At 38.1% G+C, this 144,179-nt stretch overlaps 1 protein-coding gene and 1 pseudogene across 4 annotated transcripts; one reads left to right on the top strand and one right to left on the bottom strand.

Annotated features, from left to right (window-relative positions):
- Positions 1–25,396: 25,396 nt before the first annotated feature.
- On the bottom strand, positions 25,397–25,879 carry LOC139032654 (10 kDa heat shock protein, mitochondrial pseudogene; annotated as a pseudogene).
- Positions 25,880–34,973: 9,094 nt separating this feature from the next.
- On the top strand, positions 34,974–119,211 carry MSR1 (macrophage scavenger receptor 1). 4 transcript variants are annotated; one of them, XM_070459972.1, is made up of 11 exons: positions 34,974–35,131; positions 51,566–51,627; positions 52,041–52,147; positions 53,268–53,381; positions 59,236–59,645; positions 65,920–66,106; positions 69,712–69,792; positions 72,553–72,642; positions 78,720–78,773; positions 105,413–105,601; positions 118,425–119,211. In XM_070459972.1, exons 3-11 carry the CDS (start codon positions 52,045–52,047, stop codon positions 118,556–118,558), a joined length of 1,362 nt encoding a protein of 453 aa, XP_070316073.1. In that variant the 5' UTR covers positions 34,974–35,131; positions 51,566–51,627; positions 52,041–52,044; the 3' UTR covers positions 118,559–119,211. The 4 variants fall into 4 exon arrangements, with proteins under 4 accessions (XP_070316073.1, XP_020772054.2, XP_020772057.2 ...); XM_020916396.2 differs by lacking the exon at positions 34,974–35,131 and adding an exon at positions 43,379–43,478; XM_020916395.2 differs by lacking the exons at positions 34,974–35,131; positions 51,566–51,627 and adding an exon at positions 43,373–43,478.
- The last annotated feature ends 24,968 nt before the right edge of the window (positions 119,212–144,179 follow it).

The following is a 144,179-nucleotide window of genomic DNA, read 5'->3' as shown; positions in this document are numbered from 1 at the left end:
AGATCATGGCATCTTGTCCCATTACTTCATGACAAATTGAGGGAGAAAAGGTGTAAGTAGTGACAGATTTCATTTTCTTGGGCTCTAAGATCATTGTGGCTGGTGACTGCAGCCATGAAATCAGAAGACAGTTGCTTCTTGGCAGGAAGGCGATAACAAACCTAGGCAGTGTGTTGAACAGCAGACATTGCTTTGCCAACAAAGGTCTGTATAGTCAAGGCTGTGGTCTTCCCAGTGGTCATGGGCTGTTGTGAGCACTGGGCTGTAATGAAGACAGAGTGCTGAAGAATGGATGCCTTTGAACTGTGGTGTTGGGACTGCTCAGAGTCGCTTGACAGCAAGGAGATCAAACCAGTCAATCTTAAGGGAAATCAACCCTGAACACTCACTGGAAGGACTGATGCTGATGCTGAAACTCCAGTATTGGGTCATCTGATGTAAACAAATGACTCATTGGAAAAGTCCCTGATGCTGGGAAAGATTGAGGGCAGAGGGAGAAAAGGGCTGTCAGAGGAAGAGATGGCTGGATAGTATCACCAGTGCAATGGACATGAACTTGGGCGAACTTCAGGAGATGGTGAGGGACAGAGAGGCCTAGCGTGCTGCAGTCCATAGGGTTGCAGAGTTGGACACAACTGGGCAACTGAACAACGAAACCAATAACATGGTTGAAATATTCTAAGCTTACATTATTGTAATTTATTTTGTTGGAAACAAAGAATGAACCAGATATGAATGAAGCTGAATAGAGAATTGCTTTAAGAAATATCAGGATATAGCAGAGCTATATCTTAAATCCCAGCTCTGCTGACAGTATCAAACATTTTGGTAACATAAAGAATTAAAATGTGAATATTTATGTGGGAAAAAGGGACAATAATTATATAAAAATTATAAAACATAGAAAGCATGTTTAATGAGTAAGATGAATGCTTTATAGTGAACAAAAAGTCATCCCAACAATTTACTGTGATATATACATTTTCTTTATAGCAATAAAAATAGTCTTAGGTATTAATTTCTATGGAACCATTTCTATTCAAATTAATATAAAAGTATTCTTTAAAGCGATCACTGTAATATTCCTTGCTAACCACCATTTATTTTTTAACTACTTATATATTACTAATCTTTATGATTTGGAAAAATCATTATTGGAGATAACAAGGATGCTGCCATATGTAGATTGATGCATAATCTTCTAAGTTTTGTTTTTTGTGTATGTTTTACCCGGTAGATTTAGGTTTCACATTTTGAAATGAAATTAGTTTAAAGAAGATGATAAGAGAAGTTTCAGTGATTTTGGAAAATCTCAATCATTTCCTCTTCAATATTGCCTCTTTTGTCTGAAACTCCAGTAAAGGAGATATTAGACATTTGACTTTCTGGTGTCTATTGACAGTATCCTTTCCCCTTACCCTGTACTGAATTTTGTCTGCTTCCTTCAGATCAATATTTCTGTTCAGTGATTCTCTCTTCAGCCATTTCTTATCTTCTGTTTAATCCATCTATTGAATCTTCATTTTTTAATCTCAAAAATTAGTTTACTGGAAGTTAAAATTACATTTCTGGAAATTCTATTTGATTCTTTTCCTATATTCCTGTTCTTTCTTGGTAATCTAATTGCTGCCTCATATGCTACCTTGGGGCTCCCTGGTGGTTCAGATGGTAAAGAATCTGCCTGCAATGTGGGAGACCTGGGTTCGATCCCTGGTTTGGGAAGATCCCCTGGAGGAGGGCATGGCAACCCACTCCAGGATTCTTGCCTGGAGAATTCCCATGGACAGAGGAGCCTGGCAGGCTACAGTCCATAGGGTTGCAAAGAGTCAGACACCACTGAGTGACTAAGCACATGCTACCTTACATTTCTTTAGTCATTTTATACCTGGTTATTCCACTTGGAAATTGTGTGTTCTCCGACACTTTCATCCTCAAAATTCCTTTGCGGGCCTGGCCAGTTGTTTACTGTGTGTGCTGGTGATTCCGCTTAACGCCTTGCTCCCTGTGTTCTTGGTGATAGCTGTGTGAAGTCATATCTGCTTATTCTCCATCTGCATGACCACCAAGTAGTTGTATTGGAAATGTTCTCTGCCAGAGAAGTTTTACATCTGCTTTTGCTAGAAGTTGGCATCCTTCAAATTGGAATATTTGAAGGAGGAAAGTGGCAGCACTTTCTCCTCCTTCAAGTGCATCAGCACAGTCTGGGTGCCCAGGTGTAATTCCCAGGCCTAGCTGCTGGGCCAAAGCTCCGTGTTTGGGTTGGAACACTGTCAGGAGCGTTCACTGTCAAGCAAGTTTGGTTCTCTAGCTTCCTGTTGCTGACCACTTCCAAATCCAGTTTATGTTCATGGTTTGTTTCCTGTTTTATTTTTCTTTGAAGAAGTGAAGGACAGGGCAACCTGGCATGCTGCAGTCCATGGGATCACAAAGAGTCAGACATGACTTAGAGACTGAACAACAGAGAAGGTTCATGTAAGTTTTACTACCAATTATCTCTTTCTAACAAGGAGGGTCAATGAAGGATTTTCTGGTTTTCATTTGTTAGACAGTAGGATCCTTGCATATTACCCACTCATTGGTTTAGATCCTTAAGTGAAACAATGGGCACTGCACCCTCCATGAATGACTGCATTGAAAAGGCATGTCCTTCTGCAGGACCGTTTCTTCATGCCTTTCGTGCCTTATTCTCTCTTTCTCTTTGTCCCGTCCATCCATGTTTTTCATGACCAGGACGGTGCAAGTCATAAAGTGTGGAATGGTAGAAACCTGCTCTTGTAATAATCATAATAAAGCAACAGTTCTATTTGGCCCCATTCCACTGGCTCACCTTTCCTTGTAATTAACTTTTCAAGAGGGCTATGGTACAGATTAGATGTGCTGACCTTGGAATAATATTATAATATTATCTTGTACTTCACACAAGCCAAGTTACCTACCCTAGAATGCGTAGGCTATTTATGTTTGGAGTAGAGAAACACCTGAACTTTCCTTTGAACTATGCCCTGTTTCAGTCCAGAGAGAAGGAACAGCATAGATAAGGCAAAGATTAAGGAATGTTTCTAGATTTCTCACATACCCATTTGGGAAATTGAACTTAAATTTAATAAGAATGTCATATTGATTTTATGTTCAATCATATACATACTGATTTTATTTTATCTATTTTTTTCATTTATTTGTGGCCTCATGACAGTAAAAACAGCCAATAAAATGAAAAAGCAGCCTCACTGAAGATTGCCTAAGAGAAAAGCAATTATTTATAGGCCTCTGTAGAGATTTTCAGAATCCTCCTTCCTCTTTTTAATTTTTCAAAAATTCTAAAGACATTCATTTTGCAACATGCATCGCATCTTGGTAAAAATAAATAGTTTAATAAAAAGATACATAATATATTTCTCTGAGGACTGGTAACAAATGGGATATAAGTTCAATATAAGTATAAAATAATGAAATGCCTCTCAGGACATGAAGGAAATAAAAAAGAGTATGTATTTTTGTAGTGATTCATAATACAGTGTTGAGTTAGCAAAAAAGTAGAGAGCTAGCATTGAATAAATGTGTGTTCTTTGAAAACAACATCCATGATACAGAAAGAACACATCCTACTTCTTTTCTCAAATAGTATTCCTGTATCTAAACTCTACAGGTGCATCTTTTTAGACAAATCAATATCCCCACTGGAAATCAATCCTGAATATTCATTGGAAGGACTGATACTAAAGCTGAAACTCCAATAGTTTGGCTACCTGATGCGAAGAACTGACTCATTGGAAAAGAACCTGATGCTGGGAAAGATTGAAAGCAGGAGAAGAAAGGGATGACAGAGGATGAGATGGTTGGATGGCATCACTGACTCAATGGACATGAGTTTGAGTAAACTATGGGAGTTGGTGATGGACAGGGAGGCCTGACGTGCTGCAGTCCATTGGGTTGCAAAGAGTCAGACATGACTGACAGACTGAACTGAACTGATATCCCCACTGGACATTTTTCATCATTAGTAACAGGATTTCATATTAATGTCTATAAGACTGAAAGGTACAATTGGGCAAATGTGTTGTTCAGTCACTAAGTCGTGTGCCACCTCTTTGCAACACCATGGACTGCAACACACCAGGCTTTCCTGTCCTTCACTTTCTCCTAGAGTTTCCTCAAACTCATGTCTAATGAGTCAGTGGTGCCATCCAACCATCTCATCCTCTGTCTCCCCTTTCTCCTCCTGCCCTCAGTCTTTCCTAACATCAGGGTCTTTTCCAGTGAGCTGATTCAAGTGGCTAAAGTACTGAAGCTTCAGCTTTAGCATCAGTCCTTCCAATCAATACTCATTGTTGATTTCCTTTAAGGATGGACTGGTTTGCTCTCCTTGCAGTTCAAGGGACATATAGTTTAATTTCTTTCCCTGGAAAATTTGGTGCTTCCCACCAAGTTTGAATGTCTTCTTCTGTGTAATGCAGTGTACTGTGACATTACAGAGAAATGCTAAGTACCATGGGGAGACTGAAACAAATATGGTGCTGCTAATATCAGCAATGCTGAAGTCCATGTTTATCCTTTTATCTCCGAGAAGTTTACAGTCTGCAGATGTAAATGTACATTTTATCCTATGGGTAGAATTTAATGCTATTGAAATGGATTCTATAAAGTTAGAAAATTATAAAAAGCAGGGGCTTGAGAAACTTGAAATTGAGATATTAGATAAAAGATGAACTGGCAAAGGAGACCAGTAAAAGGAGACCAAGATTACTGATGAAACCTCAGAGAATACAGAATCACAGAAGTCAGTGGTCATGTTAAAAGCGGTAAACTATGTGAAATATTCTAAATTACAAGTCTAATAATGATTGGAGCTTTTGGATAGGATTGGTGGTAGGTAGGCTATTGGTGACCCTGACAAGAAGTGCTTTGGTGAACATTGAGGACAAAATCAGACTGGAGTGGGCTGCAGTGTGAGTTGTAGGTGAGAAGGTAGAAGGTGTGCTTCTGCCTTCAACCCTTTTGAGTGGAGTCTCAATTGAAGCAGAAAGCAGGGACATGACAGCAAAGAATGCAGAGTTAAGAAGAGCTTCCAATTTCATTGCAACAGTCAACAAACCTGAGCTAAGTGATTCTGTGGTCCAGGTCCTCTTCCAAGTAATGGGACCACAGCACTGCCCAAGACTGAGAAAACCTGGCTTCTCGTGGAGCTAACATCCCATGGTGGAAGACAGAAAATATTCTTGATAATTAAGTATAATGTCTAATGTATTACCTGGTGATAAATACTAACGAGAAAAATAAAGCAGAAAATCAGAGACGGGCTATATAAAAAGACAGGTGAAATTGGAGACAGGTCTCATTGAGAAACAGGGCTTTTGAGTAAAGACCTAAAGGGAACGAGAGAGCTACCTTGTGACTTTTCAAGAAGAGCATCTCAGTGAGAAGGAAATTCACGTACAAAGTCTCGGAAGTGAGACTAGAGAAAGTAAAACTAGAGAAAATCAGACAGATACCAATGCAGGGAACACACACATTCTAGCATCCCGGGGAGTCTCTGTGGAGAATGTGTCTTTTACTCTGAGACAGGCAGACACTGGGGAAAGGACAGGCCAAGACTCACATTTTAACAGGATCCCAGGGACTGTGGTGCTGTGAACACCCTCTGGAGCCAGGCAGAAGTCAGAAGATCGGTTGGGAGCCTATTTCAATAACTGAGGAGAGGATATGGTGCCAAGATCAGCACGGTGCCTGCTGGGTTCATCCTGACTTGTGATAGAATTCTGTGTTTCTTTTTAAGGAAGAGCGGATAGGATTTGCTCATGGAGCAGATGAGGCCTTAGCTGGAAAAGGAGGAGTTGAAGGTGGGCAGAAGTTTTAAACATCAGAAAGGGAAAGAATTGATTGCTATTAAATGAGATGTGGATGGCTGAGAGCAGCAAAAGTTCTGGAAGAGAACAGGGAAAGGATGTCCCTTAGACATGCATGTGGAGACACCAGTTAGACTGTTATAGGACATGCAGACCGGAAGTTCAGGGGAGACATAAGAGCTGCAGGTGTAAATGGAGGAGTTATCAAGTAATAGATGAGAAGCAATGAGATTGGATGAAATCTCTTAGGGGAGCACCGTGCATAGAAAAGGAAAGAGGTTGGTAACTGAGACCGGGGTTACAGATTTAGAGGTTAACACATGAGAAGGAAATAGGAAAGGAGTCCATAGGAAGAACCAAAAAAGTAAGAAGAAACCTAGGTGATAGGATACCCTGTGAAGGAGGTATGTCAAAAGGGCCAGAAGATCAATTTTTCCAAATGTTGCCACATTAGATAAGATAGAGACCCCCTGAAAAGTTCAATCAGTGTTAATTAAGTGCAGCAGAAAAAAGTCAACATGGCAAGGAGATGAAGAGAGCCTGAGAAGTCAGGGCTGGGAAGACCTCTTCTAGAGCGGCTGTCAGAGAGTCCTCACGTGGAGTGAAGCCTGAGTGAGGGAAGGGAACCAGGCCTGCAAAGATGCGGGAGAAACGCAGCTCAGACAGAGGGATGTAAAGAAATGTGGCCAGAATTGGCTTGGCAGACTCAGGGAATGGTAAAAAGCCATATGGCTAGAGCAGTCTTAGTGGCAACAACCAGGGTAAAGGGAGACACCACCGGAAAGGATTGTGTGGATGTCATTGACCTGATTTATAATTAGGAATATGTCTCCACTGCAGTGAGAGGCCACTGAAGACTTTTAAGTAGGGAAATAATATGCGCAGCAGAGACTCTAAGGGCATAAGAAGAAGGGAAGGGGTTCCATAGTCTCATTTTTAGAAAGGAGTATTGGTTAGTGACAACAAATCCCGGTTTGTAAGGAATTTTCCTTGTTTACCCATGTTGTCCCAGAAAAATTACTGATATTTTCCACATTGGATGGTAAAGTTTCTGGTCTTTCTAATATCAGTTCATATAGTAGCAAAATTTTCTAAAATATTTGTTAAAACATTATGACACGAAGTGTTTTCTCTTCCTTCTATTTTGCAAATGATAGAGAATAATTCTGATGAGAATGACCGAAGCATCACTCCACCCAAATAGAACATGAGGCTTCTTACCGGACTCCTTCCTCGTTTCCACTCCAGAATTTGATGAATTGTATTATTTCACATTAGGTTGAGAATTACGATCCTGTTCTAAACCTGCTTCAAGAAATTATCCAAATGGATTGTAAATCATCTTTTTATTATCCCCCCAGTTGCTGCTGAATTGTTTAGATAGGAAAGAGGTTATCAAGCTCTTTTATTAACTTGGACAAAAGTGGAAAAGCAATAAAACGCCCAGAAAATTGCCACACAGGGGCAATAAAGTTGTGATAAAAGTGACTAGGATTTTGTTATTCATATTTGCTGTTTGGCATCCAGTGCTTAGAAACAGAGAAGGGGGCCTTATTTTATGGTCAATAAATTATTCAAAGCCTTTGGGTTGTAAAGTTAAGGCAGTTGAAATACTAAGTATTCTTTCTGGTCTGTTCTTTCCCGCTCTCCTTCATTACTATGTAGCTAGGCTTTGTTTAAAATGGAATCTGAAAAGGAAACGCAAAGCATGAGGCAGCTTACTTCCTCCAGAACAATGAAAGGCAACAAAATTGTAGCATTAAAATGTAAAATATTTAAAAACCTCAGAAATCCAATCCAGCTGAAGTTTTCTAGGAACCAAGCCACATGCTCTCTCTTGGCAGTTTTAAATGTTTTGCTACTGCCGTCAATGCGACATAACTTTTCCTCTGAGTTTTTAATATTTTATTTTTATTGTTACAAAGAGTCTAAAGTATAAACCTCATTGATGTAGGGCCTAAAATACAAGTTATGTGGAAATAAACTGTGAACATGATTGTAAACAAAAGGAAAAAAATGTAAATGTCCCAAGCAACTAACCCTTGGGTTTTCTTGGAAATGTTTTATTCCCACTTTTGATCCGTGGGCACCACCATTTGGCTTCTTCCCTGTAGGTTTTGTGGTAACTTTAGCATTAAGAAAATCACTGACAGTCCACAGTTCCTTTTGGAGATGTCAGCGTGAAGTAGAAATTACTTTCCTGAAACTTTTTTTTTCAATCAGGTCATTGCCTTCATTAAACAAACAGACAAACAAGCAAGCAAACAATCTCAATAATACAGTTATCCACGATGTAAAACCTCTCAGCACATTGTATATTGTACACATGTTATTTCACAGACCAGTCATTCTGCCTTTAGCTTCTACCATGAGCCCCACAATCAACTCTCAGTTCAGAGTCAGGCATTTTGCATGGTTCATACTTCTGCTCATTTTATTTCTCTTCTGATGCTCTGTTTTTAAGACCATATTAAGTGCCTTCCTTTCTTTGAAGCTTTCTGTGACTGTGACGCCCTGGGAAGGAGAATCTCTCTCCCTGCCATTTTCTGCTGCACCCAGTTTCAGGGTGGCGGTGCTAAGCTGTTTTGAGCACTGTTCCTGGGTGGGTGGCTTCAGCCTTGTGACGGTGTTAATCCTCAGGGCCACACTATGTGGAGTAGATGTTGTTTCTGCCTCCTTATGCTTAAAGCCACTGAGACTCAGACAGACAGGGAGCATTCATGAAGTGAAGCACAGCCCTTGGGAGGGACACCCATCATTCACTGCCCGTTTTGACTGGTCCCACACCCATAGCATTCCCTGCCCGATAGGGATGGCATGATAGTAGTCCTACCCTCCCATCTTTTATTATGGTTATTTTTCCAGTCACTTCAGTAGGCTCACTTGATGTTTGTGAGTATAAAGAAGCAGGCTCATGTATTTATGTCTGTAATGTTTAAAGTTCTAAATTACCTCAAAGTCCAGCCTCAGTTTCACCCCAGGGCCCGGCAGCCAGCTCAGCTGTAGTGGCCCTCATCTCCTGCAGCCTAAAGCTGAAGGGCTGAATTCCACCATCTCCCCTCCTCCAGCCCTGTGACCTCTAAGCCTCTGAGGAGTGCTGGCCAAAGGCGAGCCTGGCCCAGGACCAAAGCTGCCTGAACCCCCATGGGGACCTGAGTGATGGGTGGCTTTCTCTCCCTAAAACTTCCCGTTTTATTTATTTATTTATTTATTTTTTGTGTGTTCCCCATCCTGAACCCCCCTCCCACCTCCCTCCCCATCCCATCCCTCTGGGTCATCCCAGTGCACCAGCCCTGAGCGCCTTGTCTCATGCATCGAACCAATGGATAAGAAAGCTGTGGTACATAATACACAATGGAATATTACTCAGCCATTACCAAGAATACATTTGAATCAGTTCTAATGAGGTGGATGAAACTGGAGCCTTAGAGTGAAGTAAGCCAGAAAGAAAAACTTCCCTTCTTAAACCAGTTTTCCAGCAATTCTAAATGCCTCCACTTGGGCAGAGGGGAAGGTGGGTGCATGCTCATCTGCAGAACTGGTCTGCTTAGACGCTGTGCTGGGTGATTTGGAGAGGCCAGCCATGGAAAGCATCGTCAGACTGTCCCCAGGCCGTGCTCCCTGCACGCTGGGGTGTACCGTCTTTTTCAGGTACTCTTGGCTGTATCCTCTTGCCTGGGGGATGCACTTCTGCCTCTGCAGTTACCCTTGGTTCACTATGCTGTTGAGCTTCCATGTCACTTTCTCATAAGATCAAATCAGGGGAAAAAGTAAAAGTCCTTGTGTTTCAATGTTTCAGGAGGATGTGACCGGGCCTGAGGGTGGCACCGCCCTTAGCTGGACACTGGTGGCAAGGACTGGCCTTTAGTCGTCTTTTTATAGTCCTCAGAAAAATTAGGAAATGTGTGCTTGTTTGCTAAATGAATTTTAATGAGATAAAATATGTTTTCTATTGGATCATCATTAATGAAGAAGCTGTATTATCCTTGGGGACCCATAACATAGCAGATGTATAATTTCAGCGATGCACACTAGTCAATTAAAAATTCACATGCTGCTGTTTCTGATTCATAGGCTCTGGAAATTCATGGTGTATTAGGGTCATTTTCTGCCTCTTTTTTCTGTTTCTTTCCTTTTGTGTATTTTACCAGTGAGTGTTCATGGACACTGCTCAAACCATGATTCCATATCTCCATAGATACTAGTCCTCCTGCAAGCCAGAGACATATATAAGACTGCTGTGCCTTTAAAAACTATTTGTTTTTAAACATATAATCCCATGGACTTGTCACCCCTTTCCCTTGTAACCCAGAAATTCATTCATTTCTTCTGAGCACTTGTGAGTTAGCCAGTGAGGGCACAGTAGTACATAGGTTTTTGAGCTGATCTCCATCATTACATTTCCCCCCCTTACAATCCATTCTTCTCAGAACAGCCAAAATGGGGTTTTAAAAACATAAATCTGAAAATGCCATTTCTATAGTTAAACCCTCAATGCACTAGTCCAGGCTCTGGGCCAACATTTGCCAGGGTCCTTGCTGATCTCTGGTCCATTTAAGGCTCTGCTACATAAGTTACCATTTGATTACCACTCTCCAGACACCCAGGGCTTTCTACTCTAATACACCACATCTGTGCCTACCACAGGGCCTTTGCATATGAGGCTCTTCACGTCAACTGTAAAGTCATCTCCTCAGAGACATAATAATGGATCCACCTTTCAAAAGTTGCTCTCTGCCCACACCTTGGTACCTTCAGTATTTGGTGGCATGGTCTATATTCTGCACAGCAACCATTGATGTGTAACAGCATCTTACTTATTTACAAATAATTTTATGTGAGTGCCTAGAAGTTTCTTCTACACCTACCTTATTCCTAATTCCAAACAAGGGACTCTGTAGCCATGAAGCCATGGAATCTGCCACTGCACTTGCTTAATAAATCGATGGTGGGTTATTGTCGTCACATGGAAATGATGTGACGGATCCTTCTACAAAGTTATGCTGTGACTCCACTGCCGTCATTTCAGAAAATGACATTTTATTGTAGGACTAAAATGTTAATCGTAGCATGATTAAATGTTACATGATTTCAGTTCTTTTTCAACTAATAACTTGCAATCTTTTTTTCCCCTTGTGGTTCTTTTTGTTTGCTATCTTTGTCTTAAGATGTTAAGTGCTTCTTTAGTTATTTCTTGAGGAGATTACATGTACATGTTTAAAAAATATATGTGTTTTAATATATTCCATATATATGTTTTAAAAACTATTTAAACTTTTCATGTATATGTTTTAAAAATTATTTTAGGTATAACTCAATGTATGTTTGAAATATCATTACTTTCCAAAATGCAAAGCAGCCTGCTGGAGATCTTTAGTATACATTTAGTGTTATCTGTTATGGCTTATTAAGAATATATTTCCTGAGGGAAGGTGGCAGGAATACTCAAAGACACATTACGTGCCTAGATTATAAAAGCAAAAATAATTTTACTGGTTTCCTCAGGCGGATGTTGCATTTTGAACTGAGTTGCCCTTGGTTATATACTTTTTTTCTTTATATTGTCTTTAATTTATAGAACATTATTTTCTTCCCCCAAATTCTTTAAGTATTTGTAAAGAATTACTCATGAGTAATCCATATCTTCCAATCTAAACATGTTTCTGAATTTCTTTTTGAATACTGGCCTTCATACATATTTTAGAGAAATGCATCAAAAGTAAAATAATATATTTTAAAAGCATTGAAATACTTGGTAGCTTTATCTTTAAAAACTGTGTCTGCAAACTGATGAAAAAAATTCTAAACAACAAGTAATGTATCATTTCAAACCTCCAGGTAAATTTTCATATGGGCTGTGATATTAGTTAGCTAAGGTTGTGACAACAAGATCCCACAAACAGGGTGGTTTAAACAAGAGACTGGTTGTCTCACGGTGCTGGAGGGGACAAACCCCAAATCAAGACATTGCAGGGTTGGTTCCCCCTGAGGACTGTGAGGGAAGGGTCAGTTGCAAATGTTTGGCTTGTAAATGACTGTCCCTTACTCCTGTCTTGTCATTATCTTCCCTGTACCTATTTTTAACTTCAAATTTCCCGTTTTACTAAAGACACCAGCTTAGACGGTAAAGAAGCAGCCTGCAATGCCGGAGACCTAGGTTCAATCCCTGGGTCGGAAAGATCCCCTGGAGAAGGAAATGGCAACCCACTCCAGTATTTTTGCCTGGAGAGTTTCATGGACAGAGGAGCCTGGTGGGGTCCATGGGGTCACAAAGAGTCAAACATGACTGAGTGGCTAACCCACACACCAGACATACTGGACTGGAGCCTGCCTGAAGAACCTTGTGTTAACTTTATTAACTCTGTAAATACCCATCTCCAAGTAAGGTCACATTCTGAGTTACTGGGCATTAGGACTTACATGTGAATTTGGGGCTACACAAGTCAACCCATAACATCAGCCTGTTACAAAGTTCTATTTTTTAACATCAACTGACTTTCCTTATATTTCTCACATGACTGTGCTATTAGATTCACCAAAAGTTTTGTGTAAGTTTTTCCATTAGATGTTACAGAAAATCCTGAATGAACTTTTTGGCCAACCCAGTATTTTAAAAATATCTCAAATTGATTTATACTTTATGTCTTACATAGATTCAGTGTGAAAATAGAAACAAAATTCCTGCTAACACACTGACTTCCTCTATTCGTTCTGCACAAAAAGAACCTTTGTTGAAATAAGAAGCAATCTGACATGAAGGGTTCAGTCGGTGAGAAGCTGTCCTCTTCATTCCCCAGGTTGTCCCACTCCATTGCCCTCTATCTGATTGTGTGTTATCTTGTCGGTTTTAATGTAGCATCTTTCCTATCTACATGAACTATGAAAATTCATTTGCTAACTAAATCTTGTAAAATTCTGCTATCAGTGACATAGTACATGTGTGAAGATTTGGCATCTGAATCCTTTAAAAATCAGTTCATGGGATTTGTTTGATTTTGTTGGGTTTTTTGGCTGCTATGCACAACATGCAGGACCTTAGTTCCCTGTGTGTTCAGTGCATGCTCAGTCCCGTCAGTCGTGTCCAATTCTTTGCAACCACATGGCATGTAACCCGCCAGGCAAGAAGACTGGAGTGGGTTGCCATTTCCTCCTCCAGGAAATCAAATCTATGTCTTCCCAACCCAGGAATCAAATCTACGTCTCTGTATCTCCTGCATTGGAGGTGGCTTCTTTACCACTGAGCCACCAGGGAAACCCTTGACCAGGAATTAAACTCTTGTCCCTTGCGGTGGAAGCTTGGAGACTTAACCACTAGATCGTCAGGAAAGTCCTGGGTTTTGTTTGGTTTCATTTTTCAATCAAAAGTTGAAAAGTTAAATTTATTAGAAGGTAGAGTCAAGAGCAATTGCTATTTGCCAAAAGTCATTTGACACTCTTTTCAGGTTTTAACTCTTTCACAGAAGGGCTTACTGAAAACAATTTAACTTGGTTAGCATTGTATTACTTTATGTTTTGTAGATTACATATATTAGTTTATATATAAAATATTTATTCTTTTCTATAAGCTTCATCCTCCTTCAACATTTTACTTCAGTTTATAGTTTAAGGGCATTATTTTGGTCTCTATTCTCTGTCAGGGAAGCCTGGCATGCTGTAGTCCATGGGGTCCCAGAGTTGGACACAAATGAGCAACTGAACAATAACAATTCTCTAAGAACCTTCTATGCTTTTTTATCTGAATTTAAGTTTTATATTTCCATACTGTATTACAAGTGACTTACATTTTATTTCAAAATGAAAAGGATAATATTAATGATGAAAGTTCACCCTACAAATAGAAGGAGTTAGTTCAGTTCAGTTTAGTCGCTCAGTCATGTCTGACTCTTTAAGACCCCATAGACTGCAGCACGCCAGGCCTCCCTGTCCATCGCTAACTCCCAGAGTTTACTCAAACTCATGTCCATTGACTCGGTGATGCCATCCGTCTATCTCATCCTCTGTCGTCCCCTTCTCCTGTGTTCAATCTTTCCCAGCATCAGGGTCTTTTCAAATGAGTCAGTTCTTCGCATCAGGTGGCCGAAGTATCGGAGCTTCAGCTTCAGCATCAGTCATTCCAATGAATATTCAGGATTGATCTCCTTTAGGATGGACTGGTTGGATCTCTGAACTGTCCCTTGCAGTTCAAGGGACTCTCAAGAGTCTTCTCCAACACCACAGTTCAAAAGCATCAATTCTTCAGCGCTCAGCTTTCTTTATAGTCCAACTCTCACATCCATACATGACCACTGGAAAAACCATAGCTTTGACTAGATGGACCTTTGTTGGCAAAGGAACGTCTCTGCTTTTTAATATGTTGTCTAGGTTGGTCATAGCTTTTCTTCCAAAGAGCAAGTGTCTTTTAATTTCATGACTGCAGTCACCATCTGCAGTGATTTTGGAGCCCAAAAATATTAAGTTCTCTTACTGTTACCATTGTTTCCCTATCTATTTGCCATGAAGTGATGGGACCGGATGCCATGATCTTAGATTTCAGAATGTTGAGCTTTAAGCCAACTTTTTAACTCTCCTCTTTCACTTTCATCAAGAGGCTCTTTAGTTCTTCACTTTCTGCCATAAGGGTGGTGTCATCTGCATATCTGAGGTAACTGTTATTTCTCTCGGAAATCTTGATTCCATCCTCATCCAGTCTAGCATGTCTTATGATGTACTCTGCATATAAGTTAAATAAGCAGGGTGACAATATGCAGCCTTGATGTACTCCTCTTGCTGTTTGGAATCAGTCTGTTGTTTCATGTCCAGTTAGAACTGTTGCTTCCTGACCTGCATACAGATTTCTCAAGAGGCAGTCAGGTGGTCAGGTATGCCCGTGTCTTTAAGAATTTTCCAGAGTTTGTTGTGATCCACACAGTCAAAGGCTTTGGCATAGTCAATAAAGCAGAAGTAGATGTTTTTCTGGAACTTTCTTGCTTTTTCAATGATCCAGTGGATGTTGGCAATTTGGTCTCTGATTCCTCTGACTTTCCTAATTCCAGCTTGAATATCTGGAATTCATGGTTCATGTACTGTTGAAGCCTGGCTTGGAGAATTTTGAGCATTACTTTGCTAGCATGTGAGATGAGTGCAATTGTGCAGTAGTTTGAGCATTCTTTGGCATTGCCTTTCTTTGGGATTGGCATGAAAAGTAACCTTTTCCAGTCCTGTGGCCACTGCTGAATTTTCCAAATTTGCTGGCATATTGAGTATAGTACTTTCATGGCATTATCTTTCAGGATTTGAAAAAGCTCAACCTGAATTCCATCACTTCCACTAGCTTTGTTCATAGTGATGCTTCCTAAGGCCCACTTGACTTCACATTCCAGGATGTCTGGCTCTAGGTGAGTGATCACACCATTGTGATTATCTGGGTTGTGAAGATCTTTTCTGTACAGTTCTTCTGTGTATTCTTGCCACCTCTTCTTAGTATCTTCTCTTCCTGTTAGGTTAGTACCATTTCTGTCCTTTATTGTGCCCATCTTTGCATGAAATATTCCTTTGGTAGCTCTAATTTTCTTGAAGAGATCTCTGTTCTTTCCCATTCTGTTGTTTTCCTCTATTTCTTTGCATTGATCACTGAGGAAGGCTTTCCTGTCTCTCCTGCTATTCTTTGGAACTCTGCATTCAGATGGGTACATCTTTCCTTTTCTCCTTTGCCTTCTGCTTCTCTTCTATTCACAACTATCTGTAAGGACTCCTCAGACAATCATTTTTCCTTTTTGCATTTCTTTTTCTTGGGGGATGGTCTTGATCCCTGCCTCCTGTACAGTGTCACAAACCTCTATCCATAGCTCTTTAGGCACTCTGTCTAACAGATCTAATCCCTTGAATCTATTTGTCACTTCTACTGTATAATCATAAGGGATTTGATTTAGGCCATACCTGAATGGTCTAGTGGTTTTCCCAACTTTCAATTTAAGTCTGAATTTGGCAATAAGGAATTTATGATCTGAGCCACAGTCAGCTCCAGGTCTTGTTTTTGCTGACTGTATAGAGCTTCTCCATCTTTGACTGCAAAGAATATATTCAGTCTGATTTTGATATTGACCATCTGGTGATGTCCACGTGTAGAGGCTTCTCTTGTGTTGTTGGAAGAGGGTGTTTGCTATGACCAGTGCGTTCTCTTGGGAAAATTCTAACAGCCTTTGCCCTGCTTCATTCTGTACTCCAAGGCCAAATTTTCCTGTTACTCCAGGTATTTCTTCTACAACCCAGAGGAAAATACTGTAAATATTTTGATGAACATAATTTCAGATATTATTATCTACTTATCTATCATCTCTTTCTAGCTATACATCTAGAAAATCATAATCACTAAGAATACACATTTATAACCAGGCTTTTTTTCCCTAACAAAATGCCATAAAAAAGTTTGGATGTCAATAAATATAGAAACATACATATATATATATATATATATGTGTGTGTGTGTGTGTGTGTGTGTGTGTATTAGATATATATCTTTATTTTAGTAATTGCTATTTATATATAAATAGGTACATATATGTAGGCATATGTATGTACTAGAGGCATATGTCATATTAACAAATGAATAATTTAGTTTTTATTATGTCACTCATGAAATATATAACAACTATGCAATAATGTATATGATAAAGTATAAGTAATAATAATAAGATTTTCTTGCCCCACACAACCTTTAAAAATAGATTTTTTTCCCATTTATTTTTATTAGTTGGAGGCTAATTACTTTACATTATTGTAGTGGTTTTTGCCATACATTGACATGAAAACTTGGAAGCAATCAAGTTTCCTTCAATACATAAATGAAAAAGCAACTGTGGTACATTCATGCAATGGAATATTATTCAATGATAAAAATAAATGAGTTCTTAGGTCACAAGAAAATGCAGAGGAACTTTAAAGACGTATTGCTAAGCGAATGTCACCAATCTGAAAAGGCTTTGTTTTGTGTGATTCTAACTGTGTGACATTCTGGAAAAGCCAAAACTATGGAGACATTAAAAAGAGCAATGTTTGCCAGAAGGTGTGGGCAGGAGGGGGGATGAACAGGTGGAACAGAGGGGATTTCTAGGGCATTAAAACTATTGTGTTCACTATGCAGTGTGTGACAATGTAATGATGGATATGTTTCTGTGTCCATTGTCGAAACTTCCAGAATGTGAGACACAAAAGAGTGAACCTTAATGTAAACTGTGAACTTTAGTTAATAATAGTGTATTGATATTGGCTAGTCAGTTCTAACAAATATACCATGCTAATGTAAGATGTTAATAATTGGAAAAAACTGGGGGAGAGGTGAAGGGAAGGGACTCATAGGAAATCTCAGTACTTTCTGCTCAGTATTTATGAACCTAGATGCTGTTCTAAATGATAAATCTATGAATGAAAAAAAGTCAAGTGTATCACCCGTGTTTCTGAAACTTTCTGATATTCCCCTAGATTGCAGGTTGAAATTTACCCATTCATGAGTCTGGATTTTGAGTTAATAATTCATCTGTTTTTCCTTCATGTTTTTTCCAGTATCCTCCAAAATAAAATATGTATTTTTTTCCAGTTTTAAAATTTTCATAAATGTAACCTAATTGTATGTATTCATCTAGAATTAGTATTTTTTTCTCAGCATGTTCCTGAAATTCATTTATGCTGATTAGCTCTTGTTTATTCAATTTCTCTTCTTATAGTAAACCTTTAAATCAATAGATCTAATTTAGTTGTTCATCCTACTGTGGCTGGATATTTGGATCTTTATTTGGATTTTTTTGCTTATTATTTTCTGCTATAATACACAATGCTGTTATTGATAACCTTAATGCAGGCTTCTTCCTTGTCTGTATGTTGTCAAGTTTTGCATGATTATAAGCAAGTTAGGGTTAGAATATTTGGAAATGAAATGGTTCTTTGAAATAATATATTTCATTGAAGGGTACAAGTAATTATCATTTTTGTCTTGCTTTTTCTGTTTTATAAATGGTACAAAAGTTACAGAAATGTGATAATAAACAGTTTATAATTATAAAAATGTGAACATGAGTCAGAAGTGACGAATGTATAAGGTGGTTATCCTACACTGGATTGGGGTAGTTCTCTGCTTATCTTTGGAGATACTTAGAATTCCTGGCACTGCTTCCTAGCCAAAATTAGGATGAGATGCTCTGATTAGTGATTGATGATGTACTGTGTAAAGTTCAAACCTGTCCTTCAGATACCAGGGGCAAGCCTTTTTGCATTATTTCAGGATATATGGAATGATGCCTTAGCCCTGATTTTACCAGTTTCACAGCCTGGCTTGGCTATGTGACCAGTGGGTCAGAAAAGATCTCCTGGGCAACTTTGCCTCACTGCAGCTGACATTCCCAAGGCTTGTCTCGGAAGAGGAACCACCTCCTGGGTTCCCAAGACAGGCCTCCGGGGGCTGCACCTGAAAATCCCTCTGGTCCAGCGTTGCCTGTGCTCATTTCTCCTCTTCTCCTCTGTCCTTGTGTCTTTATTAAGAGCTGCGTGACTCTGTGTACACTGAGAGGTCCCTGTTTGTTCCCAAGTGGTGTCAATGATACATTTCAGCTTTATCTCTAGGAAATTTGTGTTTTTACTACAGACAAATCTATCAATGCTTTTCTGGTTTCCGATTTGGCTAATATTAATAATAACTAACACTTACTGAATGCTTATTTGTCAGACACTGTTCTAGATACTTCTAAAAATATTAATTCATTGCTCCTCAAAATAACCTTGCAGGTTTAAAAAAAAAAGTGGTTTATTCTTTCCAGTTTTCACAAGAGGAAGCTGAAGTGATGAAATCCAAGGAATTGATTTTTTCCAGGTCATTTTTATTAATTAAGATATGAACCACTGCAGTCAGGTCTGAAAGTCTACGTAGTGCCCATCCATTCTCTGCTGCCTAATATACTTTTAGGTTAGAAAGCTGTTTCTTGACCCCAGATTATAAAACTATTGATATATATATATTTTGTCCTGTCCTTATTTCTTCCATACTCAATTATTTGTAGTTTCTTAAAGATTTTATATTTTCTACCATCACCTTAGTTTAAGTCTCTCTCTACATACAGGAAACCTTTTTCTGTTCCACAATCTCCTTTCATTTAATTGCGCTTGTTAGGACTCTGCCCTCCCCACAGCAGTCTGAGCTCAGTGTCCCCATGAAATGTCCCAGGGACGAACTCTGCACTCTTGTGCTATAGGACTCTTCATGTAAGGATTTTCATCTTTGTTTCCTAACATGCACTTGTTTTCCTGGTGTGTATTTTAACCTCAAAATGGAAGCTTTGACATCAGAATTATGCCTTAATGTTTGCATCTTCAGGGTTCAACACAATTTCTGAGACAGTAGTTGTTGAAGAAATATGTGTTAACTAAATAAATATGCCAAGGCTTATATTTTTGTTTAAAATAATTCTAGCCTTTTGACAAGTTTTTGCTGTCTGCCTTTATCATTTGGTCATTTACTTTCTCTGCCTTCAAATCAAATACCACTGGTTTACCTCGGTTTTTCTTTATGGGAATATCAAGCGCTGAACCATCAACACTCACTTTACTTTTTTGTGAAACAAATGGACTATGCATTAATATATAAAACTAATTATCCTAGGAACCTCCCAGGCAATCCAGTGGTTAAGACTTCACCTTCCAATGAAGGTTGCTTGGGTGCGATCCCTGGTTGGGGAGCTAAAAGCCCAGATGCCTTGTGGCCAAAAAACCAAAACATGAAATAGAAGCAGTGTTGTGACAAATTCAATAAAGACTTTAAAAATTATCCTAAAACATGAGGTAAAATATAGCAGAATATAAATTGATGTTTAATATGTATTAAAGTTACAACTTTTTGAGTCTACGTTGGAGGGAATGCTGAGTTTCCTGTTCTTTTCTGAACTCTCAAACGTATCTTTTTTAGCTCATTCCAAGAATATGCACTATGAATTTCCTAAAGAATATTGTCAATTATCTCTTCTTTAAGAAAGGTGAAATGAGAATTTCAGTGAATATAATTAGGTTCATTTATTAAGTATGCTTGAGTTAGAGTGCTGGGTCTTGAATTAATGAGTTGAAGACAACTTTGGACTGGTTTTAATCCATCAGAAAGCCAAAGCAATTTTAATCTGGTTTAAGAGTCAATAAAGCAGTGAGATTTTAGACCCTGCATCTTATATAACATCCTTGTAGGAAATGGGCCATTAAACATGGAGTAGTACTAGGACTGCAGTTCTTAGCTTACCATTCCTTTTGTCTGGATATGACCCAGCCCTACCCCCCTTCTAATGGAAGCCACAGATTGGCCAAGAGAGCACAGCCAAGTCATATCCATGAGTAGCCCATTAGTATCACATTTGTCGCCATTCTCTTCTGGGTCAATAGGAGGAAGTACTTAGATTATAAGAGTTTCCTGCCCTACTCCTGGTGGGAGAGCAGTGCCATCTCTTATTCTTTGTACTCACAGGAGACCCCTGTGCTTTTTATCTCTACTCATTTATTTTTTAATATTGATGTTTTTCTTATTAAGTATGTAACTCCTATAGGAACCATACTTAGCCATTTGTAACTTCATTTGAAAAACATTTCTCACTTCTTAGAATCCCTTTTATTCTCTTTTCCTAAGACTCAGTGTCTGTCCTGACATTGATGAGGCTTCCCTGGAGGTACACATCTGAGTTTTTCTAGCTGGATTGGGATGCCTGCTATCTCTTTTGGGATGGAGACAGTCACATCATTAAATTTCCCTGTTCATGGTCTCTAGCAGTGATGGAACTATTTCCCTCAATAAATACAGAATCCTGTGACACAGCTTTACTATTACCTGCAAAACTTCCATGTTAGAATTGGGTTTCTTTCCTCCTATGATCCCATGTGCTTTTGTCATTAATCCCTTCTTCTGAAATATTTTTGAAGTTTAGAACTCTGCTGGTTTCACTTTACACTCATTTCCTCCCATCTCTCAGTGAATCACTCTTTTAAGAGCACTTCTCCCTGCCACAGGTCCAGGTCTTTGACTCTTGGTCTCTCTTTGCAACTCAACCACCCAAGTTGTCTCCTAGCACCATTATCAAAACAATGAGGTTACGCTCATATTCAGAGCCTCAGGGCAACTAGGAGAAGGCAATGGCACTCCACTCCAGTACTCTTGCCTGGAAAATCCCATGGATGGAGGAGCCTGGTGAGCTACAGTTCATGGGGTCTCGAAGTATCGGACAAGACTGAGCGACTTCACTTTCACTTTTCACTTCCATGCATTGGATAAAGAAGTGGCAGCCCACTCCAGTGTTCTTGCCTGGAGAATCCCAGGGACAGAGGAGCCTGGTGGGCTGCCGTCTACGGGGTCGCACAGTCGGACACGACTGAAGCGACTTAGCAGCAGCAGCAGCAGCAGGGCAACTAAGGAAATCCTCCTTGTAAGTTCCTTCCCGTTATTCCTCCGCTTTCTGTGCCCCTCTGGCCTCATCAGCAGCCACATGATTTTCTGGAGTGGCTCAGGGTGTTCCTTGGACTCATGCACTCCTGGATAGACCAATTGTAAGAAGTCTGTTTCTCTGGTCGGGTCATCACTGTTTAGTGCCCCTCAAGGAGTATCTCAAAGCGTGGGTCTAGGGAAAATGCCATTACCTAGGAAAGGGCCGAGTTTCACACCAGCTGAGAGCTGAATTTAATTGTTCAAATATGTTTCTCTGTGACTTTACCAGCCTTTGGCCTCATGTACAAGCCGAGAGCCTCATTCTTCATTGCATTTTGGATCTAAGATGTGAATACAAGGGAAGCTTCTCTAAAATCCCCACAGCAATTCAGAATTTAATGATTTGTAGTAAGGTTTTGGAGCCACCAGTCCCTGTTCTTTACAAATTCCACAACTTTTAAAGATTCTTCTGCTTCGGGTTAAGCCATCTGTGCTTCGCTCTGCACTTCAGCCAGACAACTTAGCTGCGGCAGAAGGGCGGCTCATCTTGTAGTTTCCTGTCTCTCATCCTTCACGGTCTTGTGTGCTGTCTTAGGTCTATTATCTGAAAATTGTTTTCGTTTTTATCTAGTTTTACAGTTATTTGGGGACAGAGGAGAAATTTAGTTCCTGTTACTCCTTCATGACTGGAAGCAGAAGTTCTGTTTATTTTCCATCTTAGTAAAAGAAGAAACAAGAGAAACTTAAAATTTTACATCTGTATTTAATATTCATATTGAAACTGGCAGTTTCATTTAGTTCTTCTGTCACATGCTGCATCAGGGGTTATCTTGAGGTAAAACTGTTTCTTATTGCAAGGGGGTTGGTAGGGGCCTTATTTCCTTTGCAGAGTATTGCAATTAATGTATATAATTAAGCATACGGGGAGTTTCTGTTATCTAGTTTTAATGACAATGAATGGCCAAGTATTCTAAAATATTCACCAAGACAAACTGTATTTGAAGATTTTTAAGGGGAAAATAATAATAAGAAAATTGTTTTGTTGTCATGTCTACACTAAATATGAACTCTTCATCAGCTCCATTATGAAGCTGAAACCTTGATGACCTAATCTAAAGTGAGAAGTTATCAAAAAATAAATTAAATTAATGAGTGTTCTGAAGTGTAAAATCACACTTATTATTGTGAAAAAATAAATTGGATTGTGAATGAATTCCATGTTTGAGATATTAGCTAATAATGCAGTGAAAACTTCTTGATTAGCTAGATATTTAAAAGAATACAACAAAGAGACCATTGAAACAGAAGAAGAGCTCGTAGCAAACCCGTTACACATAGAGGGTCATTTGGCGCCAGAGATTGTAATGTGGTGCTGTTGGGAAAAGAGTATCTTTTAAATAAATGCTACTAGGTTAATTAGATATCTGCACAGAAATGGCCAAATCAGATCAGTTCAGTTCAGTCACTCAGTCATGTCCAACTCTCTGTGACCCCATGGACTGCAGCACGCCAGGCTTCCCTGTCCATCACCAGCTCCCGAAGCTTGCTCAAACTCATGTCCATTGAGTCAGTGATGCTATCCAACTATCTCATCCTCTGTCGTCCCCTTCTCCTCCTGCCTTCAATCTTTCCCAGCATCAGGGTCTTTTCCAGTGAGTCAGTTCTTTGCATCAGGTAGCCAAATCAGATCCCTGTTACACAAAACACAACAATCAGTGCCAGCTGTATTATGGAGCTAATATTGAAATAAATAATAAAGCTTTTAGGAGAAAACATAACAGAATATCCTGAAGACCTCGATAAAGGCAAAGAGATTTCTTCATAAAGCTACAAAAAAGAGTTAAAAGAAAGAAAAGCTAACTACTATCCTCAAAGAAAATATTTTCTATATATGTTTGACAAAGGACTTATATAAAACACAGAAAATTTCCTATAAGTCAAAAAGACAAAGTATCAACCCAGTAGAAAAATGGACCAAAACCTCAAACAGCATTTCATAAATGAGGATATCCAAAAGCTGATAAACATATAAAATGGTGCTCAAATTGATTAGTCATCAGAGAAAGGTAAACTAAAGTCACATATGTAACAGAGTGGCTAATATGAAAAAGGCAGAAAGTACTAAATTTAATAAGAAAATACCAAATTTAATAAGAAAGGAAAGCATCTGAAAACTAATTTCTTGATAGCATGGGTATAAATTGGTATAAATACTTTGAAAAAATTGCTCATCATTATCTATTAAGTCTGAATATTTGCATACTCTGTTATCTATAAATTTCACATTTGTATTCATGAAAAAGTATTAATGTTAAAAGATATTTTTATATAGTGGGAACATACTGAAACACACATATAATAATCTTTATAGCAATATTGTTTATATTGACCCTAATTCAAAGTCTAAAAGTCAATTTAAAGAAAAATATACAACAGTTCAAGTGATTCATAAAGAACTTAATAGAAATACTAAGGATAAGTTATATTATGCCACAAATGTACAATCTGTTAGCCTCAGTAAGAAAGCCAATAAAAATATCTATAGTAAGAAATTCATAAAATTAAGCTATTAACTTTGAATTCTAGCATTCTTTTGAAAGTCTTTGATGCGTTTTATTTTCTTGCTTTCTTCAAGTCAAGAGCTGAATAAACATTAATAAAATTTACCTCTAATAACAAACAAAACAGTAACTGTTTACACAGTAGCTATTTCAAAAGTAAGAAAGGAAGTAGAGAATTGTTTCTTACCCAAATTATTGGGCCATTCTAGATAGGGCAGAGTAAAACCCAACCCCAAGGTCAATTTAAATTCTAACAGCCTCAGGATGAATCTGTACAAATGTAGAATATGAGTAGAGTACTTATCTGTATCTACCATTTAGACACTTCAAGCATATGCATACTTTTTGTTCTATTTCCTACTGAATTATGAAAATAATGTATTTAAGGACAGCACTTACTGAATCTCCAGTTTTTCAGTATATTCAACTGTGGTGCAGTCTGTGAAATATTAGAACATAGCTATATGTTCTTAGGAAGAAGTACATAGACTGGGAATGGAAAGCTATTGATATTAGTGAATTTGGTGTTCAAATAACCAAGGGAATCATTCCATAATTCTTGGAATCTTTCCAAGAATTAGAGATTGATCATGATTGCAAAAGTTATTTTTTCTCATCCATTTCTTGTATATATTAAGCCATAAAGACTTGATGTGAGTATTAATATATACTTTCTTCATAGTAAGGTAAGTAAAGACAATTGTCTTGGGAATAAAATCTCGATGTAGATACAGATACAGGTTTTGTGTGATTTAGAATAAAATTTTTATGTTTTTTATTTCTTCTTTTCTATTATGGTTTATTACAGGATATTGAATATAGTTCCCTGTGCCTACAGTAGGGCCTTATTGTTTATCTGTTCTGCATGTAACAGCTTGCATCTGCTAGTCCCACACTCTCAATCCAGCCCTCTAACTTGGCAACCACATGTCTGTTCTCTATGGTGAAAGTGAAAGTGAATGTTGATCAGTCACGTCCGACCCTTTGCGACCCCATGAACTATAGCCCCCCAGGATCCTCTGTCCATGGATTCTCCAGGTTAGAATACCGGAGTGGGTAGCTTCCCTTTTCCAGAGCATCTTCCCAACCCAGGGATTGCACATTGCAGGCAGCTTCTTTACCATCTGAGCTTCCAGGGAAGCCCTTTACCCTGTAGAACATATTCTCTATGTTTGTGAATGTTTCTCTGTTTTGTAGATAAGTTCATTTGTGTCATAGTTCAGATTCCACGTATAAGTAATATCATATGGTATTTGTCTTCCTGACTTACTTCACCTAGTATGATAATCTCTAAGTGCAAAATAAATTTTAATTTTTAAATTGTCACATTAAAATGCAGTTGTGGTGTTTCCAAAATACTGAATCATGAAAAGCTACAAATAAGCCAAAAGTCAAGTGTTTTACTTCCATCCCAAACTTTTATGTAGACTTGGCCTCATTGTTTATTTTGAGATTCAATATCCATCCTGGTACGTACACATATATATTTTTATAAGGCTCTGTGTGAGTATGCATCCATACTTTAATATGGTGACTAATTAGTCATAAAGTTAAAAACTTTTTGTGTCATTAGCTTGGATATCCTTAGTTTATTATAAAAGAGAAACATGGAAATTATTTACATGATGAAAGATTTCAGAACTTCAGTGGAATGGGCAGCTTCACGTGATGCCATTTCAATAGTGACTTATTTCAGTCAACATATTTCCCAAGAATGTCACCATCTCTAAATAAGAAATAATCCTTGTCGTCTAGAACTACTTTGGTGCCTCCATATTCTGGGAGAAGAACTTTATCTCCAACTTTCACACTAACTGGTTGAATCTCTCCACCCTTTCCTTTAGAGCCTGATCCAACAGCTACCACCGTTGCTTGCAATACTTTTCCTTGTGATTTTTCTGGAAACATAATGCCTCCTTTGGTTACAGTTTCGGCTGCACTTCTTTCAACTAATACTCGGTCAAAGAGGGGAAGAAACTTTCTAAATGCCTGTCCTGCCATGACTCCGGCTGCCGCAGTTCGCACTCTGCACTCACGCCGCAGGCAAAAGGAGAGACCTACTGAAGTTTTCGTGTAGTAGTTCTTATTCATGATGTAATTCTCATTCTTCATCAAGGTGGAAACTTTCTTATTTATACCTTGCAGTTGCCATGTAAGAATTCTAAATTTAATGTTATAATTTAGTCCTTACCAATATTTCAAGATACAGTTTCTTAATTGGCACAATGTATTGCTGTCACATTTCTAGACTGACACTTAGTCCCACACAGTTATGGCCAATTACAGTAAAACCTATTGAAGCTCATCTTGCAATCTTCCATAAAGAAGGGGGATAATGAGGGAAGAAGCTACTCTGGCCTCTGGTTCTTTGAAAATCTCCTTCCCTCTGGGCTCTCATTTAGTGGAGGAAGATTTAACTTAGCTTGTTGCCCCCTGAGTGCCCACCTAAGATTGAGCGCAATTATTTTTTGATCCTTTCTTTCAAACATTTATCATTAACATTTACTCTGGATTGTGCATAAAGAAAGGTGAACGGTTAGAAAGATATGGGGAGGATAGCTGATGGTCTGCTGTGCACCTAGAGACAACGGACTTCGCTAGCTCAGCAAGAGAGGGGCCAGTTGCCACAGGCCAGATAAAAGTAGACAGAGGATTGGAAGCAGTCGGAGAGGATGGCATGGGAGGTGTTGTCTGGTGAGGGACAGTTTCATCTTGATAGATGGCTTGTGATCATTCTCAGTCAGTCTTTAATTTCTGCCTTACTTCAGGCAGAGGATTAAAATGTACACATACAGGGAACAATTTAATGCCGTTTACTTCATTTTAGTTGCCGTCTCCCACTTCCCATGTCCAGGGAACATCTGAAAGACTCATGTGCAAGCACACTCATGTGCAAGCAGTTTTTTGTTTGCATTTGTTTTAGTTTTAATTTTTGACTGATCCTAGGAAGAGACCTGGAAAGATGAAAAAATAACAGAAGGAGTTAAGACAGCACAAGGATCTTTTATCAAGCTGACCAATATTATGGGTGACTTGTGCTCAAGTCCATACCTGAAGAGACTTAATTAAACATGACTCAGACTAGCCTATCTGAAGACAGGAAGAAGAGCATTATCCTCCAATTTCTGCCCCTTTGGTCAAGGATAACCCTACTTCTTCATACGACAACCCTCAAGGTTTTAGGTAACCTTGATATCAGAGTGACATTTTCAGCAAAAACTGGGATAGAAAACAAGAGGTACATGGTAAGAGCTTTGGGCACACATGTGGCATGTCCAGTGTGTGGGTGAAGCCCACCGTGAACTGGATGCTTCAGTAGCAGCCAGAGCAAAAATTGGAGCTCAAACTGTGTACTGATGCAAAAGAGGTGTCTAATGGAAAGCTTAGATGCTGTACAATAAAGCATTACCCTTAATTGTGCACCTCTCTAGTAAAGAGAAGCCTGCTAGAATATTGTTTGAACTTAATACGATTTTGTCAATGTGCACATTAGGGTGGAGGAAACAATGGGAAGGGAACAAGCCCTATTTCCAGCTCATGATTTTCCAAAAATGTACCTTGTTACTTTCCAGAATGATTTCTAGACTAATTTAAATATCCGAACTGAGGTTTAGAATGTTGAATAAATAAGATAGTGACATGTGCCTTTGTTTTTCTAGAAATGTAGACATAATGCTGCATGCACATGTTTAGAAATTATAATAAATTTCAAAACAGAAATGTTAAGCCAGTTATAATTAAAAAAAGCTTCATATCCAGTCTATCAGAATTTATTTTCAAATTTTAATAAGGTTATAAGGAATGTGCAGCGAACCAGAGACTCAGATTACAGAAATGCTAAAAAGAGCATTTACAATTCTGTGACATAAAAGCAGACTAGGGACAAAGCAATCTCGGAGTCTAGGGAATTAAATCTTGACTTGTCTTTTAATCTTTGTGCACACATCCACAAAATGCAGGGCAAATGCTATCCTGGTACCATGGGAAACTGTCAATATTGATATTGCTTATAGATAAATGGAACTTACAGTGTGAAAACAGACTAAGCAAACCAACTTAACTATGTCAAAGAATTCCAGTTAAATCATTTTTGAGAACTACTGTATTTGAATATTCACCATGCCTTTGATTAAATGTGTCATTAAATGTATATCAATTTAATTTAATTATGATTTTTAAAATGATGTGTTTGCATTTAGTTTCTTGATCATCCTCTTTCAGATCACAACTTATAAAATGGCATTAGCTAACTTATAAGCCAGGCTTCAACAGTGTGTGAACCAAGAACTTCAGATGTTCAAGCTGGATTTAGAAAAGGTAGAGGAACCAGAGATCAAATTGTCAATGTCCTTTGGATCATAGAAAAAGTAAAGGAATTCCAGAAAAACATCTGCTTGTGTTCATAGACTATACTAAAACCTTTGACTGTGTGGATAACAACAGACAGTGGAAATTTTAAAGAGATGGGAATATCAGACCACCTTACCTGCCTCCTGAGAAATCTGTATGCAGGTCAAGAGCCAACAGTTAGAACCGGACGTGGAACAACAGACTGGTTACAAATTGGGAAGGGGTACATCAAGTTGTATACTGTCACCCTGCTTATTTAACTTATATACACAGTACATCATGTGAATTGCTGGGCTGGATGAAGCACAAGCTGGAATCAAGATTGCTGAAAGAAATGTCAATAGCCTCAGATATGCAGATGACACTACCCTTATGGCAAAATGCAAAGAGGAACTAAAGAGCCTCTTGATGAAAGTGAAAGAGGAGAGAGAAAAAGATGGCTTAAAACTTAACATTCAGAAAACAAAGATCATGGCATCCAGTCACATCTCTTCATGGCAAATAGATGAGAAACAATGGAAACAGTGAGAGACTTTATTTTCTTGAGCTCCAAAATCACTGCAGATGGTGACTGCAGCCATGAAATTAAAAGATGCTTGCTCCTTGGAAGAAAATTTATGCAAACCTAGACAGTCTCTGCTATTAAAAAGCAGAGACAATGCTTCACTGACAAAGGTCTGTCTAGTCAAAGCTATATTTTTGCCAGTAGTCATGTATGGATGTGAGTATTGGGCCATAAAGAAAGCTGAGTGCTGAAGAATTGATGGTTTTTAACTGTGGTATTGAAGAAGATTCTTGAGAGTCCCTTGGACTGCAAGGAGATCAAACCAGTCAATCCTAAAGGAAATTGGTCCTGAATATTCACTGGAACAACTGATGCTGAAACTCCAATACTTTGGCCACCTGATGTGAAGAGTTGACTCATTTGAAAAGACCCTGATGGTGGGAAAGATTGAAAGCAGAAGAAGGGGACGACAGAGGACGAGATAGTTGGATGGCATCGCCGACTCAATGAACATGAGTTTGAGCAAGCTCCAGGAGATGGTGAAGGACAAGAAAGCCTGGCATGCTGCAGTCCATGGAGTCGCAAAGAGTCAGAGATGTCTGAGCAACTGAACAACAACTTTTAACAGATCCTCAATAAACGTATTTTTGAAATATTGACAGTGTCAAAGAAGTTGACATCTTCAAAAAATTACAGCAAGTATACATTTCATGGGTCCCAAAATAGACACAAAAATTAAATATAATGGCATCGTAGCAAGAATTATTGTAATAATACTGATCATCATTGATATTATAGCAATACCAATGAATACTTAAGATTATCTGCTTTGTGAAAGCACAGCTGTAAATGTAATCAATTTTCACAACAAATGTCAGAGATAACTTTTTCTTTCATCCATTTTTCTAGGTGAGGAAGACTGCAGCACACTCTGGTTAAATACCTTGCCCACAGTCACGTAGCTAGTAAGAGGAGATCCAGAATTTGAAGCCAGGTAGTGTTGCTCCAGAATCTTTGATTTTTTTCCCCATGATGTTAAAATGCTAGACTTCATAAGCCAATCAACCATTATGGAATACATAATGAGAATCTTTCCAGTCATTTAAAGATTTAAATTGCTGAATTATCAAGGACAAAAATAATTCTGTCAGGAGAGAAGAAATAAGAGAATAGAAAATAAAACATTCCATATTGTTTACATCAAAGTGTTTATCTCAGTTGAATTTACTGGATGAAAAAGCATGACAATGTTAAAAATGAGTTAGAGATACAAAATTTTGCAAATCAGTTAATATTTTCTTGGAGATTACTCATTTAAAAATAAGTATTATAATATTAAGAAGATTTGATGTTGCCTTCACATTTTCCAATTTTAACATTTTAATTTACTATAAACAATATGCTTACAGGGGACATACTACATGCGAAGCACTGTTATATATGCTTTACAAATATGAACTTACTCAGTTCTAAAGGATCTTTTTGAAAGTCAGCTTACTGATGAAAAACTGAGATAAAATGACTTGCCTCATGTCATGATTAGCAAGTTTAGAGGCAGGATTCAAAATCTTGGAAGGCTTTCTTGTGTCCATACTTTATCTTCCATGTTCTTTCAATAAGGATCTTGCACATAATAACAAATAAATCATAAAAAATAAAAATATTGAGTTCCTGTTTTCAGGAACAGTGAAAATTCTATCATGTCTTTCTTAAATAGTGCCATGCTTCTTTATTGAATAGCATTTTATTAGCTGATTTATATTCTATCTTTGAAGGCCTCATTTTACTCATTTTTTTGTTTTCTCCTATGTTGTATGAATATAGCAAGTTATTTGGATGCAAAGAGCTTATTTTGAGACATAAATAAAATAATTCCAGTAACCAGTTTTCTAGCAATTGTCCTTAATCTGCCTCAGCTAATAAATATTTTAAAATGTAAGAAATATTATGCTTTTAGTATAGGTTTTGGAGACAGGCTGGAATATTTGCTATGCCAGTGTGTACCACAGTAAAAACAAAATGAAATGAACGAGTAAACAAACAGAATCTCTTCAATATGATGTGAAAACAGCCAGGGAGGGCTGTTCCCTTTGGTTAAATCAATGCAGTGTGAAGTCTGTGTAAATTTGTTGTAAGCATTATGACAGATGGGAAAGAACTCATTTAAATTTCAAAAACTCTTGCCTTGCAAAGGAATTTTCTTAGGATAATTTGTATTCATATCTAAATAGCAGGTGCCTCAAGACTAAGCATTGCGGTTGCCATTTATATTACAGGTTACGAGAGCTCCTTTTGTTTTTCTGAATCATCCTCTATCTTTGAACTATTATTCAGAAGATGGTGTTGCTTTCTGTCCTTTCTTCACTTTGATGATAAAAAGTTACCAATTCCTTTCATGCTCATTATCACGTTCATTGTTTTTCTTACGTGTGTTCAATCACTCAGTCCTGTCTGACTCTTTGCAACTCCATGGACTGTAGCCCGCCAGGCTCCTCTGTCCATGGGATTCTCCAGGCAAGAATACTGGAGTGGGTTGCCATGCCCTCCCCCAGGGGATCTTCCCAACCCAGGGACTGAACCCAGGTCTCCCATATTACAGGTGGATTCTCTACCGACTTGGGTGCTTTTTGGATGATGTCCTGTCCTGTAGCGAGCTGCTGACTGTCAGATCTGTTCAGGTATCTGAGCCACATTAACAATGTTCTAACAATTGTCTTCATCATAGATGTGGTAAATTACATCAGGTGGAATGAGAGAGACCCGAATTCAATCCCTGGTTCGGGAAGATCCCCTGGAGGAGTAAATGGCAACCCACTGCAGTATTCTTGCCTGGAGAATTCCACGGACACAGGAGTCTGGCGGGCTACAGTCCATAGGGTCGCAAAGAGTCGGACACGACTGAGAGACCGACACACATGGTAAATTAAAGAGTTTACCTTAAAGTCACCAAGGATTGAGTACGTATTTTTAAATAGGTCATTACTACAGATCACAAAGGCTATTTTCTATTGTGCTACATAGCCCTACTACAAATCTGAATGATAAATAGACCCTCGAGGAGTGTGAGCAGCAAGGAACAATCACGTAAAGAAGCAAAAGGGCAGCCATGTGCAAGTCAAGAAGAGAGGCCTCAGGAAAAACCGGACCTGCTGACACCCTGATCTTGGGCTTCAGCCTCCGAACTGTAAAAAGTACATTTCTGTTTAAGCCACCCGTTCCTTTCAGTGTGGTGTTTTAATATGGCAGCTCTAACAAACAGGTAGTCCTGGGTTAGTTTTCTGCTGCTGCACTGACACATCAACACAAATTCAGTGGCTTTAAAAGAATGCAAATGTATTTTCTTACAGTTCTCTAGGTTCCATGGATCTTGCTGTTCTAATAATAAATTGTCAACTGAGCTGCCTTCCTTTCTCAACCTTTTAAGGGGAAAAAATCTGTTCTTGCCTTTTACAGCCTCTAGAGGGCACTCACAGGCTTTAGCCTATGGCCATTTTTCCTTCAACATCAAAACTGGAAACTGTATCTGTCCTTTCTTCCATCATCACTCCCTCTGACCTTCTTCTGCCTCCCTCCTCTACTTTTATGGATCCTGGTTATTACTTTGGACCCACTCAGATAAATCCAGAATAATCTCTCTATTTTGTCAGCTGATGAGCAACCTTAAATCCATGTGCAGGCTTAATTCTCCTTTGCCATGAAACAGAACATTCTTCTGGGAATAAGGATGGTGGATAGCTTTCTGGGGGAGAGGATTTTTTGCTGACCATAGTCCTATCACCAGGCATTGTTTATTCTTAAAAAGTAGTGGGTTCGTTTTTTTGTTATCATTGTTCAGGAGATGGGTATGATATTGAAATCTCCACAATACTGAGGGTTAAGTTTCTGCTTAGCAGACCCAGACATTTTCTGCTTATATAGGTCAAGTAGCCCTTTAAGAGGCTACTCAACATTCCCAGGTCATAAGTATTTATTTCATTTCTAGACATTTAGCATGAAGAACTAACTCTCTTTCCCTTCACAAATCTCCTGCTGGGCTGCCCTTTTGTCACACCTCATCGGAAGCCAAAGATCAAGAGAGTTATGTGTTTCATAACTCTCAGTCCAAAAAGTCAGTGCTGGGCAAAGTAGAAGGGTAGAGAAAGTGGAGAGTGGATCTGGAGTAGTAAATGAGAAAAAATTAAGCTCACCAACTCTCACCATCAAATCCATCATCATCTCCCACTAAATTTGCCTTTTAGTCTCTCTCTCCACTCCTCCCCTTTACCACTGACATCCTCCAAGCCAGACGGTTTCATCAGTTTTCCCTGACACCACTGTAATAATTTCCTAACCAGTCGACTTGTCTCAACCACACTTCTCTCCTCCACATGGCAGACAACTTTTAAAATCAAGATGTGTCTCATTCATCCCACTTGCAAATCATTAATGTCTTTCTGCTGCTCTGGAGATGAATGCCTCAATCTGTGTCTTCCTACCTAACGCTCAGCTTTAGCGGAAACCTTGCTTACCACACCTGGAATTTTTTACCTCAGCCACGTTGGTGTCACTCTGGTCATTGATGTTCTTGTGTTCCTGTCTTTTTTCAGGCATTTGGATGCATTGTTTTTTCCACCCCAGCTGTTCTTTCTCCCTTTTCAGCAATTCAGGTTCCATTCCCCCTTTGGATGGTAAGTGTTCCTTTCTGAGTTGTCAGACTATGTAGGCGTCCACTATTGCTTTCTGCCTCTCTACACTCTTTTTACACAGTAGTCTTTTCTGTGTCCCACGGGAGGTGCCAGGAACTGAATTGCTCAGAATCACCTTTACTGTGTGATTCTTGGTGAGAGTTGGCTAAGGAGTAGTGCTTTCAAGAGAGGTGGAAGTTAAAAAAAGAACTTTTTATTCTCTGAAAGCAAATGCAGGGAGATCAAACAGCAAAGACAGAGCTCAGCTTTGATCCCTCTTGGAAACTATCAGTAGCTTCTGAAGACATTATGGGAGAAAATGGAGATGTGTAGATGAGTAATTATGTGTGTTCATGGAAGCTTAAGTGTCCAAGTGGAAAGAATATCATAGAATACAAGTTCTAGAGCATATTCTGTCACTGACCAAGTGACCCTAGATAAATTTTTTGATGAGTTTTTATTCTCTCATTTTCAAAGAGGTTTTTTTGGTGTTTTTTTTAGCCATGGGAAGGAAAAAGTATGGCACATGCGAAGTTGCTATAACGTGAGTGATACTGTTTGCTCAGTCCTCTTAGCTGTGGTAGAAAGGTCTGTTCTGCTTTTGAGACCCTAGGCTGACATCTCATAATGAGAGGTTTCTGGATAAGAATTTGTTTAATGAGGTAATTCCCTAGTGATCCAGTAGTTATGACTCTATGGTGTCACTGCTTAGGGTCTAGGTTTGATACCTGGTCGGGAACTGAATTCCTGCTTAATGAAGTTTATTCAGGCTTAAATAAATTGACATTTTTACCACTTTAAAACTTATTTCAACTGGATGAGTCTGTCACTCTAATTTTGAAACCAAACTTCCCTAAACTCAGGGCTTTCATGTTTTAAAAATATCACTTAAAAATGAGCTCACATTCATTTTTTTCTTAATTGGCATTTTGTGTCTCCTTCATAAGACATGAGTCGTGAGGAAGGGGTGATTTGTTAATATTGCTTGAGGGTAATTGGTCACTAGGATTTTGTGTATACTCTATCCCCCGCCCCACCACCACCTCCCTAACTATCCTAGGAATCCATGACTTTTAGGGCCTGGCACACACTTCGTTGATTTTTAACATGTCTTTAGTTGAAAACTGGAGTTGGTCAAGACAGGTTTAGGAACTGAGGTAAATAGGCATATTGGTATGAAATTTTATGATTACCTGGCTAGGAGTTGGGCTGTGTTTAATACTTGCTGGAGCTGAGCTCTCAGAGACTAAAATTTCTTCTAGTGTCCTTGCTTTTGTCTCCTCTAGTTTTGGGATTTCCCTACAAACTTCCCTGAAAAAAGGAACTTTTCAGGGTCAGTCAGCTGTGAAAGTAGAAAAGTGAAAGTGTTAGTCGCTCAGTTGTGTCCAACTCTATGAGCCTCCATGTACTGTAGCCCACCAGGCTCCTCTGTCCGAGGGGTTCCCAGGCAAGGATACTGAAGTGTGTTGTCATTCCCTTCTCCAGGGGATCTTCTGACCCCTGGAAGCCACCAGGGAAGCCCTTTGTCCTGGAGAGGAAGCCTTTATTATGGAGAATCTCTAGGCTCATTTTAAAATGGTTTCTTTCCTCTCCCTCTGCCATAGGCACCAGGTGTTTTTCTTGGCTCTTCCCTGTGAGAACCTGGTGGGGTTTCTGAGGATAAAGCCCCTAAGACTGCAGCCCCAGAAGTTTCCCTATCACACTGTCCCTGCCTCAGCTCTCCAGCCATTCGTTCAAATTACCACTTACAGGTTCTTGCCAGTTTCTGATTCTAGAGGCTTCTGCTGCAGGTAAGCTAAACCCAGCTGTGAGTTCTTTGGGTTCCCTCCCTAAAGTTTGTCCTGAGACCTCAAGGCTCTGCTGTCTCCAGGAAACGTCATTGATTTTCCGTTTGTTCAGGTTATTCTTTTCTTATCGTAGGGACATGTGAGCTCTTTAGATATCTGCCGTTTCTTTTAAAAACTGTATGGCTTTTAAAACAGTATGGTAAAAGTGCATTGTTTCTCCAAGGGTAATAAGTATTTTAGTCCCTTTATCTCACTGTGTTGATATTTTATTATATGTTAAAATATAGAAACATAAATTTAGACTTAAATTCCATAGGTCTATAGTTCTTAACCATTTTTTGATTACAAATATATTTTATAGATATAATGCATTTGTAAATTACATTAAACCCTACAAAAATACTAAAACTTTAATCAGCTGTTAATTAATCCTAATTAATCACATAATTAAGATCATGTGATCAAACCAGAACAGTTTTGATAGGCTTCACAGAAGGAAGATATAATTGGTTTTGATGCTTCACTTGTCTGTTTATGTATTTTAACTTCAGTAATACTTCTGCAGAAAAGTTATGTTCAGTATAGAGTTATATAAAATGATACAGTTACCATAAAAGTTCTTCCTTTTCCCTATTTATGATCATCAAACAAAAGCTCTGCTAGGATATAATTTTTCAATATTGATTGTGATGAGGTTCTTTTGATAATTCTTTAAGGCATTATATTCACATGGAGAGATGTGTCCAATGCAATGTTATTAAAACTTTTAATTATTAAAAGAATAAGTAGATAGTAAACATTACTATCTAATTATTATTTTGAGTCAAGACTAGGAAAAATGTTATCTTTGTGCAAATTTGTCACATAAATATATGGTTCAGTTCAGTTCAGTTCAGTCGCTCAGTCCTGTCTGACTCTTTGTGACCCCATGAATTGCAGCATGCCAGGCCTCCCTGTCCATCACCAACTTCTAGAGTCTACTCAAACTTATGTCCATCGAGTCGGTGATGCCATCCAGCCATCTCATCCTTTGTCATCCCCCTTTTCGTCCTGCCCCCAGTCCCTCCCAGCATTAGGGTCTTTTCCAATGAGTCAACTCTTCTCATGAGGTAGCCAAAGTATTGGAGTTTCAGCTTCAACATCAGCCCTTCTGATGAACACTCAGGACTGATCTCCTTTAGGATGGACTGGTTGGATCTCCTTGTAGTCCAAGGGACTCTCAAGAGTCTTCTCCAACACCACATTTCAAAAGCATCAATTCTTCAGCGCTCAGCTTTCTTCATAGTCCAACTCTCACATCCATAAATGATCACTGGAAAAACCATAGGCTTGACTAGACAGACCTTTGTTGGTAAAGTAATGTCTCTGCTTTTTAATATGCTGTCTAGGTTGGTCATAACTTTCCTTCTAAGGAGTAAGCGTCTTTTAATTTCATGGCAGCAATCACCATCTGCAGTGATTTTGGTGTCATGTACCTTATAACTAATGACCTGTTGCAGTTTTAGACATTCAAATGTGTCACTTTATGAATATAAAATATGTCTTCCTTTGAATTCAACTTGCATTCCTCTAACACAATGAACTCTATGAGACTCAAGTAAGTTCTTTCAACCCATTTATTTAATTTTAAAACTGTATTTGAATATTAGGCATAATGTTATAATAGTCTTTGTGCTAGACACATATTCCATAAACAACAAAAATGAAGTCAAAGAATCCCATGGCAGTAACTGATGAGAAGACAGCTATTCTGATGATCTGGAATTTGTTCATGTTTTTAGTTTGTTTTCAAAATAACATTTTTCATAAAGGTGACTAATAATACATACACTGATCTCAGACTGAGAAAAATGTATATTTTTGTCAAGTTTTGAAATCAGGTTAATTGGGTGTAACTGCCAGCTCTGATGACTCATATCTCTTATGATCTTGACAGATTTACTCAATATCTAAGCTTCAATTTCTTAATCAGGAAAATGACCTGACAAAGTTGCTGTGAATTCAAATGACTCAGTGGATGAAAAGATCCCCTCTTTTCTTTCAGTGAACCATTAGTTTGACCTAGACATTTTCTCCATGTTCCCTGGTAAGGTATCTCACATATATTAAGCCCTAATAGATAATATTATGGAATATAATACATTATATGATACCCTGTACACACTCGCAGAGATTTTTTTTGTGTTTTAAATGAATGACTAGATTGACTGAAGAATGTGGTAATATCACATAGAGAAGTGGGTACTATTGCTAAAGTAAAGATGTATACCAAACAATATTAATAGAGACATCCTAGAAATATAGCCCACTTTAAAAGAAATGAATTTTATTAGGAAGAATTTTAGAAAGTTGGTGTCTTAGATTGTTTTTTACTGAGTCTGACTTCTCTGATCACATATACTGACAGGGGTATCCAAATTTAGCAATAGACTAAGGAATTTTTAAACTCTAGACTTTTTTAAAGACCTAAAAAGGACCATAGTCTATAATAAGATGTATATAGAAGCAGTCCCTTCATGGGTCACAGCCTATGGCTAAGGGATTACTCAATGAATCTATGAGCCATGTCACACAGGGCTGGACACTCACAGGCAAATCTGGCTTCGTCTCTTGTGGGGCTACTTCTCCTTTCTTCTTGGCCCTGGTGTGGACAGGGTTTTGTTTGTTCAAGTAGGGATAGGCTGACAAGATTGCCCTTCACCCCTCAGAGACACTCTGTCCCGACCCCTTGTGTCAGTCTCATCTCACACTCTAGCACTCATCTCACAAGCTAGCAAAATAATGCTGAAAATTCTCCAAGTTAGGCTTCAGCAGTAGGTGAACTGAGAACTTCCAGATGTTCAAGCTGGATTTAGGAAAGACAGAGGAACCAGATATCAAATTGCCAACATCCATTGGATCATAGAAAAAGCAAGAGAATTCCAGAAGAACATTGGCATTATTGACTATGCAAAACCTTTGACTGTGTGGCTCACAACAAAGTGGAAAATTCTTGAAGAGATGGGAATACCAGACCACCTTACCTACTTCCTGGGAAATCTGTATGCATGTCAAGAAGCAAAAGTCAGAACTGGACATGGAACAATGGACTAGTTCAAAATTGGGAAAGGAGTACATCAAGGCTGTATATTGTCACTTGCTTATTTAACTTAAATGTAGAGTACATCATGTGAAATGCTGGATTGGATGAAGCACAAGCTGGAATCAAGATTGCTAGGAGAAATATCAATAACCTCAGATATGCAGATGACACCACCCTTATGGCAGAAAGTGAAGAGGAACTAAAGAGCCTCTTGATGAAAGTGAAAGAGGAGAGTGTAAAAGCTGGCTTAAAACTCAACATTCAAAAAAAGTTCACGGCATCTGGTCCTATCACTTCATGGAAAATAGATGGAGAAACAAAGGAAACAGTGACAGAATTTATATTCTTGGGCTCCAAAATCACTACAGATGGTGACTGCAGCCCTATAATTAAAAGATGCTTCCTCCTTGAAGAAAAGCTGTGACTAAACTAGACAGCATATTAAAAAGCAGAGACATTACTTTGCCAAAAAAGGTTCATCTAGTCAAAGCTATGGTATTTCCAGTAGTCATGTATGGATGTGAGAGTTGGACCATAAAGAAACCTGAGCACCAAAGAATTGATGCTTTTGAACTGTGGTGTTGGAGAAGATTCTTGAGAGTCCCTTGGATTGCAAGGAGATCAAACCAGTTGACCTAAAGGAAATCAGTCCTGAATATTCATTGGAAGGACTGATGCTGAAGCTAAAGCTCCGATACTTTGGCCACCTGATGTGAAGAACTGACTCATTGGAAAAGACCCTGGTGCTGGGAGAGATTGAAGGCAGGAGGAGAACAGGATGACAAGAGATGAGATGGTTGGATGGCGTCACCACCTCGATGGACATGAGTTTGAGTAAGCTTCTGGAGTTGGTGGTGAACAAGGAAGCCTGGTGTGCTTCAGTCAATGGGGTCTCAGAGTTGGACATGACTAAGTGACAGAACTGACACAGGACTACCTAAGATGATGGATTCTAGTGAAGAGTCCTAACAAAACATGGTCCACAGAAGGAAGACATGGCAACCCACCCCAGTATTCCCTAGAGAACCCCATGGATGAACAGTGTGAAAATACACAAAGGTATGACTGCAGAAGATGAAGCACCCAGGTTGGAAGGTGTCCAGTATGCTACTGGGTAAGAGTGGAGGGCAATTACTGATAGCTTCAGATAGAATGAAGCAGCTGGGCCAAAGGAGAAATGACACTCAATTGTGAATGTGTCTAGTGGTGAAAGTAAAATCAGGTGCTGTCAAGAACAGTACTGTATAAGAACCTGGAGTGTTAGGTCCTTGAATCAAGGTAAATTTGATGTGGTCAAGCAGGAGATGGCAAGATTGGGCATTGACATCATTGCAATCAGTGAACTAAGATGGATGGAATGGATGAATTTTACTCAGATGACCATTATATCTACTACTGTGGACAAGAATTCCTTAGAAGAAATGGAGTAGTCCTCATAGTCTACAAGACAGTCCAAAATGCAATACTTGGGTGCAGTCTCAAAAATGACAAAATGATTTTGGTTCATTTCCAAAGCAAACCATACAACATCACAGTAATCCAAGTCGATGCCCCAACCACTAATACGAAGGAAACTGAAGTTGACTGGTTCTTTGAAGACCTACAAGACCTTCTAGAACTAACACCAAAAAAGATGTCCTTTTTCATCATTGAGATTAGAATGCAAAAGCAGGAAATCAAGAGATACCTAGAATAACAGGCAAATTTGGCCTTCGAGTACAAAAGGAAACATGGCAAAGGCTAACAGAGTTTTGTCAAGAGAACACACTGGTCATACCAAACAGTCTTTTCCAACAGCACAAGAAATAACTCTACATATGGGCATCACCAAATGGTCACTACCAAAATCAGATTTATTAAGTTCTTTGCAGCCAATTATGGATAAGCTATATACTGTAAGCAGAAACAAGACCTCGAGCTGACTGTGGCTCAGATCATCAGCTCCTTATTGCAAAATTCAGGCTTAAGTTGAAGAAAGTGGGGAAAACCACTAGGCCATTCAGGTATGACCTAAATCAAATTCCCTATGATTGTACAGTGGAGGTGATGAATAGCTTTAAGGGATTAGACCTGGTAGACAGAGTGCCTGAACAGAAGTTTGTAACATTGTATAGGAGCCAGTGACCAAAACCATCCCAAGGAAAAGAAATGCAAGACAAAGCTGTTGTCTGAGAAAGCTTTATAAATAGCTGAGGAAAGAAGAGAAGTGAAAAGCAAGAGAGAAAGAGAAAAATAAACCCAACTGAATGCAGAGATCCAGAAAATAGCAAGGAGTGATAAGAAGGCCTTCTTAAATGAGCAATGCAAAGAAATAGAGGAAAACAATAGAATGAGAAAGACTAGAGAGCTCTTTAAAAAAAAACAATTGGATATACCAAGGGCATATTTCATGCAAAGAAGGACATGATGAAGGAGAGAAACAGTAAGGACCTAACAGAAAAAGAAGAGATTAAGAGTAGATGGCAAGAATACACAGAAGAAATAAGCAAAAAAGTCTTAATGACCTGGATAACCACAATGGTGTTGTCACTAACCTAGAGTCAGCCATCCTGGAGTATAAAGTCAAATGGACCTTAGGAAGCATTACTATGAGCAAAGCTAGTGAGAGTGATAGAATTCCAGCTGAGCTGTTTCAAATCCTCAAAGATGGTGCTGTTAAAGTACTGCTCTCAATATGCCAGCAACTTTGGAAACTCAGCAGTGGCCACTGGACTGGAAAAGATCAGTTCTCATTCTAATCCCAAAGAAGGGCAATGTCAAAGAATGTACAAACTACACTGCAATTGTGCTCTTTTTACATGCTAGCAAAGTTATGGTCAGAATCTTTCAAGCGAGGCTTCAGCAGTACGTGAACTGAGAACTTCCAGATGTACAAGCTGGATTTAGTAAAGGAAGAACCAGAGATCAAATTGCCAGCGTCTGAAATGTATAGAGAGATTATAGAGAAAGCAAGGGAATTCTAGAAAGACATCTACTTCTGCTTCATTTGCTGCACTAAACCTTTGGCTGTGTGGATCACAACAAACTGTGATCTTAAAATTCTTAGAAATGGGAATACCAGACCACCTTACCTGTCTCCTGAGAAACCTATATGCAGGTCAAGAAATCAACAGTTAGAATTGGATATGGAGCAACGGACTTGTTCAAACTTGGGAAAGGAGTACGTCAAAGCTGTATGTTATCACCATGCTTATTTAACGTATTCTGTTTACATCATGTGAAATGCCAGGCTAGATGAATCACATGCTGGAATCAAGATTGCTGGGAGAAATATCAGCAACTTCAGATACACAGATAATACCACTCTTATGGCAGAAAGTGAAGAGGAACTAAAGAGCCTTAAGATGAGGATGAAAGAAGAGAGTGAAAAGGCTGACTTGAAACTCAGCATTCAAAAAACTAAGATCACGGCACCCAGTCCTACCACTTCATGGAAGATAGAAAGGGAAAAGGTGGAAATATGACAGCTTTTATTTTCTTGGGCTCCAAAATCACTATGGACAGTGACTGAAACCATGAAATTAAAAGACACTTGCTCCTTGGAAGGAAAACTATGGCAAAGTGAAACAACATACTAAAAAGCAGAGACATCACTTTGCCAACAAAGGTCCGTATAGTGAAAGTTGTGGTTTTTCCAGTAGTCCTGTACAAATGTGAGAGTTGGATCATAAAGAAAGCTGAGCATCAAAGAACTGATGCTTTCAAACTGTGGTGCTGGAGCAGACTCTTGAGAGTCCTTGGACAGCAAGGAGATCAAACCAGTCAATCCTAAAGGAAATCAACCCTGAATATTCATTGGAAGAACTAATGCTGAAGCTGAAACTCCAATATTTTGACTTAAACTCCAATATTTTCCAATGAGTTTGGAAAATACCCTGATGCTGGGAAAGATTGAAGACAAGAGGAGAAGGGGTGGAAGAGGATAAGATGGTTAGATAGCATCACTGACTTAATAGGCATGAATTTGAGCAAACTCCAGGAGATAGTGGAGGAAAGAACAGCCTGGTGTCCTTTAGTCCATGGGATTGCAAAGAGTTGGACATGACTTAACGACTGGACAACAAAAACATAGAAGCAGATAAAAAGAAAATACAGTGAGTTCTGGTGTTAGTCTCCAGTTTTTCTTCTCCTAGAATCTGGTGACCTAGTGTGGTCACAGAGTAGCCTTCATGTTGGTCTAGCCTGGGTTGATGTCTGTGATCCTACTCTTGGCTCAAGCTGCTTGATCAGCATTTGTGCTGCCAGCTTCATTGCCTGTTACTATTGCTATTACACTGCTACTTTCTTTTCTGCTTTCTTTTTTCAACCACTGTGCACTATTCCTGGGTTCTCTCTCCCAGGTGTTAGTGTTCTGTGGTGCCAGTGGGCCTGGCAAGGACATTTTGACCCTCTCTTGACAGAAAGTAGGATCCCTCTCTCTTTGAGTACCACGAAGTGCCCATGAAATATAAACTAAATACTTGTTCCCAAAAGAATCAGATCTAAAAATTAGCTCATTGGTGTATTTTTTTTAACATGTCTTATTGGAACTGGAATGTGATTAAATAAATGCGATGAAAGAAAATGTAAAACTCTGACAGGTGTGGAAGATGAAAGTCATTCCTTTGTTCTGATCCCATGCCCTCTATTATACTTCTCAGGAAATAAATAACTTTTTAGATGCTCAAAGGGATCTCCAGAAATTGCTAAAATCACTATAGACAGAGCTGAAGTGAGCAGTAAGGGATTGCTAGTTTTACTTGGTGGGTATCCTTTCCTTCTCTGCTTTGTGTTTGAAGCTAGAGATAAGGGATCTAGGGAAAAGGATTAAGAAAAACAAACCACTTAAACATAGAGTCTTCCCTCAAGGTTATACAGTATGAAAGAGATCATGAGTATTAGTGGAAGATATTGAGATTAATAGAAGATTAATAATAATGAGAATATTATAGAAAGCAGACCTATCTTACAAAATGGAAAAGATTAATCTTCCATATGTTATGTATGCTGTTACAGTAACCCCATTTGTTTTTCATTTGACTTCTCTTTTTCTTTTGTAACGTCCTAGATGGAAAGAGGAATGAGTTATCTGACAAATTTAGATTCTGCAAACTTGTGCACTGAGGAGAGTACTATTGAAATACACTGTTAAGAAAGATTTTCAACATACAAATGTGTCATTTCCTTTCTTCTTGTGCCGTGCTGAAATATTATGTGATAAAGGTTTTAGGTTTCAATTGTTACAAGAGGGAAGTGGATAAATCAGTGCTGCTGTCTTTAGGACATATGGTAAAAGAAGTTTTACTTGTGTTTTTTCCCAAATTGCTTCTATTGAATATATAGGTCTACTCTGTGTATTTTTGTGTGTCTAAATGTGTGTGTGTGTATGTGATATGAGAGAGCTGTTTACATATGTGATCAGTAATTTTTCGTACAATTTTTTATCCTATCACTAATAACTAGGTTTGGTTGTTTCAATGATAAATAGAGATTTCTGCTAGGTTTTCTGAGGGTGAAAAAAATATATATATGTGCACAAATGTATATGAAATACATATATAATATATATTTTGTAAGTTGAAAAAGTGAGAAATTTTGGGCATATAGATGTGCATATTTTGTTGCAAATTATTGGCTTTACTCAGTATGATTAAATATATCTTAGTCTAACCTTAATTTTTACATAGTACTTTTGACTTTAATGCTTTTATTATCTCTATTGCTCATATAACAAATATTGGCTGGGTATCTACTGTGTGCACTTTCCTGAACTAGATGTAAAGAAGGGATATAAAAAATAAAAGTCTCTGTCTTTAGGAAAATCAAGATCTAAGGCAAGTTGGCATAATATAGTTTAGGCACCGTAAGTGGTGTGCAAGTGCTGTATGTAACTACTGTGAGAATACAGGAGAGGCCAAAATTACTTACAGAGGAAAAGAATAATCTTCATGGAGCTGTTAGAATTTACATTCACCTCAAAGAATCGTTAAGATTTACACGGCATAAAATGTGACTAGCATTCTCATTAGCCGTGTGAAAACAGTGATAGAAAAGTCATAAAACTGAAATTATAAGTATTTTACACAGGGGTTAGGAGCTTTCCTTCTGGTCATACACTGCCTACCTTCAGGTCCCAACTCCCCCGCTCCCTAGTTGTGTAACACTAACTGGATACTTAAAAGTTTTAGCTCTTGGTTTCCCAACTTGCAAAATTGAGAACATACCTCATGGTGCTGTTGTGAGGATAAAATAAGAAGACTTCATATTAAAAAAAAAAGTCATGGTTTAAAATAATGTGATTCATTTATTTGTGGTTGTCTACCAAACAATTTATAAAAATTATTTTTAATCCTCATAATAATTTTAAAATTCATATTATAACCATATATATCTGTGTGTATATAAATATATATTTGAGATATCATTTAACTCTCACTAAAATCTAAATGATTCTAAAATAAACATTGTTACTGAGCAGTGGTGAATTTGGTTTAAAACATAAGTGACTAGAATCTCTGTAAATGTGTACAATCTTTTTTAAGAGAAGTCATACAGTGGATACTAAGAAGTTTGAGATAGTATTCCTCTTATCTGATAGTTCAACATATAATGAATTAGCCTAAAGAAACATTTAGGCTAAAAAGAAGAAACCTAAGTTATGCAAATATTTCGAGCAGCAGCATCTGTTTCAGTAAAACATTGCCCATCAAAGAACAGGGAACATATCTTTTTTTGAAGAATTGTAGGAAAATGGCTGCATAAATAAGGTACATATATTCAATGAATTATTATGTGGCCCATCATTTTAAACTTGAAAAAATAATTTCAAGTATAGAGATACTGATATGAATTTAAGGGAGATACATGAAACTAGATGATAATATACATTATAGTATCAATTTGTAAAGTGGATACACTCAATTTTTTTCTTATATTGGGGTGATGGAATGGTAGAAATTTTGTCCCAACTTGTCTTCAATAGTGTTACAATATTTTTATAATAAGAACAGGAATAAAGAAAAGTATGTTTCCAAACACAATAATACTGAATTTCTTTCATTAAGGTTTTCCTGTTGTAGCTTCTATAAACTTTTCACCCTCTTCCTGAAGAGCTGATACTGCAAAGAGGTGTTTCACTTCTCGTGAGAACGTGCTTTTAATAGATTACATACACTCAGAAGATTTTGCAGTTCTTTGTCAGTGCATTGACATTTGACAGGAAACCATAGCAGTATGTGAGGTTACTTTTTCCTTTAACTCTGGAGAAAACAGTTAAAGCCTCATTTGGATTGTGTGAATTGTCCGCTGGCTTCTAACAAACCCTCACATGTGTAAGTTTTCTAACATTCCTGAACAAACAGCACTGATAAGAGTAAGGAACTGGAGGAATCTGGTAAGTCTAACGAATCCCTCTGAGGCAAAAGTATGAACATCGGGGGTGAGATTTTTTTGTTTCAGTTTCCTGTTGACACAGGATTCAGAGAAAAACCTTTCATTTCCCAATAGATAGCAGAACAGTTTTTTGCATTTCTGCATTTCACTAATGCAAACTTTCCTTGAAGCATGACTCCAGGTATAAAATGCAGTCATCTTGCAAACTATTTTGTCTTTCATTTATTTGTGGAATTTCTCCTGATGTTCTTATGTGCATGATGAACACCTACTAAGTGACAGGAACTCTCTATTCATTGAACCAAAGAGATAAAAACCCCTGAATCATGACTCTAGCTTGTGTGAGAAGAGACAAACAATAGACAAGATAAATAAGGGAAATGTATGTCATGTTGGATGGTGATAAGTTGGGTGGGGGGTGGATCAAGGCAAGAAGGAGAAGAGGAAGTGAAAGAGGTAGGTTGCCGTTTCAGATCTGATGCTGGAGAAAAGTCTGTCTGAGTGAATGAGATGGGAAGGTATTTATAGGAGTTGAGCAGAGTGATGCAATCTGACTTACTTTAAAAAAAATTAATTTATTTATTTTAATTGGAGGCTAATTACTTTACAATATTGTAGTGGTTTTTGCCATACATTGACATGAGTCAGCCATGGGTGTACATGTGTCCCCCATCCTGAACCCCCTCTCACTTCCCTCCCCATCCCATCCCTCTGAGTCATCCCAGTGCACCAGCCCCAAGCACCCTGTATCATGCATAGAACCTGGACTGGCGATCCATTTCACATGTGGTAATGTACATGTTTCAATGCTATTCTCTCAAATTATCCCACCCTCGCCTTCTTCCATAGAGTCCAAAAGTCTATTCTTTACATCTGGTTCTCTTTTGCTGTCTTGCATATAGGGTCATCATTATCATCTTTCTAAATTCCATATATATGCATTGATATACTGTATTGGTGTTTTCTTTCTCACTTACTTCACTCTGTATAATGGGGTCCAGTTTCATCCACCTCATTAGAACAGATTCAAATGCATTCTTTTTAATAGCTGAGTAATATTCCATTGTGTATATGTACCACAGCTTCCTTATCCATTCATCTGCTGATGGACATCTAAGTTGCTTCCATGTCCTAGCTATTGTAAACAGTGCTGCGATGAACATTGGGGTACATGTGTCTCTTTCAGATCTGGTTTCCTCAGTGTGTATGCCCAGCAGTGGGATTGCGGGGTCATATGGCAGTTCTATTTCCAGTTTTTTAAAGAATCTCCACACTATTCTCCATAGTGGCTGTACTAGTTTGCATTCCCACCAGCAGTGTAAGAGGGTTCACTTTTCACCATACCCTCTCCAGCACTTATTGTTTGTAGACTTTTTGATACCAGCCATTCTGACTGGCATGATATGGTACCTCACTGTGGTTTTGATGTGCATTTTTCTGATAATGAGTGTTGTTGGGTGTCTTTTCATGTGTTTGTTAGCCATCTGTATGTCTTCTTTGGAGAAATGTCTGATTAGTTCTTTGGCCCATTTTTTGACTGGGTCATTTATTTTTCTGGAATTGAGCTGCTTGAGCTGCTTGTATATCATTGAGATTAATTCTTTGTCAGTTGCTTTGTTTGCTATTATTTTCTCCCATTCTGAAGGCTGTCTTTGCACCTTGCTTACAGTTTCCTTCATTGTGCAAAAACTTTTAAGTTTAATTAGGTCCCATTTTTTAATTTTTGCTTTTATTTCCACTACTCTGGGAGGTGGTCATAGAGGATCCTGCTGTGATTTATGTCAGAGAGTGTTTTGCCTATGTTTTCCTCTAGGAGTTTTATAGTTTCTGGTCTTACATTTAGATCTTTAATCCATTTTGAGTTTATTTTTGTGTATGGTGTTAGAAAGTGTTCTAGTTTCATTCTTTTACAAGTGGTTGACCAGTTTTCCCAGTACCACTTGTTAAAGAGTTTGTCTTTTCTCCATTGTATATTCTTGCCTCCTTTATCAGAGATAAGGTGTCCATAGGTACATGGATTTATCTCTGGGCTTTCTATTTTGTTCTTTTGATCTATATTTCTGTCTTTGTGCCAGTACCATACTGTCTTGATGACTGTAGCTTTGTGGTATAGTCTGAAGTCAGGTTGATTCCTCCAGTTCCATTTTTCATTCTCAAGATTGCTTTGGATATTCAAGTTTTTTTTCTTTTTCTTTTTTTTTGTATTTCCACACAAATTGTGAAATTATTTATTCTAGTTCTCTGAAAAATATAGTTGATAGTTTGATAGAGATTACATTGAATCTATAGACTGCTTTGGGTAGTTATACTCATTTTCACTGTATTGATTCTTCTGATCCATGAACATGGTATATTTCTCCATCTATTTGTGTCCTCTTTGATTTCTTTCATCAGTGTTTTATAGTTTTCTATATATAGGCCTTTTGTTTCTTTAGGTAGATTTATTCCTAAGTATTTTATTGTTTTCATTGCAATGGTGGATGGAATTGTTTCCTTAATTTCTCTGTTTTCTCATTGTTAGTGTATAGGATTGCAAGGGATTTCTGTGTGTTAATTTTATATCCTGCAACTTTACTATATTTGTTGATTAGCTCTAGTAATTTTCTGGTGGTGTCTTTAGGGTTTTCTATAAAGAGGATCATGTCATCTCCAAACAGTGAGAGTTTTACTTCTTCTTTTCCAATATGGATTCCTTTTATTTCTTTTTCTCCTCTGATTGCTGTGGCTAATACTTCTAAAACTATGTTGAATTGTAGTGGTGAGAATGGGCACCCTTGTGTTGTTCCTGACTTTAGGGGGAATGCTTTCAATTTTTCACCATTGAGGATTTTTGCTGTGAGTTTATCATATATGGCTTTTATTATGTTAAGGTATGTTCCTTCCATGCCTGCTTTCTGGAGGGTTTTTATCATAAGTGGATGTTGAATTTTGTCAAAGGCTTTCTCTGCCTCTGTTGAGATAATTATATGGTTTTTATCTTTCAATTTGTTAATGTGGTGTATCACATTGATTGATTTGTAAATACTGAAGAATCCTTGCATCCCTGGGATAAAGCCCACTTGATCATGATGGCAATCTGACTTACTTTTGAAGAGGACCATTCTGGAAGCTGTGTGGAAAATAAAATGGAAGGATTAACATGAAGCTGAGTGACCTATGGAAAAGTGAAAGTGAAAGTCACTCAGTCATGTCTGACTCTTTGCAACTCCATGGACTATACAGTCCATGGAATTCTCCAAGCCAGGATACTGGAGTGGGTAGCCTTTCCCTTCCCCAGGAGATCTTCCCAACCCAGGTATCAAACCCAGGTCTCCCGCATTGTAGGTAGATTCTTTACCAGTTGAGTCACCAGGGAAGCCCAAGAATACTGGATCTTCTCAACCCAGGAATTGAACTGTAGTCTCCTGCATTGCAGGTGGATTCTTTACCAACTGAGCTATCAGGGAAGCCAGAGAGACCTATTGGGAGCTATTAAATTAGCCCAGGATTGTAATAACAAATAGATGATATAAATGGGTGGCTTGCCAACATCCGAAACCCTGGAAGAAGAAAATTTAGGTTGATGTGGAAAGTACTCCATTGTAGCTAGCTGATTCTGAGACATGAGATCTGAGCTGGGTATATTGGCTTAGTCAGCATGTAGGTTTGTTCATGCCATTCAAGCCATGGAAATAAATGAGCTTCTCAGGACAATTTTGGAGACTGAGAACAAAAGAAAGTAGTAATAGAAAATGCCAGCAATCTTATGGCAGCATCATCTATGATTAATTTCATCTTTTTTTTTCAATGCAGAAGAGTATACTTCATGATTAACCAACCCTTGTTATAAACCACTCTAGAGAACAAACAGAACCCACAGTTCACCAGAGTAACCAGAGGGGATTATTTTTGATTCATCGCTCCACTCAGCAGACTTTAGTGTTCATCTCACTTTCAGCTCTCTGTACCTCTGTTGTCTACATATGGTCATTCAGTCTAATCCACTTGTAGACATTTATTAGAGGGTTTTCTTTTTCAAAGATTTTAAATTTACCCAAAGAAATCATAGTTTGAAATCCAGTAATCTAAAAGATGTATGTTATCATCTAAAGCCCATAAAAGATAGATTGAAGTGTAGAGGCTTAAAGAGAAACAAAACTGAACTTAGTCTCTGTAGTAGTGCCCAAATATTCAACAAGTATATATTAAGTGTAGTCTATACTCCAGATTGCTTTAGGCTCTGACAATATAATATTGAACAAAACTAGACATGGTCCCACTTCTCTAGCTCACAGTCTAGCGAAATTTATCAGATTTAAAATTTTCAATATTTTGCAAAAATATATTTTACAAAGATATTCCCATCTAGAAGACTGAGTAATATAAGGATGTTTCCTTTGTATGTAAGTGAAAATGGAGTCATAATATCTCAGCTTTTGGGACCAGAACCAGAGTCAAACATATTGAGAAGGGACCTGTGAGCAGACTGACAGGAAAATATTTCTAGGTGCATAGCAGGGGTACCTAAATATACACTTGACTGTCAAGTTGTTAAGACTCCGGGCTTCCAATGCAGGGAACATAGGTTTGTTCCCTAATCAGAGAGCTAAGATCCTGCATGCCATGGGATGCAGCAAAAAAAAAAAAAAGTAGACTGTGTGAGCCCATCCTTTATAAACTGAGTTCAAATGTTAAAAGCTTTGCCAGAGTCCCAATGCTTTGAACTGTATTTTTAAAAAGAATTTACCTGTTTCATTGTCATCTCATTTTTGAAAGTTATATTTTTGATTTGCTTCCCATGGCGAGTAAAAAACTGTCATCCAAATCAAATAATAGAGTGAATTAAAACGGGGGGGAATGGCAGGAGAGTCTGGGTCTGAATTAATCAATTTGGTTTCCTATAAGAGTCAGTGTTCCTGATAATTGTTTATTTAGTTTCACCTCTGCCTAAGAAAAGGGGATGTCGTTCTAACTTCCCCCTCTGCCAGCTTCCTCCACAGTGACTGAAGTGTTTAAAGAATACACTCCTTGGTTAGATCGACCAGACTCACAAAAAACTAAAACTGATTTACAGAATGATATATGTACAAGCTGCAAAATAAAATAACTCCTTGGAAATATTTTTTAAAAAATATATTGGCAGGAGTTGCCACATCCTTATTTTCAGGACCTCTTCCCAAAGCACGATGAACATTTGCATATGAATGATTGTCCATCTTCTGGAGGAGATAAAGAGTTCAGTGTCCTGAAGCTGCCAGGGCACACAGTTGCAACTTCAGCTGTGCTAAATCCATAACTCAGCATTAGAGAAAATAAACAATGATAAGAAGATGTTGGCTTTATGCTAAACTTATCAATCAAATGAACTGAACTGCTTCCAAGAAAAGGTCATAGTTTATTTTGACAAATGTTCTTAAAGTTGTGGTCCTCAGACTGGCAGGAGCAGCATCACTAGAAAACTTGTCTGAATTGCAGATTGTTGTTGTTTAGTCTCTAAGTCCTGCCCAACCCTTCTATGACCCTGTGGACTGCCAGGCAGGAATGATAGAGTGGATTGCCATTTCCTCCTCCAGAGGATCTTCCCTGATTGGGGACTGAACCCCATGTCTCTTGCCTTGGCAGGCAGATTATTTACCACTGAACCACCAGGGAAGCCTGCAAGTTGTTGATCCCTAAATATCAGAAATTTCGCAGATAGGGACCATCAGTCTGTTTTAAAGTAAGCCTTGTAAATTATTCTGATGCATCTTGAAGAGACATAGCTATAGATTGGGTCATAAAACGTGTGTGTATGCTCAGTCGTGTCCAACTCTTTGCAATTGTGTTTTAAAAGGTACAAGCACATATTTGAGGTGCTGCCAATGTATATAGTGAGGGAAGCCTTGATAGGAAAATATATAAAAAAATTTTTTTTTAAGAGAAAGAATGGAAAGGAAAGGGAAATAAAAACTAAGTTTTTCCTGTGGCTCTTTATCTTGTGACTGGACTTTGTTTTGTTTCTAAAGGGATAAACACATGCCTTGACAGAAGAAAATTTGGCTCATAAAGCTCTGATAAACCATCACGGGTAATATTTGTTTCAAATTTTCAGCTACTACTTGTTCTAAGGGAAATTCTTTTTAACTTTTTAGCTAAACAGTTGTTTTCTGCCAGCTGGGAATTTTCCCTTTTTTAGCTAAAGAGAGCAAAGTTACCTCTCACTCTAAAAAAACCCCACATATCTTTAATCACAAGTGTACATTTGTACATGGAAAAATTCATGAGTGGGTTCCATATAAGTCTGTCTTTTAATGTTAAAATGAAAATTCATGGGTAGTTATAATATGTTGGGATATGTATGACAGAGATGTAAATTTTATTAATTATACTTGTTCCCTGGCTAAAATTGGATTTTAACTGTAAATTCCAACGTGAAACATGATGCCAAAGGGCCCTAGCAATTCCGTGTGTAATTATCATGTTTTTCCATGTGTTTGATAGAAGTATGGCACAGTGGGATGACTTTCCTGATCAGCAGGAGGACACTGACAGCTGTACAGAGTCTGTGAAGTTCGATGCTCGCTCAATGACAGCGTTGCTCCCTCCCAGTGAGTAGAATAAGGGAGGGTGCTCATGGACACTGTCCTTGGAGTTAGTGAGACTGTGTAAAAGTATGGTCATGAGACTTACTCTATCTGCTTGGCTGGATCTCAGTCTTAGTCACCTGACGAATGGACTGTCCCATCTTGTTTGTATTGTGGTTGCTTCTTCTCTTTTTTCCTTCATTTTCCCCTTTTTCCTTATTTTAAAATTTTCTTTACCTAAGTTTTTCCTCCTTTTTCTGTTCAATTCCTCATAGAACATTATTGAACAATATCTAAAATTTCATTTTAATTTGCAATCTGAAAACAAAATTTCCTCCTTTTTTGCTAAACAACAAAAGCAATGGCCATAGGAAAGAATGTTTTAATGGATGTTTTATTCACTTAACTAGAGAAACATCTTCTTCTGCTAGTAAGATTCCCTCTATATCGAGATAGCTTTTGTACAATTAGCATCTCAACATATGAATTGCTGGTTCATATAAAGAAATAATACTAAAATATTAGTATATTCTGAAATATCCAGAGGACGGGCTTTACTGATCCATTCCAAAGTTTAATCAAAGTGTGAATTTTGTTATTTCTTTTTTTTCAACTTGTATTCAAATCATAAGAGGCATCTAAATACAAAATTATTGAGGTAGAATGAGAAAATAAAATTTGCATAATTACCATCAAAAGTAGTGTTTTTCTTATCTCACCTAAAATCTGAAAAAATATATATAATTATTAATATATAGTTGCTTGAGGAACTTTATTTTCATCCAGAATATTCACATTCCTATGTGAAACAGAAGAATAAAATTTATGTTTGCATGTGTGTTGGTATGGTATCAGTATTAAAATTTACCAATGAATGCATCCAATGAGATAAGTACAGCTTGGAGAAGATAGTAACTTTGTCCTGGATGTTTAGTTAGTGGATAAATCAAATGTCCACAGCGATTTCCGTATTGACTTCTCCTTTTGGCTGTCCCTTTTATTTTCTGCTGAATAAATGAGAACCTATTTCTTGGTTCCTTTTTTATTCCAGTAGGTTTGATACTAACCATATAATTGGAGATTTTAAAAAGTTTTAATTAAGTAAGTAAGTTCTCTAACAGGAGGTTGGACTTTTGTTTTTTAGATCCTAAAAATGGCCCAACTCTTCAAGAGAGGATGAAGTCTTATAAAGCTGCACTGATCACCCTTTATCTCATTGTGTTTGTTGTTCTCGTGCCCATCATTGGCATAGTGGCAGGTACAGTACTCTAGTTCTGAAACTCAGCAACTCATCTAGTAAATTATTTACTGCAGAAGCAGAAAGAAGTATTCAGTCTTTGGTATATGGCAAATTCGTAAGAATTTGAACTTCAGATAAAAAAATGTTCCTCAAATTTATTTCATGAAAAAAACAGATTCTGCAAAGTTATTGCATTAAAAAAACCTATAAATAAATAGCATAGAAAATGGAACTTTAAGATAAAAATATGAATATATGAAGGGAAAATGGAGAGAATTGACCATTTCAGCAATGTTATCATCTGAAGTCCTAGGAAGTTCTAATGATGCATCATACATTACATGGTAAGCATTCTAGTTGCAAATGTGAAGATATAAACCTGATTGTTTATATTAGCGATGCCTAAAATGTAAAAAAAAGCCAGTTGTTCTGGAAAAATACTTTTGTTCCTAGTATTGAGAGCAGAAAGAAGTATCCCTACACGTCTTCAGAGGAAACCTCAGAAACTAATGACCTGTTCCTCAGCAATATTTGTCCTTTATATGGTCACATATTTTATGAGGGTTTTATTTAAAACCTCTCTAAAAATAAACTGATAGCATCCTTTCAAACAAACAAACAACAAAAAAAATAGAACACTTTGCTTGGGTCCTACATGATGTTTCTCAGGTATGTATTTGTTTTGAAGAGTTTGGCTGGAATTGGGGATACATTTAAAGAGTTTATACAGAGGTGTATAACTCAAGCAAATTGCATGTAACTCAAGCAAATTTATAAACATTATTTCCCTCAGGACCATTTTTGAGGGGTTTGATTGACATTTGAATTCATTTGCCTTGTAGCTCCCTTTTTCTCTGGGAGTGACAAAATGTCTAGACATATGCTTGAACAAGAGATAGGCTGGGAGGAAGATGTGTTTTTATGTGCATACTAATCAGCTTAACAAGGAAATGCTCCTAATATAAGGCCATATCTCCTCTGTCAAAAGGATATTCCAAGATAGAACCAAAATTGTACTAAGGAAGAAATGATCATGAAAGCAACAATGACTGTAATATTTTTATAACATTTTTGAGCATTTACTCTGTTCAGGCCCTGGGCTATACATTTTCCACAGATTATCTTAAGACACCACACAGTTACCCTTGGACAGACATATGCTTACCGTCATCATCCACAAAAGAAAACTGTTCAGTGATGGAACTGAAGTTCTACCATGACTCCTGACTCCTACCCTTTGTGGTCTACTATCTCCCAGTTCAATCAGATGTTTAGAACAAAATATGATTGGCCACTAAAAATTTAGCTTGTTGTAACATTAGTCAGGAAAATATTTTCCATATGTAAAAGTCAAATACTATTTTGGATGTCAAAAACAATAGTCAACCACAACCAATCAACCAATCAAACGAACCACAGCCATTTAAGTAAAAGAATCTGATGTGTCTGTCATTAAACAACAACTTCCTGATAAACCAGGTTATCTATGTGTTGTTTATGTTTATGCTTATCAGTTTCAAGTGCTTAACTGAAAGATGCATCATTGTTTGGGATCATTAGCTGTCAGCCAGTTAGAATTTGCATAATTTCATCACTTTTATGGGGCTTCCCTGGTGGTTCAGCTGGTAAAGTATCCACCTACAATGAAGAAGACCCCGGTTTGATTGCTGGGTTGGGAAGATCCACTGGGGAAGGAATAGGCTCCCCACTCCAGTATTCTTGGGCTTCCCTGGTGGCTCAGCAGGTAAAGAATCTGCCTGCAATGCAGAAGGCCTGGGTTCGATCCTGGGGTTGGGAAGGTCCTCTGGAGAAGGGGATGACTACCCACTCCAGTGTTCTGGCCTGGAGAATTCCATGGATTGTATGTAGTCCATGGGGTTGCAAAGAGTTGGACACGACTGAGTGCCTCACCTTCATCGCTTTTATGTAAACCATGGCCTGCAGAACCAACCTCCGGGAATGCAACTTCTTTCTACTCGGCCCAGGCACAATGTGAACTGAAGTTTGAAAATATCAGGGTTCTAACAAGGTTCAAAATCTGTGGGCTGTTAGAAAATGCTACCAAGTCAACACAATTGTTCTAGGGTTGACAATGATTGACCTGAAGTAGTTTGTTTCCTTAAACTATAGCATGTACTATTAATACCTACAGAAAGCTAAACATGTTCAAATCTTGCAAGTTCACATTAGCACCCCAATTTACCAGAATTTAGATCTCCTGTGTTTATCATACTTGAATAATAAACAATTGACTATCCATTTACAGCTGTAAGTTGTAGGTCAGAATTTTTCCAAAAGAAAGCTGAAATGCAATACATTAACTCTACATAATATAAAAAATTTCAAACGTAGACAAAATATATCCCTGAAATGATAGAAATTATTCTGTTTTGGCAAATATAAATCAGTAGATGAAATAAAATGTTGTACATGAAAGCTAAAGTGTCTTATGTATTTAAAAATATTTCTTAATTATAGTCTTCTCCACAAGCTACCTTTTTTCCAAGAAGCTACTACATTTCTGTTACAGTATAACAACATATAATAATGTCTCTGAAGAATAAGATAAGGTTAAGCCTAAGGTTAATGTATATAAATTGCTGATAAACGGAAGATCCTTGAGCTCAAAATGATACAGATTTTTGGTAGAAGAAGGTATTGCCAACATGAAGAGTATATGTGATCTGTAAGGTCAATTATAACTCTCTCCCTATTGTACAAGTCATAAAATTTGTCTCCTTTCAAATGTAAGATAGAAAAGTCACAAAATACCATCTCTCTGATGATAATGAAAGAATTAAACATTTGAAAATATGAACTCTAGCATTCCATACCTAGATTTGTGATACTCGTATTTATGTCATCTGTGTCATAGTTAAACATTTTTAAAGAAAGTAAGGATTAAATTAGGTTTCACTCAGGATTTGGGAAAACAAACAATATTGCATTTTTAAATCTACAAGCAAAAAGTAGCCTTTAGTATCAGCTCATGTTGAACTTGATATTGAAGAGAAATCTTTGGTCACATGACATTTTATCAAATCAAGTCTTCCCTTTCTACACTATGAAGAGATTTTGCTTTATCCCTATGAAATAAAAAGCATTTCTAGTGAAAGTAAAAATTATATGGTTGAGTAATTAAATCAATATGCTTATTAAAATAAGTAAAGATACTATCTTTCTCATGGAGCACCCAACTTTGTCCCAATTTCTTATATTACATAATATTAACTTTCCCTTGTATCAGTATTGGGCATGCAGATATTGAATCCAAAATATTAATAATAATTAAAAAATGAAAAGTAGCAAATGTGCATTATGTGTCAGGGAAAGATCTGAGCACTTCACATATATCAGTTCATTTAATTATTTAAACACTAACTAGTAGTATCCTATTTATAAGGTAGTGAGATGATAGCCTGATTAATTTGCTCAAGGGCACAGTTTATGAAGGAAAGAACAAGAATGGCTAATCCAGGCAGTTCCTGTCTAGAGCCTGAATTATTAACTGCTATCTGAAAAAACAGTAATCATTATAACAGAAAAATTTTAAGGGCTAACTTGGAGATAATTTTGCAAATATTGTTAGTTAGGGTTTCTGATTGTTAAAGTCAAATTCCATTCCCAGTCAGTTTGTTATTCCCAGAGTTGCTTGAGAAGTACTTTATATATAGTAGGTACTCAATAAATAAATCATGGAACTGGCAAATGCATAAATGAAGCTGTCAATCCAAAACTTGCTCTCTACACTTAATTTAATAAATGTTATGAGATCTAACTAGGAAATATACTATTTTGTCCAAATTATTGATAAAATAATGTACACTCAACATGGCCTCTGTTGTGGATTGTATCAAAATGTAGTCACATATTTTATTAATTCAAATAAGCTAATTTTAAAGAGAATATAACTAGGAACATATAATATGATTTTTTTTAATTGTGATTTAATTGAATATGTAGTTTAATGCTTAATAAGAGCTACAATGACAGGTGTCATCAAACACCTTCTTTAAGTGATGGTGGTGAAGACTCTGTAACTAAGATAATAACTTTCAAAGATAAGGCACTTTTATTTGAGTAGTTTTCATATGTGCCATCTGTGTGCTATGGGATTTACGTGCCTTATCTCATTCATTCTCAGCACCACTATAAGACAGTTATTACTTTTAGGTCTTTGGGGAAGACTAATTAAGAAGAAGAAAAATAACTTGCTCAGAGTAACCTAGTTAGTAACTAAGGAGTGGGACTAGATTCCAGAATTGGGCAGCTTGTTCCTACATAAACACCAAGCTCTCATTTGTATAACAGGTACCCTGAGCTTAGGGTAGAATTGAGGGCTTTTCTTTTTTTTTTTTTTAATTCAGGGCTTTTCATGTGTTACCTCAGTTAAGTCTCAAAAACCTGTAAAGCTAATAAATAACTATTGCCATATCACTTTAAAGAAAATTGACAGGTCAGTTATTGCTGTTTATATAGATATACTTTTAAACCATACGAAGTTACTCTTTACTGCTCAATAATGGCCAAATATGTAAAGTCTTATGTATTCAAATTAATATGGATAAGAGACTGATATATATGTAGATAGAAGGTATAAATCATATAGATATATATAGAGAGAGATGAAACAATAAAAGCTTAACCATCATTAACTAGGAATAAAATGGTGCTTAACATTTTCTTCATGGTGTACAATTATGTATTATTTTTATTGGCAAAAATTATATTTATACTTTTCATTTTTGAAACTATAAACATATTGCTCTAGATCCTTTCAGAAGGATAATTAGCTTATTTAGAGAACATATGCCCATTTGTAAATATATATCAGCAGCTCTCTATGCCCCAAACACCATTTAATAGAATTTTTATATTCAGGAAATAATCGCTCATAAGATGGTTCATCGAAGTGTTGAATATATTAGTAGAAATAGAAGCAATATGTAGGGGTTTTGTTAAATCTGGCAAAACCACACATAGAATACAATGTAGTTATTCAAATTACTTTTATAAAGCAATATTAAATAATATGCAAGGGTCTTTATGATAGATGCTAATTGAAAGTTAGTTTCCAAATTATATATAAGCTCTTGATTGTATAATAATAATATGATAGTGGACTCAGAAATCTGATATGCATATACTAAAGTGTTAGCACTTAATTCTGCATCATGAGATTAATGGTAAATTATTTTCATTACTCATATTTTCTAAATTTTCCTCTACAAATATATATTTTAGAGGAGTCTTGAGAGAACAGTATTTTTTTAAGTTAAAAAACTTTTTTATCCAATTTCCTGCTCTGCCAACAATAAATTAGATCTGCAGAAACTGAAAGTGATAACTCTCTGGTAGCTTAGTGATAGCATAAGGAAGATGAGCCAACAATTTATTCATACAATGGATAACACTAATATTTATACTTTTGCTACATATTGTTTTTGTCACATCATCATTTATCTTCATAATAGCTAACATATTCAACATGTTTACTGCAGACACTGTGTTAAGCATTATCTCATCTTATCCTAACAGCACACCTGAGGACCAAGATACAGTGCACTTCATAATCTGTAGCATTTACTCTTGCTCTTATAGCCAGATGCAGTGACCCAGAAGATTCATCTAAGCAGCAAGTCAGAAAGAATGACTTAACCGTGGAATAAATTCTAATGTAAAATAGGAAAAGGACCCTGTTTCCCTCCCAGCACTCTGCCTACTTTGGTTCACACTTTGTATGTTTAAAACAAACACCTGATTTAGGATAGCATTCAGAATGTTAGATTGGGATGAAGTGATGTGGAATGGGACAGTGAATGCATTTAAGGATACAGGGCATGACTCTGTTTATTTTTACTTAAATATGCAGCTCAGCTCCTGAGATGGGAAATGAAGAATTGCACAGTTGGTTCAGTTAATGCAGATATATCTCCAAGTCTGGAAGGCAGAGGAAATGGCAGTGAAGATGAAATGAGATTTCGAGAAGTCGTGATGGAACGCATGAGCAACATGGAAAAGAGAATCCAGTATCTTTCAGACAATGAAGCCAATCTCCTAGATTCTAAGAATTTCCAGAATTTCAGCATAACAACTGATCAGAGATTTAACGATGTTCTTTTCCAGCTAAATTCCTTACTTTCCTCCATCCAGGGGCATGAGAATATCATAGGTGATATCTCCAAGTCATTAGTAGGTCTGAACACCACATTACTTGATTTGCAGCTCAGTATTGAAACACTGACTGGCAGAGTCCAGGAGCATGCATTTAAACAACAAGAGGTAAGAGTTTTTGTACTGGAAAGTCATATGCTGGGAGTGAATCCATCTGTAACCTATCTCCTCAGATAGTCCAAGGCAGAGACAAAGTTACAAAACCTGTTTTCACATCATTCTACTTACCCTGATTTCTCTTGCAGTCTCGCCAGAAAGTTCCAAATGGATTTACCTACTGCCTGTTCCAAATTCCCAGCCAAAGAGGGAGTTTGTTTGTTTTTCATCAAATATAGACTCTCTTAGCATGTTTTAATTTTATAAATACTTTCAGAATGCCTCTGGAGATTCTCTAAACCCATTACAGTTGGTAGATTATCTTAGCATATTTGGACAGATAGACACAGTTTTTGCAAATTTTAAAAGAAACCCAGAATTTCTCCATCATGAAAAGAATGAAAACCTTATTTACATGGGTAAATTGTAAAATCTAAATTTTAAAATAGTTTGTCACTCCCAAGAAGTATTGCTAAATTTTTATGTGTAGAGATAACTGAAAGTAAAGAATTAGAGTTTGAATAATGCATCAACATCTTGTTTCCATCACAGGATCAAACACAAGAGAGCAAGACATCTTCTAAACCACTTGCCAGCCAAAGTATTTTTGCAAAGGCCCAGATGTGACTCTTAGGCTTTGGGAACCACATGGTCTCTTTTGCAATTTCTCAACTCTACCACTAGAGCACTCATAGACAGTAGGTAGACAAATGAGTGAAATGTGATCCAATATGTCTTTCTTTACAAAAATAGACTTTGACCCATGGATCATAATTTTTCTCAGCTTTGCGCTAAACTATTCTGTGGCCAGCCCTCTAGGTTACTTTGTATTGAGGAGAAAGAAATTTAAGAAGCAAGTTGTTTGGTTCAGAACTGGATTTTTTTTGTTGTTAGGTAATTATAATTATTCAATTTGTGAAAAAAATAAGCTCATGGATAAAGCTTTATTACTTGTGTGAAAAAATTAATCTTCATATTACATGCCCTAAGATCATAATGTGAAATGTGTAAAATTTCCACCATTAGCTCAGCAAGGCTGCCATCTTTGTAGTATATTTTACTTGAATGGACCACATCTTAATTAATGAGGTTGTTTTCTATATAGATGCAGTGTTATGCAGTGGTGATGAATTTTTAAAATGGATGTCCCTTTTAGAGAGCAAAGGAAAGCCTCTGAAGTTTTAACATCACATGAAAACCAACTAAATTATTGACTAGAGAATAGATTAAACAGGTTAAGAAAGCACATTTTTATATTTATTTATTGTAAGACGCAATCACTGAGAGGACAATGACATTGCTGTTTAAATATAGAAATTCCATCGGTGAACCTCATCCCAATGCCAGCCTTGATAGTCCGTGTTGTATCCCTGTCACATCTTCCAAATACTGACTGTTACTCTCTCCCCCATGGTTAATAAGTATCTAAGCATACGCAAATGTTATTGGAATATCAAGTACTCAGGCTATGGAGGGTTTAGAAAGAGTGCACAAATAAGAATGTGTCCACAGGGATGAGAACCTTGAGAGACACAGGAAAATAAAATATCAGCTTTGGGACTAGAAAGTGATTAAATATGAAGGAAAGAGGACAGGAGAAGAAATATTACTTTGTGTGCAAACAAGATTCACTACTCTAAAACCTGACTGTGTGGATCACAACAAACAGTAGAAAATTCTTAAAGAGATGGAAACACCAGACCACCAAACCTGCCTCCTGAGAAACCTGTATGCAGGTCAAGAAGCAACAGTTAGAACTGGACATGGAACAATGGACTGGTTCCAAATTGAGGACAGAGTACATCAAGGTTGTGTATTGTCACCCTGCTTATTTAACTTCTATGCAGAGTACATCATGCGAAATGCCGGGCTGGATGAAGCCCAAGCTGGAATCAAGATTGCCAGGAGAAATACCAATAACTGCAAAATATGCAGATGACACCAGCCTTATGGCAGAAAGCTAAGAGGAACTAAAGAGCCTCTTGATGAAAGTGAAAGAGGAGAGTTAAAAAGTTGGCTTAAAACTCAATATTCAGAACAGTAAGATCATGACATCTGGTCCCATCACTTCATGGCAAATAGATGGGGAAACAATGGAAACAGTGACAGACTATTTCCTTTGGCTCTAAAATCACTGCAGGTGGTGACTGCAGCCGTGAAATTAAAAGACGCTTGCTCCTTGGAAGAAAAGCTATGGCCAACCTAGCTGCAGCTGCTGCTGCTGCTGCTAAGTCGCTTCAGTCGTGTCTGACTCTGTGCGCCCCCATAGATGGCAGCCCACCAGGCTCCCCCATCTCTGGGAGTCTCCAGGCAAGAACACAGGAGTGGGTTGCTGTTTCCTTCTCCAATGCATGAAAGTGAAAAGTGAAAGTGAAGCTGCTCAGTTGTGTCCGACTCTTAGCAACGCTATAGACTACAGCCTACCAGGCTCCTCCGTCTATGGGATTTTCCAGGCAAGAGTACTGGAGTGGGGTGCCATTGCCTTCTTCAATGGCCAGCCTAGACAGCATATTAAAAAGCAGAGACATTACTTTGCTGACAAAGGTCTATCGAGTCAAAGCTATGGTTTTGCCAGTTGTCATGTATGGATGTGAGAGTTCAACCATAAGGAAAGCTGAGAACTGAAGAATTGCTGCTTTTGAACTGTGGTGTTGGAGAAGACTCTTGAAAGTCCCTTGGACTGCATGCAACCAGTCCATCTTAAAGGAAATCAGTCCTGAGTATTCATTGAAAGGACTGATGCTGAAGCTGAAGCGCCAATACTTTGGCCACCTGATATGATGAGCTGACTCATTGGAAAAGACCCTGATGCTGGGACATATTGAAGGCAGGAAGAGAAGGGGACAACAGTGGATGAGATGGTTGGATGGCATCAGTCACTCGGGAGTTGGTAATAAACAGGAAGCCTAGCATGCTACAGTTTATGGGGTCACAAGTAGTCAGATACGACTGAGCAACTGAACTAAACTGAAGATCAGAGGGGCAGTGAGACAGGGTGAGAAGAAAAAGAAGACAGACACAATGAAAGAATAAGAATTTACTTGATATTGGTAATGTCCCCAAGTCCTCAGAGATTATAGATTATCTATGAACTGGCTCAGCTGGTAAAGAATCCACCTGCAAAGCGGGAGACCTGGGTTTGATCCCTGGGTTGGGAATATCCCCTGGAGAAGGGAATGATTACCCACTCCAGTATTCTGGTCTGGGGAATTCAGTCCATGGAATCACAAAGAGTCGGACATGACTGAGTAACTTTCATTTTCATCACTTTCATGAACCCACATAAATGAAGATGTAAAACCAAATTGGAAACCATTTGGAAGATAGTAGAAGTGCTGAACATGTTTGAAGTGATACATGTGTGTGTGCTTAGAGCTGTGCCTGGCTCTTTGCGACCCCATGTACTGCAGCCCTCCAGGCTCCTCTGGCTGTGGGGATTCTCCAGGATCCTCCAGGATTCTCTGGAAGTAGGTCGCCTTGCCCTTCTCCAGGGGATCTTCCCAACCCAAGGATTGAACCGAGGTCTCCCACATTGCAGGCAGATTCTTTACCGTCTGAGCCACCATGGAGCCTGGAAATGATATATAATAGAAACAGTCAGAATCTGGTGATAATCGATTATTGAGTTGGAATAGATTGCACTTTTCATTTTGGAAGCGGTCCCAGCGTTAGAGATGGAGGTACAAGGAAAGGAGGAACTTGCAAGGTTAATTTTTTTAAGCTGTTTTTTGTAAGACAGTAGCCATTTGCAGAGATTTGAAATCTAGGTCAGTGCTAGTGTGTGTGTGTGCATGCGTGCATGCTCACTGAAAATAGTATTTACAATCTTGTTCCCATCACTTAAAACAATTGGATTCATCTTTGAATCTTTAGCCCAATGCAGGAATAAGTAAATTAAATAAATGCCTCAATCAGTAATTGTTTGAATAAAAGGCTTATAAGTAATACCAGCATAATGTTTATCAAGGATAGACCAAGCATTAATTTGAAAGAAAGAAGAATACTGACTAAATAAAAGAGAGAGATGGGATTTATTATCTCTGCTTTACATAGAAAGGACTGTAAGAATGCAAAGTTAAATGCTTGTTTCTAGCAGAACCACTGGTGGTAGATGGACAGTGTGTGGGGTTACTGTATAGCAGCAGTCCCCAGCCATTTTGGTTCCAGGGATGGTTTCATGGAAAACATTTTCCCTCGGATGGGGGGTGATGGGAATTGGTTTCAGGATGATTCTTTTATTGTGCACTTTATTTCTCTTATCATTACATCAGTTCCACCTCAGACCATCAGGCATTAGATCCTGTCAGCTTGGGACTCTTGCTATACAGGACTTTTAAAGATATATCAAATGAACTTTCTCCCAATAAAACCTGTTTTAAGTAAAGCGTGGTTAATATGAACACTGTATAGAGTTTTCAAAGAAGGGGAAAAAAGGCAGCCTCAGCTTTAGGTATGAAAAACATGGGTGACTCCTAAGGTTTAGGAAGTAAAGTCACCAACTAGTCCCTTGACCTTTTCTCTGTGGATATCAGGAACTCCCTGACAGCTGGAGCAATCTGCAGCCACATCAGTGATGTTGAGCATATTTATCATGTCCTTATGCTCTATAAAACATCCATGTTCATTACTTCATGTATGTATGTACCATACTGTATAGAAAAGGCTAAATGGGGAGGGAGGCAGCAGAGGGTAGAGACATCCTAATCTAGCAGAAGATTTTGGATGAGGGATGGCACAGTCAGAGTGATAAAAACCGATGTCTCTCTATTTGAGTGCAGTGCTCTTGTACAGGCATATCTGGGTATACTTGCATTTCTTTCCAAAGGTTTTAGGTGACACTTTTGACCCTCTCATTTCAACTTGTCCAGTCCAGTCAAGGGAGGTGAAATTTTCTTTTCATACCTGGATTAAGGAACAGTACACCACTGATTTATTTCTTTGTGCAATTGGGAAATGAGAATTTATTAGCAATTAAACATAGAAGTCATTAGAAAAGTATAAATCATACCATGAAGACAGAGGATACAAGGTAAGTAGAACAGAGAAATAGAAAATGCTACCAAGATAGATGAGAAAGTTAGGTACCCTGGAAAGAGAAAGCCTAGCTCCCAAAGGAAAACCCAGGAAATGACTTGAAAGGAAAAGTAATAAAAAAAAAAATATTGTTGAAAACTTTACAACTGGATACTTAACCTCATCACAATTTGAAAAGCAAATTGAACAAGATTTTACTGCGTCTACTCTTACTCTGAACAATTAAATGCATTGATGATACCTAGGGTTTGAGTGCAAAAAGTAGGCATTCAGATACATTAAGTAAGATTTTTGAAAGAAAATGGTCCTGTGTATTTATAGGGTGGTATGGCAGTGGTGAACAAAATTTTTTATATTTAGTCCCTTTGATCAGATCCACTTCCAGGAAACTGTACTATAAAAGTACTTGTGTAAATATGTAGATACATATAAAATTGTGTTCATTGCAGCATTATTTATGTGCAGCTCAAAACTCTTTATCAATAGGAATCAAATTATGAAACATACAATATAATTCTACTAAATTATAGCAAACAAAGCAGTTTGTAAATATTTTAATAGGTAAATATTCTTAATATATTATTGAGTGAAAAATAAAGTCATCATCCAGAACATGATGTCATCTCTCTCATTCGTAGTCTTCAGATATGCGTGCATATGTATAAATGCACAAGTTATATGTACATTTGAAAACATAAAATAATGAAATCTCAAATACAGAGGCAAAACATGTGAACATAAGATATTGTTAATATGCTAGTTGAGATTTTATTGAATCTGAAAAGCTATCCTTAATGTTCGTTACCACTGAGAATTATGACATTAAGCTTTGCTATAAAACAATTTAATATACAAATCTATTGAGTTTATAGAATTGGAATTACTCAAGTACAGTATAAAGTTTAACTTCAGACGAATTTAAAACCATATGCCAAGTTTTAAATTTGATTTTAGTTTTAGCATTTTGACATGTAGATATTTAGGAATAGAAGCATGTCTAAGATATATATATATATTTAACCTTTTTTTTTCTGGCAGAGTGTAGAAATAAGCCATTCAGTTAAAAGAGGAAATGCTTCAAAACCAAAGAATTACTGTTTTAAAGTTATTCTCTAATTTCCATATTCTTATTCCATAATATTATTGTAATATTATCCATTTAAAAAATCTGACTTGTAGGGCTTCTTAAACTTATATATTTGATAGTTGTGTATGTTAACAGAAATTGCGGATGTTGGCTTGTGTTTCACAGGAGATGCGTAAATTAGAGGAGCGTGTGTACAATGCATCAGCAGAAATTAAGTCTCTAGATGAAAAACAAGTGCATTTGGAACAGGAAATAAAAGGGGAAGTGAAACTGTTGAATAATATCACAAATGATTTGAGGCTGAAGGATTGGGAACATTCTCAGACATTGAAAAATATCACTTTATTCCAAGGTAAAGTATCTTCTCATTCCTCCAGAAAATTATATACTAGGATGTAGTGATACATGTAGAAATTTGGTATTGGAAATTCTATAGTTTTCAAACAGTTTTGGAGCATGTATTTATCACAAATATCCAGAGGAAAGAGTTTTGAGATCTTTTCAAGATGTGTTAAGGTAACTGTCTTCTACTATATTTAAAACTGATAACCAATAGGGACCTACTTTATAGCACAGGGAACTCTGCTCAGTGTTATGTGGCAGATTGCATGGAGGGGAGTTAGGGAGAGAACGTATACACGTATATGTGTGGCTGAGTCCCGTCACTGTTCATCTGAAACTATCACAACATTGTTAGTTAGCTATCAGTTCAGTTCAGTTCAGTCGCTCAGTCGTGTCTGACTCTTTGCGACCCCATGGACTGCAGCATGCCAGCTTCCCTGTCTATCACCAACTCCCTGAGCTTACTCAGACTCATGTCCATTGAGTCGTGATGTCATCCAACCATCTCATCCTCTGTCATCCCCTTCTCCTCCTGCCTTCAATCTTTCCCAGCATCAGAGTCTTTTCCAGTGAGTCAGTTCTTCGCATCAGGTGGCCAAAGTGTTGGGAGTTTCAGCTTCAGCATCAGTCCTTCCAATGAATATTCAGGACTGATTTCCTTCAGGATTGACTGGTTTGGTATCCTTGTAGTCCAAGGGACTCTCAAGAGTCTTCTCCAACACCACAGTTCAAAAGTATCAATTCTTCGGTTCTCAGCTTTTTTTTATAGTCCAACTCTCACATCCATACATGACTGTTGGAAAAACCATAGCTTTGACTAGATGGGCCTTTGTCAGCATACTAATGCCTCTGCTTTTTAAAATGCTGTCTAGGTTGGTCATAGCTTTTCTTCCAAGGGGTAAGCATCTTTTAATTTCATGGCTGCAGTCACTATCTGCAGTGATTTTTGGAGCCCAAGAAAATAAAGTCTGTCACTATTTCCATTGTTTTCCATCTGTTTGCCATGAAGTGATGGGACTGGGTACCATGATCTTAGTTTTTTGAATATTGAGTTATTAAAGAAATGGTGAAAACTCTTAATCTCAGAGGCTGAGTCCACAGTTAGTCTGTGTCCCTTGTTTCTTGTCTCACACTGTATAGTTTTTCCTGAGATGTCTGTCTTGGTTTAGGGCCCTGTCACTGAATCACAGCCTTTGCATATGCACTCTTTTTTTTTTCAAAATTCATCCTGGAGTACTGTAAATTTGCTTCCCTTCAATTTGCTCAGCAAAATTCAAGCTGCAAATTGAGTCTTGCTGGCCTACTTTCCTGCTCTCTCGTCACTGTGCAGAAATGAATGACCTGTAGCCATGTTCACAGTTGTGGGGTTAAAACCCCTTTGTTGGGAAGAAGTATTTGCTGCAGGAATAGGAGGTGCATGGCTTCCCATTGATATAGAACCAGGACATCGCTTGTGGACACCTAAAAATATGTTTCCTACATTAAGCTGTAGTTTACAAGAACTTGCTTCTGTAGTTGTTACTACAGCTATTTAATGCCCCAGTGGTATGTAATTTACATGATGATTATATCTTTAAAAAAGCAAAGAGGCAAAAAAATACACAAGTATAAAATATAAATGTTAGTGGTTATTCTCTTAAGATGATAGAATTATGAATTAGATTTTCCTCATTTTTTCTAGGCTTTTACCCTTCCTATAATATGTAGAGTTATTATTGTAATGAAAATGCAATAAAACATTATAGCCCAGTGGTGTATATGAAGGGAAATGGAGAATGTGCCATTGAAATGGAAAATGTGCCCTGGCTATTTGGAAAATTAAGTTATCAGGGAAGGAAGGTCCTAAAACCCAATTTGGACCTTGCAAAATCAGAAACAGTTCAGGAAAATGGAGAAAAGCAGGGGAAAGTATTTGAAAAGAAGCAAAGAAAATGGGCAGAATATACTTACTCATGAGATTATCTTTATTTATGTAGCCCCTTCTTAGAATTTTTCAGGTCTTTTATCTTCCCACCTGATTACAATTTGTAAACGAGTGCTGTTTAACCAGTGACACTAACTATGACTGTGTATTGTCCTTGGGTTACGTGGCTGAACCATGGAAGTTGAAAAACGCTTCTTTTAAAACATTGCTATGTAGTTATTCTGTGATATATCCAGGTTCATTTCTTCCTCTTGGAATTAAAAAAAAAAGCATTTGCTAAGTGTTCTGCTTTAAAGGAAGAGATTAATACTTGTCCTATGGCACTCTATAAAGAAAAGGGACATAATGCCATCTGTTTCTTGGACACAGAAAATTCAAGTGACTTAATCAGTGTTGATCAGGCTCAGTACTGGGGGACACTGTGGTATTAATAATTGCCATGCCAAGTAGTAAAAATTCCCCTGCAACCTCCATCTTATTTTATAACATCTATATCCATCTTGGGATTCTACTTAATATTATACTTGAAAAGTTATTCCTTTATTCATTTTCACTTTACTGTCTTTCCCCACATCTCTCCCACTTATCCAGAATTCTCTTTCTTCTCATTCTACCTATTCTTCAAAGTCCACTCCAATCCTACCTCCTCAATGGAGCCTTTTCAACCACTGCTCCTTATGCTGATGTGCATCTCTCTAACAAATACCCAAGGGTATCATTTTCGACAATATGGTTTTTGGTTATCTACTTCGTGTGGATTTCTGTTTCCTTTGACGGTACTACACATGACTCTACTTGCACATTTCCCACAGAACATCTAACTTAATATAGTGAAATCTGCCTGGTGGTAAGGTAACAGGGAGATGTTCCCAGAACCTTAATCATCAACCTTCTGGTTCCAATGAATCCTGCGTCTCCGTGCTAGTGGTCTGCACATAGTCACCACCCTCCACCTCCGTGAGCGGCTTGGTGTCTGCAGATCAACTCAGACATGTGTCAGATCGTTACATATATTGTTGGGGGGAACTATGACTCTGAACTTGAAGCTACCTTGCTGGACTACTGCTTTCTGTCTGCACCCCCTCACTTGTTTCATTGTTAACTGCTTGTGCCTGCTCACTGGGGCTCAAGGAAGGCCTAGGAAACTAAAGACTTTTCTCTACAAACAAGAAACAGGGGACCTGGAAAGCCTTGGGCTGGGTAGGTCCCGAAGATCCTGCCTGATTTAAATCCTCCTTTTCTTTGATGCTCCTCAATCCTGAGGGGAGCATGGGTAAGACAAGAAGAGGTGTAAAATATTGGGTAGAGAGGTTAATCATAAATTCGGCAAGGGAACTCAGTTTTAGGGGCACTGGGTTTCATTCCCAGTAGGTACACAATACTAATGTGGACTCGTCCTGTCACTGACTCAGTGTCTCTGTCTGCCACCAGGATCTGAGAACGCAGAACGGTGCAGCACACATAAGTATTTAATCTGCAGTCAGGCTGTCTGGTTTAGGGCCATCTCTTTGTACTGCTCAATGGCTGGCTACACCGCTTCCATCCAAGATGGTCAGCCTCGTTCATTCTGTGTAACTGTGCAACAAACAGAAGGCTTTGGATTTACCTATGTGACTGTCTTGACAGGTGGCAAATTTATTTTACCTTTGCTTTAAAACTATGATCAGTAATTGTCATTTATTTTTTTAAAGGTCCTCCTGGACCTCCAGGAGAAAAAGGAGATAGAGGCCCTGCTGGAGACATTGGTCTACCAGGCATCCCAGGTCCAATAGGTATGGTAATAGTAACTACTTTATTATGTACCACAGAGCTGAGTAGTATACAGCCATGTATGAGGAAGGAGGGTCGAGATATTTGATTGGTTCTCTGTGGGGGGTGTGTGCATGTGTGCGTGTGTATGTGTGTGTGTGTGTGTGTGTGTGTGTGTGTATTGAGGGCATATTAAGTGTTCGGGTAACTTTATCACCTCTGTGTTCAGAATGGTAAGCACTGATTCTTCATTTTTGAAGAACGATAACAACATGAGGTTGTTAATTCTAGGGAGGGCTATCTATATCACTGACTGCACACAGTATTTGGCAGAAATAGTTTGAAGTTACAGGTGACGGAAAATATGAAAACTATCTTCATGTTGAATATATTTACAAGTCATCTGGTTTTCAAGATACCAAAAAAAAAAAAAAACCAAGTCAAAGGCGAATTGGATCATATTCCTTATATAGTCCTTAACTGAACATACCTGCTTAAACCTCTGCAGTTTCAATATAAATATTGACTATAATACGGATGAGTTTTGCCTTTGCTGTCAGTTACTCTCTGTATCTTACTTGGAGCAAAATGCTTCAAATTACTTTCTTCAGTCTATTTTGTAATCTTGAAAGCAATATTTTGAAAGAAGATAATAGAAGACAGGAAAAGAGAAAGATCATGAACTTTCTTTGCTCTTAAAAAAATAAAGAAGATAATAACAAGAACATGATCACCATGTTATTCTTGGCTCAAAATCAAATACCTGTATGACTTTTGAAGGTGGGGAGTACATTGCACAGTCTAATTACCACTAGAATGGTTTGTTCTGCCCTCTCCCAAAATACCTAAATACTAAGGATTTCATCTTATTTTTCTGTCTTTTGATTATATAAAATGTCCTTCTTTCTGATCAATGTATCGACCAGCCCAGCTTACATCAGAAAAACAGTTCTTAAAAATGAAAAGCATGAATTTGACACAAGCCTGCCCTTTATATCATAGAGCTTAAAAAGCCAGTATATAGCATTACATTTTTTAAAAAAAATTTTAAATTCCTTTAAAGAAAAAAAAATATATATATATATATATGTATAAGGTGAATTGTTGCTGTGCCTTTGAAAGTAATACCAAGTAAGAGCCTTTATTCAGAAAAGTCTTTCCACTTGACTAGCACCTGGCAGATCTTAGCAATGGTGTGTTAATGTCATGAGCAGGGAAGTAACCAGTGTTATATTATCTGCCAGAGTGGCTATTGTCAAAGGTCTGTCAGCTCCTCTGTTACAAATTGCAATTGTCAAAGCTTTATAAATCAACCATAAAAGTTCAGTCTGGGCTACAACTTGCTGTCCAAAGCTTCATCTTGGGAACATCTTTTGCAGCTGTTTCGGAACTATGGATGTATGAAATAGAAAGAGGGATTTAAAAGTTTCAGCCTTTGTTAATACCATAAACAGATAGCGTTGCAAAGCTGCTTCAATTCTTTAAGTGAGGCTTTAGTCTGTGGCTGTTGGTACTGCTCGTGTACGGTACAAATAAGCATTATCTGGCCCCTCTAAAGAGAAGCAGATTTCACTGTGGGAGTGATAAACTGACTCTCTTAGATTATTAGGTTGCCATTTGATTTGGTGCACTGCAGCGAAAATATTCAAGTTATAAGGCATCTCTCCTACCTAATTGCTGCATTCTGTTTTGTTCTTTGCCACATTATCTATTTGTCTCATGTGTAGAACTGGAATCAGGAGCTTAAAAGTATATAATGGACTGTCTTGATAATTCTACTTTCTGATTTAAGCAGGTTTATTAAAACCCCACATATACATGCAGTTAAGCCCACTAAACTCAGCTTGACACTCAACCACGATATGAAAGTCTGAGAAAAATAAGTGTTTATCCTAATGTTCAGTTGCTAAGTTGTGTCCAACTCTTTGCAACCCCATGGACTGCAGCCCTCCAGGCGCCTCTATCTGTGGCATTTCCCAGGCAAGGATATTGGAGTCCATTATTTATCTTAGTAGTTTTAAATAATCAATATAGTAAATATTTATAATTGTTACTTATACTGGGGTGGATATTATGTGGATAAACTGTGCTTTATCTTAAATAATATAATAAAAAATAATTTCAGCGTGCTATTTCCTTGGCAGTATGTCAGGGAGAATGACCTATGACTTTTTACTTTAAAATTTATTAAAAAATTGTTTTACTGAATACTTTCCCTGTGCCTGGGAGACACATGTACACACACAGTTACATTATTGTTTGAGATTAAAATGGAGTAGGTATAAACAAGAGCATGTGAGATAGAGTAATATGTTCCTTCACTAGTACCTAGTTTTTTTTTTAATAAATATTCTTTTATAGTTCGCATTGCCCGAGTTGTGCTTTTTCTGGGAAAAATGTTAAAAATCCAATTTTTAGCTTACATTTCAAAGTTATTACTTCAGCCACAGCAAAATCCTGCCATTTGAAGATTCCTGATTAGACTACATAAACCTTCTAATTAAAACTTTAAGATTTGTTTCCTCATGTGTTTTTATTTCTATTAACAATATGTTACCTATTGAATATCTGCTGTGTATGCACTAATGTTTTTCCACTTACTGTTGATGTTATCTATCAATTTCTACACATGAAATTTTAGGAAAGATATTATTCCTCTATTTGGAGATTCACCTCTTTCATATCCATTAGTGAAATTAGATTGCTTCATTATTTTCTCAAATTGTTATGAAAAATGAATTATTACTAGTGTGGTTTTTTTTTCCCCTTCATTTACCATGTAGGTCCTCCAGGTCTTAAAGGTGATCGGGGGCTCTTTGGTTTTCCTGGAAGTCGAGGATTCCCAGGACCAGCGGGGAAGACCGGGAAGCCAGGTATTCTGATAATGTATATTCTCTCTATAGAACATGAAAATAAACACCAGATCATTGATATTCCTTTCAACTTCTTAGATCACAAAAACAATGGTCATCATGGTATGAACAGTAGCAGTTACATACAGTTTATTTTGTGATCTGAAACATTTTGAAACTGATTTCTGACCATGTGAGCAAGGCTTCTATTTACTAAAGGAAAACAGTTTAATATAAAACCACAACAGAGGATCTATCAACTTCACACCACTGTAAATCACCATCTATCATAGAATAAAGAGTGGAAGACTGGCAAAGAAAACAAAAAAGCAAAATACTAGCCAAATAACCATTATTAATAAACAATATTAACCCCCCTTTAACCAAAACCTTCAAATCCTCTTAAGTTATAATTAGCAAAACACAGGTAGACCTGAAATCCTATCCTTTGTAACATAATTTGCCTCCTAATGTATCAGTTCAGTTCAGTCGCTCAGTCATGTCCGACTCTTGTGACCCCATGAACCACAGCATGCCAGGCCTCCCTGTCCATCACCAACTCCTGGAGTTTACCCAAACCCATGTCCGTTGAGTTGGTGATGCCATCCAACCATCTCATCCTCTCTCGTCCTGTTCTCCTCCTGCCCTCAATCTTTTCCAGCATCAGGGTCTTTTCCAATGAGTCAGCTCTTCTCATCAGGTGGCCATAGTACTGGAGTTTCAGCTTCAACATCAGTCCTTCCAATGAACATCCAGGCCTGATCTCTCCTTGCAGTCCAGGGGACTCTCAAGAGTCTTCTCCAACAACGCAGTTCAAGGGCATCAATTCTGCGCTCAACTTTCCTTATAGTCCAACTCTCACATCCATACATGACCACTGGAAAAACCATAGCCTTGACTAGACAGAACTTTGTTGACAAAGTAATGTCTCTGCTTTTTTTTTTTTTCATTTATTTTTATTAGCTGGAGGCTAATTACTTTACAGTATTGTAGTGGGTTTTGTCATACATTGACATGAATCAACCATGGATTTACATGTATTCCCCATCCTGATCCCCCCTCCCACCTCCCTCTCTACCCGTTCCCTCTGGGTTTTCCCAGTGCACCAGGCCTTTCACTTTCATCAAGAGGCTCTTTAGTTCTTCTTCACTATCTGCCATAAGGGTGGTGTCATCTGCATATCTGAGGTTATTGATGTTTCTCCCGGCAATCTTGATTCCAGCTTGTGCTTCCTCCAGCCCAGCATTTCTCATGGTGTACTCTGCATATAAGTTATATAAGCAGGGTGAGAATATACAGCCTGATGTACTCCTTTTCCTATTTGGAACCAGTCTGTTGTTACATGTCCAGTTCTAACTGTTGCTTCCTGACCTGCGTACAGCTTTCTCAAGAAGCAGGTCAGGTGGCCTGGTATTCCCATCTCTTTCAGAATTTTCCATAGTTTGTTGTCATTAACACAGTCAAAGGCTTTGGCATAATCAGTAAAGCAGAGATAAATGCATTTATGGAACTTTCTTGCTTTTTCGATGATCTAGCGGTTGTTATTTTATTAGTACTTAATAATCGGCATGCTCAGGCCTGTTACAATTTGCATACACTATGATGTTATTTCTACTCCTTATGCCAGTAGCCTAAGTTTGAACTGTGAACTTTGCACAGAAATTTTAGAAGGGAGCAGGGGCAGAAAAATGCAGAAGCAATTAGCTATATTGCCAAGTGGTAAGTAATAAACATTTGTACAGTCAGACAGAAGTAATGGGAGCTGGAAGCTGTGGAAGTAGGAAGTAGAGTGATTAATTCCATACAACAGGACAAGGTGTTAATGAAAGTTCTGTGGGAGCTGGCCTAAAGGTGCATAGAATTCCATTTTTGTCTGTGGTTTTCAGGCTTCAGCAGGCATTAGAATCACCTGTAGGACCCTGTTAAAAGAACTTACTGGGCTCCTGGGCTCCAACTCCAGAGTTTCTAATACAGTAGGTTAAGAATTGGGTTCCCCCAAGAATGTTTACTCTACACAAATTTCCAGGTAATAGTGATGGCGCTGATCCAGGGATCACAGTTTGAGAAACACATTTCCAGTAAAGAAATGTGGAGAAACAGTAACTCTGTACAGAGGTAATAAATCCCTTGACCAAAGATATTCTCAGGATATCCTTTGCTTATTAAAAGATTCAAATTTGCTAGAAATGTGAGCAGCAGTGCCTGGTACTAGTTAAGTTATACTTCAGATTAAAACAGTAAATGAGTCCTTCCATACAAGAGTCCAAAGAGTAATAAAATTAGAAATAAAATCTGCTAATCTTCGTCTTCTAAATAATGACAGCCTGGACTATCTGAGTGATGTCAAAACATTATCAGATTTCCAAGCAAACAGTTTTTTTAAAAAGCAGCCCTATTTATTTTCTCCTATTTTCTCTCCTGCTCTCGTTTTCTTCCCCGCCCTGCCCTCTTTCTTCCACGTGTATTAAGTCCCCTCCCTCCATATATATAAACATATACACACACAAGGGACAATGCTTGGTACAAGGGAATGAGAGTAATTAAGATACAGTCCTTAACTGACAAAATACACACATATAGGCAGAAAAAGGGAAGACTTTCTTCTTGATCCATCCCAGATTTATAGAGCATTTATCATCCCAACAGGTTTACTGAAGAGAGCTTGGAAGATTTAATTGATGTGTAACCTTACATATATTTTAAATCCCTAAAGGACTCTGAATATAACCTGTTTAAATGAACTAGATTTTCCAGCAATGTAAATAATTTACTTCTCTTGGAATCCATTCAAGGTCTGATTCTAAGAATGAGTTATGGTCTTTCTTAGGAGTGTCTAAAGCTATAGACCATAGCAAATTCATTTATTTATTTGACAAACCATTATGAAACACTTTCTCTGTGCCATTCTTGGAGATATTTATAGATAGTCAAATATATGGGTTTGGAACTCAGAGGAGAAGCCAGAGGTAAAAAGACAAAGTTGTAGTCAAGCTCATATAAATGTTCACTGAGGTCAATGAATTTTAATAATTGTTGATTTTAATAGTATTTCATGGGTAGGCAGTGAGAAGAGAAGGGGCCTAGGATAAAGGCTGAAGTGGTTCCAGAAGTACAGACAGAGCAGAAAGAACAAAGGAGACCGAGTGAGGAGGAGAGCCCAGACAAGGTGATGTGAAAAAGGCAGGCAGTTGCACAAGTTGGTCAAGTAAGCTGCGGCCCACAGAAAGCTCTTTGCACTTGTTGCTATGAGGAGGTTGCCTTTATTAGAGCAGTTTTGGTGGGGTTGGGTGGAAGCCAGACAAGGGAAGGCCCAGAGGTAGCTGGTGGTGGGGACCATAGACGGGGGTAGAGAGGTCTGGCTCTGCCGAGGGGGAGGAGCAGTTCAGTTCTTTCATTTGATTTTGTGTTTTCTTTGGAAGTTAATTTGAATACTATTTAAAGGCTGATGGCCAGATGAAATAAAGGAGTTGCTGAAGATATAGAGGAAGCAAAGGTGAAAAAGACTGTGAAACGTTAGGAAGAAGGTTGAAGGTGAAGAATCCAGGAGACAGGAAGAAGCACTAGGCTGAGAAGCGAGGGTGTCATATCTGAAATGGTGTGGAAAGACTCTGGCTGAGCTGAGCGTGCCTGCATATGAAAACGGGAACCCAGAACCCTGCTCATGGCAGGGCTCTGAAAATGTATGACATCATAATGATGTCGGTGAAAATAGCTCCTCTGATCTTAGAATTTAGAGTAGCAGTATGTTACATACCATCTACTTCTTATTTTTCAGTGACTGTCAGAAATATTTGTTCTTTATTTTTGATGGAAGAGTGACATATCTAACAGGAGGTGGTTAACTCCAGATTTTGACAAAGCTGTTGGGCTCATTTTTAGTCTAAGGCATCTCTTCATAAAGGAGGGAGGAACCCCTGTTCTCTAGAAAGGATGTTTTTCATGTGTTCAGGAGTGAAAAAAGATTTCCAAATGCTGTTTGTGAGGAAATCTCTGAATCATGCTAAAATGACATAAAACATTTGTTTTTATTTATAAGAAGAAAAGTGGGTCATTGGCTCAGATCTTTGGTTTAATCTGTTCTGTTGTTTAAATACTGAAGACAAATTGCAGTATGAAAAGACTTCCAAGAATAATTTTACAACTATTTTCTAATTTTGAAAATAGTGCTAGAATGATAAAATTGTTTATTATCTTCTCTGAAAAGAATTAGAACTGACCAATTACACCATTTTAAACCCCTATCCCCAATTTTTGTTTAATATCTTAGATTTTTCCTCTTGAGGAAATCTAAAGCTTTATTATATCTCATAAAAGCCTACCATCAAAAAAAAAAGTAGAAACGGTTTTGGGTACTTTGTGCAGGATTAATGATTCTTGTCAATTTAATACTACCTGAAGTGACTGAATCGTAAGTAAAAAGTGAATTTAATGATGTACATTGTAATTAATCATAGATGTAAAAGAATTAGAGACTTTCTCTTTATCATACTCTGATAAAGAATGGTTGGTATTTCATGAAATCTTCACAATAAAATTTTAATTTGAAATTTTAATTTTTAATAAAATCACACATTATTTTGTATTTTTTAAAATGTAGTAAATTGGGGATCAAAAAAAAAAACTTCTCTAAAAGTCAAATAAGGACACGTGTTCAAAAACAAAGCCTAGATGAAGCGAAGTAAACTAGAGGAGAAAACAGACAAAAAAATAAAATCCAAAATAAAGAGTAAAACTGAAAAATAAAGTTTAAAATAATTCTACCATAAAAAAGTGAACTGAAATGAAAATATCCTCTCTGATTCACTGAGAATAAGATCATGGAGACCATTCTAGCTAAGTGATGTTGTACAATAAATAATGAGAGCTACCATCTTTCATATGCATCACTTATGGGCAAGGTCTTTTATAAACATGGTTGCTAATTTTCAAGGCAACTCTGCAATAGAAAGTATTGTCTTTTTTTCACTTTAAAGAAGAATAAACTTTAGCTCAGAAAGGTTTAAAGACCTGTTCAGAGCTGCCTACCTAATAAGTGGCCAAGCAAAATAATTCAACACAAAGGATTTTAAAATGATTGTTACTATCCCAAAGCTCATGAGTTTTTGAATTCTGCTTTCTGAGTTCTTGGATGAAAAGAGAGCAGTCCTTGGTGCTATTGGAGGAAACCAAGAATGTTAATAAAGATTTTGACTTAGAGATAGAAGGCACCGTGATCAGTCATGCATTTTGTCCCAGGAAGGTTATTATTTGCAAGACAGTCAACTGAGGACCCTTGGAAGGAGAATCAAGCAAGAGCAGCTCCCCTCTCACGAGACGGGATTGTCCCTCGTGAAGTCTCTCGTTGGTGCTAAGAACTGATCCTCTGGATCTACCTTTCCGAATGGACAGCAACCCGTTAGCAAAAAGCAGGTTCCTAGCGATGTTTCCATAAGTATCTGAAGCCCTAAACCTTATTAGAATACCTTTTGTACCACACCTCTAACTATGTGGAAGAAATTTCTCGAAGCCAAAATTTCTCAAAATTTCTCGAAGCCTAGAGGTTTAGACAACACCCCCTCAAACCTTCCCAGCTTTCCCCAGGACTGAGGTAATCAGGATCTCAGCACTCCCAGAAGTTCATTCACAGCTCAGCCTTTGCGAGGCTCTACACAAAAGAAAAAAGAACTAGAAAGTAAGATAGAAAAATTGTAATGGGAATGGAAAATCAAGGTTTGGGAGGAGATGGAGGACACTAGACTTTCTGGGGAAGGGAGGACGGCACAGAGAAAAAGGATAGACAGGAGCATGCATAAGCCCCAGACAAACTGCTTACTCCTCAGTTTTGCTTACTTCAGGAAAATGGAACATTTAATGCCCTGGTAAGGAATCTGAGATAATGTATGTAAAGGACCTACCCATAAAATGCCAAGTTCATAATAGTCTTCTAAAATGATAGCTGTCATCATCATCATCCTTATCATCATCAACATTATTATGTCTGAGCATCTGTAGGTTGTTATACACTGATGTTCTAGATGACCTTGTCATGCTCTGTCTCCTTTTAGGGCAAGCATTTTGAATTGCCTAAACTAATTTTTTTTCCTTTTTTTTTTTTAAAGGAATTAATGGGCAAAAAGGCCAGAAGGGAGAAAAAGGGAGTGGGAGCATGCAAAGTAAGTTTATAATTTCTTGGTTTTTCTCCTGTGCGCCTTGGTAATAAACAAGCTTGTGACAGTGGTGGGCTGCTCTTGAGGTAAAGGTTGAGAACTTCAGTGTTGATCGATAGATGCTCTGAAAGTCAGCCACAGTTTTCTACAAGTAAACTGTGCTAATTGGAATAAAGCAAATAGATTAAATTACACAGCTCTAAATCTCATTACCCATTTGTATTTAGTTTTTGTGATGAGCGTAATTTTCTAAAAATTTCACACTGAAAATTGCTCAATTTTCAAGCCAATTTCAATCTGCTGAAGGAAAATCAAGCTTATGAATAGAAACAATTACAGCCTCCTTACCTACTAACCGAAATAACCGAAATGTTACGTATAGGAATTTGCACAATCTAAGAACGCTGACAGACTAATTCTGTGACAGCTGGGGTTTTTTCGTGTTTTGTTTTGATAAAAACTTGACAAGTGATATTCAATATCCCAGACCTTCGAAACTGCAATAGCATAGATTTCATAACAGGACTCTCTGTGAATGGAATGGTGATCTTATATTCCAGTGTAGAGAATCTGTAAATTGGACCTTGAAAACTAAATATTAGATGACTTATCTTTATAAGTCAACACTTGTATGTCTAGTCTGAACCTACCAGATATAATGAAAAAATTTTGAAAGTGAATGAGGAATTCGCATTTGACTTCTCAGAAACCAATGTGTTCCTTCTCTGTGTTCGCACTAGGCGCTGCATGTAATGTGTATATGTGTGTGTACCTGTGAGAATAGGTGATACCCACAGAGATGATCTTAATCTTTACCCATCAGGAGCCTGATTGAGACAGATTTTGGCAAATCCTTTCATGGAACCATAGAAATCTAGCAGTTCTCCCTTGTAATTATTGTTTTAAAAATGCAGTACTAACTTTTCTGTCTTATTAAAAATAATTATTTTAACCTAATAATGTGTGTGGATGCCACATTTAGGCAACTTAGGGTCAGCATTGTGAATGCCAGCCATTGAAGTGTGGTGTAACCACATGATGCTTTCTCCAGTCATTTCCATAACTGCTTCATTGTTGAACTGTGTGTGCCCTTAAATTGAACAATACTGAGTATTGTTTATCCTCAAAGTGCTTTAATGTGAGTCAGTGATTATCAGTATTGTTATTGTATTGAGGGCTTCTCAGGTGGCTCAGTGGTAAAGAATCCGCCTGCCAATGCAGTAGATTCAGGAGACACGGGTTTGATCCCTGAATCGAGAAGATTCCTTGGAGAAGGAAATGGTAACCCACTCCAGTATTCTTGCCAGGATAATCCCATGGACAGAGGAGCCTGACAGGCTACAGTCCATGGATAGGAATAAGTCTCCTTTTTGTCCATTTATTATTTGATGTGATCACTTTGATCAGCTGTTTACTTTTTATTCCATTTCTTCCCCTTTCCCCCATCACCCACTTATTTTCACTGAGGTCCTGTGTAATTCTTCTCTATCTGCATGTTTATCTCAAAATTCATCTCTTCCTTTGGTGGTAGTTTACTCACTAAGTCGTGTCTGACTCTTGCGACCCCAAGGACTGTGTAGCCTGCCAGGCTCCTCTGTTCATGGGAATCTCCATCTTTGGTTCTTTATCTCCTTGTCTTTTCTTAAGACATTCTCTGAGTTTCTTAACCTTGACTCTGGCCAAGCTTGGCAATAAGGGAAACCTTTATTTTGCAGACTGTTTAACCAAGCACTCACATTTTCTTTTGTTACCTGAGGCTTTCAAATGCTTTGAACATTTTTTGTTTTCAGATGTATTCAGAAATGTTTTCAGTTACAGGTATTTTCATGGCTGTTTTGAAGTTTATGTGCTTGCTTTATTTGAAGAAGTGTTAAGAGGAATTTCCATGTATAAATGTGTGTGCATAGCCTCCAGATTCCTCTCCATGTATTCTCCCATGGAGAGTATATAATTCCATAATGTTTCAAAAACACACAAAGAATCATATCCAGAAATATCTACACAGTGTATTCTGTCTTCTTATTTAAGTTAGTGTAGCAATCATCTGCCATGGCAATGCTTATGGTACTTTTTTCTCTCTCATTGGCTATACACTGTTCCATTAATATAGTGCTGCCCTAATTAGCATAATATATCATTCAATTCCCTAATGATGAACACTTGATGATTTTTGTTTGCTTTAGCTTGGCTTTCAAAAACAATGCTACTTTCAGCACTCTCTTACATGATCTTTTGGGAATGTTTTTTAATAGAGAATTTGCTAGAAGTATAATCAATAATTCAAAGGTGACATGCATTTTACAATTTGGTGGATTCTTGCAAATGGCTCCTAAAAGGTTGCACCAATTTATTCTGTATGAAAGTGCCTTATTCCCCACATCTTCAATTAATTCAAATGTATAAAAATTGATGTTGAATTATTTTGCTATAATTTTTAAAAATATTTTTAAGTGTGATTTAAATATAATGAAAATAATAATTGACTTCCTATTTAATTTGCGGGGGGGGGGCGGTTACAGCTATTTTTAAATTTAAGTTTTATTTGAATATAGTTGATTTGGTTTCCCATGTGGCACTAGTGGTAAAGAACCCACCTGCCATTGTAGGACGCATAAGAGACTCGGGTTCAATCCCTAGATTGGGAAGATCCCCCAGAGTAGGGCATGGCAGCCCACTCCAGTATTCTTGCCTGGAGAATCCCATGGACAGAGGAGCCTGGTGGGCTACAGTCTATAGGGTCGTAGAGTTGGACACAACTGAAGCGACTTAGCACACGCATATATAGTCAATTTATAGTGTTGTGTTAGTTTTTGCTTATGCAGCAGAGTGAATCCACTCTTTTTTAGATTCTACTCCTTTATAGATCATTACAGAGTATTAAGTAGAATTCCTTGTGCTATACAGTAGGCCCTTGTTAGTTATCTATTTTACATTTAGTGGAGTGTAAATGAAAATCCCAATCTCCCAAGTTATCCCGCCCCCCTTCCTCCTTGGTAACTGTTTTTTTGTGTTTTTTTTTTCTGTATCCGTGACTCTGTTTCCATTTTGCATGTAGGTTCATTTGTACCATTCTTTTAGATTCCACATATAATCAGTATCTTATGGTATTTGTCTTTTTGTGTCTGACTCACTTCATTTAGTATGACAATTTCCAGGTCCAACCATGTTGCTGCAAACAGCATTACTTCATTCTTTTTTAAGGCTGAGTAGTTTTCCACACCACATCTTCTTTATCCATTCCTCTGTTGATGGACATTTAGGTTGCTTCCATGTCCTGGCTACTGTAAATAGTACTGCAGTGAGCACTGTGGTACATGTGTCTTTTCCAATTGTGGCTTTCTCTGGATGTATGCCCAGGAGTGGGAATGCCGAATCCTATGGTAGTTCTATTTTTAGTTTTTTGAGGAACTTCCATGCTGTTCTTAGTAATGGCTATACCAATTCATATTCTCACCAACAGTGTAGGAGGGTTCTCTTTTCTCCACAGCCTTGCAAGCGTTTATCATTTGTAGATTTTTTAATGATGGCCATTCTGACCTGTGTGAGGTGATACCTCATTGTAGTTTTGATTTGCATTACTCTGGTAATTAGAGATGTTGAGCATCTTTTCATGTGTCTCTTGGCCATGTGTGTATCTTCTTTGAAGAAATGTTTATTTAGATCTTCCACCCATTTATTGATTGGGCTGTTTATTTCCTTGATATTGAGCCCCATGGGTTGTTTGTATATTTTGGAAATGAATCCCTTGTCGGTCACTTTGGAAATATTTTCTCCCATTATGTGGGTTATCATTTCATTTTGTTTATGATTTTCTTTGCTATGCCAAAGCCTATAAGTTTAATTAGCTCCTATTTGCCTATTTTTGTTTTTATTCTCACTACTCTAGAAGGTAGGTCAAAAAAGACCTTGCTGTGATATTTGTCAGGGAGTGTTCTATGTTCTCCTCTAAGATTTTTATAGTATCCGGTTTTACATTTAGGCCTTTAATCCATGTTGCATTTATTTTTGTGTATGGTGCTGGAGCATGTTCTAATTTCATTCTTATTTCCTCTTTCATATATGTGTCAGGACCAGCGTAACTCCCTGATCGTATTAGGGCAGGCCCCTTTGGAGATCAGGTGGGTTGGGCGGGACACCCCGTGCTACCATCTCATTAAAAGGCCCTTCATCTCTGGACAAGTCATCAGCACAACTGACTCCAGGATCCCCTTGTGGCTCCTCCAAACGACCTTGGGTCCCACGTGGTGGCAGCTTCCGCATGCCTTCCTCTCCCGGTCCTTTGGTGCTGGTGGGGCCTCTGCTCCGCTGCTCATACCTGTCCGCTCTCCAGCACCTCTCCATGACCACTGTCCCCGAGCTGGGATGCCTCCATGTATTGACTTGCAGACTGCTCTCTCCTACCCTCCTCAGAGCCAGGCCAAGGTCACTCTGCCACCTCTCATCTAGTGTCTCCTGAATCCGTTGGCTCCCAGGAGAAATCTCATGGTAACAGATTATATGTGAGTTCTTTACCTTCAAACGTATCAGTCTCAGCCAGAGATAGCGATGCCATAAAGGTATCCATTTGTTTGTTCAGCATATGTTTACCATATACCTTCTGGAGCTAGACTTAACAGCTAATAAGATAGCTATTGTCTCTGGCCTTCCAGAACTAATTGTCCCTGAAAAACAGAGACATGGACACAAGCAGTTATACATTAGAGCAGGGCTAGATGGGGGAAGGAACTGGGCTCTGGGTGTTCAGAGGGGATCAAGAGTCTTCAATTCCTTAGAATTTTAAAAAGGTAAATTGACTTTGATTTGCTTAGCTTACCTTCTTGTCTTCTTATTCTCCAGTTTATGGCATATGTTTTTCAAGTTTTATCATGAAATCAAGTGGAACTGGGGCAGTTCCTTCAACATTTTTGAGCCAAAAAATCAAAATTTGTTGCCTTAAATTATCTGGCTCTTTCAAGCAAGAATATTTTGATCATAAAAAAAAATAATGCTGAAAAAAATGCTGAAATTGTTTTATTCTATAAAGCTTTTTTCCCCAGCCTGCTGCATTTAATATCCTTGGTAAAAGCACATGTAAAAACAAAGTTTCTAAGTGTGTTAGTTATGTTACTCAATAAAAACTATAAAGAAAAACATTTTTTTAAGGAATTCTTTGTACTCTAAATATCCTGTATAGATCCTGGAGAAAAAGAAATATTTCAGTAGAACTGGAGATATTTTTTGTAGGTAAAAAAGCTGAAAATGAGAAAGGAGAAAAAGTAGGAAAAGACAAACTACAAAAAAAGAAAGCTATGGGATTTCTTGTTCATTTTGAATGTCTCTCTCTCTCTATTAATCAGCAGATGGAATTTTCTCACCTCTCCTTCCCTTCAAGTTTTAACACATATAGTCCCAGGATTCAGGATATTAAGGTTTTAGGAGAATTCTCAGTTGCATCCCTATGTGTCTCCCCACTTTCATTCCCTCGCCTGTGAAATGGGCATTGTATCAGTCACCTCACAGGGTTGTCGTGAGAGTCACATAAGATACTCTGTGTATGTAGATGGTCTGTAAAATCATGAAGCACTTAACACTCGTAAGGCATAGTTCCCGGTGGGTCTCTCTAACCTGGAGCTATTCTTTCTCACTGGTCTAATGCAGACATTTAAATCCATAATCAGAACACAAATGTGTGCCAAATGAAAATGCAAGAAGCCAAATAAATGCCATGGACAAAAAGAGAGATGCTGGAGACTTGGATGAGATTTTACATTAGATAGAGTAACGCAAGTGTGACCAGATCACAAATCAGTGAGTTTGTCTGAGCCGAGGAAGAGAGTGTAAGTTATAAATAAAAGGAGCGACTAAACAGAGTGCCCACCAGAGGCCAGAAGCTGTCAACACAGGTCAGAACAAAATGTCAGGCTAATAAAACAGGAGTTCCAGGCTCTGAGGAACAGAGTTGAGCCCACAACACTGCTGATGAGAAAGCTCCAGGAAAGGTTGAAACAAATTAGAGGTGTCAATGGTACTCTGGGTTTATGCCGGCTGGACACTAAGGTCTCCAGGAGAAGAGGGGCAGGGAGCAATCAGACCACCCATCCTCAATACTAGCAAACTAGCAACGTTGAGGAGCCAATTATTCCAGACGTCTGAAGATGAGTCGGATCTCTGTGCCTGTGGTTTCATTGGATGGGGTGTCCTACCTTGTTCCGTGCTGGGGGCCAGGCGACGGCTGGGAGCCATCTTCCCTTCCAGCAGGACTCGGTCCACGGTGGCCGCAGGATGACCCTGAACCCAGACTCCCTGGGACACCATGCTAGGGGATTCAGTTCACAAGCTGTCTGGCTCTCCAGGCTGCAAAGAACTTCTTAAGTGAGTGAAATACTAACCCGAACTTTCCACATTAGGGCAGAAGGGCTTTTTCTCTAGACAAAAGTAGATGCTGGACGTCTAGTTCAAATGGACACATGACACCCGATTTAATAACATATACTAAAGAGAAAATTCTGCATCAAGTTCTAATGCTTGTCCTAATAGTTTGCTATGTTCTCACCCTAACCTCAACGTGTATGTGTTTCAGGCAAATGGAATTCCTGCTGTACAATTAAATACTCTGCGTGATGCTCTGTCCTAAACATACCAAGTGCTAATGTCCATGTTTTCTGCTGTGCATTTTGCCCAATAAGACTACGTACAGTGAAACTCATACCATGATATGAAATATCAGTATGTCTTTCATTTGATTACTACTGAGGACTCAGCACACCCTTGAATGAATCTTGGTCTTTCTCAAAGCAATCAGCTGACCAAAGTCAAGGCTTCTTCTCCAGTCACAAAATAATTATAATAATGAGCATTTGGAGAATATTTTCTCAGCACCAGGGGCTTTAATGCATTATCTCAGCTGATCTTCAGAAGAACCTTTGAGGTAAGTCTTATCATCAGTCCCATTTTGTAGATTAGAAACTGAAGCTCACCTCTAATAAGTGGTAGAACAGAAATGCAAAACCTGGTGTGTTGATCTCCAAAGTTCCTATTTGTTCCCATCCAACACTCCCACACTAGTTTTCTATATTTTTATACATAAATACCAAGAATATATCATATGGAGGGTGTGGAGAGAGGGAGAAGGAAGGGAGAGAAAGAGATTTGCAATGAGCAATTTGATTATCTCAGATGGGCCTAATCATTTGAAGACCTTAAGGAAGAAAAAGTTCTTAGAACATGAATTCCACTAGGTCAGATTCCAAGAAAGCACTCTCCTTTAATCTCTGTTTATGTTTCTTCCTTCATATCCTGTTTCAGCCACTGCCTCGTCTCTCCCTAAAGAATATTAACTCAGAAATATAGTCTTTCTGGAATGCTCACCAAGCTTCCATTACCTTGCTGAGAGCTACTCATGTGTGCCAGGGGAGGAAGCTACCTGTTAATATTCTATCTTTATTTCAGTAACTGGCTCCATTTGAACACCTTTTTATTCCAATTATGTTGCTGCTTGGATGTCCCATTTCTTCCGTCATGTCTCTTGTTTAACTGCTCACTGTCCTTTCCTCAGTGGCCCATCTGGGCTTCAGCAGAGCAGTGTCCCCAAACAGTGATGGCTCCATGTGACTTACATAAACACTGATCATTCTCAACAGTTATGTGGTGTTTTTTGCTTTCTATGATTCCACAGATGGTTGCTAAAAACACGTAGTGTTCCATTAAGAAGCAATAGATGTGTTCCTTAATAGTGTGTATAACTAATATGTCTTGTAAATTGAAATAGAGATTTAAATCAGTAATGAGTCTAGGGCTTAGCGCTGGTCCTGTTTAGGACCTATCCCAGCTGTTTCACAGCTTGACTCTCAGCAGAGATAATGAGAGGGAAACAACAACAACAAAAAAACCAATACAGTTCCAGCCAGGTCTTTTGCATCAGCAAAGTTTATAATTCACCCAGGTATGTGCCAGAGTTCAGATGGAGCAGAGAGACCCAACACACCACTTCCCATGTCTCCACAAGCTTGGAGGCACCAATGGCTTTCCTCCCTTCTTCAGAGAACCGGGTCCTGGCTTCCTGTTCTGCAGTAAACATCATCTTGCACTAATCCAAGATTGTTTCTTTTGTGAGCGCACTGAGTCCTAACCACTGGACCACCAGGGAATTCCCAGGTCACAATGGATCACCCCCCACCTTAACCTGGTTCTCTGGCCACTGTGCTCCCTAAATGCAAATCTCAAGATCAGATTCCTTAGAACAGCCAGAGGAGTTACTTGCTTGCACATGAAGTGTCCCGGAAATATCTCCCACTGTGGCTTACTCTGCAGGACGCTTCCTGGGTGCTCCGGTTACCCTCATCCCCGTTTCTGCTGTGTTCTCACTCACATCCTGCTTAATCCACTGCAAAGTAAGAACTTTTATGTTGTAACAGATTTACTCAGTATCATCTGAGTTTACTACCATTTATTTTGATGTAACACATTCTCAATCTTTTAGTTATTGAGCTATGGGTGTTCACTGTCATTATGGTTAATTTTGTTAAGTCACTAATTTCCAGTGCAACCAAGTGTCTACTACCCAGCTATTCCACAGTCCTCAAATCTGGGGTGGGGTTGGGGGTCAGTCCTTTAATCCTGAAATAAAATTGTAATAAATTGTTTGAGCACCACCCTCATATCCTAAGGCAATTCCAGTGCCTCCTGTCTAAAGCAGTTTGATGAAAATATGAAAAAAATATACTCCCTTCATCTCCTCTTTCAAACCCCTGCAACAACTGTGATAGTGGGTTTAATAGGGTTTCTAGCAATTCCTTTTCTCCTGAAACCTCAGAATTATTTGGAAGTAGAGTCTTTGCAGGTGTAGTTAGGCTAAGATGAGGTCATACTGGATTCTGGTGGGCCCTGAAGCCAGTGATGGACATCTTGATAAGAAGAGAATGCAGCAGAGACACAGTGAAGACCACGTGGAGACAGAGGCAAGGATTAGAGTGATCTGGTCACAAGCCAGAGAATGTAAGACTTGCTGGAGCCATAAGAAGCTAAGACAAAGAAGGATTTCTCCCCAGAGGCTTCACGGAAAACAAGGCCCTGCCACCCTCTTGATTTCAGAGATCTGATGTCCAGTACTGCGAGAATAAAGTTCTGTGGTTTTAAGTTGCACAGTTTGGGGCCATTTACTATAGTAGCCTGAGGAAACTCACACCCACACATCTTTATTGTTGCTTCCCCCCCACATCACTCATTCCAACCATGAGCACCACATGTCTCCCTTCATTTGAGAATGTTCCCTAGTTCTCCCTGAGGATGTAAGAGAATTTTACTGAAGAATCACACCTAACAGGAAATGTAAGCAGAAGAGTCTACAACTTCAAGCTGAACCTTGAACTTGACTGTGTTGAAAACCAGCTAGATTAGACACCAAATTTTCCTCACTGGCCGCTATCCTCAGACTCTCCCCTGCAACCAAAAAACTTTACACACCCCTGCTCAGCTGGGATCTTCTCCCTCCGGTTTCTCCCCTTTTTTGTTTTGGGATTTCCAGAATACTTGTTTCTTTCAACTTCCAGAGTAAGATTCAAAATATGTTAAATTATTTTTCCAAGAAGTTCAACGTATTTCTCCAGACATCTGATATCCATTGTAAAAGGAAAATTAATCCGTCAATCAAAGAAAGAAATGGGAAATTTCATTCGAGCCAAATTTGAGGATGATAGCTTGGGAAGAGCATCTCAGAGAGCTCCATTGGAAGTCAAGGCCCAGTTGCAAAAGTTTTTGAAACAGAGGACTGTTCATCAAATGATGTTATTATTGACAGTTTACATAATCCAGATCTTCAGGTCATCGTGCTAGGTCATGTGACCCCTTACAAGCTCTAGAGGGAACGTTATCTTTAAGGGGTTGTCTTGATGCTAGGACACTGTTGCTCTTTACAGCTGAGCAGGTATTTCTGCTGATGGGTGAGGTCTGGTTGATGCATAATGCAGATATACAATGAACAGTGGGGGCAGAAGAGGTCAAAGGGCAGAAAAAAAATTATGTTTAAATATTTGATCTTGCCATAAAATATAAATTCTATTTCACACCAGATTGTGCCTTTCATAGCTAAATACACCACTAGACTAATTATCTTAAAAAAAGAAAATCATGTCCCTTTCCAGAGGAATTTTGTTATATTACAAGGACTTCTGGGTTAACTTGCAACTAGACTTTTACAAAAATTCTTTTGCTATATTTGGAACTCAAATACAATAATTACCATTGGGCAATAAATTTGACCCTAAATCATAATTCCACTAAATGATTTAAAGTAAATAAAGCATGACAATAAGGCAAGCAATATGATAATAATTGAAATGAAATAACTACACTCCTCAAGTCATTTTAACTTCCATTCTTTTTTTCCACTCAAGTAGCAGTGCTAGACACATGCAGAGATGCCTCAAAGTTCACATTCTTCTTGACTTTTCTTTTCAAAATTAAAATTTTGAAAGCTGGAGCTTGATGCAGGAAAGAAAGTGGGGTGCAAGAAGATGGTCACGTCTCAGGTCTCAGGCGAGTCCCTGGGACGGTGCCTAGTATGGGTTCTTGGCTTCCCTCAGGAAAGAATTCAAGAGTCATAGTAAAGTAAAAGATGGCTTATTCAGGAAGATACACACTCCATAGATAAAGTCTGGGCCATCTCAGAAGGTAAGAGGCCCCAAAATACAGGGTGGTTAGTTTTTATAGGCTAATAAGTGGGAGGATTATTCCAACTATTTTGGGGATGGAGTGAAGATTTCCAGGAATTGGGTCACTGCCCTTTTGTCTGTTTATGGCTGGGCTTAGAACTGTCTTGGTGTCTGTAGGTGAGTCATTTAGCTTTCCTATGTATTATAGTAAGTGTATAATGAGGCCTAAGGTCTAGTGGAAGTTCACTTGTCCACCGTTTTGGACCTAGTTGGTGCTAACCAGTCTATGCTGTGTCTGCAATATCTCTGTCATTCTTTTAAAGGTTGTGTCCTGCCCTTTTCCTGTCCTTTGCTTGGTAGATTCATATTTTTTCCTAACTTTCCAGAAAAGACTTACATATGAAGCACTTCTATAACTTATTTTGGGCTCATGGATGGCTCCATCAGCAGCCCTATGAACATGAGACTTAAAATAGATTTCTTTAAATAAAATAGATTTCAAATATAAAGACAGGAAGAAAGAAAAGTTACAACAAATAGCTGATACATAATCATGTTTACACCACCTGCATTTTAGAGGTGTTGTCCTTCTACCATACTGACTGCATGTATTTACTTTAAGAAATATGTTAACTTGCACAGTTGAAGTTCCATTTATGCTTGCCTGTCTTGTTTTTCTAGGTTAAACTTCCATCATGGAGTTTACATGCTTGGTTCCATTCATGCTTCTATATACTTACTACATGTGTGTGTTTGCATAAATGGTAGATGGTATTATTTTCTGTTTTATATAAGTAACGTTATACAAGATCTCTCATTCTAAGCTTGTTATTTTTCTCAGTTTTATGAATTTCAGCTTTATTTGAGTAAGAGACCCCTTAAAACAGTAAGGACATTAGTGAATATCTGGCCACCACTTATTTTAATTAATCCTAATTTTAAAAATAATATAATTTCAGAAAATAAGAAAAAATATTTTATATTCAATTCCTATCCCCTATAGAAAATTACTATCAATATTCTTGGATACTTCTTTCTAGTCTTTTTAAATATCAACTTTTTGGCATAGTAAAATAAAATATTAATATAGTCACCTAATTTTGTATTACCATTTTTTTCATTTTCTACATGACTCCTTTGACAATTATGTTTAATACCTCTAAAACTGTCCTTCTAATGTAAATACTATAATTAATTTAGCTATTCCCCTATTCCAGATATTTAATGTAGTTGTTTTACTTCTTCCTTTAAAAATAAACCTTCAATAAACAAACAAACAAGTAAACAAAAAAACCAACAATGGCCACTGAACTTGGTAACTTGCACTAATTTGAAGTTATTTTCTCAGATTAAAAAACCTTCTGTAAATTACCCACTCGTTATTTTTTGTTTGATACCTTATGATTATAGACATACGAATGAGCTATTTGTATAATAAGTATTTCACATATTGTTTTTATCTTTCTTATAGACTTTTCAAAATATATAAAAAAAATATAAAAAGACTCTACTCTTCCTTCCAACCCTAGGAAATAAGTATGGTAAGACTGCCTTTAGAAAATTAAACCACAGTGAATCAGAGCAGAGATATGTAAAATCCCCTAACCTGATGAAATATATTAACATATAGAAAGAAAAATGTGTTAAGCAAAAGAGCACGAGCCAATCCCAGAGGCAAAATCTCACTGCTATGCCTCATTGTAAATTAATAAATTAATTAAACGAATAATTCACTGATTATGATTTGACTTCTTGCACAGATTGCCCACAGAGAGAAAATGGCCTTGTCAAGTAGTTAAAAATATTCCTGTTTTTTGAGGCAATTACATTTCTGGGTGTAAATTGAATTGACATTTAGTCCCAAGATTCTGTTTAGCATTAGCCTGCCACTAAGAGATAAATCCACTAAACCTAAAAATCAGGCTTTGGAATTTGTGAGGCTTCTGATCAAACCCTCCCACCAGACCATTCCACATTAGAGGGCTCTTAGTGGACAACCATGGAGATTTTTTTCCTGTAATAGGACTCTTTTTTTTTTTTAATCAACCTTCCCTGCGCAATTTTCTTTACTGCTTCTGCACATAGAAACAACATTCTCTCTAGAGACGGATGACAGACTAAATTCTATTCCTTTCAGTGTTTGGTATTTTAAACATTTGCCAATTTAATCCACTCAGGTCATAGAGATCACATATCAAGAATAGCTCAAAATTCATTCATTCATTTATACCATCATGCTTCATCAAGTGATATTTGGTCAGGTATGGAAAAGATAACTGGAAGGATTTCAGTATGAGGGTGAAAATAAACCAGTTTCCGGTGCTTTGTAGGTCAGCAATGCTGGGCTCCCAGCTAGCTCAAAGAGTAAAGACTCTGCCTGCAATGTGAGAGACCTGGGTTCGATCTGTGGGTGGGGAAGATCCCATGGAGAGGGAAATGGCAACCCACTCCAGTGTTCTTGCCTGGAGAATCCCTTGGACAGAGGAGCCTGGCGGTCTACAGCCCATGGGTGGCAGAGTCAGACAAGATGAGTGACTTAACACTTTCAGTGCTGTCCAAGTTTGAGAACGGTGTCTATCAAAACTGGGCGCCAAGGGTGAAGAAGTGGGAGGTGTTGGTGGGGGCTGGGAGGAGGGGAGGGTGTGGGGGATCGAGGGACCAAAGCCCCAGGAATAAAGGAGGGAAGGCTTATTTGGAAATGTGAGTAATTATGTAACTGAAGAAAAGGGAGCAAGAATACTGTAATGGTCTTTATCTTTCTGGCTTACTTCGCTCTGTATAATGGGCTCCAGTTTCACCCATCTCATTAGAACTGATTCAAATGAATTCTTTTTAATGGCTGAGTAATATTCCATGGTGTATATGTACCACAGCTTGTATAGAACAGACTTGTGGACTCTGTGGGAGAAGGCAAGGGTGGGATGTTTCAAGAGAACAGCATCAAAACATGTATATCTAGGGTGAAACAGATCACCAGCCCAGGTTGGATGCATGAGACAAGTGCTCGGGCCTGGTGCACTGGGAAGACCCAGAGGGATCGGGTGGAGAGGGAGGTGGGAGGGGGGACCAGGATGGGAATACATGTAAATCCATGGCTAGTTCATTTCAATGTATGACAAAAATCACTGCAATGTTGTAAAGTAATTAGCCTCCAACTAATAAAAATAAATGGAAAAAATTTAAAAAAAAAGAAAAGGGAGCAAGAAGGGAGGGGCAAAGAGGATTCCAAAGTGTTAAACTGGAAACGTAAGTAGAGGTTAATTATAGCCTTACATCCAAGGTAAGAGAAAACCAAGTCAGACGGCAGGCACTGAGAGAGGGCATCAGAGGGCAGATGGACTGAAACCACAATCACAGACAACAGGCCAATCTGATCACAGGACCACAGTCTTGTCTAACTCAATGAAACTAAGCCATGCCGTGTGGGGCCACCCAATACGGTCGGGTCATGGTGGAGAGGTCTGACAGAATGTGGTCCCATGGAGAAGGGAATGGCAAACCACTTCAGTATTCTTGCCTGAGAACTCCATGAACAGTATGAAAGGGCAAAAAGATAGGACGCTGAAAGATGAACTCCCCAGGTCAGTATGTGCACAATATGCTACTGGAGATTAGTGGAGAAATAACTCCAGAAAGAATGAAGGGATGGAGCCAAAGCAAAAACAACACCCAGTTGTGGATGGACTGGTGCCGATGATGTAAAGAGCAATATTGCATAGGAACCTGGAATGTTAGGTCCATGAATCAGGGGTCATGTGGCAGGTTTTTCCCTACTGAAATCTGCTATCATACTAGTCTTGTGTTTTCAATTATATCAGGGGTTGCCAAGCTTTTTCAGTAAACAACCAGCTAGTAAATATTTTTGATTTGCTTGCCAGAAGGTCTCTGTTAGACTATTTAACTCTGCTGTGTAGCCTGAAAGCAAACCTACATCATATGTAAACTAACAGGCATGGATGCGTTCCACTAAAGCTTTCAGTTGAGTTCAGTTAGGTCGCACAGTCATGTTCGATTCTTTGCAACCCCATGGATTGCAGCACGCCAGGCTTCCCTGTCCATCACCAACTACTGAACTTGCACAAACTCTTGTTCATCAAGTCAGTGATGCCATCCAACCAACTCATCCTCTGTCATCCCCTTCTCCTCCTACCTTCAATCTTTCACAGCATCAGGGTCTTTCCCAGTGAGTCAGCTCTTTGCAATCAGGTGGCCAAAGTATTGCAGTTTCAGCTTCAGAATCAGTCCTTCCAATGAATAATCAGAACTGATTTCCTTTAGGATGGACTGGTTGGATCTCCTTGGAGTCCAAAGGACTCTCAAGAGTCTTCTCCAACAACACAGTTCAAAAGCATCAATTCTTCAGCACTCAGCTTTCTTTATAGTCCAACTCTCACAGCCACACACAACTACTGGAAAAACCATAGCTTTTACTAGATGGACCTTTGTTGGCAAAGTAATATCTCTGCTTTTTAATATGCTTTCTAGGTTTGTCATAGCTTTTCTTCCAAGGTGCAAGTGTCTTTTAATTATAGGGCTGCCATCACCATCTGCAGTGATTTTGGAGCCCAAGAAAATAAAGTCTTTCACTGTTTCCATTGTTTCCCCATCTATTTGCTATGAAGTGAGGGGACTAGATGCCATGATCTTAGTTTTCTGAATGTTGAGTTTTAAGCCAGCTTTTTATTCTCCTCTTTCACTTTCATCAAGAGGCTCTTTAGTTCTTCTTCACTTTCTGCCATAAGGATGGTGTCATCTGCATATCTGAGGTTATTGATATTTCTCCTGGCAATCTTGATTCCAGCTTGTGCTTCCTCCAGCCTGGCATTTCTCATATAAGTTAAATAAGCCAGGTGACAATATGCAGCCTTGACATACTCCTTTCCCAATTTGGAACCAGTCTGTTGTTCCATGTCTGGTTCTAACTGTTGGCTCTTGACCTGCATGCATACAGATTTCTCAGAAGACAGGTAAGGTGGTCTGGTATTCCATTCTCTGGAATTTTCCACCATTTGTTGTGATCCACACAGTCAAAGGCTTTGGCATAGTCAATAAAACAGAAGTAGGTGTTTTTCTGGAACACTCTTGCTTTTTCTATGATCCAACAGATGTGGGCAATTTGATCTCTGGTCCCTCTGCCTTTTCTAAATCCAGCTTGAACACCTGGAAGTTCTTGGTTCATGTATTGTTGAAGCTGTGCTTGGAGAATTTTAAGGTTTATTTAGTAAATAAACTAAAGCTTTATTTACAAAATAAACAGAAAGCTAGGATTTGCTTAAGGGCCATATTTTACTCATTACTGGTCTCCATGAGCCTCTTCAAGATCCATAATGTTTGGAAATAACAAAAGTCAAATATATTCCTTCTGAAACCATACGGTAGGTTTTGTCTGTCTGCAAAAGTTCAACCTATTGGGCTGAAAGCTCCTGTTTGAGAAGGTTAAGTGTTAAATAGGAAAGTAGTTAAAAACTTAATAAGTAAGGTGTTTAATAGTATGATAATATATTCAAGTACTCTCACCTTAAAATGTAAATCTCAAAATTTTCAAAACTTTTAAAAGTAAAAACTTCAGATTTATATTTCACTTTGAAGAATAAACCCAAACTGTGTACCTCAGATTGGAACTTGAACCCATGTGCTGGGATTTGAACCCTGCCAAAACCCACCGTACCTGGTTTCAGGACCTAAGGAAGCTCAGGTTCTTGATGTATCACTGCAGAAAGAATTTAGTGCGTGACAAAGTGATAGGTAAGAAGTGGATTTACTCAGATTCAGAGATAAGCACATACCACAGACAGAGTGTGGGCCATCACAGACCACAAGTTCCTATATGAAGTGTGGCCTGTTTAGTTTTTATAGGCTGGCAACTTCATATGCTACTGAGAAGATTTGTTGGTGGTCTCTGAGCAAGAAAAACCATTGCAATCATTTGGTCTTTTGCATATTTTTCTGGGTGTGTTCAGCCTTCTTGGCCATATCCCTATTTTTGAAAACTAATAAGCGAATTGGAGCAAATGATTCACTGGAGTCTGAGGCCCAGCAGTTGCTTTCTGAATTTTGTGCCTGATATCTGGGGCAGACTGGGCTATGAAATACATAGCCAAGGGGGCCTCTCCCTCAGGGCAGGAGGGATCCATATTTGTATACTTCCTAAAAGTCTCCAACACTTTGGCCACCTGATGCGAAGAACTGACTCATTGGAAAAGACCCTGATGCTTAGAAAGATTGAAGGCAGGAAGAGAAGGGGGCGACAGAGGATGAGATGGTTGGATGGCATCACCAACTCGATGGATTTGAGTCTGAGGAAGCTTCAGGAGCTGGTGATGAACAGGGAAGCCTGTTGTGCTACAGTCCAAGGCGTCGCAAACAATTGGACACAACTGAGCGACTGAACTGAGCTGAAGTGAACTAAAAGTCTCCTAAAAGTGTAGAGTTCTGACAAAACATGGTCCACTGAAGAAGGGAATGGTAAACCACTTCGGTACTTTTGCCTTGAGAACCCCATAAAGAGTATGATAGGGAAAAAAAAAAAAAAAAAGGACACTGAACTCCCCAGGTTGGTAGGTGCCCAATGCGCTACTGGAGAACAAAAACGACGGAATGATCTCTGTTCATTTCCAAAGCAAGCCATTCAATATCGCAGTAATCCAAGTCTATGCCCCGAACAGTAATGCTGAAGAAGCTGAAATTCTATGAAGACCTACAAGACCTTCTAGAACTAACACCCAAAAAAGATGTCCTTTTCATTATAGGGGACTGGAATGCAAAAGTAGGAAGTCAAGAGCTATCTGGAGTAATAGGCAAATTTGGCTTTGGAGTATGGAATGAAGCTGGGCAAAGGCTAATAGAGTTTTGCCAAGAGAACTCACTGGTCATAGCAAATACACTCTTCCAACAACACAAGAGAAGCCTCTACACGTGGACATCGCCCGATTGTCAATACCGAAATCAGATTGACTATATTATTTGCAGTCGAAGATGGAGAAGCTCCTTAAAGTCAGCAAAAACAAGACCAGGAGCTGACTGTGGCTCAGCTCATGAAATCCTTATTGCCAAATTCAGACTTAAATTGAAGAAAGTAGGTTAAACGACTAAACCATTAAGGTATGATCTAAATCCAATTCCTTATGATTATTCACTGAAAGTGACAAATAGATTCAAGGATTAGATCTGATAGAGTGCTTGAAGAACTATGGACAGAGGTTCATGATACTGTGCAGGGGCACTTATCAAGACCATCCCCAGAAAAAGAAATGCAAAAAGGCAAAATTGTTGTCTGAGGACACCTTACAAATAGCTGAGAAAAGAAGAGAAGCGAAAAGCAAAGGAGAAAAGAAAAGATATACCCATTTGAATGCAGAGTTCCAAAGAATAGCACGGAGAGATAAGAAAGCCTTCCTCAGTGATCAATGCAAAGAAATAGAAGAAAACAATAGGATGGGGAAGACTAGAGATCTCGTCAGGAAAATTAGAGATACCAAGGGAAGTTTTCATGCAAAGATGGGCACAATAAAGGAAAGAAACAGTGTGGAGCTAACAGAAGCAGAAGATAATAAGAAGAGGTGGCAAGAATACACAGAAGAACTGTACCAAAAAGATCTTTGTGACTCAAATAACCACGATGGTGTGATCACTCACCTAGAGCCAGACATCCTGGAATGTGAAGTCAAGTGGGCCTGAGGAAGCATCACTATGATCAAAGTGAGTGGAGGTGATGGAATTCCAGTTGAGCTATTTCAAATCCTAAAAGATGATACTGTGAAAGTGCTGCACTCAATATACCAGCAAATTTGGAAAACTCAGCAGTGGCCGCAGGACTGGAAAAGGTCAGTTTTCATTTCAATCCCAAAGAAGGCAATGCCAAAGAATGTTTAAACTACAGCACAATTACACTCATTTCACACACTAGCAGAGTAATGCTTAAAATTCTCCAAGTCAGGCTTCAACAGTACATGCACTTCCAGATATTCAAGCTGGATTTAGAAAAGGCAGAGGAATCAGAAATCAAATTGCAAACATCTTTTGGATCAACAAAAAAGCAAGAGATTTCCAGAAAAACATCTACTTCTGCTTTATTGACTATGTCAAATCCTTTGACTGTGTTAATCACAACAAACTGTGGAATACTCTGAAAGAGATGGGAATACCAGACCACCTGACCTGCCTCTTGAGAAAGCTTATGCGGGTCAGGAAGCAACAGTTAGAAGTGGACATGGAATAACAGACTGGTTCCAAATAGGAAAATGAGTACGTCAAGGCCGTATATTGTCACCCTGCTTATTTAACGTATATGCAGAGGACATCATGAGAAATGCTGAGCTGGAGGAAGCACAAGCTGGAATCAAGATTGCCAGGAGATATATCAATAACCTCAGATATGCAGATGACACCACCCTTATGGCAGAAAGTGAAGAATAACTAAAGAGCCTGTTGATGAAAGTGAAAGAGGAGAGTGAAAAAGTTGGCTTAACGCTGAACATTCAGAAAACTAGGATCATGGCATCTGGTCCCATCACTTCATGGCAAATAGATGAGGAAACGGTGGAAACAATGAGAGACTTTATATTTTGGGGCTCCAAAATCACTGCAGATGGTATTTGCAGCCGTGAAATTAAAAGATGCTTACTACTTGGAAGGAAAGTTATGACCAACCTAGATAGCATATTAAAAAGCAGAGACATTACTTTGTCCACAAAGGTCTGTCTTGTCAAGGTTATGGTTTTTCCAGTAGTCAGGTATGGATGTGAGAGTTGGACTATAAAGAAAGCTGTGTGCAGAAGAATTGCTGCTTTTGAACTGTGGTGTTGGAGAAGACTCTTGAGAGTCCCTTGGACCACAAAGAGATCCAATCAGTCCATCCTGGAGGAGATCAGTCCTGGGTGTTCATTGGAAAGACTGATGTTGAAGCTGAAACTCCAATACTTTGGCCACCTGATGCGAAGAGCTGACTCATTTGAAAAGACCCTGATGCTCGGAAAGATTGAGGGTGGGAGGAGAAGGGGATGACAGAGGATGAGATGGTTGGGTGGCATCACTGACTCAATGGACATGAGTTTGGGTAAATTCTGGGAGTTGGTGATGGACAGGGAGGCCTGGCATCCTGCGGTTCATGGGGTTGCAAATAGTTGGACACGACTGAGTGACTGAACTGATCTGAACTGCTTCTTGGAAGAAAAGCTATGACAAACCTAGATAGCATATTAAAAACAGAGACATTACTTTGCCAGCAAAGATCCATCTAGTCAAAGCTATGGTTTTCCAGTAGTCATGTGTGGATGTGAGAGTTGGACTATAAAGAAAGCTGAGCACTGAAGAATTGATGATTTTGAACTGTGGTGTTGCAGAAGACTCTTGAGGAGTCCCTTGGACTGCAAGGAGATTCAACCAGTCCATCCTAAAGGAATTCAGTCCTGAATATTCATTGGAAGGACTGATTCTGAAGCTGAAACTGCAATACTTTGGCCACCTGATGCGAAGAGCTGACTCATTTGAAAAGACCCTAGTGCTGGGAAAGGTTGAAGGCGGGAGGAGAAGGGGACCACAGAAGATGAGATGGTTGTATGGCATCCCTGACTTCCTGGACATGAGTTTGTGTAAGCTCCAGGAGTTGGTGATGGACAAGGAAGCCTGCCATGCTGCAGTCCATGGGATTGTAAAGAGTCGGACATGACTGAGTGACTGAACTGAACTGAAAAGTGTCCACTAATCTCCTTTGAAAGACTGCAGGATTTTCTGCACAAATGTGGCATGGTTAATTTTATAGGCTTGGTAATTTCATATGCTAATGAACTTTCCAACTATTTTTTGGAAGGGGTGGAATTTTCCAGGAAATCGGTCACCACCCACTCCTTAGTCTTTTGCCTGTGACTTGCAACTGTCATGGTGCCTCTGGGTGTGACATTTCGCTTGCTGATTGATGATCAAGGTCTAATCAAAGTCAACTTTGTCTGCCATCTCGAAGCCATTTGATTCTAATTGGTTTATGTTGTGTCCTTGATCTTTGTCTGATAGATAAGTTGGTAAAGAATCTGCTTGTAGTGCAGGAAACCCCAGTTTGATTTCTGGGTCAGGAAGATCTGCTGGAGAAGGGATAGGCTGCCAACTCCAATATCCTTGGGCTTCCCTTGTGGCCCAGCTGGTAAAGAATCTGCCTACAAGGTGGGAGACCTGAGTTGAATCACTGGTTTGGGAAGATCCCCTTGAGAAGGAAAAGGCTACCCACTGTAGTATTCTGGGCTGGAGAAGTCCATGGACTCTATTGTCCATGGGGTCACAAAGAGTCAGACACAACTGAATGAGTTTTACTGGGCTATGTCATTCTTTCAAAAGTTGTGCTGTGCCCTTTTCCCTCCTGTTACAAAACTAAGCTTCATAATAACTTCAAAAATACTTGAGTCTTGAGGGCAGGATACATACTTTATTCAAATAATTCATAGAACCAAGGAAAATGCCTGGCACAGAGAAGTTGTGTTTAGATGTGTTTAAGTAAAAGAGAAAATATCATGTACTCTTTCTTAACAGTTGGAGAATTCGGTCCTAGAGGTTAACCTGTCTAATAGCTCACATGAACAGAGTCAGAGGAAGAGAGAGAATCCAGATTATCTAACTCTTGCATTTTTAATTTCAGTTATACTCTACAGTCAGGGATATGAAAAAGAACACAAGGCTAAACATATAGTACAATTATTAATCATAAATGTACAAAGGTTATTAAAGTGTTTTATGAGCTGGGCTTACTGTCTTTGATCAAAACTCACCTTCCACAGGAAACGCCTCTCTCCTTCCCCCATTCCAAGAATGCCATGTGAACACAACTATGTCTTTGGCCCAAGCTGTTGAGTCCATAGATGGGAATCTCACCCAAACTAGGCCATCAGAGGACTTCCCTGGCTGTTTTAGAACTGTCTGTAAGAAAGAGAATGTAAAATATAAATTTAAGAGTTGATAACAGACATGTTTACTGAAGAGCAAAGATATCCAGCTGGCAATTAAAGAAAAGAATGAAGCAACATAACAGAGACTCTTGGATAACAGTTGGTGAGAGTCCTGAGCAGGTTCAAGTCTTGATTTAGCTGGTCCAGGTGCCTGACTACTCTCGCATCACTGAGTTCCGAGAGAATCCTATGGTCTTTGACACGGGGAGTTTTTCCCATTTTGATTTGTGTTTCTGTTTTTAGCCAATTAGAAAGTAATAACTAATACAGAGAGTCATGCAGTGGGCACATAGTGTTTATCTGTGTTTCTGTGATTTGACTCTAGAAAAAAATCTACATTTAAGAAAGTTAAGAAGGGAATTAAGACAGTGACACAGAAAAAAAAAAAATCATAAAAGTTACTCTTCTGAAATCTTAAGTACAAGGCAAGTTTCCCAATGGGGGAAAAAATAATCTGTCTGACTAATTATATTAGTGTGATGCTAAGGCATTATTTACATCCACATTTATGGAAAATTCTGATCTACCGTCTTATAGAGAAACATGCTGTGATTGAGGCTCTTCAAAATGATAAAATGAACTTTTCTCCAAAACAGAGTATTTGCATGTATGATACTGACACTTGAATGAATCTATTGACCTGCTTCTTTTCATTCTATTAGTTCAGAGATGATCAGGGATCATCAAAGTGTGATCAGCTACCAGCAATTGATTTATAACTCAAAATATTTAAGTCAGAGATAAGCATAGGCATGTCCAGACATATTTGGCACTAAGGAATTAAATCTTCTTTAAAATCCTACAAGCACAGCAAATTTGGAAGGAATCTACAAGCCATTCTTTTTGAAATAAATGAGGTCAAAGGATTGAATACAAGCATCAATAGTTGCTTCTTATATAACATGCTTTCTCTTTAAAATGTATAATGTGATCTTTCTTTAGGTTAGTGGTTCTTGAAGTATGGAACCTAATAGTATCAGCATCACTTGGGAACTTGTATTTTTAATTTTTTTTAATGTGGACCACTTTTTAAAGACTTCATTGCATTGTTACAATGTTACTTCTATATTATGGTTTTCTTTTATTTGTTTTGTTTCTTTGGACCACAAGGCATCTGGGATCTTAGCTGCCCAACCACAGATTGAACCCACACCCCCTGCACGGGAAAAGGAAGTCTTAACCACTGGACCACCAGGGAAGTCCCTGAGAACTTGTGAAAAGCACAGATTCTTGGGTTCTACTCAAAACCTACTGCATCAGAAACTCTGGGTGTGAGACCAACAGTCTTTGATCCCCCCTCTTCATATTTATATACTGAAACCCTAATGTGATGGTATTTGGAAGTAGACTTTTAAGGAGCTAATTAGGTTTAAGTGAGATCAGGAGAGTAGGGTCTGTGTCATGGGATTCAGTTCAGTTGCTCATTTGTGTCCAACACTTTGCAATTCCATGGACTGCAGCACGCCAGGCTTCCCTGTCCATCACCAACTCCCAGAGTTTGCTCAAACTCATGTCCATTGAGTCTTTGATGCCATCCAACCATGTCATCCTGTTTTCCCCTTCTCTTCCCAACTTCACTCTTTCCCAGCATCAAGGTCTTTTCTAATGAGTCAGTTCTTCACACCAGATGGCCAAAGTATTGGATCTTCAGCTTCAGCATCAGTCCTTCCAATGAATATTCAGAACTGAGCTCCTTTAGGATTGACTGGTTGGATCTCCTTGCAGTCCAAGGGACTCTCAAGAGTCTTCTCCAAACCACAGTTGAAAAGCATCAATTATTTGGCACTCAGCTTTCTTTATAGTCCAACTCTCACATTCATACATGACTACTGGAAAAACCATAACTTTGGCTAGATGGACCTTTGTTGACAAAGTAATGTCCCTGCTTTTTAGTATGCTGTCTAGGTTTGTCATAGCTTTTCTTCCAAGAAGCAAGCTGCTTTTAATTTCATGGCCACAGTCACTATCTACAGTGATTTTGGAGCCCCCCAAAATAAAGTCTCTCACTGTTTCCGTTGCTTTCCCATCTTTTTGCCATGAAGTGATAGGATCAGTTGCCATGATCATAGTTTTCTGAATGTTGAGTTTTAAACCAGCTTTTTAATTCTCCTGTTTCACCTTTGTTGAGAGGCTCTTTAGTTCCTCTTTGCTTTCTGCCATATGGATGGTATCATCTGCATATTTGAGGTTATTGATATTTCAGCTTGATTCCAGCTTATGCTTCATCCCTCCCAGCATTTCGCATGATATTCTCTGCATAGAAGTTAAATAAGCAGGGTGACAATACAGCCTTGACATACTCCTTTTCCAATTTGGAACCAGTCCCTTGTTCCATATCTGGTTCTAACTGTTGCTTCTTGACCTGCATACAGGTTTCTTGGGAGGCAGTTTAGGTGGTCTGGCATTCTCTTGAAGAATTTTCCACAGTTTGTTGTGATCCACACAGTCAAGGCTTTAGCGTAGCGAAGCAGAAGTTGATGTTTTCCTGGAACTCTCTTGCTTTTTTTGATGATCTAACAGATGTTTGCAATTTGATGTCTGATTCCTCTGCCTTTTCTAAATCCAGGTTGAACATCTGGAAGTTCTCAGTTCATGTACAGTTGAAGCCTGGCTTGGAGAATTTTAAGCATTACTTTGCTAGAGTGTGAGATGAGTGCAGTTGTGTGATAGTTTGAACCTTCTTTGGCATTGCCCTTCACTGTGACTGGAATGAAAACCGACCTTTTCCAGTCCTGTGGCCACTGCTGAGTTTTCCAAATTTGCTAGCATACTGAGTACAGCACTTTCACAACATCATCTTTTATGGATTTGAAATAACTCAACTGGAATTCCATCACCTCCACTAGCTTTGTTCATAGTGATGCTTTCTAAGGCTCACTTGACTTTGTACACCAGGATGTCTGGCTCTAGGCGAGTGATCACACCATTGTCGTCATCTGGGTCATTAACATCTTTTTAGTGTAGTTTTTTCTGTATTCTTACCACCTCTTCTTATTATCTTCTGCTTCTGTTAGGTCCATACCATTTCTGTCCTTTATTATGTCCATCTTTGCATGAAATGTTCCCTTGGTGTCTCTAATTTTCCTGAAGAGATCTCTAGTCTTTCCCATTCTACTGTTTTCCTCTACTAGTGGCCTTGCAAGAAGAGACCAGAGAGCTGTTATCTACCTCTTTTTTTGCGTGAACATACACTGAGGAAAGGCCACCTGCACACAGCAGACACAAGGCAGCTGGCTACAAGAAGCTGGCTAAACCCCATCCTGAATCTGCCAGCACCTTGTTTTTTGGACTTTCCAGCTTCCAGAACTGTGAGAAATTAATATTGTTTAACCCATTCAGTCCATGGTATATTTGTTGTAGCAGTCTGAGCTAAGACAAGCTAAAGTTTGAGAACCACTGATCCAGGACAAGCCAGGCTCCTTACTGGCACTTTCAGAGCTGTAAGGGGGGAAAGAACCCACAATGAAAATACTTCCGTACACTTATTTGGGCAGTAAGGCAAGCTCATAGAATCACATGTTTGAATGTGACATCTATTTTTTCATAGAATCATGGTAAACATGTTGTGCTTAGGTATTTCTGATATGTGTAAAATTTAAACACTTGGGAGTGGCACTAATTACTATTACATGACTCTAGTATTTTAAAACTTTACACAGTCTGCTCCTGGATCATTTCCTATTTTCTTAGATATTTACAGTGAACAATTGGGTTACCCAGTAATTGGAAATTTGATTACTGCAATCGCAAGCTATTTTCCTTTTTAAAAATGTTTTTAATGCTTATAACTCATGGTTATTAAGTGAAAAGGGCTTATGCACCTGGGCATTATTGCATGAATTCATTATTTAGCACTGAATAACATTTTGGAAGAATCAAGAAAATAATTGTAATTGTAATACTACATTTAATTTATTTGCTTTTCCTATTTCTGAGTGGCTCAGTCAGGCTTGTAGGAAATGGCTTATTTTCCTTTACACATTGTTAGATTACTGTTCAAACAAAATTTACTGAAATTAGAAAAAAAAAGTCACTTTTTCTTTAGGTAACTGAGTTCTGAAAACCCATAATCTAAAACTCCATTTTCACATTACAGAGATACTTTTGTTGTAACAGTCACATTGTGCTTTTTTATAATATGATGTTCTTCAAACTTGTATTTTAAAAGATATTTAAGTAGCATTGTGTTTAATTCATTGGCTTTTTTAATTATTAGAGAATATTGTTATTTTTATTTAGCACTAAATACATTTTAAAAGTTATTTTCTGTCTTTTCTGTTTTCTCATTTTTAGCCAAATATTCTTAAACAAATATTTACTAGAATAGTACAGGTTATTTAAAGAAATTTTCTAACTTTACGTGAAACTTTTTGTAATACTAATTATCCACTTTATTTATTTACGTGTTCTTAGGTTTGAAATGTATATGTTGCTTTTAAAGAAGGCAAAGAGAGACTTTTATTGCTGCACATGATCAAGGTTTTATAAAAGTTTACAGCATGTATGACAATTCTGATTAGTTAGGCATTGCTGAGCAAAATTACTTTGGCTATTATAGACATGGTATATTTCTTCCCAAAGTTTATTTCTTTAGCAATTTCTCAAAATAAACAAAAATTGTCTAATTCCTATCTCATTAATCCTTTTACAAAACAAGAAAAACACTTTGGGATAAAATCCAGGGACCTTGTAGCAAGGAAGAGCCTTGCTATTTCTAGATCAGTGTTGTCACTATAGTTATTTTGTTTATCTTGGGGAAGAATGGGATATTTGGTCTATTTTTATGTTTATGATATTATAAAATATCATAAAATCTCTATAACATTAAGAGACTTGTAGCTGTTAAATTTTAAAGTTACTGGAAGAGATTCACAAGAATGAAGAGATTTCTTCTTCATATTTGACCATTATGTACAGTGTTTGCAATTAAAGTCTTTACCAATAGGTGGGGCTAGAAAGTTTAATATTTATTACGATAATTGAACTTGGAAAAATGTGGGGTTTTTTTAAGAAAAAGCATTATAAAGCAGTATGTACATATATATATATAGTCTATATAATTAAACCCTGCTTATTTCTGTTACAGGGCTCTCTAATACAGTCCGATTGGTGGGTGGCAGCGGCCCTCACGAAGGCAGAGTGGAGATTTTCCACGAAGGCCAGTGGGGTACGGTGTGTGACGACCGCTGGGAACTGCGTGGAGGACTGGTCGTCTGTAGGAGTTTGGGATACAAAGGTGTTCAAAGTGTGCATAAGGGAGCTTATTTTGGAAAAGGTAAATATTTTTTAATGAAATGTAAGCATTCTCCAATAGGTATAATCAAGTAGAGTCAGGAACATATAGAATAGGAAGTCGAATTTTTTTTACAGGCCTTTCCTGGAAAGTAGGAATGAAAAGAGATTTAAGGGAAAGACATATGCTCTCAGACACCTTTTAATGTCTACATTTCCTTTGGATTCAATTGATTAGTTGGAGAATGTAACACAGAGGAAATGCGGGAAATGATTGGCAAAGCAGAACAACAGGAAGCAGTCAGTTATAGACCAGGCCTGACTTCCTGGGACACTCACTGACCTCTCTGGGTCTTGCGGGCATCTGGGCAATGCCTCGTGCTCCCCCATTCTCTCTTCTTTGGAACTGAGGGTGGGGGCAGGGTACAGGCTTCTGCACTTACCTCCCAGTCACCACTTCCTTCTAGTCGCTTCAGTCATGTCCGACCCTCTGCAAACCCTTGGACTGTAGCCCGCCAGGCTCCTCTGTCCATGGAATTCTCCAGTCAAGAATACTGGAGTGGGTTGCCATTTCCTTCTTCAGAAAGGGCAGTGGAAACCCTGAAAGAAAAAGGGGCAACTCTACGGGCTCTCTATGCCTGCCTGCCGGTTATGACTTCTCCTCTAAAGAATGTGATGGGAAATAAGGACTGGAAAGCTTACTTTCCCCTCTATGTGAGGTTGCAATGAATAATTCTTTTGCTGCATGTAAATTTGTGTATTTTCATCTGGATGGCTCGGTAACATGTTTTATGAATGTATTAAAAGAGTGTGGGAGAAAATTTGCAGGGGACAAAATGTTTGAAAGTTTACCCATGATATTTTTACTCATTTTTTCCCCCTACATAGGCATCTTATATTAGGTTTTATGTATGATTAAACATATATAAGTGCTTCAGTTCTGGAGGACAGATTAAGTAGCCATGTATAGATAAACATGGCTATAAAATTCTATCTATAAAATTCTATAGATAGAATTTTAAAGTCAGTATTTCTTGTTTATAATTCTTCTGTCCATATGTGATAAGTAACTAGTATCTCTGAAGCTGATAATGACTAAAAAAAGAGAGAAAGATCTGCCCACCTTGATATTGCATTAGTTATTCTTCTAGAGAGGTATTGGCAATAGAAATTGTATGCAGAATTATAGAAATAACATAGCAGCATTACCAGGTATGCGATACAGGGATGCCTGGCATAATGCAGGCCATGGGTCACAAAGAGTTGGACACACCTGGGCAACTGAACAGTTACCAGATAATCTTATGTATAATAATAAAATAGTGGAATATGTCAAATTATTATACCAAAAGACTAAACAAGATAGACTTCTTAAATTAATGATATATATTCATGAAACATATTGTTAATCCTCTGTCTATGGGAGTCTCCAGGCAAGAATACTGGAGTGGGTTGCCATTTTCTCCTCCAGGAGATCTTCCCAAGCCAGGGATCGAACCCTCGTCTCTTATGTCTCCCACATTGGCAGGCAGATCCTTTACTGTAGTGTCACCTGGGAAGCCTGTGTTTAGTACTATTATGCTACAACTTACTGAGTAATATTTCTGTCATGCATTGTGCTAAACACATAAATAGTGTTCATAATGGATCACAATTATATCCTTTATTCCTTTACCTAAATGAATTTATTATATCAGATTTAAGAGATGAATTTTAGCAGGAATCCAGGTTCTAAAGTCTTTAGAGACCAGAAGGATAATTAAATTCATAGAGAGGCTAAACACAAGGCTGAAAGAAAGTGGTGATAGTGAAAATTTCTATTCTGTTTTGTTCAAGCCCCTGGCCACCAGTTTTTAACTTGTGTGTTAAAGCTCAAAATAGAAGAAACAAAGGAAATAGAAAATACCCATAAGTTGCCACCACCAAATAGATTATTGGAATTTCCGAATTTTTCCATTTACACTACACTTTCAGAACTTCCTCAGCTTGAAAACTGTCAGACCAAAATCATTCATGAGCCTGTAAATTTACCTCCAAGTGAAATGTTTTAAATATCGATAAGCTAGATTTTTTTTTCCCCCAGAGAAGGGAAAAAGAAAAAAATCCCCAACTATTCATCACTAGAAAATCAAGTGAATCAGCTAATTGTTTAGGAAGACTAATCTTCCAATCTGAGTTTCTATAATGTTCTTTTCAGAGAGATTCCATTTCTATGGTAACTAAGATCTGTAACATGAAAGGCCATTTATATAAAATACATAATTGTATACAAAACATTTCAAATATAAACTGTAGGAGGAAACAGAATAAGACATTATACCCCAGCTCTATTCCTATTCTGAATATGGAGCCTTGCCATAAATTTCAAAGCTGTTTTCCCATTGAGGTTCAAGCCGACAGCCAACACACAACTGAAGACTATAATTTTAATTTCCATTAACTTGAAGGCCTAGTTTTACAAGTAAAATACTCTTCCCCCTTCCCCTCAGATTTTATTCATTCTTACTTATTTCTTTAGGGATTTCTAATCTAAAGCATTAGGGATTTCTAGTGTAAAACACTGGTAAGAAAGGGATAAAATAAATATTCTGAAATACTAATAAAAAAAGGTTATTATTAAAATAGGAAACAATAGAATTTAGTCTCATGTGAAATGATTCCTTTGGCTATATGGAAACAATCATCTCAAGTTTTTTCCAGATAACTGACTACTTCTCTAAAATGAGCATCCATTTTCAGTGAGGCTATGTATTTACAGTAAAATTAAAATTAAAAGATGCTTGCTCCTCGGAAGAAAAGCTATAACAACCTAGACAGCATATTCCAAAGCAGAGACATTACTTTTCCAAAAAAGGTCCATCTAGTCAAAGCTATATTTTTTCCAGTAGTCATATATGGATGTGAGAGTTGGACTATAAGGAAAGCTGAGCGCCAAAGAATTGCTGCTTTTGAACTGTGTTGTTGGAGAAGACTCTTGAGAGTCCCTTGGACTGTAAGGAGATCCAACCAGTCCATCCTAAAGGAAATCAGTCCTGAATGTTCATTGGAAGGACTGAATCTGAAGCTGAAACTCTGATACTTTGACCACCTGATGCGAAGAACTGACTCATTGGAAAAGACCCTGATGCAGGAGGAGAAGGGGATGACAGAGGATGAGATGGTTGGATGACGTCACTGATTTGATGGACATGAGTTTGAGTAAGCTCTGGGAGTTGGTGGTGGACAGGGAAGCCTAGTGTGCTGCAGTCCATGGGGTTGCAAAGAGTCAGACACAACTGAGTGACTGAACTGAACTGATATATTTATGATAGCTGGAGATTCTATACATTAGAGTTTTATTATAATAAAACAGCAAGGAATGTTAGATTTTTGTTTTTCTTATTTTTAAGTGCTTCTGAATTGAACCAGAAAGACCAAAAGTTTTATAAACTAAGGGGAGCCGAGTTGAAACCTTAGCTTTAATACTTAATGTCTCAGACTTTGTTTCCTTTCCAACAAAATTAGACTATCAGTAACAACCTGGCAGATTTGTTTTATATCTGTATAGCCAAAGTTATGGTTTTTCTAGTAGTCATGAGTGGATGTGAGAGTTGGATCATAAAGAAGACTGAGTGGCAAAGAATTGATGCTTTCGGACTGTGGTGTTGGAGAAGACTCTTGAGAGTCCCTTGGACTGCAGGGAGATCAAACCAGTCAATCCTAAAGGAAATCAGTTCTGATTATTCATTGGAAGGACTGATCCTGAAAAAGTGTTCTTCACCTGATGTGAAGAACCAGCTCACTGGAAGAGACCCTGATACTAGAAAAGATTGAAGGCAAGAGGGGAAGGGGATGACATGGGATGAGATGGTTGGGCAGCATCACCAACTCAATGGACATAAGTTTGAGCAAACTTCAGGAGATGGTAAAGGCCAGAGGAGCCCAGAGTGCTGCCGTCCATGGGGTTGCAAAGAGTTGGACATGGTGGAGCAACTGAACAGCAAATATTTGTTTTGAATCTGAAAAGAAGTGTCATCTAGAAAGTGCCCAATATGAAGCTGCACTCACAGCATTGCTCCCGAGTGACAAGATCACAGGGAGCAGGGCCACTAACTGTATAATTACATATTTACCATCCTCTTTGAAAGGTGAAGGTCACTATATCGTGACTGACTCTTTGCGACCCCATGGACTGTAGCCTGCCAGGCTCCTCTGTCCATGGAATTCTCCAGGCAAGAATACTGGAGTGGGTAGCTGTTCCCTTCTCCAGGGGATCTTCCCAACCCAGGGATCAAACCCAGGTCTCCTGCCTTGCAGGCAGATTTTTCACTGTCTGAGCCTCCAGGAAAGCTAAAGTTGGAAGGTAGAGACGTCAGATTGGTATTACATCGTGGAGTGACCTTCATGATGTTCCAAGAGTGGAGAAGTTGAACGTGGCTTCCTGCAGTGCGGAGGTGTGACACAGGAACGTCCTGTGTAACCTTCTCTTGTAAGGTCCCCGCCCTGCTGCGCGCGCACACCCAGCACGGTTTCAGCTCTGTAGATTTCAGCCCCAAACAATGGCAGAATGATGATAAAAATTTTAAAATAGTAAAGTAAGGTGGGCTGGGAGAAAAATAGAACTGAGGTGATTTGTTCTGAAGAAACAGAATCTGAAAAATGAACTTCATGATCTGCTTCAGTGTACATTGTATTTTGAGAAACAGGTTTACAACATAAACTGATTCTGGATTAGTCATGACAAGCCACCATTTCAGGTGAAGCTGTTGAAAGTCTTCATTTTTCCATTTTAAATTTACAGTTTTACTCAGGAGGTAAAGGAGAAAGCAATTTTGACTGCAAAAGAGAAGCAGGCAGGAAACTTAGAAGTGTGAGTGGGGAGGTGTAGAGCAGAGAAGAGGAGGAAGGTGCGTTAAAGTTTTAATTACATGTCATTCTCATAGGAAAGTAAGAAGAATCAGATTAATGCTATATGGTACATTATTATCAAAATTGAAACAAGAAGACGAAAGTTTAAATTTATCTCCTTTGTATAATTCTCCTGTTAAAGAAAGAATACCATTTTCTGGACACAGTCTCCCACAGTCTCCCCCTCTCCTTTTTTTTTTTCCTTCTCATTTTAAAATAGCAAACCTGGCTTGTTAGAGATAATCCTTATTAGCTTTAAGAACAACTAGTGTTGCAAGTAAAAGGATTCATAGGAACAAAGCTTAAAGCTCACTCCTTTAAATGGGTTCTTTCATCTGGATGCACATTTTGTATCAAGTGGAATGTTCTTTCTTTTTCCTGAGGAGACAAAAAGGTTAAATTAAAGAAGCACTGAGAAGCTTCTGGTGCTTGCTGTTGCATGGAGCAAGGAGGAGAGAGGGAGCCTCTTCTCTCCCAGTGGGCTCCCTGTAGCAAGCCTGGGTGAGCTTTATCAGGGGACGGCGGTAGTCCGGGAGTTTGTTCCAGGCATGTCTGAGCCTGTAGGCTGATGCAGGAAGTAAGAACCTGCTCTGGAGTAGCCATCTCATCTTCTCCTAAATTTAAGGGAGTTGCTGCTGAAGCTCCAAATGTAAAAGCAGAAACAGAAGAAAATTCTAAGCATAAATGCTCTCTTCTGTATACTACCCCTTTCAAGTTCCATATTCAATTTTCTGAGTGGAATTTTAAGAATTATAAAACTAAACTGAAGGAGATCAAAAATAAAACTCTGCATCTCTGAACTATTCCTTAGTGATTGGGAGTAAAAACAATCTCAAAGATAAATAGAATACATCAATAGGTCAGAACTGCCAATTCTTACATACTGATCCCTGTGTATTGAAAGTTTTCAAATATAAATGTTTATGTGTGAGATATTATGGAACCTGGTATAGAACTGGGCTTCCCTGGTGGCTTAGATGGTTAAGAATCTGCCTGCAATGCAGGAGACCTGGGTTTGATCCCTAGGTCAGAAAGAGCCTCTAGAGAAAGGGAATGGCTACCCATTCCAGTATTCTTGCCTGAAGAATTCTATGGACAGAGGAGCCTGGCAGATTCAACTGAGCTACTAACACTATCACTTTCACTTTCATAGAGCCTAATAGAGTTCGTAACATGTCTGTTCTATTGCTCATCTAACAAAGAAATGCTAAGTATGAAATAATATTGTTTATCAAGTGTTTACTATGCAATCTCATTTAGTGCTCACAGTGCTTATGAGAAAGGTTTTATAGCCCCATTCTTCCTAGAAAACTAAGTAAATCTGACAGAACTGTCACAGGACACCCAAATTTATATAGCTGTTATGGTGATTCTGAGGCAGGGCTCAACCTTCATCCCTTACCATGTCTCTCCACTGGACAGAATGTCCTTTTAAGTTCTTTAACCTTAAAAACTTCATTTCTAAAGAGCTTGCTTCTTCAGAATCTTAGAATTGTAAAGGTAAATGAAATCTTAAAGCTATTTCAGCCCCACCCCTCTCTTCTACATATATAATAAAACAGAGAAAATAAGTAGCTTCTCCAGAACCAAAAAACTTAAATCTAGAACAATAATCTAAATTTACCCATTCTCTAGTCTGATTCCCACTTCATTTTTAACATTGGCCTCCCACCCCCTAAAAAAAGAAAAAGCATAATGCTTTTCTCAAAGAAGAAACTGTTGACAATGCAGTTCCCAACTAGAAGTCTAAAAAGTGATGTAAATACGTGTCACCCAGCCTTGACTGGATGTAATTAAAATTCATTCAAAGGCTTTAACCATTAGTGATTTTTTGCTTCTTCACTTATCTTACTCAGCAGATAATCTCAAAACTTACCATGTCACTGTGTATCTGGCTACTGTCTGAAATATAATTACTTTTTTAAAATAAAAGCAGTGGTTACGAAAGATTAAAGAAACTCAAGCCCCTCAAAGAAATATCAATATTTGTCTTGTTTTAAAGAGGAATTAAGAGGAAATGGTATCATCTGTCAAGCACACTGGTAAGCATCGCAAACCAGGCTCACAAAACTCCAGAAGCCATGGACGACAGGTTTTGTTGTCTGCTTCTGGAAACACAAAATCAGTTTTTCCTTCCTATGCAGCTTTCACATTGTAAAGGAAATTGTAGATATATAGATGTTTAGGTAGATAGAGAAATAGATGATAAACAGGTAGGATTAGAGAATAAAACCATCCCTAAAATACATACATCAACTTTTCATGGTTTCCACTAGTAGAAAGGATTGCTCAGAGGCAAAAAATAACAAGGACAGCAGCAACGACAAAAGTCCTTCAGTAACTGTCGTTACCTACAGAAATAAAAACAGATCTGTTTATTAATCTTTGAAGTGCATATGAAGATAAAATTTTATGAATTTTATTCTACCTTGGCATTAATTTTTAATGCAGAAAACAGTTTGGAAGGAGATGGGAAATAAGTATTAAATTTATCCTTCATGTTGATAGTCCTGAATATATTAATATAAAAATAAAATAGCAAATACTTGAAAATAATTTTTATAACTCTATTTGGGCTTCTCTGTAGCCAGTGAATAGCACCAAGTTTTAAATGTCACCATGTTCTGTTCCTTGCCTCTGTTTTCTCTGTTATTTTGAGAAAATCATACATCCTTTCTGAGTCTCAATTTATTTATCAGTGAAATGGAAAAAATAATTGCCAATATTTTACAAAGTAATTAGAAGTAAATTTGTAAAATTATATATGAAAAGACCCAGTATGTTCACTGTACCTGAGTCTTTTCGGTATAGCTTAACACCAGAGTTACTAAATTACATAACATATTTATCACATCTGTGTGTTCTCGGTCTGAAAAGCATTGTAACATGAGGTAAGCGGGAGCTTCCCAGGTGGCGCTAGTGGTAGAGAGCCCACCTGCCAATGCAGGAGACTTAGAGACGTGGGTTCGATCCCTGGGTCAGGAAGATCCCCTGGAGGAAGGCATGGCAACCCACTCCAGTATTCTTGCCTGGAGAATCCCATGGACAGAGGAGCCTGAGAGACTCTGGTCCATGGGGTTATACAGAGTCAGACACGACTGAAGCAGCTTATCATGCATGCATGAGTTAAGCGTTCTAAATACAGGAATCAGCTTTGCCACTAATTATCTATGTGACCTCAGTTGCTGCATTTACCTAAAACAAAGGTCTTCAGTAGAAAGTCAGTCCAAGAGAGGATGGATTCTGATTTTGTTTACTCATATAGGCACTGCAAGATTTGTTAAATGACAGAATCTAATAATGCAAGGGAGACATCCCAGGTGGCGCAGTGGTAAAGAATCTGCCTGCCAATACAGGAGACATAAGAGATGCGAATTTGATGCCCAGGTCGGAAAGATCCCCTGGAGGAGGGCATGGCAACCCACTCCAGTATTCTTGCCTGGGGAATCCCATGGTCAGAGGAGCCTGGAGGGCCACAGTCCATGGGCTGCAAAGAGTCGGGCACGGCTGAGCACACAAACACAGACAGTGATGCAAGGGCTTGCAGTAAACCTCTGATGAAAGGCCCTGGCACTGGGCAAACCCAGGGCGGAAATACTGGTTCCATCAGGCACTAGCTGTGTGGCCTAGGGCAAAGCAACTTCTTCTGTCTGTCTTTCACTTTCCATAACAGTATCATGACCCTGAAATAGCATTTACTAACTTTTTAAGATTGTTTGAGAATTTAGTAAGGTAGCAGCTCAGAAGTACTTTGAATATTTTCTGCCACACAATAACTCCTTAAAACAGTGGGCTTACATGTTCATTCTTATTTTTTACTGCACCTTTGTCATTCTAATATTCATGAATTTCCTTACTATGGTATCTAGAAACTTAGGCTCACATGGCAGCACATGGACTGAATAGTATCTGTCCTGAGTTTCCCCTGTGGGGATGGCCCTTCTGATCACTTCAGCTATTGAGAGGATCCTCACGCTTAATTCTCTTTTCCTGGATTGTAAAAATTCTGCACTGCTGAGATATAAATCTGGTGACAAGATCTAGAAATTGTAGAATGAAAGCATTACAGTTCCCAGGGTGCAGAGGCCATGAAACCATGCTGTTCTCATGCTCTCAATCACTACAAAACCAAAAGTTTCACTTATGCCTATTTATATAAGTTATAATAAATAACAACTCTTTCAAAAAAGATCTTCACAATCCAAATAATCTCGATGGTATGATCACTCACCTAGAGCCAGACATCCTGGAATTTAAAGTCAAGTGGGCCTTAGGAAGCATCACTATGAACAAAGTTAGTGGAAGTGATGGAATTCTAACTGAGCTATTTCAGATCCTAAAAGATGAAGCTGTTAAAGTGCTGCACTCAATATGCCAGCAAATTTGGAAAGCTTAGCAAATTGCCAACATTCGCTGGATCATTGAAAAAGCGAGAGTATTCCAGAAGAACATCTATTTCTCCTTTATTGACTATGCCAAAGCCGTTGGCTGTGTGGATTATGATAAACTCTGGGAAATTCTTAAAGAGATGGGAATACCGGACCACTTACCTGCCTTTTGAGAACGCTGTGTGCAGGTCAGAAAGCAATAGTTAGAAGTGGACATGGAACAAGAGACTGGTTCCAAATTGGGAAAGGAGTGCATCAAGGCTGTATATTGTCACCCTGCTTATTTAACTTCTATGCAGAGGACATCATGAGAAATGCTGGGCTGGAGGAAGCACAAGCTGGAATCAAGATTACTGGGAAAAATATAAGTAACCTCAGATATGCAGATGACACCACTCTTATGGCAGAAAGTGAAGAAGAACTAAAGAGCCTCTTGATGAAAGTGAAAGAGGAGAGTGAAAAAGTTGGCTTAAAGCACGATGTTCAGAATACTAAAATCATGGCATCTGGTTCCATCACTTCTTGGCAAATAGGTGGGGAAACAATGGAAACAGTGACAGACTTTAATTTTTTAGGCTCCAAAATCACTGCAGATGGTGACTGCAGCCATGAAATTAAAAGATCCTTGCTCCTTGGAAGAAAAGTTATGACCAACCTAGACATCATATTAAAAAGCAAAGACATTACTTTGCTGTCAAAGCTATGGTTTTTCCAGTAGTCATGTATGAAAGTGAGAGTTGGACTATATAAAAAGCTGAGTGCCAAAGAATTGATGTTTTTGAACTGTGGTGTTGGAGAAGACTCTTGAAAGTCCCTTGGACTTCAAGGAGATCCAACCAGTCTATCCTAAAAGAAATCAGTCCTGAATATTCATTTGAAGGGCTGATGTTGAAGTTGAAACTTCAATACTTTGGCCACCTGATGTGAAGAACTGACTCATTGGAAAAGACCCTGATGCTGGGAAAGATTGAAGGTGGGAAGAGAGGTGGACGACTGAGGATGAAATGGTTGGATGTCATCACCAACTCAATGGATGTGAGTTTGAATAAACTCTGGGAGTTGGTGATGGACAGGGAGGCCTGGCATGCTACAGTCCATAGGGTTGCAAAAAGTCGGACAGGACTGAGTGACTGAACTGAACTGTAATAAATAATGTAATGAATACAATTTATAAATGCCCCACTGTTTTGACTCCCTTCCACATTAGCAGGGAAATCGTTTTATTATTTGTCCAGTTGTTATTTGCCTATCTTGTTGAGTAGCTCTTTGGGGCAGTTTCCCAAAAGTTTAGATAGTCTTTATATATTTAAAATAAATGCACACACACACAAACATGCTCATACACATAATTACTCACAAACACCAAAGGGACCACAATATACCTAGTAAGAGCAATTTAGAAACCAAAGATTATTACTGGCTAGGCTTCTGATTTTAAGATCATATTCCTCTAATCTTTTCCTTTTTATCTGCCTTAAAATTTCAAATTGAAAAGGCTTATTACTCTTATAAACAGTTCATAAAATAATTGAGCTCTCCAAGTTACTATTCTTCTAGTTGATCAGCCCAGGAAAACCTTTGCTTGTCTAATAGACACATTATTTGGATACTAATGATTTAATTACTATTATGTGAAATGACAAATATACTATTCCCAATTACTTTGATAATGTAAACCTACATATTATTAATACTTGTCTTTATTTGGATATTTCTAGTGAAGGTGCAAATTATTCAAAAATTAAATAAGTGCACCTATTTATTTTATATATGGAACTTACAATTTCCTAATTCTAAAAGTAAAAACATGAGTCTTTACAGAAAATATCTATGTAAACATCCTATTAAGTGCTCCTTTAGCTTATAGATTTTTTTTCTTCTTCAGTCCATCTTCAACATTTCTGCCAGACTTAAAATTCTGAAATATAGTTCTAATGATTTTTTTTTTGGTGACTTATACAATCCAAAAATGTTTATAGCATGGTCCTATCTTCCTATCCAACCTTCCCAAAGAGTCCTCCTCCCCTCATTAATACACTCTGTTACAGATGCCAGAAGACCATTCACTGTTTTAATACATCATACATTTTCATGATGCCCCCACTATATGGAATGACATCTTTTCAACACATGGAAAACCTTCATTCATTTTTTAAGCTTTGGTCAAATATTATCCACATTGCAATTACAAACTTACCAATATCTGCTGATTTAGTTGTATATTATAGGCACATGCTACTATACAATTATGCACATTAGTCATGCACATATTATTAACTTTTATTTAACTCACAGATTATTTGAAAAATCAGTTAAGAGTAATGGAATTATATGTGCCATTTTATATTCCTCTGTAAAAAACAAATCTTCATTTAGCTTTTAAAGCTACACAGAGGTATGTTTCTAGGTTTTGAATTTGCTTCTAAACATGCTTTATATAGTTCTTGTGACTGAAGGAAAACCCTTTAACATCATATTGATCCAAATGGAAAAAGTGCATTATTGATTATGCTTACAGTATTAAGATATTTATTTACCATCCACAGTTTTGCAAAGGTATTTATTGGAATTTTGCTGCTAAATCATCAGTTTCTTGATGACATGAAATGTTCTTGAAAATTCATCAGGAGGTTTGCAATATTATATGTTTAACAAAACCAAATGAAATCATTCATGGAGAAGTTTTTCAAAGAGTCTGTTCCCAAGTGCCTTAAGTATGGAAGAAAAAACTGTTATATCTGATACACTTAAAAAAATCTTTAGAGAATATCAGAAAAACATTGCCAAACATTCATTTTAAAGTTATCTTTTCTTGCCATGAATTCCTTAAAAAAAAAGTTGTTTTCTTATTCACTGATAAAATAATGTTCTTATCTTGAAAGTAGCAGTTAAGTTTGTTTAGTTAATTATCTTCTAGGTAGCCTATGCTGACAGGCTGTTTTTCCTTCTAATGTGTCTGAGGAAGATTTCAGACAAAGAGTATAAGTGTTACCTCTGCCATTTTCTTGTTTGCTGTGTTTGCAATTAATAATCTGTAGTCTTCTTGCAGGATAGTTTGTAAGCCCTTTGCTGATCGTGTTAGTCTTAGTTTAATTAAAAATAGATAACATACCTGGTAAATCAGACACATGCAAACTGCAACAACACACAGGAAGCTAAGAAAAGAACTGCAGAATCGCATATGTTCTAGATATATGTCCTCCAGATACGTTTAGATCATTAAGTTATATTATATATCCATTGTTAGTAAAGCTTATTTCCTTCCTTATTTTTAAAAATAAAATTAATTTATTAAATCCTTGGAGAAAATCAATAGTTCTTTAGTCTATGATTTCGTAAAAATACGTATGAAGAGCTAAACTTCATGACAGCTCTTATTACTTAGTATTTTTGTCATTTACACACTGACAGAAAATAAAATTTTCTGGGGCAGGGGGTTAATTTTTGAATCTTAATACAGAGCACAGAGCTTGTATGTGGATAATGAGCAACACATTTTTTTGTTTAATTAGTGAATAAATTAATGACTGTTCCACACAAAGATAAACACTAAACTATACTTATTAATACAGTTATATCTGATTTTTGCAGGTACAGGCCCAATATGGCTGAATGAAGTATTTTGTTTTGGGAAAGAGTCATCCATTGAAGAGTGCAGAATTAGACAGTGGGGTGTGAGAGTCTGTTCGCACGACGAAGATGCTGGGGTCACTTGCACTACATAACACATCATATTTTCTTTCACATTTTTTAAACTGTTACAAAGTGATTTTTTTCTTTGCTTCACTAAAATCAGCTTAATTAATATTTAAGAAATTAAGAATTTTGTCCACAGAAAAGGTATATTTAAAAATCACTGGATAAACATATAAGACAGCTTCATATTTGCTTCAGATACCTATATCAGGACCATTTCAAGTTCTCTAGGTTTTTAAATGGCATCTTCTAATATAATGACATATATTGGATTGCATATATTGAAGTTTAAGGCTTCTGGATTACAAATGCCAGTGATAATGGAAACACATCCCAATCACTGGCTACAATTTGTATCTTCACCACAAGATTACATTTTTTGCCTTCTTTGTAATCTATTTAGTTGATTTTAATGTAATTACTTTTTGAATAATGAGAGGGTTGGAAAGTTTTCTTTTGTGCCAAGTTGGCAAAATCTCCAACCCATACATGTTTCTAAAGGAAGAATCTTAGCTCAAGATTTCTGTGCAGTAACTTAGCAATTAGATAGCAATGTTCATGATATGTTTTGGCCATGATGAGAAACTCATCAGGTTTTACCTGCTTAAATATTGACAAAGTCATTACTAACATGACTAATCACATGGTCATTAATAATAACATGATTATTTGACATGGTCAAGTGTTGACAGTTTTGTTGCTTTTATTTTTTCTTTTATACTGAACCATTAAGTTAGTTGAAAGCAAGACATATGAGAAAAAGCAAAGGCCCACCATCACTATATGTGTCCATATAATTAGCAGATCAAAAATGTCATTTTATAACATAGAGCTCAGCTTGCTATACATTTTAAACTGAGTAATTTGTTATGATTCTAGGACTGTGTTTAAAAGGTAAGTATATCTGCTTACTCAGTCTTAATTAACAGCATGCAAATGTCCTGCCTGCAGAAGGAAGTTTCAGTGACCCATCTCTGTAGTCTTTCATTAAGAGTCAATATTTACAACCCAGAGAGAGAGAGAGGTACTCTTCACCACTAAAGGGTTGATGACCCTGAGAAGCCAGAATAGTGCCAAATTCACCCAATAACTCAGTGACTGTGCCCTGCTCTCTAGATGTACAGGTAGAAAGACTAGCAATTTCTGTTGATATTCAACTTAATCTCAGCCCCGAGAAACATAATTTTCAAGTTTTCCAAGCCCAACTCAGAGAAACATGTGGTTAGAAAACCACTAGTACAGGATAGCCCTACTATTCTTCCTTTAATGATGATAAAGAAAAGCATGGTCTTAAGCATTTTTTCATATCCTAAAGTCTTCACAAACAGTATCCAGATAATAGACTTAGTGCCCTCTCACTTGCAAAGGCAAAAGTGTTATGTTGGAATTGGAACTACTGGAAATGATCTGCTGAAAATGTACTTTATCACAGTACATTCTTCTAATTGATGTACATAGGTGATTTACTCCAGCAGTGTAGTTTTGTAATTAAGTGTTGAAGGAGCCCCTCAGCATAGAACCAATCTGCAGATATTGAAAGAGGTGGATTTTGCTGTTATTGTTGCTTTTCTTTGAGTATGTTTGGGTTTCTTTTGTAGAGGTTTATTGTTTTAGCTCCTAGCATTCAAAAACACTAGCTGAATGAAAGCTAAGGAACAGAGGCTTTAGTGACTACCCACAAGAAATAGGCTTTGCAAAACTGTTCAGGGAAGTAACAAGAAAAATAAGACTTCTACAGCCTTAAACAAACAAACAAAAAACCCAGCAAATCACTGGGAAGGAGGAGAATCTACTTTTCAGAGGTACCACATTATAATATTCAAATGTCTAGTGTTCAACAACAACAGCAGAAAAAATCACAAGGTGTATAAAGAAACAGAAAAGCATGATTTAGTGGAAGGAACAGTATGACCTTTGACAGAAAAGGTCACTGAGGAAGTTTCAATGTTGTGATATTTGACAAAAACTTTAAAACAACTGTTTAAATATGCTAAAAAAAAGACTAAGAATTAAAGAAAACTGAAAACAGTGTACTAACAAAATCAGAATACCAGTAAAAAGAGTTTAAAAAAAAGGACAGAAATTTTGGATTTGAAAAGTACAACTATTAAAGTGAAAAATTCACTCAAGGGATTTAATAGTACATTTAAACAAAATAAAGAATTAGCTAAAGAAAAGTAAAAGTATGGTGTAGGGTGCATGTAAGTACTACATGTAAGTACATGTGGGGTGCCCAAAACATGCATTATGGGAGTCTCAGAAATAGCAGAGAATGAGGGAGAGAGAGAGAGAGGAAGGGAGGAAGAAAAGAAGAAGGATGTCTGAAGAAATAGTGTGCAAAAGCTCTCAGATTTGATGGATGAGATGGACATGTATATACATGTATTTGCACCCAAGGAACTCAACAGTATCCAAGCAGGATGGATTCAGAGATACCCACGCAAAGACACATCATAATAAACTGTCGGAAGATAAAAGAGAATCCTGAAAGCAACAAGGGGTAGCAACTTGTCATATATAAAGGATCCTCAATAAGATTAACAGCCAATTTCTCATCAGAAACCATGAGATCAGAAGACAAGGTTTAAAGTGCAGAAAAGAAAAACAACTATTAACCAAGAATTCTCATCTAGCAAAAATGTCTCTTCAAAAAATGGGGGAGAAAGGAAGACATTCCCAGATAAACAAAAGCAAAGGTAGTTTCTTACTATTGGACTTGCCCTGTAAGAAATACTGAAGAGAAGTGCTTCAGGAGGTTGAAATGAAAGAATACTAGAAATTAACTCAAATCCATAAGAAGAAATAAAACAGCAGGGGCAGGAAAATAGTTTCTTCTTTTAAAAAAAAAAATTCTACTAATCACTGACAGTTATACTACAAACTTTGAATTTCTTACAATAAACATGCATTATTTATATAGCCAGATTTTTTTAAATCGAAAAATAATAATTTTAGAAATTATCGTTTCTTTACTTTTTTCCCCTGATAATACAGTTGCAGCACAGTAATAGAGAGTAACTTTGTCGGAGATGACTGGGCTCTTTAGAGAGAAGTCACACCAAGTGAGTCAGCTAGAAGTATACATGCGTCCTCTCTTTTTTGGATTTCCTTCCCCTTTAGGTCACCATAGAGCATTGAGTTTAGACTTCCCTTTGCTAGTATACAGTAGGTTCTCATCAGTCATCTATTTTATACATTCCAGTGTATATATGTCAATCCCAATCTCCCAATTCATCCCACCCCCTCATTCCCTCCTTGGTATCCGTACATTTGTTCCCTGTTTCTGAGTCTCTCTTCCTGCTTTGCAAATAAGTTCATCTATATCATTGTTCTAGATTTCACATATATGAGTTAATATATGATATTTGTTTTTCTCTTTCTGACTTACTTTGCTCTATATGACAGTCTCTAGATCCATCCATGTCTCTGCAAATGGCACGATTTTGTCCCTTTTCATGACTGAGTAATATTTCACTGTATATAAGTGTGTGTGTATGTATATATATATATATATACACACACCACATCTTCTTTATCCATTTCTTTGTTGATGGGCATTGAGGTTGCTTCCATGTCCTGACTATTGTAAATAGTGCTGTAATGAACATTGTGGTGCATGTATCTTTTTGAATTATGATTTTCTCCAGGTATATGCCCAGGAATGGACTGCTGGGTCATATGGTAGTTCTATTTTTAGTTTATAAGGAACCTTCATACTGTTCTCCATAATGATTATACCAGGTCACCGTCCTCCCAACAGTATAAGAGGGTTCTCTTTTCCCCACACTCTCTCCAGCATGTATTATTTGTAGATTTTTTGATGATGTCCATTCTGACTGGTATGAGGTGATGCCTCATTGTAGTTTTGATTTGCATTTCTCTAAAAATTGGTCATGTTGAGAATCTTTCATGTGTTTGTTGACCATCTGTATGTTTTGGGGGAAATGCCTGCTTGTTTAGCTCTTTCACCCATTTTTTTTTTTTTTTTTTTTAGCTACACAAGCTGTTTGTGTATTTCAGAGATTAATTCCTTGTCAGTTGCTTCATTTGCAAATATGTTCTCCCATTCTAAGGGTTGTCTTTCTGTCGTGTTTATGGTTTCCTTTCCTGTGTACCAAGGGCATTTTTCGTGGGGTTGAGAAGCTGAGAGTTCAGCAGCAGCGTGGTCCTCTTTATGCTCGGAAAGTTGCAGAGGGGGCCCCAGGGCACCAACAAAGCTCCACGGGTGGTCTACGTTGCTGCTGGCCGGCCAGGTTTGCAGGGTGGAGCTTATAGCTCCTGCACTTTCTGCTGGAGCCTTGTTCAGTTTCTCTTCTGCTTGAGCAGGGACACATTGAGCTCTGCGTTGAGTTAACCACTTTGTCCTGCACACCACCTGGCTTATCAGAGCTGGAGGAGTGAGAAATGAATGCAGGTTCCAGCTCATCTCTGTGAGTTCCATTTTGTCCTCGCTCACTCCCTCTCCCAGTTCATGTCCATCCTCTTACTCCTAAAGAGCCCCCTCCTGACTTCAGACCCAGGACCAAACAGGAACACAGCAGACTTGCCTGGAAAACTTAGTCAGCAGCCACAATCCACAGTTACATGAGATTGAATCTCCTCAAGGGTACAAAGGAACAGTTACTTTGGATTTAGAGACTGTGGCCTTAGGCAGAAAAGGGAACAGGAAAATAGAGGACATTGAATAATTGCAGCTGTGAACTCCATATTTAGATTCTCTTCTAGTTTGTAAAGCTTACAGGTAAAACAAGGAATTATTTTGAACTGCTTTGGCTGTGGAACATGTTTTCTGAAGGCAATACCATTTGAGCCTGAAACTCATAGGTCCAGGTTTTAAAAGTGTTACATAATTTATGAAACTATTGTGCCATAGGTTTTTCTACAGAAATGTCAAGTACACAGAGAATTGTTAAAAGGGAAATTACTATATTATTTTTAACTCTAGAGTTGAATGTAACCCAAAAGCTCTTTGGGGTTCCCTGAATGAAAAAATTTAGAGTTACATGCCTAGGGTAATTTTATGGAGAAAGGAAAAAAAAAAAGAGATTGAAATACATTTGTTAATCATCCATTAAGCACCTCCCTAGGGCCAAGTAAGTTCAATCAAAACCTACTATAAAACATTTCAATTTTTTTTTCAAAAAATGTCTTTGCTGTTTCATGCTTACATCACTTCCCTGAAAAGACTGATAAAATTAATGACATAAATTGCTCATGTATTTTCTTTTACTTAATTGCATAAAATTGTCCTCCTCTAAAAGTTGAGCAGCAGAAGAAAGTGAAAACACAGCTGTTCTGAATTAGGGCCTATTAAAGAAGTCGAGGCTTGCTGACTTCAAGAACTAATAAGACATATCCAAGTCAGCTGCGAGGGTGACTACGGGGTCAAAGGGATAAGCTGAAGGCTGAGTGTAAAAAGAAAGGGAGCCCGGAAGGGGTGCTCCCTGGCCGGGTCGGTGGATGGGTGGGTAGAATGAAGAGAAGAAGGAAAGAAGAGAAACCCCAGGAAGCAAGTCTGCTCATCACCACTTCATTATACACCGAACCTTCTGAGTCAGAAGGTAAGTTGCTTTATGATATTTTTACAGATCGTGCACTGAAGAAATGAGGTAGCAATAATTATTTTTATCTCCATATTCAGATTCTAAAGTCGACTTGCTACCTAAAAACAGAGCTTCACTCCACATTGCAAGTAGTAAGGAAATCAAGAAATTCAAGGGAGCATTTTCACATATTCCCCACCAGTGGCTGTGCCCTCCAGTTATTACTGTAGGGGCGGGGAGCAGGGGAATCAGCTGTCAACTTAGGTTCACGGCATGACACCAAAACAAGCACTTCCTATGCTAGAACACCATTTGTTGTATTTTTTATTTTTAAAATAGAATTACAGTATATCATCTTTTACTCCTTAACACTGAGAAACCATATCACATTGAGATGAAGGAGAAATGAATAACATTCTCTGTGGATTATGCGCTTCTCATAGGGATGAAAAACTTAAGCAATTCATTATTATTTATCAAGTGCTTTCTCCGCCAACAAGGCCTTTCATTTTCTCAGTTTCACAAAAAGGCTAGTGTGGACCGGGGAAGCCTTGTGATGTGGTCACGGGGCTGGAAGGGAAAGCTTCAGTTTCTCCTCTCCCTCTGCCCCCATTTATTTAGCCTCTAAATCCTCAAACCCCAGCATGGAAAATGGGAGTGATTGCACGTGATTTTTCTAAGACTCAGGGTGTGCTCGTGAGTTGATGTGAACATAAATTATGGATAGAAGTGATCTAGGTATGGTGAATAGTTACCAGCCCTCGCTTGTTTGATGGTGTTAATACTAGTAAAGAATTGGAATGATTTTGAAGTTGCCCTTGTGTTTTTAGACTTTTGTCCTTTCATTTGGACATGACCTTGAGACCCTCACATATCACAGCATCACTGGGGTTAATAATGTGACGGTGCTTGGTAAATTCAAATAGAAAGTTTACTGTGTATCTAGAACTTTGAGTTTACTCAGATCTTTCAGGAGAAATGCTATGGGAATGAGTTTAGTCTAACTTGGAAAAAGAATTATCTGGAAAACTGAAAAACATGAATAATAAGGGGTATATTCGCAAGTCTTGCCCCGTGTAGAAGCTGCTCTAGGCCTGCATAGGAATCCAGAGAAAGATGAGAGAGACAAAAGAAATTCTCAGACACTGGTGTGGAGCCACAGCAGAAATCTCAGCTGGAGAAACCAGAACACTTCCCAGGTGAATCTGCTTCCCTCTGCCTTCCAAAATGCCAGTCCCTTCACTGAGTGGGTTTCTTTCTTGACATCAGTTTGCACTTATCTCCACTGTTTCTTTCCTTTCTTCTCTCACCCTTGAAAAGGCCTGGGGTTTCATTGAAAAGCTGTTAGGTGAACACTGGCCTGTCCTAGAGAAGGCCTGCCAAGGTCTTAATCCAAACCACTTACTCATTAAATGAGTCAGCCAGCATCTGACACAGCACAGAACCATCTGAGTCAGGCTGTGGAAAGTTACAGAGACGGAGGAAAACAGGAAAGAAAGGAGGAAGAAACTCGGGGCCCTTCTTGGAAAGTGGCTATATTCTAAAGAAGGAAAATGTGGTTTGGCACAGAGGTTCTTATAAGCAGGGCCATAAACGGGTTAGAACTTTAACAACCTGAGTAGAACATGAAGACCTGAAAACAAATGAGTTCCTAGAGGAACTCCAACTCAGGAGTCTAATTGGATTTAAGAGGCATGTGGGACCCACTGTAAAACTGTAGAAAGGCAAGCTGTCCTATCGAATGATGATGGTGGCTAGAGAGAAGCTGGTTGTCTGTAGGCTTGATGAGCTGATGATGCAAAATACCAAGCATCTGTTTAGCTCAATAATGGGCTCCTTCAAACTGAAAGCAATGCTGCTGTCTGCTACTCTTAGCCAGAGAGTAGCTCCAAAAATCTGGACTGGAGTTTCAGGAAACCTCTAGCAAGTAGTGTGAAATTAAACTGAGTAACGACACTTTTTATGCTAAACATTCATTCATCTTTAAGCTATGTACACCTCACTTCCTACTTTATTGAGCCACTGTTGTAATAATATTAAACTCTGATATGAAAATCTAGATATGCTGTGTAAATGTTTTAATAACATTTAAATCAGCATAATTATTATCGCTGTCTAGGGAGAGAAGGTAAGAGAGGTAGAGAAAAGTTGTTTCTATTTTATTCCTAGGGATTGATTTTGGCTTGGTATAACTGAGTATAGAATTATACATGTGTGTAGGGTGAATGTTTAATATATGATATAAGTTCAGGCATTTTGGCATAATTGCTTTGCTTTATTGTATAACCCACGTTTTGACATTCCCAGGTGCCATCATCATTAGTAATAGAGATTCTGCTTTAATTTCGATATTTGTTTCATAAATGCCTTAAGCAAGACCCACCTTTGGCATATAAGAGGCACAGTGCTGTGTGGCAAGTTTTAGGGAAAGAATTTTTGGCACAGACCTTGATGGTTGGGTTCCTACCTCACTTATAAGTCCCTCCTGCGCTTTAGGTTTGATGATCAAATGTGAGTTTGGAGCTGGTTCCCACATGCAAGTTTAAACTCTGCAAACATCAATCCATAACTGTTGATTTTCTCATGTGTATATGGAGATAGTAAAAGTATTTACATGCGTGTGTTAAAATCATTAAAATAATATGAGAACCAACTGTGAGAGTAGTTTTAAAAGATGGATATTATATAGGTCATCATTAAAGAAGGATTCCTCGACGTCAAAAGACAATACTGAAGGGGACTTTATTAAAAGCTTGAATAGCAGGGACGAAGGACAGGGTTCTATATATCTTCTATCATTCTTAGCTGTCGAAATTCTAGCTTCCCACCCCTAGTCTAAGACTTTTAGGATATGAAAGTAAACAGTAAGATGCTAATTTGAAAAATTCATTATTTTGAAGGATTATAATTAGTATCTGTTAATAGTATCAAGTTATTTTAGGTTAAAATATGTATTTTCTGAATATATGTATTTCTAAATGCCAAATGCATACTGAATTACAAACTAGGAAGATAAGATGAGTAGAGAATTTTCTCTTGCTTTTGTTGTCTGAAACTGAAAACTCTAGTAAAATTAAATCCAAACGTTAAACAAATTGATTTCCCTCCCCACCAGCAGAGGGAAGAGATGGGTCTCTCCCAGGTTTATTAGAGGGAACCAATCAGAACTGATACCTCACCTGGTCAACCTGGAATTCCCGTTTTTGCTTCTTCTGAGTTAAATTTAGGATTCATCTTAGTGTTTCAGGGGTACATTTCTTTTTAAATATTTATTTATTGAGGTCTTCTATCTTCATTGCTGCAGAACTCTTAGTTGTGGCATATGGGATCTAGTCCCCTGACCAGGGATCAAACCCAGGACCCCTGTATTGGGAGTGCAGAGTCTTAGCCCCTGGACCACCAGCAAAGTCCCAAGAGTATGTTTCTTTTTCTGCATTGCCTCATTATGGACACCATTCTAATTTCTTTATGCCCAAAATAATGGAAAGGCCTGAAGATTCAATGAAGCAGATATAATTTCCAATACTATTAACAATTCAGAACCAAACAATTTAAGTGCCTGTGTTGTGAAACCCCACCTTTGAGAGCATCTCATTGGACAGTGTTACTTCCTCTTTGCTCCTCAGAAACGCGCGTCTTTTCTCAACTCTTCTCATTCTTCTTAGTCTCTAACCCAGCAGCCAATGCCCATTACTTGCTTGTGCATCACAGATCTTCATTTTACTTCTTTAAGAATATGTATGTCCCTGACTAAAGTATCTTTCTTTTCCTCCCATAGATCTACCTACAAATATTGACCTAGCAGGGCTATCCTTCTCTCTAAGAAGACATCTTACATGCTGCTAAAGCAATTATTTTCCCTCATCTTTTGGGTCAGTTTCAAAGCAAGAATAGCACTACACATTTTCTAAGAACTCAAACTAGGCAAGCATTTATCTAGGTACTATGGGGCAAACAAAGTGAATAAAATACAGTCAGTAAATAAGAAGTGGACAGGAAGAATCACCACAGCTATAGATGGATTGAGCTTATTATTTATAATTTGTGGAAGGCTATAGCAAACAAACAGTACCTGTTACATAATGACTCGGCCTGACTGGCTATTAAAATAAGACCCAACACATTAGAAACCCAGTTCCTACCAGCTGGTGTGATCTCAGATAACAAGCATAGCCATAATCCTGGTATCCACTTTTTTCCTGAGAATGCTGGGTGTCCTTGTGCCTCTAATAAGAGGCTTTTTTTGTTGCTTCTGTTATCAGTACATAAGCTGGCCAAATGACCGGATGTTTTCTTCAGTGTCCGGTTATCAAAGGGGTTCCCTGCTAGCCTGGAGGACTAAGGCGACCCGGCCCTGCTCAGACCCCTGTGGTCTTACCATCCCATTTGGTCCAAGTCAGCTGACACTCCCTTTCAGTCCAGCCTGGTCTTCTAGTTCATTAAATTCTACTGTATCCCTACTTATAACAATATAATTAATATAAGAGAGTCCCAGAAAATGACAACCCCATCCATCCTCATTTCTGGTTCTGTGACTTACTCTTTGGACCCAACCAAAACATCAGCCCTCTATGTATCCTAGTTGGCATTCGGAAAAGACAGAGCTCTCCACCCATTCCCGGTCTCTTATACACCAAACTCATTGATCCTGTAGTATCTCTCCAGCTATCATTTGAAAACAGCCCAACTCTTGTATCACTTTATTCTGCTGGCCATGTCATTCATAATACCACAGTCCAGTGCTTCTCAACAATGCTCCATTTAGAAGCTAATGGGAGTAACTACTAGTTCAAGCACAGAATTCTTAACAGACCATAAAAAGATATTTATTCATGTAAAGTATCACTCATTGCTTCCCCATCATATTCGTTATGTAAGTGCTGTGTTGATGTCTCTGTGCAGTAATAATTTCAATTTTGAACTTTGAAATAAGCCTTTAAATGACTTAAGCATCTCCTTAGCTGAGGCATAACCTTCCCAGAGTGTTGATGCCAGCACATATTCAACATTTTCTGACTTCTCACAGCTTATTTTCATAAATTAAAGCTAACAGAAAGCAATTTACAACCTAAATAGCAGATAGAAAATGTAATAAATTAGATTAAACATTTTCTGTAGCTGAGTATTTTCTCAGCTAGATTCTTTACTGTCTGAGTCACCAGGAAAGCCAGCTATATTTATTATTTAATAATAAATCTGGCATCTCAGTGGTAAAGAATCCACCTGTCAGTGCAAGAGACACAGGGTTGGATCCTTGGGTCGGGAAGATCCCCTGGAGGAGGAAATGGCAACCAACTCCAGTATTCTCGCCTGGGGAATTCCTTGGACAGAGGAGCCTGGCTGCCTACAGTCCATGGGGTCACAAAGACCCGAACACGACTGACTGACTAAGCACACGTTATATCATAATAAATCTGGCATCTCAGAATCAGTAGATTCTGTAGAATGGAAATAGAAGAAATAAAAAGAAATGTTATCATAGGGAAAAAAACCACATGATTTCTCAGCCTTTGAAATTTCTGAGGATTTATCAATAGAGCACAGTAGTAGGAAATGAAGAGAGGTAGCATCCCACTCTTCCTCAGGATATAGTGAGACCTAGGGTAGTCCATGGGGTTGCGAAGAGTGGGACATGACTGAAGCAACTTGGCAGCAGCAGCAGGGAAGCCTGACTCAGAGTTGCCAAGGTTTAGTTCCACATTTTGCACAGAAGCATCTACAAAGATGCAATAAGATGACCTGGCCTGGAGGTGGAGCAGAGATAGGGGACTGAAGTGCATAGCAGTTAGGTGGAAATGCACCATGGAAAGGGCACAGAGTCTGAAGTCCCAGAAACCTAACTACATTTTACAAGTTGATGACTGTGTAACTCTAGGCAAAGCACTCAATCTTCCTTAGACTCACCGTCTTATCTCTGTCATGAGAATTATTATAAAGAGCCATGGTCATCTTCTAGCTCAATGGAATCTGCATGAATGTTATGCACTATAGTCTGACCTAGTCTTTGGAAGAGCAGACCAACAATTTGCTCATAAATAATAGCATTGAGGCTTCCGGCCCAAAGGGGAAGCAGGGAGGAGACGAGAAAAGGATAAGGTCTGTTGAAACTCAACCTGATATTAACAGTGGAATGAAAACAGATGACTCTGGGCCACCCAGGAGCCTGCAAAGTTGGGGCAGAATCCAAGTGGGATGAGCTTAAATGCCCCAAGGAGGGCACACGATTTGCGGTCTTAGCATTCAGCCCCAGGACACGAATCCCTGGAATCACGGTGCTCACAGCAGCCAAGAGTTGGCATGGCTGCTGTGTCCCAGCCGCAACTCATAGAGGAGCAGCTGAATTCTGAGAAACTTTTCTTTTCTGCCTGGAGGTTGTTTCAGAACATCCTGCCTCAAGGTTAGATTGGTTCTCAAGCTAACAGCTATTTTGTCAGCAGAAAGAGGAGAGGACTCATTCTTGCCTTCCCTCCTGGCTTTATAAATACACTCGTCCACTCTTTCTCCACCAAGCCCTTAGCAAATGGTTTTCGTTACCGAAGGGCCAGTTGTTAGGAATGCCTCCTGGGGTGTGTTTCCGGCAGTGGTTTCTTGTCTAGGTAGCTGTGTATTGTTGAAGTAACATCTCCCTCCCAATTCTGAGATGAAGCCACAGGACCCGCCTCACTGTAACAGAATCCCGAGACTGAGAGGCTGAGAAGGCCAGGCGGGATCGAGAACTCTGCTTTCTCAGGTGTGAAGAACCAGGTTCCTGTGTCACCCCTGAGCTCAGCTGCTTTGCAATTCCACTCACCTTGCTCCTTAGTCTCTTCCTGCAGTCAGGGGTCAGGAAGCCTCCTATTTTCCCCTTTATTATCCCTGCAGCCTCAGCCTTAGCTCTAAGAGGGTGGTAGAAGATGGTCAATGTGGTTCCATAGGAAGTTGAACTTGGTTATAAAAGGCACTCCTGCTGCTGCTTCTCCTACGTCTTTTAGATAGGACACAGCATGAATTAGGCAAGTCTTCAAAGGTATATGCCTGTCCCTGTGTGCAGTGTCTCTACCACAATTGCAATCAAAAAGTATGATTTTAAAATCTTAACTGTTCATTTAAAGTCTCATAAATGTCTGGAAATAACTTTGGAAGAAAATTATAAAATTCTTTGAAAGCCACTGAGTGTGGTGACTTTGGGTGCTCTAAGGGGCAGGTACTAACATGTAATTGTCAATAAAAATAAATTTATGAGGGAAAACATCTGGAGGATAAAAGGGAAAGAGAGTAGGAGAGCCTTAGACTGTGATGAAGGTTTGATACTTGGGTGAGAAATGAGAGAAGGAAGGAGAGATGAGTAGGACAGTCTAAGACCACAAAGCAGTTCTGCCAAGCCAATGGGGAAGCCCTGAGTCAGAGGAGATGTGAATTAAGCAGGACTGGGACTGCATTAGTACCCTATGTGCTCCATCATCAGCTTGGAGCAACCTTGAACAAGTTCAACGTGCCTGAACTTGATGGCAGATCCAGAGAGATGGCAAACAGGACCTTCATGCACTCTGCTGTCTACAGCAAGAGATGGGAGAAGTGCATTTCCTTGGTCGCTTTTGAAGAAAGCTGCAGATAAGGAGTAAAAGATTCTGTCTTCGTGAATATGAAGTTTGAGTTTTATTAAAATATCCCAATTCTTCCCCAATTGACTGAGAGTCAACACAACTCCAATTAAAATGGCAAGGGATTTTAAGATTTGGTTGTTTTTCAGTAGAACTTAACAGGAAAATTTTATGGAGGAAACAAAGTGGGGGGAAAAGACACCCTTGGAGAAAAAAGAACTGGGTAGGAAATTTTGCTTCTCCAAGTCTCAGATATCCTCATAATACACTAAGAAATGGTGGTGTTGATTTTGGAATAGACAAAATAGCACAATGAGGTAGGATTTAGAGCCCAGAGTACACTAACATATATATGGAAGTGTGATATGTGATGGAAAGTTGGAAAAGATATTCTCTATTACACTATGAAAATGAGTCATCCATGGACAATAAAAAAAACATGAAATTCATTCCTGACTTACACCAACTACAAAAATTAATTCCTAGTTAATTAAGGATCTAAATGTTTAGTCATTGATGACTTTCTAAAAGGGAAATAGCTCTTAAATGGACAAAAAATATAGGCTATAATGAAAAGATTGATAAATCTTACTATACTAAGAAAAACTTTATAGGTATATAAATATATAAAACAGAGAAAGAAAAGCCAAAAACTGAGATAAAATATTTGAAATGCACATAGTCATTAAAATGGTTTCCATGAAACTTTAGAGCATCTAAAATCAAATTTAGAAAAATATAGACTCAGTAGAAAAGTGGACCAAAAATAGAAACAGCAGCTAACAAAGCAAACTGAACCGTGATAAGATATCATTTAACTTTTGGGGAAAATTTAGAAGCTGAACAGTTGCAAGTACTGGTCAGAGTGCAGACAAAGAATTCTCATAAGGTTCTAATGGGAATTGAAGTTATAGCAGTCTATTTGTAGAGCAAATTTTCATTGTCTGGTAAATTTTAGAATATGCATTCCTTATAATCATCTATTACACTTTTACACTTTAGGTTTTTAAATATTAAAAAACGTATTACAGCATCATTCATAGTAACATTGAAAACAATTGATATAGAACTTTCTTTTTAATTGTGGGCAGAATTTAAACACAATTCCATGATATTGTGTTAAACAATCCTTTCCTGCCCCAGAGTTAAATAAAACTGAGCCATGTAACCGTGGTCCTATGTTAAGCAATACTGAGGAAAAAGCAAAATAAGTTAGCTTGCTGCAAGAAATACTTGCTCCTGGAGATAAGCCTATGAACCATCTGAAATAGCCTTCCTTACAAACTAATAATTCTATCATCTCAAGACTATCAGATTCACCAAGATTCTCTTCAAAACCCTTGTTCCGAAGATAATGCTATATATCCTGCTCAATCTCAAACTGTTTCCTTTCTTGCAAGACCCACCTTAAAATCACCCAGCCCAGTTCCTAAAACTCTGTAAATATTCTCCCTGGCTTTCTCACTTCTGAAACACTTCTAAAATTGTCAATATTGTTTCTGCTTTACTGCAGTAAGTGTAATAAACTTTACTTGATTAGCAAGTTTTTCTGGCAGTCTTTTAGGCAGTCAACAGTAGTAGATTTAAACAATGAATACACTATAAAAAGAAGAGAGAGCTCTATAACTATACATACCAATATGAATAAATCTCACAAACACTGAACTTAAAAACAGTAACAATAAAATAAAAACCTATAGATATAGTTAAGGTTTTTCTAAACAAGATTTAAATAAATGCAAATCAAGTTAAATTATTTAAGGATACATACAAATGTGTTCAAAGTTGAGAATTATAGACGATATGGACCAGAGTGTGGAGAATGGAGAGAGAGAGATAGGCTTGCAGTCTGAAAATGTTTGAACTGTGTTTATTATGTTTTAGCTTACTTGAATTAAAGTGGTGGCCTTGTAGGTATTCATCATAGTGTCATTTGAACTTTTTTGCAATTTTCATTATTTCACTATTTTAAAGGAAAAAGAATTGTAGGGCACAATACTTCATGGTAATTGTTTTCAGAAAGAGGGAATGATAGCATCAAATGCTGCAGAGTATTCAGAAATGAAGATTAACAAGTGTCCTCTGGATTCAAGGACCAGGCAAATTCTCATTGACTCGGAGTCAGGAGAGTGGGTGGTAGCAATGGAGATTGAGAAGAGGTAGGAAATTGTGGAGGTGGAGACAGGGAAAATGGACAACATTTATGAAGGAGATCCTGACTCCAGCTAAACTGGTGTCAGATGGTCTGTTTTTTTGTTTTGTTTTGTTTTACATAGTCACTAAGTCATGTCTGACTCCTTGCGACCCCACAGACTTCTGCACACCAGGCTTCCCCATCCTTGACTACCCCCCAGAGTTTGCTCAAATTTATGTTCATTGAGTCAGTGATGCTATCCAAAATTTCATCCTCTGCTACTTCCATCAGCTTTTGCTTTCAATCTTTCCCAGCATCGGAGTCTTTTCCAATGATTTGGCTCTTCACACCGGACAGCCAAAGTTTTGGAACTTCAACTTCAGCATCTGTCCTTCCAATGAATATTCAGCGTTGATTTCCTTTAGGATTGACTGTTTTGATCTCCTTGAAGTCCAAGGGACTCTCGAGTCTTCTCCAGTACCACAGTTGGAAAGCATCAATTGTTCAGTGCTCAACCTTCTTTATGGTCCAACTTTCACATTCGTACATGACTACTGGAAAAACCATAGCTTCGACTATATGGACCTTTGTCAGCAAAGTTACATCTCTGCCTTTTAGTAAACTGTCTAGGTTTGTCATAACTTTTCTTCCAAAGACCAAATTACTTTAAATTTCATGGCTACAGTCACCATCTGCAATGATTTTGGAACCCCAGAAAATAAAAACTGTCACGGAAAGCTGTTTTCCACTTTTCCCCCTTATATTCACCATGAAGTGATGGGACCAGATGCCATGATCTTAGATTTTTGAATTTGGGTTTTGAGCCAGCTTAAGAAGGTCTGGACACAGTTAAAAAGTGAACCTGTTATGAAGGAGTGATGAACACAGCTCTTCCCTGTGTTCATCCATGTCACACTTGAAACCGACAGACACTGTCATTAGGCCTCTGCTAAGAAGCAGCAGAAGGATGGCAAGTATTTCTAGTCATGCATTTTGCATTTTTAGAGATGACGGTCTATAGGCCACTTTCCAAGTGAAAAGGAGCCAGAAAAGGTCAACAGGGTGGGTTCAGTGGAGTAAATTTACCTAGGAGTTTCCAATTGTTGGCTTAGCTGCAGGGGGAGAGGAGGCCGAGGAGAGCTGGAGGCATAGATCCAGGAGTCAGAAAAGAGACAAGAGAAAAACTGGAGCAATAAACTAGCGTGAGGAGGGAGGATTAGGGAAAGCCTTCCTCAATTTGCAATTACTGACCCATGAGAACACAGTTAATACTTCCTTTGCCTCCAATAAAAACGCTCACAATTAAAAACGCATTATCTGTGCATAACACATTGTAAAACTCTGCGCTCACTTCTTGAAGCAGCCAAGCTTGAGTATTTAACTAAATGCTTACAAAAAATGTTAATCCGGTGGCAATAACGTCCAGAAAATGCTGTATACCAAGTGAAGTCAGAAACAAATGATTGCAAATGAAGGTTAAACAGAACATCATGCTCCAGTATGAAGAATACTCAGTGATCTGTATCTCAGAGGAATGGTTAGAATCTAGACTTATAGAGCATCTTAATGAACGAACAAGACATTTGTAAACAAGCAACAAGGCAAAGGAAAAGGACTTTGCCTTTCAAGAATAGAAGATATTTTAATACATTGGATTGTTCTAAAACTTTCCTTATTTTATTATTGTGCTTGAAAATTTCGATTTCCTAAAACATGTCCCTAGAAAATGAACTATGTGTAGTTTGATTTTTACTAAGTACAACCATTAATAAACTTTTTCTTAGGACAAATTTCTTCTGATAAATAGCATTCTATTTTTTTCCAAATAAGTTGGATATCCATATTATTGCTTATGTTTAATTATGATGACTTCAGTCTTCCCAATATTACCAGAAGTACAAAGCTTTGCATAAGACAAACATAAGACTTAAGTGTATACCTTTGCAAATCAAAATTTTAAAGTAAGAATTTAAACACATGCACTCACACATGTATTTAATATACGGCTATAAATTATTCTCTGTAGAAAGTCTAAGCTGATGGTAAAGAAAGGAATGCGTTTAACTAGTTACAAATAAGGTAAGGACTGAAATAGTGACAAGAGAAAAAAATGACATTGAATACTATGGGAGAGCCATTTGTCACCTGTGGGGCTGAGCATCCTGAGAAGATAGGTAGGAATATCCCTCCAAGAGATGGGGAAGCAAGGATGGTCTGACAGCTGGGACTGATGGGCCAGGCTTCTCACATTCATTTCTTTTGTCACAGCCACATTCAAGTGAACGAGGAGAACTTTTATCAGGCCACCCAGGATAAATGGGTCTCTCAGACCACCTGCCCCTCAGAATTTCCTGAGGAGACCACACACTATCTTTCATCTGCCTGCCCATCAGGAACATGCTTGCACCTAAGTGCAATCCATATAAGAGCACGTCTCTTGTCACCCACGAGCAATCAAAAAGCCTATTCCCCCCACTGCCACCACCCCCCACCCCCCACCCTTCCTTTCCATTACCTTTTTGTTCTCCAGGTAAAATTTGGTGAGAAGATAGAAGGAGAAAATGATATTTTTGTAGAAATCCTCTGCTTTGAGTTTAGGATGATTCTTAGGAAAATGCCTGCACGAGATTATCTTTTGTTGACAGGCAATCTAATAGAAGATTCAAACACCAAGCTTGATAAATGGCAACCAAAAAAGGCCAGTTTTTGAACTTCAGAATTAGATTTAAAAAAAAAAAAAAAAACAGGTCAAAGCCTAGGCTACATGCTTTCAAAAAATGTGGAAGCGTGAGGCACAGTGAAAAGGGCGCTTCTCTGCAGACTTCATCTTAGCATGCGGTGCCCCTTCACATTGCCTCCGAGGGGCACACAACCCTCGGGGGGATAGAAGCTGCCTTGAGTGGCTGCTGCAGGAGTGATTGTGTGTGGACTGTAAACTCTGCTGACTCCGCTTGGTAGAACGAAAACGAGGGAACTAATCAAGTGTCTTGGACATCGCTGCTCCATGGGGCAAAGTAAGACCCACGGGGAAAGAGAAAACCATTCCTGTTGTGCCAAAAGTACAGAAGAACAAGGAGTAGCCTGACATGGCAACTTCACAGAGCTCCCCTGTGCCAAGTGTTTTCTCGGGAGAACATCCCTCCCCAGGAGACGGGATTAGTTTTTTTTCATCACGTTGTCAGTTATTTTCTTCCAGGAGGCAATTTATGGTTTAAAACTTTGAAGCTATCAATACTTTCTTTTTACTTATTTATACATTTTTACTGAGATGTAATTGACATAAAACATTATATTGTTTCCAGATATACAGCATAGTGATTTGGTATTTGTGTGTGTGTTTAAATAAGTCACCAGAAGTCTGGTTACCATTCATAGTCATAGATTTTTCTCCTGTGACGGAAGCTTTTAAGATCTACTCTCGGCAACTTTCAAATATATGCTAGAGCATTATTAATTGTGATCACCATACTCTATATTATATTCCTATGACTTTAATTCTATAACTGTGAATTTGTACATTTTGACTTCCTTTACCCATTTTGCCCAACCTTCACCCCACACCTCTGGCAACCGCCAGTCTATTATCTGAATCTGTGACTGATTTCTTTTTTTTTCCTTCAGATTCCACATACAAGTGAGATCATATGGTATTTTTCTTTCTCTGTCTGACATATTTTACTTAGAATAATGCCCCAAATGTGAAACTGTGTTGTCATAAATGACAAGGTTTCTTTTTCATGGCTGAATGATATTCCATTGTATATATTTAAACCACATCTTCTTTATGTATTCATCCATTGATGGACATATAGGTTGCTTACATACCCTGGCTATGTAAATAATGCTACACAGGACATTAGGGTGCAGATAGCTATCTTTTCAATTTAGTGTTTTTGTATTCTTTGAATATGTATCCAGAAGTGGAAATTCTGGACTGTATGGTAGAACTATTTTTAATTTTTTGTGGAAGTTCTATATTGTTTTCCATAGTGGAAATGGGAAGTAAATTGGTACTTTCCTGCCAGCAGTGCATTAGGGTTACCTATTCTCCATATCTTCTCCAATACTTGTTAACCCTTCTCTTTTTGATAATAGTCATTCCAGCAGGTGTGAGGTAATATCTCATTGTGGTTTTGATTTGCATTTCCCTGATGATTGGTGAAGTTGAGCATATTTTTGTGTGTCTGTTGGCTGTCAGTATGTCGTCTTTGGAAAAATGCCCATTCAGATCTAATGTCCATTTTTAAACTGACTTTCTGTTTTTTTCCTCTTGAGTTGCATGAGTTTGTTCAAGATTTTAGATCTTAACCCCTTATTGGATATATGATTTGCAAATATTTTCTCCCATTCAGTAGGTTGCCTTTTCACTTTATTGATGATAAAGTGAATCCTTTGCTATGCAGAAATTTTTTAGTGTATTGTATTTCCACTTGCTGTTGATAGATTTAATTGACTTGTCTCTATATATCACATTTTTAATTGAGAAATTATCTCTATAGGGACAAATTCTGCTGGACCAAAAGCATATTCAATTCTATTTTTTTGCATTAAAATATATAAATGCATTAGCTAAAACATTTTCACATGTACTTTTTTTTGCTTCTTTCAGAGTACCTTTCTACTTGAAACATTTTTGTAAGGTAAAAGTAGTTTCTATTTGATACTTTTAAAAATATTCTATGTACTTTGCTGCTACTGCTGCTAAGTCACTTGAGTCATGTCTGACTCTGTGCAACCCCATAGACGGCAGCCCACCAGGCTCCCCTGTCCCTGGGATTCTCCAGGAAAGAACACTGGAGTGGGTTGCCATTTCCTCCTCCATTGCATGAAAGTGAAATGTGAAAGTGAAGTCGCTCAGTCGTGTCCGATTCTTAGCAACCTCATGGACTGCAGCCTACCAAGCTCCTCCATCCATGGGGTTTTCCAGGCAAGAGTACTGGAGTGGGTTGCCACGGCCTTCTCCATCTATGCTCTTTAGATGATGTCAAATCATAGAACTTCTCATTTCATACCAGTACAGAACTAAATATACATGTATCCAATTATTTAAAAAGAAAAACACTTTCAAAATATTCTTCCCACATGTTAAGATATTCCTAAGCATATATATAATTTCAAAATTATATCTTTTGCACTGTTTACATTAATTAATTTATTCAGTTCCACCCTTTCTTTTGTTGAGATAACATTTAACATTTACTATTTGTAGCCATTGTTTTCAAGACATTTTAGCATTTGTTAATATTTTTATCCAACTTACTCTTTCAACCTCAAACCACCTTTCACATATCACCTACTTGTCTGATTCCCAACCCTAACTGTAGAGATTAGATAATTCTCCTAACAGTCCTGGTTATCAGGAAATTTAGCCTAATACTGCAGGATTGAACTCACAGGGAAAGAAGGGAACTTTTACTTTTGGTTGGGTCACATGGCTTGCAGAATCTCAGTTTCCTAACCAGGGACTCAACCTGGGTCCTGGCAGTGAAAGCCCTGAGTCCTCACCACTGGACTACCAGGGAATTCCCAGAGCATGCATTTTTAATGGGGGAAGAAAAGACTTAGGAGTCACTGATACTGGATAGGAAAACTTCTGTTCTTGTGAACTTTAGCAAATTACATTTTCAAGAGAAGGTTAGCTTGGCTTCACGATAATGTAAAAATTAGACAGAAGAAGATATATGTAGGGATAACTAAAAAAATGATTGGGTGTTTTACATGAATTGAGCCCATGAATAGTTTGTAAGAATTTGATGGGGAAAAAAATGTTAAGATATAGGCATTCCACTTATATCCCACCCACTGTGACAATCAGAGATTCCTTTTGACCAGAGTCCCTTGGGAGCAAAATTTGGCTCAAAGGTTTTATTATGTTTGTGTCTGTACTAAAGGGAGAGTCTGGACCAATATCAGCCTGGCTTCTCTCCCTCACTCCTGATAGCCCCACATAAACAGTTTGCATGTGAGTGTGCGTATCCCTGCTACTGCTAAGTCACTTCAGTCATGTCCGACTCTGTGTGACCCCATAGACAGCAGCCCACCAGGCTCCCTCGTCTCTGGGATTCTCCAGGCAAGAATAATGGAGTAGGTTGCCATTTCCTTCTCCAATGCATGAAAGTGAAAAATGCAAGTGAAGTCGCTCAGTCGTCTCCGACTCTTAGCAACCCAATGGACTGCAGCCTACCAGGCTCCTCTGTCCATGGGATTTTCCAGGCAAGAGGACTGGAGTGGGGTGCCATTGCCTTAATCCCACAGTATAAATAATGCTTCCTCAGCACTCGAGAAGAATATTAAACACCACAGGCTCAGTGAAATCTTAAAGCTTCACCTTGCCATAAACTCTTCATATCTAAGTCAGTTAGTGACAATGTTGGCTGCTGCCCCAGATGTAAGAAATGGGGGTGTTCAATATTTGGTTTATAAGTAGTTTTGCCTACTTAAAATCTCTTTGTCTTCTTAGCATGTTGGTTTGTACATGGGACGACTTGACACATCTTTGGAAATTAAATGGAAGACATGAGTGAATTACTTCTGGAATTCATTTTTTATCACCATATCAATTCATATGGGTTTAAAATTGTGGATAGGAATTGGATATCTTTCCTTTGCTGACAATTTCTTAAATTCTGGAAGCCTATTGCTCTTTTAAATGCTGTTTTGTTCCTGAAAAATTTAATTTTTCCTCCCTTTAGATTTGCAAATATTTAAGCTGGGAATAAGGTCCAGAGTAATGGACCCTGTTCTGGAAATGTTGCACAGTTTGAGAATCCAATCTCTTTCTTCAAAGGAGCTATTGAAGGAGCTGACATTTACCTGACTGGTTTGAATAGGACTGAATTATTTTTCCTCCTTGTATATATTGAAAAGCATGTTTTCTTTATTCCTATAGATTAGAAATATTGTCATTATTTTAAAATATATTTTTTGTTGTTGTTTTGACTTTTCTCTCAGGATAACATCAGCTCATTTGCAATATACATTTTGTTTCATCTGTGTATTTTCTTATTTCTCTGATGTCCCTGACTGATTTCTAAGGCATTATTTATAATTTATGAGTTCTAGTTTTGTAGCTCTAGGGTTAAGGTGATGATTTTTTCCTTACTATGACTAGTTCCTTCAGAAAGAACATTTTGTTGGCATCTACTCTATAAATGATCAAAGATCATGTTTCTATTTCCTCAAGTCTGTTTTTAAACTTTACTCCTTTCCTAAAAAAGTCAGTCTCAAACTCTTTGAGGTTTTTTGCCAGAATGAATTGTTTTCTTTTGTCTCTTTTATTCTTTGGAGGCTCTTCTGCTCTGTTTTAAATAATAGCCTCGCTCTCTTACCTGTGTTTCTATTTTTCTTTTTTATGTTTTATTTATTTAAAAAAATCTTTATTAGAGTGTAGTTGATTTACAGCATTGCATTAGCAAAGTGTATCAGTTATACATATGTCTACTTTTTTTTTTTTTTCACGTTTTATTTTTTTTTTATTTTTTTATTTTTAATTTTTATTAGTTGGAGGCTAATTACTTTACATCATTACAGTAGTTTTTGTTATACATTGATATGAATTAGCCATGGATTTACATGTATTCCCCATCCCAGTCCCCCCTCCCACCTCCCTCTCCACCCGATCCCTCTGGGTCTTCCCAGTGCACCAGGCCTGAACACTTGTCTCATGTACCCAACCTGAGCTGGTTATCCGTTTCACCCTAGATAATATACATGTTTCAATGCTGTTCTCCTGAAACATCCCACCCTCTCCTTTTCCCAGAGTCCACAAGTCTATTCCATACATATGGGACCTAATGAAACTTAAAAGCTTTTGCACAACAAAGGAAACTATAAGCAAGGTGAAAAGACAGCCCTCAGATTGGGAGAAAATAATAGCAAATGAAGCAACAGACAAAGGATTAATCTCAAAAATATACAAGCAACTCCTCCAGCTCAACTCCAGAAAAATAAATGACCCAATCAAAAAATGGGCCAAAGAACTCAACAGACATTTCTCCAAGGAAGACATACAGATGGCTAACAAACACATGAAAAGATGCTCAACATCACTCATTATCAGAGAAATGCAAATCAAAACCACAATGAGGTACCATTATACGCCAGTCAGGATGGCTGCTATCCAAAAGTCTACAAGCAATAAATGCTGGAGAGGGTGTGGAGAAAAGGGAACCCTCTTACACTGTTGGTGGGAATGCAAATTAGTACAGCCACTATGGAAAACAGTGTGGAGATTTCTTAAAAAGCTGGAAATAGAACTGCCATATGACCCAGCAATCCCACTTCTGGGCATACACACCAAGGAAACCAGATCTGAAAGAGACACGTGCACCCCAATGTTCATTGCAGCACTGTTTATAATAGCCAGGACATGGAAGCAACCCAGATGCCCATCAGCAGACGAATGGATGAGGAAGCTGTGGTACATATACACCATGGAATACTACTCAGCCATTAAAAAGAATTCATTTGAATCAGTTCTAATGAGATGGATGAAACTGGAGCCCATTATACAGAGCGAAGTAAGCCAGAAAGATAAAGACCATTACAATATACTAACACATATATATGGACTTTAGAAAGATGGTAACGATAACCCTATATGCAAAACAGTTATACATATGTCTACTTTTTAAAAAAAGATTCTTTTTCTATATTGGCCTTTACAGAGTATTGATCAGAGTTTCCTGTGCTACACAGTAGGTCCTTATTAGTTATCTATTTTATATATATTAGTGTGTATATGTCAACCCCAACCTCCCCGTTTATTCCCCTTCCTTACCTCTGACAACTGTAAGTTTGTTTTTTATATCTGTGACACTCCTCAGTCCTTGGGATTCTGCAGGCGAGAACACTGGAGTGGGTTGCTAATTCCTTCTCCAGTAAATAAGTTCTTTGTACCCTTTTTTAAGATTCCACATATAAGTGTTATCATATGATATTTGTCTTTCTCTGTCCAACTTACTTCATTCAGTGTCACAGTCTCTAAGTCCATCCATGTCGTTGCAAATTCTGCCTATTTTTCTTCATTGCATTATATCCCCTAGAGGAGGGCATAACAATGCACTCTGTTATTCTTTCCTGGAGAATCCCGTGGACTGAAGAGCCTGGTGGGCTACAGTCCATAGGGTCGCACAGAGTCAGACACGACTGAGCGATTGAGCACACATGCATAGGTGACTATGCAGATGACTCCCATTTATGAATTGAAAAATATAATTTATATCTCAGTCTACTTTCCCATTATTTGGGGGAGTAACTGGGCTCTTCCTGTTTCATGTAAAGCTGAAAATTCTCAAAGCAAATGAGAATATGAACTCCGAAAGAAAGGTAGTAAGCAAATCTACTTTTCTGAGTTGTATATTAAAAGGTACTGAAAGAGTAGAGGCAAATTTCTCATCAAAATATTTAATCCTGGTGGAACATTTAAAAAGTATTAGTAGGATATGCTGAGAAGCATATGAGATTTTCTGGGGGTTTGGGAAGCTAGAAATGAATGGTATACATTTCATGCTTTCTGCAAGCTAATAGTTTACTTGGGGTCAGAAAACTTATGACAAAATAATTTGAACAGGTAGACAAGGAAATAAGAGGTAATGTATTGTCATACTTGATTAAGAGACAGTGGGGAGAGCCATTACAATTCTCAGTCCAGAGAATAGAAGGGAGTTTACTATAAGAATCAGAGCCTTGATCCTATTGTATTATTACTTTTAAAATCTCTCAAATAATAGTACAAATTTTCCTATAGGTCAAAAAGGGTTTTTTTTTTTTTTTTAATACAGATATTGAAGCCAACAGTTCATACACTATATACACAAGTGTATATAGTGTATACACATAAGTGCTCATCCCCATTTAGAGCTAACCCTGAGTATGTAACTGCCCAGGTGCCTGGTGACCAGGAGTGAGTAACTGCTCACTTCTGGGCTGTCAGATGCAGGAGGCGAGGAAGTGTCAACACAAGGAAGAAAATGGAAAGTGAAATTTAAACTAGTAGCTAACATCACAGAGTATTAAATAAATGATAAAATAGCAGGGTTTGAGATAGAGGTTGTCACTAAGTGTAAACCATTTTAACTGTATTTTTTGTTTTTACAATTTTCTGCAATTTTCCTTTTTTTGTGCTAAAGCTGTCAAAGAAGATGACCACAATTTTGTATGAGATGTTCCACAATTTTCTTGTGGCGTTCATTAGCACTCCATGGCAAATATTTTGAGCTGCCCACATGTGCACTGAAAAATGGATCACAATCACAACAAAATAACCAAACTCAAGAAGCAAAGCCATTTTGGGTGTTAGGAAGAATGCACTGAATGAATACCTTTATTCTGATATTACATTGAATCCTGTCTAACCCTGACATTTTAGATTTTGATAAATGGGATGCATTCA

The sequence above is a fragment of the Odocoileus virginianus genome, chromosome 32 (assembly GCF_023699985.2).
Source record: "Odocoileus virginianus isolate 20LAN1187 ecotype Illinois chromosome 32, Ovbor_1.2, whole genome shotgun sequence".
Taxonomy (NCBI): Eukaryota; Metazoa; Chordata; class Mammalia; order Artiodactyla; family Cervidae; genus Odocoileus; species Odocoileus virginianus.
Note: the sequence above shows the minus strand (reverse complement) of the source record. Positions and strands in the feature narration are given on the sequence as shown.

Bases quoted from the DNA above. Each gene is read 5' to 3' on its own strand.
- MSR1 (XM_070459972.1), top strand. From the start codon at position 52,045: ATGGCACAGTGGGATGACTTTCCTGATCAGCAGGAGGACACTGACAGC. The intron at 59,646-65,919 runs GTAAGAGTTTTT...TGTGTTTCACAG, and splicing joins ATGCATTTAAACAACAAGAG to GAGATGCGTAAATTAGAGGA. The intron at 72,643-78,719 runs GTATTCTGATAA...TTTTTTTTAAAG, and splicing joins GGGGAAGACCGGGAAGCCAG to GAATTAATGGGCAAAAAGGC.